Below are 121,896 nucleotides of genomic sequence, written 5' to 3' on the forward strand. Positions count from 1 at the left end.
GCAGAAGCCAAACAGGACTGGATGAACAAAATCACAGCAGAGGATCCAAAATACTGGCAGAGACACACAGAGATCAATGTTGGTAATGAGTTGAGGGACAAACACAACCTTGAAGTTCTTAAGAAGCGTTTCAACCAAACTGGAGGTTTGTTTATGTTGAACTTTCTACTACTTAAATGTATTTGATGTACTCTTTTTATACTGTAGTAAACACACATTACTGCACTGATACTTGTCTCTGTCCATCCCATAATAACCTACACTAATACTGTGTGTGTGTGTGTGTGTGTGTGTGTGTCACTCTGCTTTACAACACTGTGTGTGTCTCAGGTGTTCACATTCTCCAGTTGATGTATGGATGTGAATGGAATGATGAGACTGATGAAGTTAAAGGTTGGCGTCAGGAAGGTTATGATGGAGAAGATTTCATATCGTTGGACATGAAGACATGGACATTTACTGCAGCAAAACAACAAGCTTTCCCCACCAAACTCAAGTGGGACCAGAACAAACATATACTAGATGACAAGAAGTTTTACTTCACTGAGGAATGTCCTTCTTACTTGAAGAAGCATGTGAACAATGGGAAGGAGGTCCTAATGAGAACAGGTAGAAACACAACATGTACTTTCACCTTTTAACTTGTTAGCACTCCCCCTATAGGAACATTACTGACATTACACCCTGTCTCTTTATACTCTTCTCTTTCTCTCACCTTCTCTCCATCTTGACCTCCATCCTCACCTTCTCTCCATCTTTACCTCCATCCACACCTTCTCTCCATCTTTACCTCCATCCACACCTTCACTCCATCTTTGTCTCCATCCACACCTTCACTCCATCTTTGCCTCCATCCACACCTTCTCTCCATTTTAACCTCCGTCCACACATTCTCTCCATATTTACCTCCGTTATTACCTTATCTCCATCTTTACTTTAATCTACAATTTCTGTCCATCTTTACCTCCATTCACACCTTCTCTCCATCTTTACTTCCATCCCCACCTTCTCTCCATCTTTACCTCCATCCCCACCTTCTCTCCATCTTTACCTCCATCCCCACCTTCTCTCCATCTTTACCTCCATCCACACCTTCTCTCCATCTTTACCTCTGTTCTCATCTTCTCTCCATCTTTACCTCCGTTCTCATCTTCTCTCCATCTTTACCTCCATCCACACATTCTCTCCATCTTTGACTCCATCCACACCTTCTTTCCATCCACACCTTCTCTCCATCTTTACCTCCATCCCCACCTTCTCTCCATCCACACCTTCTCCCCACGTTGTCCTGTGTTCACACGTGACATCACTTCCTGTGCAGAGCTTCCAGAGGTGTTCCTGCTCCAGAAGACGCCGTCCTCTCCGGTCAGCTGCATGGCGACAGGTTTCTACCCCGACGGTGCCGACCTGTTTTGGAGGAAAGACGGCGAGCAGATCTTCGAGGACGTGGAGCACGGAGAGATACTCCCCAACCACGACGGAACCTTCCAGATGTCGGTGGCGCTGAAAGTGGAGGTGACGGCCGACGTGGAGGGCAAGTACGAATGTGTGTTTCAGCTGTCAGGCGTCAAGGAGGACTTGGTCACCAAGCTGGAGAGAAGAAGCATCCTGAGCAACGCAAGCCATGAAGGTGAGAAAGACACATTTAGTTGGAGATGTTTCCCATCACAAGTCCACCTGTCACCATGACAACGCTTGACGTCTGCATGCAAAGTAGTCATGAAGGTTTCCTCTTCATGCTTTGTCACTCCACTTGTGCTTTTTTGCTCTCCACAGACAACTTGAGCGTCGCCCTCGCTGCCACGGCGGCGGTCCTCGCTGTGGCGGCCATCATCATCATCATCATGGTCATGGTCATGGTCAGGCGTCACAGAAACAGACAAGGTGAGGGACGCCAATGTCCTCTGTCTTCTTCTTCTCGGTGCACTCGGTCCAGGCCGTGAGTTGATGCTTTCATCCGGGCTGCAAAGGTGCGGCCATCTTTTAGTTGCCTTCCAGCCAAACACTCAAAGATCCACAGAGACAGAGCGCACACTCTCACGTAGAAACACGGCGTGACGTGAGGGGAAAAGTCCACTTCACCTTGTTTCTCTTTCATTTCAGCCCAGTACGATCCAGCTGGTAAGTAAAACATCTTTTCTTTGAGCCGCAAGAAACAAAGCCGTGGTGAAGCGTCACTCACATGGAGGTCTGATGTGGACCTTTGTTACAAGTTTAGCCGGAAAAGCCCAACTGGAGCTGACTCCTTCACAATAAAAGTCCCTCCTGTGAGCACACGCAATACAAAGTCTGGCATATCTCACTTTTGACAGGAGTCCTCATGATGAGGATCAGCCAAATGAGACATCAAGTGTGCTGACTCGTCATGTTTCCAAGTCACACCTCAAAGATCTGATGTGAGTGACGAGGCACCTTCTGGATGTTCTTCCTTCACCGTTTGCGTTTGTCCCGCAGCTCGCCACGGCGGCGTGGAGCTCGACGAGAACGTGCAGGCGGCTGAAGGCTGAGTAAGCTCACATGGACTGTCTGCACCTCCAAATGTTCTTGTGTGAAGATGATGTTCAACTTGGATTCACCTGCTTCTGTCGGGAATGTGCTGAGTGGTCTTCTTCCTCCAGGATGCTTTGTGCACTGGAACACAGGGAGATGTCTCCATCGCTGAGGGACGTCATCACACTCGGAGATGAGATGGAGATGTGCTTTGTTCTTCGTCCGACTGCTCCTCACGCTATTCCATGTATTCTTCTTTGGCCGTTAAAAGACTTTCAAGATCAAACGTTGGTGGCTGTAAAATCGCACGTTTCATGGCCTTGACGTCATGACGAGGATTTCTTCTTTTCTTTCAATGGCCGCTGCTTATGATCAATATCACATTGTGTCACATCTCTGTCAATAAATCCGTTTTTTCTCCACTCGCCTCGCACTGCTTTCTTGGGGACCAGGAAGAGTCTCAGTCATAAAAATGGTAGAAGTAGGTCATTTTTATTTATGTTTTTATTTTTTCACTCAACACTTAAATCCCTAGATCAATTTCAGGTTTATCCGTCCTTATCAGTCTTTTTTTTTCATAATTTACGCCATTTTTGTCAAAACCTTGTTTTGTTATGGCAAAAGCACAAAATAATAATTTTTACTCAACTTAATTGCAATCTTAAATATGTCAATAATTCATAACATCATCGATTTTAATTCATAATTTTTTTTGAGCAATGACAATTAAAACTTGTCCCACTGAAATTATTAGGATCCAAACGGGCCCCACTCATAAAAATAAGTCAAACATTTATTTTTACTTTCAACACTTAAGTCCCTCGATAAACTTCAGATCCATCCCTTGTTTCTGTGACGACCTGTCACGTCAGGTGTCACGCGGTCTGTTTGCGTTTGTGTTTATCTCCTAGTCAGCGCTCTTATTTTGGTCCCACTTCCTGTTTGTCTCCCTGAGCCCTTTTCCCTCCTCACCTGTCGCTGATTGGCAGCCTGGCCACACCTGGTCATGGGGTGAGGGTGATGGGTCAAATGCAGAGGAAAATCTCACCACACCTAGTGTGTGTGTGACAATCATTGGTACTTTTACTTTAATCAACTGGCTTCTATTTATGCCTGCCTCGCCCTCCAGTCAGGGCTCAAGGATTGTTTTGTGAAACGTTACTTTGGTTTTTCTGTATGCTGCTTATGCTTCTGTGCACTTCCCTGCTGCACCTCCTTGTGCTCCCTGTGGGAATTAAAAGACTCTCACCCGCACGTCGTCCTCCTGTCTCCTGCATCTTGGGGTCACAACTAGAGCAGCCATGCAAGTACGTGACAGCTTCTTCATTTCTGTTTTTTTTTTTTTTGCCCTATTAGTCAAAAACCCTTTTTTTTGTAAGGCAAACACAAAATATCCTATAAAAATATTTTGAAGTCAAATTTTGTATGTGACGTAATTGGAGCCATGACTAGTTTAAATAATTTGTAACAACATTGAGTTTCATTCATTATTATTTTTGAGCAATGACAGCTTTAAAGAGAAAACAACCTGCATGGCAGCTTTATTAGACTCAACAATGCAACTTTTCTTTGTTTCATTTCACATGTTTTCACCTCTTTTATTCCACTATTTAGTTTTTTTATACACTATCTGTAGAATGTGTCGTGTATGAGCTTATATGGGACATAATGTATAATATTTCTAATTGCCTTTTTCTTTTTCATGCCTTTTTAACCTGAGTCTTTCAAGCAAAATCGTTCCAAAAATCAGCAAACCCGCCTTTCTTCTTCCCCCGTCAAAAGTAGGTGAATCCACAAATATAAATAACTACAGACCGATTTCCAAATTGGGTTAATGTTGAATGTCCAATCCAAGATGGCCGACAGGACTGTCTTTTGTTTGTCTGCTTGTCAAAGTGGTCTGAATTTCTCTGTGTTTTATTCTCTTTTTTTTTAGCCGATTTAAGTAAATTGCACTAGTTTTAAGCGTAACAATTGATGAATGAAGGCTTACTTCCAAAAAGTGGTATTTCTGAATGCTTTTGTCGGATTTGGAAATCTGGAGGCCTCTGACCTGCAGAAGCCGGGGGATGTTTTGCTAGCTGAAATTTTGGCCTTCCATCTGCCACAGTCTGGATCTATACTAGTCTCAGCTTGGCCTTCCACTACCTACAGTCTGAGTCGACTGGCTTCATCTTGGCCTTCCGTCTTCCACGGCCTGGATCCATCTTAGCCTCAGACTGACTAAAGCTGGGCCTCTGCTAGCCTTAGCTTGGTCTTCCAACTCTTGTAGCTTGGACATCTGAACTTTGATTATTGGACCTGGGTAGGTAGTAAAACAATTTAACAATGACTTTGACAAAAGCTCTCTATTTAATATTAATGCTTTTTCCTGGACTTGTTTTCTGCAATTGTAGTGGGGTACCTGACCAGGTGCTCCACCAACCTTTAACTCTACCAAACGCAATAACAATCACCTGGTCCTTTGAAACTACAGCATTTACACAAAGGTTATTGATATCCACATGTGGGTCAGTGCTAAATAATTCTAACCAGCTTCAGTTATGGTGTATTTCTGTGCTAAACAGATGGTTTTCTCCTTCTGATATTACTCATTTTGATATTGTGAAGCCAAATAATGTTGTCATGAGGTCACCTTGCCATATGAAACGGAAAATCTTTATATTGCTCTTACTTCTGCTATCAGGCAATGTGCAACCAAATCCAGGCCCAGCTTTATACAACATCAGTACTCCTGATGAACTTAGAGCTAGGTCAGGTCTTGGTTTAATTCATTCAAATATTACAAGCCTACTGCCAAAATTCGACTTAGTCAAAATTTGGATTCAAACAACCACCCAGTGGGCACCCGTCCTTAGTTCAACGTCGAGGTGACGTTGAAATTACGTCGCGACGTCACTCAACCATATCCCGACCAAATCACAACCAACTGACCCCACCACACCATATGTTGCAAATCTGGTTTGTTTTCATCATTGGGGGACATCGTCTATTTAACGTCCTTTCAACGTGTACAATTCAACTTGCCAACCATTCCGCGCGCATCGGCCATTTGCGACAGTTTTCAACGAAAGCGCCGCTTGATGGCAGCGTGAACTAAAAGCCAAGCTTGTGCGCATGCGTGCTGAAGTACTTCCTTTCCAATCCAGCAAGCAAGACGAAGAGCGAAGATTTGAAGCGGAAATCGAACTATTTCACTGCAAAGAAAACCATCGACGTCCATAAAGATTCAGGTTTGTACCTTGAGATAATACTGCTTATTTATATCGATATCATTTTGGCCCTTTTCACAAGAGGGTTGCAGGAAAACGAGAAATGTATCTCATGCCTATTCTCAACGTTTATTTTGACTGTATAAACTGGACCTGAGCAAACTTTTTTTTTTCTCCCCAAGCAGACAACTAACAATTTGTTCCCCCACCTGCCCAAAAGCAAACAATTGTTTTTCCAGGTTTAGTTTAGTTTAGTTTAGGGGCGGTTTAGCTTGGTTGGTAGAGTGGCCGTGCCAGCAACTTGAGGGTTGCAGGTTCGATTCCCGCTTCCGCCATCCTAGTCACTGCCGTTGTGTCCTTGGGCAAGACACTTTACCCACCTGCTCCCAGTGCCACCCACACTGGTTTGAATGTAAATACATAAATACATACATACATAAATACATACATACATAAATACATAAATACATAACTCGCTTTGATCTCAACCACAATACCCTTGAATCCGTGTGGGCAGAAATCAAATTCCCTAACGCTAAGCCGGTACTAATAGGGACTGTATACAGACCCCCTAATCAGAGTGATTTCTATGGTGCCCTGGAGGAGTGCTTAGCTGGTGTAGAAAACATGGAGATTATTATAACTGGAGATCTGAACACAGATATTCAACGCAGAGATGCGCCTGTCTTCAAATCTTACAGCAAATTCTGTAATCTGCATGCTCTTTCCCAGCTAATAACATGTTTGTTTCCACCCAGTCAACCATAGATCTCATCCTCACATCGGACCGGCTAAATATTAAAAATAGTGGGGTCATGATCTGTGGTCTTAGCGACCACTATATAACCTTCTGCACGCGCAAAATAAGTAAACCTAAAGCCAATGGCCACATAACAGTGCAATCCAGATCCCTTAAAAAATACAACAGTGATAATTTCAACCTCAAATTAGATGAGTGGGACTGGTCCCCTGTGCTCACGAGCAACCTGGTTGAGGATGCTTGGGATCGCTTCAAAACAGCGTTCCTAGCTGTACTAAATGATATGGCTCCCATGAGAACAGTCAGGATCAAAGCCCGTTCCGAACCGTGGATCAATCCAGACCTATTAGCTGCCATAAAAGACAGGGACAGAAAATATTTCGAATACCAAAAGTGCAAAACCGAAGTAAATAAACAACCCAATAATAATAACCTCAAATCACTCCTTTCAACGCTCAAAAAGCAATGCAATAAATTAAGAAATAAAACAAACAACCTGACTAAATCCTTAAAAAAAAATTATATCAATGACAAAATAGAGGAAAACACAAATAAGCCACGTGAGCTCTGGAAAATTCTCCACAACCAGCTTCCTGGATGCAGCCAGAAACTTAAAAGCAGACTCACCAACATCAACATCAAGGAGGGTGACGCCCTCATTACAGACAAAATAGAGGTAGCAAGCAGACTTAACATCTTTTTCACCAACATAGCCACAACTCTCGTTAACAAGCCATCCCAACATTCTGGTCGCTTTGGTGTAGAACACATTAAAGCCTTCTACAGAAAGCTAGGAGTAGTCAACAACAATTTCAAATTAGAAATGGTCTCAGCTAACGAGGTGCTTAATAAATTGAGCGCGCTCCACCCAAACAAGGCCACCGGCCTTGACAATATCCCCTCCAGATTCCTCATGGACTCTGCCACCACCATTGCCCCAATAATCACTCATATAATAAACCTCTCAATCAAACAAGGCCAAGTACCCAAGGATTTCAAGATAGCAAGAGTAACCCCCTTTTATAAAAAAGGAAGCAAATTAGAACCTGGTAACTACCGACCTGTTTCTATTCTCAGTTCCATTTCGAAAGTAATGGAGAAAATAGTTTATGAACAGGTTGATAGATACCTTGCTACTAATAAACTAATGTACAAATTCCAATCCGGCTTCAGAACTAAGCACTCCACTGACACATGCCTTCTCTATCTGAGCGACCACATCAAACATGAGGTGGACGCGGGCAAATACTGCGGCATGGTCATGCTGGACATTCAGAAGGCCTTTGACACCGTTAACCACGCTATACTGTTGGATAAGCTCCGAGCAATCGGATTCGACGAAACCTCATCAAGCTGGATGCAATCTTACTCGGAGGGGAGGAAACAGGTGGTAGAGGTGAACGGCACCATGTCCCCTCCCCTCTCAGTAAGCTGTGGAGTCCCTCAGGGGAGTATACTAGGACCTTTACTGTTCCTAATATACGTGAATGACATGCCATCAGCATGCCACTGTGAATTGTTCCTGTATGCGGATGACTCGGCCCTGCTGGTATCCGGCAAGGACAAGTCACAGGTGGAACAAATCCTCAGTGCTGAACTCCTCAATATTTGCACCTGGCTCGCTGACAACAAGCTATCCATACACTTAGGTCAAACGGAATCCATCCTATTTGGGTCCCATATCAAACTTAAGAAGGTCAGTGACTTCACTATAAAAGTGGGTGACATTGTTATCACCAGGAAGGATGAGATCACCTACCTAGGTTCCATTCTAGAGGCTAATCTTTCCTGTGATAAAATGGCAACCAAGGTGATCAAAAAGGTCAACCAAAGAACGAGATTCCTCTACAGAATCTCCTCTCTGGTCAACAAAAGCACCTTGAGGATTCTAGCGGGAACTCTCATTCAACCCTTCTTCGATTACGCTTGCACCTCCTGGTACCCCAGCACCTCCAAAACCCTCAAATCTAGACTCCAAACATCCCAGAATAAACTAATCCGGTTACTTTTAGACCTCCACCCCAGATCACACCTCAATCCAACCCACTTCTCCAAAGTGGGCTGGCTCAGGGTGGAGGACAGAGTCAAACAACTTGCACTGAGCCTGGTCTATAAAATCTGCTACACCTCCTTGATACCGAAGTACATGTCAAATTACTTCCTTAACGTAAATGACCGCCATAACCACAACACCAGGGGGAGCTCCACAAACCACGTTAAACCCAGATTCCGATCTAACAAAGGTCTTAACTCATTCTCTTTCTATGCCACATCAATGTGGAATGCACTCCCAACAGGTATAAAAGTAAGTGCATCTCTATCCTCCTTCAAAACCGCTCTAAAACAACACCTCCAGGCAACTTCAACACTTTACTAATACCCTCCTCCATTCACATCCCATCTCCCCGGATTATAAACAACTCAAATGTACTTCTAATGTATATACTTGTTCTTATGCTATGTGAACTCACTATGTTCTCTGCTGACTGTACATATCCTACTAAATAAGACCTACACTGTTTCAATGTCCACATTTCTCTGTTGATGCAATTGTTGATGACTGAAGTTCTGATATCAACCAAAGCTCCTCATCCCACCCCCCGGATTGTAAATAATGTAAATAATTCAATGTATATACTATGATGATTAACTTGTGTGATGACTGTATTATGTTGATAGTATATATTTGTACCAGGAATTGATTAACGTGGACCCCGACTTAAACAAGTTGAAAAACTTATTTGGGTGTTACCATTTAGTGGTCAATTGTATGGAATATGTACTGTACTGTGCAATCTACTAATAAAAGTATCAATCAATCAATCAATCAATTGGTTCACAGACTATCTTTCCAGCAGAACACAACGTGTACAGGTGGCTGGGACAACCTCTTCATTATTGGACATTACCAAAGGAGTTCCACAAGGCTCAGTGCTGGGGCCCATTTTATTTTCTATCTACTTGAATAATCTTTGCAATAATCTGTCAAATGCAATGTACCATTTTTATGCAGACGACACCATTATTTATTGCTGTTCAACCTCCAGCACTCAGGCTTTTGAGTTTTTACAAGCTGCTTTTGATGTCATCCAGGCTCGCTTATTTGATTTTAAATTGGTTTTAAATACAGATAAAAGCAAAGTAATGGTTTCTCTCATTCAAGGGTGCTACTGGAAAATATTCCAAATATTGTAACATCAAATGGAAACCCTATAGAGCAGGTCTTAAATTACAAGTACTTGGGTTTTACTCTTGATCAGGAGCTTTCATTTAAAGCCCGTATTAACAACTTGGTCTCTAAGCTCAGGGTAAAGCTCGGTTTCCTTTTTAGAAATAAAAACGGCTTCTCTCTTAAAGTCAGAAAGAAATTGGTGACAGCGACTATCTTGCCCGTAAATGATTATGGAGACCTGCTTTATTTTAGTGCTTCATCTAAATGCCTCCAGTCCTTGGACACTGTTTTTCACTCAGCACTAAGATTTGTTCCTGGCTGTCGTAGTCTCACCCACCACTGTCAACTGTATATGAAGTCAGACTTATCTTCATTGAGTGCACACAGATACACACATTGGCTGGTCATCATTTATAAAGCTCTTTTAGGTTTAATACCTCCATACTTGTCTACTTTGTGACAAAGAAAAAACAGCTCTTATGCGTTCTAACAATTTGTATGTTTTAACTGTTCCCCATGTACGGACTGAATTTGGCAAAAGAGCTTTTGGCATTGCTGCCCCTATGGCATGGAATGCATTGCAGACGAAACTGAAACTCACTGAACTAATTCCATTCGGAGCCTTCCGTTCTGTCCTGAGGGACAGAGAGCAAGAGACTTTTGCTCAGTGCCTGTGTTGCCCACATATGTGGTCCTCTCCAAGGTTTCTCATAGTCATCATGGTCGACGTCCCACTGGGGCGAGTTTTTCCTTGCCCTTATGTGGGCCCTACCGAGGATGTCCTTGTGGTTTGTGCGGCCCTTTGAGGCACTTGTGATTTAGGGCTATATAAATAAACATTGATTGATTGATGATTGATTGATTGAAAGGCCTACTGAAAGCCACTACTAGCGACCACGCAGTCTGATAGTTTATATATCAATGATGAAATATTAACATTGCAACACATGCCAGTTTACTAAATTGCAATTTTAAATTTCGCGCCAAAGTATCCTGCTGAAAGGTCGCGGTATGATGATGCGTGTGCGTGACGTCACGCATTGTAGAGGACATTTTGTTCCAGCACCGTTCCCAGCTATAAGTCGTCTGTTTTAATCGCATAATTCCACAGTATTCTGGACACCTGTGCTGCTGAATCTTTTGCTATTTGTTCAATGAATAATGGAGACATCAAAGAAGAAAGCTGTAGGTGGGAAGCGGTGTATTGCGGCCGCCTTTAGCAACACAAACACAGCCGGTGTTTCATTGTTTACATTCCTGAAGGATGACGTTGAAGCTTTACTATGGAACAGAGCGGTCAAGCAAACACGGCTGGATTGGACCACACACACAAAGTACAGTGTATTATGCAGCGGTCACTTTGAAAGATCGTGTTTCGGAGAGGGTCCCTTGCGAAGGGCAGAGATGGGCATCGCCACCATCCGTCGACTGGTGCGGGGCCGACCTTCAGGTTGTACAGTTACGACCATGTAATCACACTTTAACACTAGTAACTCAATAAGCAGATAAGGGAATTTCCTGAATTATCCTAGTAAATTTGTCTAATAATATCTGAATCGCTCCCACTATAGTCTTTTTTTTTTTTCTTTCTAGTCCTTCACTCTCACTTTCCTCATCCACAAATCTTTCATCCTCGCTCAAATTAATGGGGAAATCGTCGCTTTCTCGGTCCGAATCGCTCTCGCTGCTGGTGGCCATGATTGTAAACAATGTTCAGATGTGAGGAGCTCCACAACCCGTGACGTCACGCGCACATCGTCTGCTACTTCCGGTACAGGCAAGGCTTTTTTATCAGCACCAAAAGTTGCAAACTTTATCGTCGATGTTCTCTACTAAATTCTTTCAGCAAAAATATGGCAATATCTGGAAATGATTAAGTATGACACATAGAATGGACCTGCTATCCCCGTTTAAATAAGAAAATCTCATTTCAGTAGGCCTTTAATGTTAGTGCGGCCCGCAAGTTTTATATGAACGGCGCTTGACAGCGTTGTGTTATCCGGGTCCAAAATGGCTCTTTCAACGTTCTGGGTTGCCTACCCTGCGTTAGTGGAAAAGCGGCAAATGAGTGAAAGCGACAGAGACGTTGCCATGGAGACGGGGGTTCACTTACGTGCCTGGCTGCAGTCACACCGCGACACCTGTCCGTCAGTAATAACAGTCCCCGATAACCTGGACCAATTCAAACCGTTATTTGCTTTTTTTTTTCTTGTTTAGTTTGCATTGCCTCACACGATGAACACTACATATAAACACTCCGGGAGCCGTCACTTTTTTGCGCTCGCTATCCCGGTACTTTCCCGGCTATTATCCGCCGACCGCCGTGTTGCTGTAGGGAGGAAAAGCGGAGCGACGCACATTGCGGAAACAACATTATTCTCCGTGCGTGGGCTAAATACAAATATATTCCACAACCCCAAACATGTCTTTTTCAAAGCCTGCAGTGAAGAGAAGGGTTAGTGATGAGCAAAGACAATTCCAGGAAAAGTGGGAGATGCGATATTTCTTTGTTGAGCACAGGGGCACCCCGACGTGTCTTATTTGCACCCAGAAAGTTGCACAAGGGATACAATTTGAAACGTCATTATACAACTAGACATGCTGAGGAGTATGCAAAAAAAAAAAAAAATACATCTTTTCTTGCAGCCCAGCCTCACTCAGACTCTGCATCCAGTGGCCCCCTGGTAAATTGAGTTTGAGACCCCTGGTCTAGAGTGTAGGCAGTGCTGTTAAGTTTCTCTGTGTGTGAATAAGTGGAGGAGGCGGAAACTTTGAGGCATGACGCAGCTGACTTCTTGATAAACTAGTTTGAGAAGAATGTTTTTGTTTTGCTCATAAGTGGATTGTACTTTTCAGTGGTGTAAATATTGACTATTGTGTGTGAAGTCCTACTAAAGGTGAACATTCAGTTTAAGAATTAGGCCAACAAGTTAAGATAAATGTAGTGATGGTGGGGAAAATGTGGATCAAGGATACTTTATTGAGTTGAGTTCACTTTTATTTTTTTACTTCCCCTCCTGAGAGATTGGCACCTTCTTGTGGTTATTTTGAGCTTAGTCTTCAGGTGGCACACCCAAGTTGCACAGGTGTGAAGGTAGAGGCCTGACAAAGTGCAATCCTCGTCTCCAGGATGGAGTTGGACTCATAGGGCCTGATTTATTAAAGGTTTGCGTGTACTAAAATACGTGCAAACCCGATAGCACACGCAGAGCTGATCTACTAAACCTGTGCAAAGTGGATTGTGTCTCTTAAGTGAGCAGAATAAGGCGTGCAATACATTTTGGGTCTCTGTCTTCATTAACATGCAAAATATATGCTGATCATTAAAACTCCCACAATACTGGGAGGAAATGCGAATATAATTATTTATCACGCCCAATATGATTTATCAACACTCACCGCTGTCGTGCCAGCACTATTTAGTTTTTATTTAGTAACTGGGCACACTGACAGTTCCACACACGGCTGCAGGATCAGTGCTTGTGCTCCACAGACACACATTTTAAAGATATCGTCTTTTCAGCAACATCATTTTATAGCTGCTAAAAGACTTAAGGGGCTAATTACAACCAATTTGATTGATGCGTTTTTGTGGCCTTTATTATTTTTTTCAATGATGTTCTTTTTTTCAATATACAAAACCCGAAATCAATGAAGTTGGCACGTTGTGTAAATGGTAAATAAAAACAGAAAACAGTGATTTGCAAATCTTTTTCAACCCATATTCAATTGAATAGACTGCAAAGACATGATACTAAACATTCAAACTGGAAAACTTTATTTTTTGCAAGTATTTGCTTATTTGGAATTGCCTGCAACATGTTTGGAAAAATATGGCACAGGTGGCAAAAAAGACTGAGAAAGTTGAGGAATGCTCATCAAACACTTATTTGAAACATCCCACAAGTGAACAGGCTAATTGGGAACAGGTGGGTTCCATGATTGGGTATAAAATCAGCTTCCATGAAATGTTTGTTCATTCACAAACAAGGATGGGGCGAGGGTCACCACTTCATGAACAAATGTTTAAAAACAACATCTCTCAACGAGCTATTGCAAGGAATTTAGGGATTTCACCATCTGCGTTCCATAATATAATCAAAAGGTTCAGAGAATCTGGGTAAATCCCTGCACGTAAGCAGCAAGGCTGAAAACCAACATTGAATCCCCTTGACCTTCGATCCCTCAGGCGGTACTGCATCAAAAAGTGGCATCAGTGTATAAAGGTTATCACCACATGGGCTCAGGAACACTTCAGAAAACCACTGTCAGTAACTACAGTTGGTTGCTACATCTGTAAATACAAGTTAAAACTGTACTATTCAAAGCGAAAGCCAGTTATCAACAACACCCAGAAATTCAGCCAGCGTCGCTAAACCCGAGCTCATCCAAGATGGACTGATGCAAAGTGTAAAAGAGTTGTGTGGTTTGACGAGTCCACATTTCAAATTGTTTTTTGGAAACTGTGGCCGTTGTGTCCTCCGGATCAAAGAGGAAAAGAACAATGCGGATAGTTCTAGGCGCAAAGTTGAAAAGCCAGCATCTGTGATGCCCAAGGCATGGGTAACTTACACATCTGTGAAGGCACCATTAATGCTGAAAGGTACATACAGGTTTTGGAGCAACATATGTTGTCATCCAAGCAACGTTATCATGGACGCCCCTGCTTATTTCAGCAAGACAATGCCAAGCCACGTGTTACAACAGTGTGGCTTCGTAGTAAAAGAGTGAGGGTACTGGACTGTTCTGCCTGTAGTCCAGACCTGTCTCCCATTGAAAATGTGTGGCACATTATGAAGCCTAAAATACCACAAACGAGATCCCGGACTGTTAAAAAAACTTAAGCTGTAAATCAAGCAAGAATGGGAAATAATTCCACCTGAAAAGTTTAAAAAATCAGTCTCCTCAGTTCCCAAACGTTTACTGAGTGTTGTTAAAAGGAAAGGCCATGTAACACAGTGGTAAAAAATGCCCTTGTGCCAACTTTTTTTGCACTGTGTTGCTGGCATTAATTTCTAAGGTGATGAATATTTGCCCAAAAAAAAAAAAGTTTCTCACTTCGAACATTAAATATCTTGTATTTGCAGTCTATTCAATTGAACATGAGTTGAAAAGGATTTGCAAATCATTGTATTCTGTTTTTATTTTACGAATTACACTACGTGCCAACTTCACTGGTTTGGGGTTTTGGATATTAATTATGAAATGTTGTTCCTAGATTACATCCATGCTAGTAAAAAAAAAAACTGCAATGATGTATTTTACAGACAAAAAGTTACACACTTTATCCCATGCTTGTGCAACAGCAAACATCTGGGCCCCTGTAGAGGGGGTCCAGACTGAGGCCAAGGGGAAAAAAACTCATAGCCATAGCACACATAAACATGTGTGTAAGAAAGAATCGTCAAAGAACACAAAGAACATTAAAGTCTTTAAAAGATGAGAGCTGATGCAACCAGACGCAAAAGTAAAACAACAACAAAAAACAAACATATACACTCTGTGGTGTTCCACGCCAACGTCTGCTGTGGTGGGGGGAGTATGGCCGGAGACAGGAGCAGACCCAACAAAGCAACCAAGAGAGCCAAGTCCGCATGGATGAGCGAGGATAGATAGAAGGATAGTACTTTATTGATTCCTTCAGTAGAGTTCCTTCAGGAAAATAAAAAATTCCAGCAGCAGTGTACAGAACTGAGATCAAATTTAAAAAGTAAATCATAAATAAGAAGGGCATGTGTTATTGTTTTGCATCCCCTGTCATCCTCGTACAGGGGTGTCCAAACTGCGACCCGGGGGTAATTTTTTAACGGCCCTAAGCACATTCTAAAAATACGATTAAAAAAATAAAAAAACTAAAAAGTGCTATAAAAGAGCAAACAGGTGAAATGTGACAAGAAAATGTTGCAATGTTTACTCTAATAACACAAAGCTGCCATCTAGGCTGTTGTTTACTAAAAACATAATAATAAATCAAAATCAGCGTCATTATGGATTATTGACCTATTCAAGGCTCCAACGACGTCACATTAAATATTCCACTTTGAGATGTTATTTGGGGGAAAATGTTGCATATTTTGTGTTTGCCATATTAAAAAAAAATGGTTTTTCTTCTATAAAGCAGGGCCTATAAAAGAAAAAACATAAACACCAATAATACATATATATATATATATATATATATATATATATATATATATATATGTATATATATATATATAAACAAACAAAACCAGGAAGTGCAAAACGTGACTAAATGTCCAAAAACTAAACATTGCATGACCAAAACATAACTTACAGGCGTGACAGATACTTCGGCATGGAATTTAAAATTGCAATTTAGTAAACTAAAAAGGCCGTATTGGCATGTGTTGCAATGTTAATATTTCATCATTGATATATAAACTATCAGACCGCGTGGTCGCTAGTAGTAGGTTTCAGTAGGCCTTTAACACACACAAAAGCACCAATAATCAGTACCTTTGAGTACTGGTATTGATTGCCTGGTACCGGGAGTAAGATAGATGGACATTTTGGTGACGATATACGGTTTGGGTTCAGATGTTAACAGCACCCATCCGTAGTTGTAAATACAATTCTGCAAACTAACTGCAGAGGTCTTGAAAAAGAGGTCAACTTTGAAAAAAACGCTGACTCGCCGACCCAATTAAGGCCCGCGCGGGCGCTCCCACGTGGTCCTTGTAACGAGGGCCTGCTGGAACACGCAGCTCCAGCCGGGGATCATTCCACTAATGCGCCTCCTCGTGTTGACGGCTTCAGCGCCACAAATCACCCGCCCGTTATCAGCGTGGTGCCAACGGTTAATCTCCCCGTCTGCGGCGGCCAACTACCGCGGGGTGACTCGACTTTTATTGTCGGGGAAGCGAAGAGCGTCGCGTTCTCCGGCTTCATTGCTGAGTCTGAACGGTGCAGGTTCGGCGGTGCTGACGGCGCTTTTTTTTTTTTAAAGCTTCCCTGAAGTCATCCACCCGGCTGGCAACAACTCGCCGGCGATAACATTGCTGGCCGACAGCGAGGTGGGGGGAGGGTTGGCACCTCCATTAAAAAACAAAAACAAAAAACACACGCACGCACACAATAGAAAGCCACGGCAGAGCGTTAAAATGATATCAAAACATATCGCGATGGACATATAATATCAATAAAGCATGCATTCGATAAAACATTCTATAAAGTATTTGGCCAGCCATCAAAATGATGAGAATCAGGTGTCCTAATCACTTGGCCCGGTGTATCAAATCAAGCACTTAGGCATGGAGACTGTTTCTACAAACATTTGTGAAAGAATGGGCCGCTTTCAGTGATTTCCAGCGTGAAACTGTCATAGGACGCCACCTGTGCAACAAATCCAGTCGTGAAATTTCCTCGCTCCTAAATATTCCAAAGTCGACTTTATTACAAGAAAAGTGAAGGGTTTGGGAACAACAGCAACTCAGCCACGTAAACTGACAAGAGACGTCAGCGGACGCTGAAGCGCATAGTGCAAAGACTTTATGCACAGTCAGTTGCTACAGAGCTCCAAACCTTTCAATTAGCCCAAGTACAGTACGCAGAGAGCTTCATGGAATGGGTTTCCATGGCCAGGCAGCTGCATCTAAGCCATAAATCACCAAGGCCAATGCAAAGCATTGGATGCAGTGGTGTATAGCATGTCGCCACTGGACTCTAGAGCAGTGGAGACTCCTTCTCTGGACTGATCCATCCATCTATCCATTTTCTGCCACCAATTCCCTTTTTGGGGTCGCTGGCGCCTATCTCAGCTACAATCGGGTGGAAGGCGGTGTACACCCTGGACAAGTCGCCACCTCATCGCAGTCTCCGGACTGATGAATCATGCTTTCCCATCTGGCAGTCTCACGGACCAGTCTGGGTTTGGAGGTTGCCAGGAGAACGCTACATTTCAGACTGCATTGGGCCGTATGTGAAATTTGGTGGAGGAGGAACTAAGGTGTGGGGTTGTTTTTCAGGAGTTGGCCCCTTTGTTACAGTGAAATGAACGTTGACTGCTCCAGGATAGCAAAACATTTTGGACAATTCCATGGGATGGCACTTCAAGTTCATATGTGAGTAAAGGCAGGTGGCCAAATACTTTTGGCAATATAGTATATATATATATATATATATATATATATATATATATATATATATATATATATATATATATATATATATATATATATATACACACACAGTCAAGAAAATAAGTGTTTGAACACCCTGCTATTTTGCAAGTTCTCCCACTTAGAAGTCACGGAGGGGTCTTAAATTTTCACAGTAGGTACATATCCACTGTATGAGAGAGAACCTAAAACGAAAAATCCAGAAATCACAATCTATGAATTTTTAACAATTTATATGTTTGATACAGCTGAAAATAAGTATTTGAACACCGGTCTATCAGCTAGAATTCTGACCCTCAAAGACCTGTTAGTCCGCCTTTAAAAGTCCTCCTCCACTCCACTGTATGATCCTGAATCAGGTGCACCTGTGTGAGGTCGTTAGCTGCATAAAGACACCTGTCCACCCCATACAATCAGTAAGACCCAAACATTCAGCATGGCTAAGAGCAAAGAGCTGTCCAAAGACACCAGAGACAAAATGGTACAACTCCACAAGGATGGAAAGGGCTCTGGAGAAATTGCCAAACAGTTTGGTGAAAAAAGGTCCACTGTTGGAGCAATCATTAGAAAATGGAAGAAACTAAACATGACGGTCAATCTCGATCGGAGTGGAACCCCTTGCAAGATATCACCTCGTGGGGTCTCAATGATGCTAAGAAAGGTGAGGAATCAGCCCAGGACTACACGGCAGGACTTGGTCAATGACCTGAAAAGAGCTGGGTCCACTGTTTCCATGGTGACTGTTGGTAATACACTAAGACGTCATGGTTTAAAATCATGCATGGCACGGAAGGTTCCCCTGCTTAAACCAGCACATGTTAAGGCCCGTCTTAAGTTTGCCAAAGACCATTTTGGATGATCCAGAGGAGTCATGGGAGAAAGTTTTGTGGACAGATGAGACCAAAATTGACCTTTTTGCTCATAATTCCACTATGCGTGTTTGGAGGAAGAAGAATGATGCGTACCATCCCAAGAACACCATCTCTACTGTGAAGCATGGGGGTGGTAGCATCATGCTTTGGGGGTGTTTTTCTGCTCATGGGACAGGATGACTGTACTGTATTAAGGAGCGGATGACTGCAGCCATGTATTGTGAGATTTTGGCCCAAAACCTCCTTCACTCAGTCAGATCATTGAAGATGAGTCGTGGCTGGATCTTCCAACATAACAAGGACCCAAAGTACACAGCCAGGAAAACCAAAAAAGTGGCTTCGTAAGAACCATATCAAGGTTCTGGAGTGGGCTAGCCAGTCTCCATACCTAAATCTAATTGAAAATCTTTGGAGGGAGCTGAAAGTCTGTGTTACTCAGCGACAGCCCAGAAACCTGACTAATCTAGAGAAGATCTGTGTGGAGGAGTGGGCCGAAATCCCTCCTGCAGTCTGTACAGACCTGGTGAAGAACTGCAGGAAACGTTTGTCCTCTGTAATTGCAAACAAAGGCTACTCTACCAAATATTAAAGTTGGTGTTCAAATACTTATTTTCAGCTTTATCACACAAATAAATTGTTAAAAAATCATTGATTGTGATTTCTGGATTTTTCTTTTTAGGTTCTCTCTCATACAGTGGACATGCACCTATTATGAACATTTCAGACCCCTCCATGATTTCTAAGTGGGAGAACTTGCAAAATAGCAGGGTGTTCAAATACTTATTTTCTTCACTGTATATATATATATATATATATATATATATATATATATATATATATATATATATATATATGCATGGGAGTTTGGCCAACCAGTCTACATGTGCTTTGTGGACTTGGAGAAGGCATTCGACCGTGTCCCTCGGGAAGTCCTGTGGGGAGTGCTCAGAGAGTACGGGGTATCGGACTGTCTTATTGTGGTGGTCCGCTCCCTGTATGATCAGTGCCAGAGTTTGGTCTGCATTCCCGGCAGTAAGTCGAACACATTCCCAGTGTGAGTTGGACTCCGCCAAGGCTGTCCTTTGTCACCGATTCTGTTCTTAACTTTTAAGGACAGAATTTCTAGGCGCAGTCAAGGCGTTGTGGGGTTCCGGTTTGGTGACCGCAGGATTAGGTCTCTGCTTTTTGGAGATGATGTGGTCCTGATGGCTTCATCTGACCGGGATCTTCAGCTATCACTGGATCGGTTTGCAGCCGAGTGTCAAGCGACCGGAATGAGAATCAGCACCTCCAAGTCCGAGTCCGTGGTTCTCGCCCGGAAAAGGGTGGAATGCCATCTCCGGGTTGGGGAGGAGACCCTGCCCCAAGTGGAGGAGTTCAAGTACCTAGGAGTCTTGTTCACGAGTGGGGGAAGAGTGGATCGTGGGATCGACAGGCGGATCGGTGCGGCGTCTTCAGTAATGCGGACGTTGTACCGATCCGTTGTGGTGAAGAAGGACCTGAGCCGGAAGGCAAAGCTGCAGTGCAGTGAATTATATTTATATAGCGCTTTTTCTCTAGTGACTCAAAGCGCTTTACATAGTGAAAGCCAATATCTAAGTTCCATTTAAAGCAGTGTGGGTGGCACTGAGAGCAGGTGGGGAAAGTGTCTTGCCCAAGGACACAACAGCAATGACTAGGATGGCGGAAGTGGGGATCAAACCTGGAACTCGCAAGTTGCTGGCACAGCCACTCGACCAACCGAGCTATACCGCCTGTTTGCTAGATAATTCTATGAAATAAATGAACACCTGTTTTTTCCAACATCAATACTGTACACTACTTTTTCCTTGGCTAATTCTACATGTGAGCACTGAGTCAGCACCAAAGTCCTTGAAAAGATTTACTTGATGGCAAAAGCCTGTCACAAATGCTGATTTGGCGCCGAAAATACTCTATAGAACAATATTTTTACACGCCACTGCTTTTTTTTTTTTTTTTAGAATGTAAAATATTTGACAATTATTGATCTTTATGAGCATATTTATAAGCACAGTATTGTTTGTTTTCATAGTCTGGGAGCTTGAAGAACACTATGGTTCTTTTTTGAATGTATAGTTGCCTCTTGGCAGCTGATACTGCAATTTAAATCCTGTGCAAAAAGATGTTGAAGCGCACTGACCTTACATACTTGACACTTTGAAACAGTTTTACAAAAAAGAGTAGCACATAGGTTCGCTATTTAATTCTAATATTGTATTTAAATAAGTATCAAGAATCGTAGAAATGTTGGTATCCCTAGTTCCATTATTATTAGCATTTTAACAATACTTGTGTTAGGACTGGGCGATATATACTAAATATATCGATATACTCAATATATCGTGGGTTTGTCTCTGTGCGATATAGAAAATGACTATATGGTGATATTGCCTTCACCTCACAGGGGGTGATCAAGGGTCATGGGTCAAATGCAGACAATAATTTCGCCACATTTAGTATGTGTGTGACAATCATTGGTACTTTAACTTTTAATATTGGAGTATACCTTCTCACACAGTTGCTTTTAGCTGCGGGCATTACACTGCATGCTCTTCTTCACTCGTTCTTGTCTCCTTCTCACAGAGGGATGGAAAACAAGAGCACCTTCTTACATATGTCACGTGTGCAACAACACACGCAGCAGAGAGGTGGCCACATGCTAACATTAGCTGTGATGCTGATAATCAGGTGCGGGTGGTAATACGAGAGAGAGAATGTGCCAATCCGGCAACAAATGGAGGAAGAACCAACTCCCAAGAAAAACAGCCCGGGGTGCACCGCCTGGCGGTGGTCCGGCTTCAAGCGAGAACACGTCGAACAACCATGCGGCAAAAGCGTTGACACAAAAAGCAGCTCTCAATTTACCGGTCGATCTACGTTCCCATCCTCACCAATGGTCATGATCTTTGGGTCATGACCAAAAGGATAAGATCACGGGTACAAGCGGCCGAAATGAGTTTCTTCCGCCGTGTGGCGGGTCTCTCCCTTAGAGATAGGGTGAGAAGCTCTGCCATCCGGGAGGAACTCAAAGTAAAGCCGCTGCTCCTCCACATCGAGAGGAGTCAGATGAGGTGGTTTGGGCATCTGGTCAGGATGCCACCTGAACGCCTCCCTAGGGAGGTGTTTAGGGCACGTCCAACCGGTAGGAGGCCACGGGGAAGACCCAGAACACGTTGGGAAGACTATGTCTTCCGTCTGGCCTGGGAACGCCTCGGGATCCTCGTCTAGCTCTCGGGAAGAGCTAGACGAAGTGGCTGGGGAGAGGGAAGTCTGGGTTTCCCTGCTTAGGCTGTTGCCCCCGCGACCCGACCTCGGATAAGTGGAAAAAGATGGATATATATATATATATATATATATATATATATATATATATATATATATATATATATATATATATATATATAATTGACGGATGTATCTTAAGTTGATCTGAAGACAATTGTGTTTAAAGTAAACAGTAAAAAAATATATTTTTGAAATTTTATTTCTAATGAGTAGGACACTTTTGGATCCCCAATGATTTTAGTAGGATTTTTTTTGGTGTCATTGCTAAAAAAATAATAATAAATTCAAATCAATGTTTAATTTACTCCATCACCCGAAACATAAAGCTTAGCAAACCAGCCACAATTAAGTGTATTCCCGGGGGCAGAGCACCTGACATTGAAGCTAATCTTAGGGAGCTAACCCTAACCCTAACCCTAGTAAACACGTACGAATGGCTAACCGCACCACTAGTTATGCGAACATAGTTGTACACGTTGGCTCCAATGACGTTAGGATGAGACAATCAGAGATTACAAAGAGAAACATAACCAGGACTTGTAATCTCGCTAGAAAGATGTCCAGACATCGAGTAATTGTCTCTGGCCCCCTGCCTGGGAGAGGCAATGATGAGAGATATAGCAGATTAGTCTCTCTTAACAAGTGGCTGGATAGCTTCTGTAGACAACAGAGATTTACGTTTATTGATAATTGGCCCTCTTTCTGGGGCAAACCTGGCTTGCTGAGGAGAGACGGCCTTCACCCTAACCAGAAAGGCGCTATCCTCTAATCTTGGAACATAGATTTCGCATTGAGCCACATTTGACTAACTGCACTAGTGCAAGCCCGGTCACAGGCAATTACAGAGCCTGCTAGCCTGGGTATGGAGTCAGTTAAGTTAGAACTAGCCAGCGCCAGGCTGGATAAACCCTGTACACATAGCAATTTTCTTAGAACAATACACAACTCACATAATGGTTTTTCTGCTATGACTATGACTACGTCAGAGTTAGACATGCGTTCTACTGAGGTGGCAAATTATGATGCGTTCAGTTTATCGCAGCACCAAGTAGACAATCTGAAAATTCCCCTCATATCAATTCGTAGATATGGTCGTAATTATTTTAAGTGCACTGCGCATAATAAACGCAACATTATTAATATTGCTACTACGGATAATTTTATCAACAACTCTTTAAAACCGCCCACTACCTATAATATTGGGTTTTATAAACATAAGATCATTGTCTCCAAAAACGTTATTAGTTAATGAGGGTCATCCCCCCCCTTGTGGAGGGGGTCCGGTCCGATGACCATGGATGAAATACTGGCTGTCCAGAGTCGAGACCCAGGATGGACCGCTCGTCGGGACCCAGGATGGACCGCTCACCTGTGTATCGGTTGGGGACATCTCTACTCTGCTGATCCGCCTCGCTTGGGATGGTTTCCTGTGGACGGGACTCTCGCTGCTGTCTTGGATCCGCTTTGAACTGAACTCCCGCGGCTGTGTTGGAGCCACTATGGATTGAACTTTCACATTATCATGTTGGACCTGGTCGACATCCATTGCTTTTGGTCCCCTAGAGGGGAGGGGGGAGGGGTTGCCCACATTTGAGGTCCTCTCCAAGGTTTCTCATAGTCATCATTGTCACTGGCGTCCCACTGGGTGTGAGTTTTCCTTGCTCTTATGTGGGTTCTTCCGAAGATGTCGTAGTCGTAGTGGTTTGTACAGTCCTTTGAGACATTTGTGATTTAGGGCTATATAAATAAACATTGATTGATTGATTGATGCGTTGACATTTTTAAGCCTCCAATTATTATATACTCTCAAATATTCCACTTTAAAATTCTATTGGGGGAAACTATTGCATATTTTGTGTTTTTTTCCATAACAAAACAGGGTTTTCTTTGACAAAAAGGGCATACAACTTAAATCTTTGAAAACGTTATATTGACAGATAGACCTAATGTTGATCTACAGATTTAAACCTGGAATAATAATAATACAAAATAATGACACATTTTAAACATTTTTTTGAACAAAATCCTTTGGGGTCCCTGGGATGAAGCCTGAGTGGAGGCCTAAATGTATATTTTTATACATATATTGAATATGTTATATAGCAAAGTAAAAGTTGTGTTTCTTATCTAAGTAAATGTAACTTGTTACTACTCACCTACGTGGATAAGTGTGTTCACCTTTGACAGGTACGACAAAATAAAAATAAAAATAATCACCATCGAGTTCAATGTTTGGCTTTACCGTGTCTACTTTTACTTTCACTTTCTTTGATATTCTGCCAGCAGAAGCGTCTGCCTCACACTTTTCCCCCACGTTCAGCACTTTGGCCACAGCGAGTCCATCTCATGAAGGCTTTCTGCTGACTTTTTTACTCAGGATGAAACTTCCTGATGCAACCCTGGCCGGGAATCGAACCCATGCGAGGCAGATGCGTGTCCCGTTACCCCAGCAGGGACGCCTCACGCTTGGGAGACATAACGGAGGTGAAAGTTAAGACGTGAAATAAAAAGAAGTGAGGATGTCCTGCGGTGTAGCGACTTTATGTCTATCAATCATTATTTGTATTGATGCTTTCTTGAGAGGACTACAATACGATCACTGATCGGATGTTCCAGCCCTGTCATTACTTTTAACTCTCAATCTCACCTTCATTCCTCTTTCTTTCTTTTCTTTCCAAGTTTGGCGGCCAACTTGACACACCTTTATGTTGTCAAGTCACGTGATTTCCCAGAAAAGCCACACAAGCATTTACCTGACGTGGCCACAAGGGGCGCTCTCTAGTGAGTCCAGTAGAAGACTTCTTGTCAGTTGACTGCTGCCACTTTTCTGTGCAGAATAGCGTTTCGTTTTCTCTCCTCACTGTGACGTCACAGAATGCTGACTCCTCATTGGCTCAGGTGGAGTATTATAAAAAGAGCCTCGACAGTTCCTGGTTCATTTTTCCTGTTTGCGAGTCAAGCGAGTGTTCGTCACTTTTGTCTTTCTCTGCGGGATTAAAAGTGGCAAACATCTTTTTGTTTCGCGCTGACATCATGAACTTGTTTTTATTCTTTCTTCTGGTCGTGCAAATGCACAGCGTGACGCCTGGTAAGTCCTTTTTATAAGTTTATTAATATTTTATTCATAAATCCTCTTTGTGCCTTCACTTAGTTGACTTCTGATAGTTTATGTTACTTATTAATTAAATTATTGTTGTATTATTTAAGACCTTTTATTACTTAATCCTGGTTCTTTTTAAACATATTTTATTGTTTTCCCTTTTTACTAGTAAAAATTCAAAATGTTCCAATAAGGTTACAGAAGCAGATAAATCCGTTTAGGCTCTTTATTTATTTTGACTTTAGGTTTTCTTGTTCAAAGACTTATTTTTTCCAAGGCTTGTAAGAACGAACACAAATCTTCAAACACGGAAGTGTCAGAAACTAATCAAGTGTAGTAACATCACCCCGCCACAAGATGTCAGTAAGAGTCGACATCAAATGGGCAGAACAGGTTGTGTTCAACTCTGTTGTACTTTTTATTCAGCCTCCATTGTAGAAAATATATGTTTATTTTCAAAATGTTCAAACCGTCAACAGATGTTAGTAATATTATTAATGTGTTGTATTTGTCATAGAACATGTGAGTCTTGACTGTGATATCTAGCAGTGTTTGATGTTCACTTTAAGACCCGACTGAAGACGGAAGGAGCTAAAATATTCACAGTGCAAGATTGTTGAACATGAAACAAAATAATAAAAAGTCATCCTGTTGTTGTTTTCTTCTTTCAGTGATTCACACGCTGCAGTATTTCCGCACTGCGTCCTCTCAAGTTCCAAACTTCCCAGAGTTTGTGAGTGTTGGTTATGTTGATGGAGTTCAGATTTCTCACTATGACAGCAACAGCAGGAAAGCAGAAGCCAAACAGGACTGGATGAACAAAATCACAGCAGAGGATCCAAAATACTGGCAGAGACAAACAGAGATCAGTGTTGGTAATGAGTTGACTGACAAACACAACCTTGAAGTTCTTAAGAAGCGTTTCAACCAAACTGGAGGTTTGTTTATGTTGAACTTTCTACTACTTAAATGTATTTGATGTACTCTTTTTATACTGTAGTAAACACACATTACTGCACTGATACTTGTCTCTGTCCATCCCATAATAACCTACACTAATACTGTGTGTGTGTGTGTGTGTGTGTGTGTGTGTGTGTGTGTGTGTGTGTGTGTGTGTGTGTGTGTGTGTGTGTGTGTGTGTGTGTGTGTGTGTGTGTGTGTGTGTGTGTGTGTGTGTGTGTGTGTGTGTGTCTCAGGTGTTCACATTCTCCAGTGGATGTCTGGATGTGAATGGAATGATGAGACTGATGAAGTTAAAGGTTGGAATCAGAGAGGTTATGATGGAGAAGATTTCATATCGTTGGACATGAAGACATGGACATTTACTGCAGCAAAACAACAAGCTTTCCCCACCAAACTCAAATGGGACCAGAACAAACATCTACTAGAATACATTAAGTTTTACTTCACTGAGGAATGTCCTTCTTACTTGAAGAAGCATGTGAACAATGGGAAGGAGGTCCTAATGAGAACAGGTAGAAACACAACATGTACTTTCACCTTTTAACTTGTTAGCACTCCCCCTATAGGAACATTACTGACATTACACCCTGTCTCTTTATACTCTTCTCTCTTTCTCTCACCTTCTCTCCATCTTTACCTTCGTTCTCACCTTCTCTCCATCTTTACCTCATTCTCACCTTCTCTCCATATTTACCTCCATCCTCACTTTCTCTCCATCTTTACCTCCATCTACACCTTCCCTCCATCTTTACCTCTGTCCACTCTTTCTCTCCATCTACACTTTCTCTCCATCTTTATCTCATTCTCTCCTTCTCTCCATCTTTACCTCATTCTCTCCATCTTTACCTCATCCACACCTTCTCTCCATATTTACCTCCGTTCTCTCCTTTTCCCTCCATCTTTACCTCCATCCTCACGTTCTCTCCATCTTTACCACTGTCCACTCTTACTTTCCATCTTTACGTCCATCTACACCTTCTCTCCATCTTTATCTCATTCTCTCCATCTTTACCTCATTCTCTCCTTCTCTCCATCTTTATCTCCATCCACACCTCATCTCCATATTTACCTCCGTTCTCTCCTTTTCCCTCCATCTCTACCTCCATTCTCTCCATCTTTACCTCTGTTCTCCCCTTCTCTCCATCTTTACTTTCATCCACACCTTCTCTCCATCTTTACCCTCATCTAAACCTCTCTATTTGTACCTCCATTCTGTCTATCTTTACTTTCATCCTCATCTTCTCTCCATCCTTACCTCCATTGACACCTTCTTTCCATCTTTACCTCCATCCACACCCTCACTCCATCTTTACCTCTTCTCCATCTTTACCTCCATCCACACGTTCTCTCCATATTTACCTCCATTCTCACTTTTTCTCCATCTTTACCTCCGTTATTACATTCTCTCCATCTTTACTTTAATCCACACCTTCTCTCCATCTTTGCCTCCATCCACACCTTTTCTCCATATTCTCTCCATCTACACCTTCTCCTCATCTTTACCTCCATCCCCACCTTCTCTTCATCCACACCTTCTCTCCATCTTTCCTCTGTCCACACCTTCTTTCCATCCACACCTTCTCTCCATTTTTACCTCCGTCCACACCTTCTTTCCATATTTACCTCCATCCACACATTCTCTCCATCTTAACCTGCTTTCTCACCTTCTCTCCATCTTTACATCATTCTCTCCTTCTCTCCAAGTTTACCTTATTCTCTCCTTCCCTCCATCCTCTCCTTCTATCCAACTTTACCTCCATTCTCACCTTCTCTTCATCTTTACCTGCGTTCTCCCTTTCTCTCCATCTTTACCTCCATCCACACGTTCTCTCCATCTTTACCTCCATCCACACGTTCTCTCCATCTTTACCTCTGTTCTCGCCTTCTCTCCACCTTTACCTCTGTTCTCGCCTTCTCTCCATCTTTACCTCTGTTCTCATTTTCTGTCCATCTTTACCTCCATCCACTCTCTCACTCCATTTTAACCTCCGTCCACAAGTTCTCTCCATATATACCTCCGTTATTACCTTCTCTCCATCTTTACCTCATTCTCTCCATCTTTACTTCCATTCTCACCTTCTCTCCATCTTTACCTCCATCCACTCTCTCCCTCCATCTTTACCTCTGTTCACACCTTCTCTCCATCTTTACCTCCGTTCACACCTTTTGTCCATCTTTACCTCCGTTCTCACCTTCTCTCCAGCTTTACCTCAATCTAGACTTTCTTTCCATCTTTACCTCCATTATTACCTTTTCTTCCATATTTACTTTAATCTACACTTTCTGTCCATTTTTGCCTCCATCCACACCTTCTCTCCATCTTTACTTCCATCCACACTTTCTCTCCATCTTTACTTCCATCCACACTTTCTCTCCATTTTTACCTCCATCCACACCTTCTCTCCATCTTTACCTCCGTCCACACCTTCTTTCCATCCACACCTTCTCTCCATTTTTACCTCCATCCACACCTTCTCTCCATCTTTACCTCCGTCCACACCTTCTTTCCATCCACACCTTCTCTCGATCTTTACCTCCATCCCCACCTTCTCTCCATTTTTACCTCCATCCACACCTTCTTTCCATCCACACCTTCTCTCCATCTTTACCTCCATCCCCACCTTCTCTCCATCCACACCTTCTCCCCACGTTGTCCTGTGTTCACACGTGACATCACTTCCTGTGCAGAGCTTCCAGAGGTGTTCCTGCTCCAGAAGACGCCGTCCTCTCCGGTCAGCTGCATGGCGACAGGTTTCTACCCCGACGGTGCCGACCTGTTTTGGAGGAAAGACGGCGAGCAGATCTTCGAGGACGTGGAGCACGGAGAGATACTCCCCAACCACGACGGAACCTTCCAGATGTCGGTGGCGCTGAAAGTGGAGGTGACGGCCGACGTGGAGGGCAAGTACGAATGTGTGTTTCAGCTGTCAGGCGTCAAGGAGGACTTGGTCACCAAGCTGGAGAGAAGAAGCATCCTGAGCAACGCAAGCCATGAAGGTGAGAAAGACACATTTAGTTGGAGATGTTTCCCATCACAAGTCCACCTGTCACCATTATTGATCCATGTCACCATGACAACGCTTGACGTCTGCATGCAAAGTAGTCATGAAGGTTTCCTCTTCATGCTTTGTCACTCCACTTGTGCTTTTTTGCTCTCCACAGACAACTTGAGCGTCGCCCTCGCTGCCACGGCGGCGGTCCTCGCTGTGGCGGCCATCATCATCATCATCATCATCATGGTCATGGTCAGGCGTCACAGAAACAGACAAGGTGAGGGACGCCAATGTCCTCTGTCTTCTTCTTCTCGGTGCACTCGGTCCAGGCCGTGAGTTGATGCTTTCATCCGGGCTGCAAAGGTGCGGCCATCTTTTAGTTGCCTTCCAGCCAAACACTCAAAGATCCACAGAGACAGAGCGCACACTCTCACGTAGAAACACGGCGTGACGTGAGGGGAAAAGTCCACTTCACCTTGTTTCTCTTTCATTTCAGCCCAGTACGATCCAGCTGGTAAGTAAAACATCTTTTCTTTGAGCCGCAAGAAACAAAGCCGTGGTGAAGCGTCACTCACATGGAGGTCTGATGTGGACCTTTGTTACAAGTTTAGCCGGAAAAGCCCAACTGGAGCTGACTCCTTCACAATAAAAGTCCCTCCTGTGAGCACACGCAATACAAAGTCTGGCATATCTCACTTTTGACAGGAGTCCTCATGATGAGGATCAGCCAAATGAGACATCAAGTGTGCTGACTCGTCATGTTTCCAAGTCACACCTCAAAGATCTGATGTGAGTGACGAGGCACCTTCTGGATGTTCTTCCTTCACCGTTTGCGTTTGTCCCGCAGCTCGCCACGGCGGCGTGGAGCTCGACGAGAACGTGCAGGCGGCTGAAGGCTGAGTAAGCTCACATGGACTGTCTGCACCTCCAAATGTTCTTGTGTGAAGATGATGTTCAACTTGGATTCACCTGCTTCTGTCGGGAATGTGCTGAGTGGTCTTCTTCCTCCAGGATGCTTTGTGCACTGGAACACAGGGAGATGTCTCCATCGCTGAGGGACGTCATCACACTCGGAGATGAGATGGAGATGTGCTTTGTTCTTCGTCCGACTGCTCCTCACGCTATTCCATGTATTCTTCTTTGGCCGTTAAAAGACTTTCAAGATCAAACGTTGGTGGCTGTAAAATCGCACGTTTCATGGCCTTGACGTCATGACGAGGATTTCTTCTTTTCTTTCAATGGCCGCTGCTTATGATCAATATCACATTGTGTCACATCTCTGTCAATAAATCCGTTTTTTCTCCACTCGCCTCGCACTGCTTTCTTGGGGACCAGGAAGAGTCTCAGTCATAAAAATGGTAGAAGTAGTTCATTTTTATTTATGTTTTTACTTTTTCATTCAACACTTAAATCCCTTGATCAATTTCAGGTTTATCCGTCCTTATCAGTCTTTTTTTTTCATAATTTACGCCATTTTTGTCAAAACCTTGTTTTGTTATGGCAAAACCACAAAATAATATTTTTTACTCAACTTAATTGCAATCTTAAATATGTCAATAATTCATAACATCATCGATTTTAATTCATAATTTTTTTTTGAGCAATGACAATTAAAACTTGTCCCACTGAAATTATTAGGATCCAAACGGGCCCCACTCATAAAAATAAGTCAAACATTTATTTTTACTTTCAACACTTAAGTCCCTCGATAAACTTCAGATCCATCCCTTGTTTCTGTGACGACCTGTCACGTCAGGTGTCACGCGGTCTGTTTGCGTTTGTGTTTATCTCCTAGTCAGCGCTCTTATTTTGGTCCCACTTCCTGTTTGTCTCCCTGAGCCCTTTTCCCTCCTCACCTGTCGCTGATTGGCAGCCTGGCCACACCTGGTCAGGGGTGAGGGTGATGGGTCAAATGCAGAGGAAAATCTCACCACACCTAGTGTGTGTGTGACAATCATTGGTACTTTTACTTTAATCAACTGGCTTCTATTTATGCCTGCCTCGCCCTCCAGTCAGGGCTCAAGGATTGTTTTGTGAAACGTTACTTTGGTTTTTCTGTATGCTGCTTATGCTTCTGTGCACTTCCCTGCTGCACCTCCTTGTGCTCCCTGTGGGAATTAAAAGACTCTCACCCGCACGTCGTCCTCCTGTCTCCTGCATCTTGGGGTCACAACTAGAGCAGCCATGCAAGTACGTGACAGCTTCTTCATTTCTGTTTTTTTTTTTTTTGCCCTATTAGTCAAACCCCCTTTTTTTTTGTACGATAAACACAAAATATCCTATAAAAATACTCTTTAGTCAAATTTTGTATGTGACGTAATTGGAGCCATGACTAGTTTAAATAATTTGTAACAACATTGAGTTTGATTCATTATTATTTTTGAGCAATGACAGCTTTAAAGAGAAAACAACCTGCATGGCAGCTTTATTAGACTCAACAATGCAACTTTTCTTTGTTGCATTTAACATGTTTTCACCTCTTTTATTCCACTATTTAGGTTTTTTTTATACACTATCTGTAGAATGTGTCGTGTATGAGCTTATATGGGACATAATGTATAATATTTCTAATTGCCTTTTTCTTTTTCATGCCTTTTTAACCTGAGTCTTTCAAGCAAAATCGTTCCAAAAATCAGCAAACCCGCCTTTCTTCTTCCCCCGTCAAAAGTAGGTGAATCCACAAATATAAATAACTACAGACCGATTTCCAAATTGGGTTAATGTTGAATGTCCAATCCAAGATGGCCGACAGGACTGTCTTTTGTTTGTCTGCTTGTCAAAGTGGTCTGAATTTCTATGTGTTTTAGTCTCTTTTTTTAGCCGATTTAAGTAAATTGCACTAGTTTTAAGCGTAACAATTGATGAATGAAGGCTTACTTCCAAAAAGTGGTATTTCTGACTGCTTTTGTTGGATTTGGAAATCTGGAGGCCTCTGACCTGCAGAAGCCGGGGGATGTTTTGCTAGCTGAAATTTTGGCCTTCCATCTGCCACAGTCTGGATCTATACTAGTCTCAGCTTGGCCTTCCACTACCTACAGTCTGAGTCGACTGGCTTCATCTTGGCCTTCCGTCTTCCACGGCCTGGATCCATCTTAGCCTCAGACTGACTAAAGCTGGGCCTCTGCTAGCCTTAGCTTGGTCTTCCAACTCTTGTAGCTTGGACATCTGAACTTTGATTATTGGACCTGGGTAGGTAGTAAAACAATTTAACAATGACTTTGACAAAAGCTCTCTATTTAATATTAATGCTTTTTCCTGGACTTGTTTTCTGCAATTGTAGTGGGGTACCTGACCAGGTGCTCCACCAACCTTTAACTCTACCAAACGCAATAACAATCACCTGGTCCTTTGAAACTACAGCATTTACACAAAGGTTATTGATATCCACATGTGGGTCAGTGCTAAATAATTCTAACCAGCTTCAGTTATGGTGTATTTCTGTGCTAAACAGATGGTTTTCTCCTGATATTACTCATTTTGATATTGTGAAGCCAAATAATGTTGTCATGAGGTCACCTTGCCATATGAAACGGAAAATCTTTATATTGTTCTTACTTCTGCTATCAGGCAATGTGCAACCAAATCCAGGCCCAGCTTTATACAACATCAGTACTCCTGATGAACTTAGAGCTAGCCCATAGCAAAGCAAAATTGAAGATGAGATCTCATATGTCTTATATATATCTCCTAGACATAAAAGAGCACTAATCGAGACCAAAGTAGATTTCTCATTCTTCTCAAATGTAGCTCCTGAGAAATAAGGCTCGCAGTGAGCACTGTGAGAGATCTCAAAGTTGTCTAACAGTTATCTCTTTTTCCGATTTCAACAAAGACCAAAATGAGAGATGAATGAGCTGGACTCCAATATGTCTCAATAATGACTCAGTGAGAGATACACATGGTTTTGTTTCTCACTACTCACTGTTTGAGTTCTAAGATGTCTCTTTGCTATTTCGGCAAAAAGACAATCAATGAGTATTGGTTTCAATATGTCTCAATGATGTCTGAGTGAGAGATATACTTGGTTTTGTCTCTCACCGCTCACTATTTGAGTTGTAATATACCCGTTTTCTGGCTTAGAAAAAATTATTTCAAAAATGCATTTTAATTGACACAGTTTGATTATACCTCAATCATACTCCAGTTTATCTCACGCCAACATTTGGAGAAAATAATTAATTCAGGCAATATGGATATACGGTCTGTAATCTAAATGGTTTATTTAAATAATTTTCTACTTAATTTGTTGATTTCTTATCCACACGCAATGTACAGTAACTCAGTGACTACAATTGTGAGATTTAAAACTGAACCCAAACAATACTGATATGATCACAAGACACTTTTTAAGAGCTTTTAACATTTGTGAACTTTCTAGAGCAGTGGTTCTCAAACTCTTTTAACAAGGTACCATTTCAGAAGATATTTGGCTCTCCAACCACCATTATAAGGACTAATATTAAAATACAGTAGCATAGTAGGCCTATGTATTCATTAAAAAAAGAAAGTGGTTTTATTAAACAAGTAAATTTAATAAATTGGCCACTGAAATATTACACACAATGCAAAAACATAATCAACAATGATACTCCATATACAGTACATATTTACAGACTTTTACAGAATCCACGGCAACATCATATCAGTGTGTATTTTCAGAGCATTTATAACAATGATCAAAAAATTGATTTGTGGCTTCTTAGGCCAGTTCAGTTCTTAATTATCTAAAACTTTTCAAGTGTATTGGGGAAATGAACTGCAAACACAATGCCAAGCATAGATGTGAAGTCAAGGAAAACAACTTTACCCAATATGTCATCCAAGGATACTACTGTACTGGCAGAAGTTTCCAATAGGGGAATAACATGACTGCATGTCTCATATGTTACACTATCTTGCAGCAAAGAAAAACCTGCATGTTTAAATTCACGAACGAGGGCCCATTTGGCACATGAATGTGCTGTGGTAAACAAGAAATCAATCTGTACATACTTTAAAAAAAAGGATGAGAATCTTTCTTCTGACACACTAGTCCCACAAAACAGGCATTTTATTTGTTTACTTTCTATTGGCCCAAAACAATTACTGGAGGATTTATGTAATATAATAAGCGATGATGCAGAGTGGGATAAAAAAAGTTTTTGAACTTCTGCACACTGTTTAAAGCAACTTGAACATTTTGAGCATATCGCTTAGGGCCTTATCAGTGACTTTATGACAGTTTACATAACCCATGATGATCAGAAGGCACTCTGCCATGGCTTCTGATGCATTGTCATGTATTGGTTTGTCTGTTGTGTCCTTGAAATTTGACTCTTCTGCACACTCCTCACTCAAACTATCTTCAAATCCTTCATAAAACGTATGTCCGTCATTGTACATCCAATCCCCTATATCAGGGAGAGCTTCCTCAAATGATTGAGATGAATCATACTCAGCATCGACATGTAGTTTAGTTGTTAGGCCATCAGGAGGATCTGTGAGGGCTGTTCTGGAAAATGTTTTTCCAGTCTTTGATAGTCAGAAGTAGAAATATTTTCATGTGCTGAAATTAAAATAGAATACAAATCATTAAAGGTTTTTTATACCATTTTGTCAAAAGGCAAAACGTATAACATCTCAGCATATCGCTCACATTCTTACACTCAAAAGTTTGTCATATTTTAGCAGGATTTGCTTCGTGACAAAATTCACAACAAAACAATAGTCAGACACAGAAGACGGTGGGTGTACCTGGCAGGTAGGGAGAGGCTTGATGTTCCAGAGTGGTACATCCTGCACGGTCACCTGAAGGTTGGATGTGTTCCATTTGAAGAGCAGTGTTTTGGGATCCTTCAGGAGGCACCGCCTCCTTCAGTGTTATTCTGCTGCTATCCCCTGACACAAAGAAGAGGAACCAAAAAACTCAAAAGACTAAGATTTAGTAAACACACAGCATCAAACCAAACCTATGAGAAAGGATCTTGACGAGGGATGCAACATTATTGTAAATATTACGTTATATTGGTTTCAAAATTCTCACAATAATGCCGTGATGTGTGACGCTATCAAACGAGAACTCCAGTGGGTGTGTTTTTTTCTGACAATATTAAGTGGGCTCATCTGAGAAGTAAACTCGATCTCCCATGATAACCCGCGTAGTGTGGGACAACAAAGTTCAAACAGGGGACATTATATAGGGGTGAAAAAGTGGAAGTGTGCAGGAGTGACGGGAATGTTTGTGCTTCGGTGATCCGAGGAATTGTTGCTGTGAAATATTTCTGTGCCTATAACTGTCGTGCTTGTTTAACCTTAAATAAAGTCTGCATAATACAAGGTAAAGCTTGCCACGTTCATCCAGACCATTTCCAAGTCAGAGCTGTTGCACCTCACCAAAGGAAATGTGGACATGCACAAAATAAGAAATTTGCCGACACTTCACACCACAATGTCTACAATAAGTTAAGGAATATGAGTAATATATTAGAATGAGTTGTATTTTAGAACCATTATTTGGAAAATATCATTGATGTGAAACCAAGACGTCAGCAAGGGACAATATCCATTTGTGAGGTATTTATATGATTAAAAGTCAAATTATTAGTTAATTCTTAAGAATCAGTATTTTACAAACTAATACTAACATTTCCATTGCAAATGACAGTTTCTTAGGAAGTTAAAAGTAAAAAAAACACTAAACTAAACAGCAGTGATGTAACAATACCAAAATGTCATATCACCGTTACTGTGACCAAAATGATCACTGTTTGCATTATAATCGCATTATTGTTGAATGTGCTAAAAATGTAATCAAACCCACAATAATACCAAGTTATATTAAAAAAAAAAACATACCAGACAAACACAGTATAGTTTCTTGGCTAAAGAAACATTATTGTTCTACATTAGTTACACTGCAAGTTTACTGTTAATGTCAGTTTAAAGACACATATTTGAAAGTTTAGTTTTTTGTTTGTTTTTGTGTGTTACTTGAAATTCTGGAATTCTGCACCATTCCTTTGCACCTGAAATACCTGTTTATAATAATAAATATGACTACAACATATGAACATTATGTTTCTGTTCAATTATAGTAAGTGTGTTTATCCTAAACATTCCTGCCACTTCATTTAACACCACCCATCTATCCATTTTCTACCGCTTATTCCCTTTGGAGTCACGGGGGGCGCTGGTGCCTATCTCAGCTACAATCGGGCGGAAGGCGGTGTACACCCAGGACAAGTCCCCACCTCATCGCAGGGCCAACACAGATAGACAGACAACATTCACACTCACATTCACACACCAGGGACCATTTAGTGTTGCCAATTAACCTATCCCCAGGTGCATGTCTTTGGACTTTGACATTTTTGTAACAATATCTTATTGTGGCTTTAACACTATGAGGATATCATACCGTGAAATTTTGATATTGTTATATCCCTAATCAGCCTTAACTTGAAGGTGAAAGGTTAAAAAAACATTAATTACACATGCTGAGATTACTTATATTTCAAGTTTCATTCTTCATACGTACTACTGTAATCAGGGTAAAAGAAAGCAATATTTCCATGCTTGTTCCTGACAAACTGTGGACAGCTTTTTATCCTTCTATCTGGTCTGTAAATCTCAATCAGAACTAATCCATTTAAACAAAGAAAACGCATATACATGTAACTTACTTAGCCATTGCTCATCAGTCTTCACATAGGTGGTTGCAGGACGGGATGACTGCAGCAAGAAAAATAAAATATCATATATCTGCTGCCAGTTTAATGCACCACAACTATGCCAGTCTACTTACCAGCTTTACAGTCCTTCTTGATCATTTATTTGAGTCGACTTCTTTACCAGTTCTTCTCCATCGTTTTCCAGGTTTTCATTTTGTCATTTCGACACTCCAATACTATGTAAATACAGACAAAGGTTGCTGGAATATACAGTGGAACTTCTTGTAAATGTAAAACTCTATATCATGTCGAAGCAGTGTATGTTCAGTAATTTATATTGTTCAACTTCAAATGTTCTTTGAACATTTACTTCTATCATTGCTATTTCACTATGGGATGTATGAAGTGTAGTTTATCACTTGAGATGCCTCGCTGGAGGTAACTTTCATAGCTTCTAGCAAGGTTGAAGGCGGCATTTATAGCTATATTTCCGTAAATCAGTGACGTTACAGTAGTTTAATAAATACTAACTCGTGTATGTTAAAGTAATTTAAATACCAAAACAAAAACAATAAATGGTATTACTTACTTGCAGTTGTTATTCCTTCAGTGCCGAATTGTTTCTTCAAGTCACATCCGCCCACTAAATGCGCATGCGTGTTTTTCAGGTAGAGCAAATATGATTGGACAGATTCATGGGGCGCGGTGCCAAATCTCGCGAGAGTGTCGTTGAGATCCACGTCTCAGAATTTTGATAAAGTTGATTTTCTCCTTATATGACCATCTGAAAATAGCCATTTTTGGCTATGAGTAACTTTCAAAGGAAGGAAATTTAGAAAATTTACGCTTTCTATCAGACGGCGGCGGACATGACGCGTGGTTTGCCGTCAGTTAACGTCAGAAGAAGAAGAAGAGGCGGGGAAACAGTAGGTGGCGTAACATTTGAACGTTGTCTGTGCGCCTACCTTAAACTAAAACGAGGAAGAAGAAGAAAGCAAAGAAGAAAGAAAAGAAGAAGCGGGAAAGTTTTTGGAAACGACAGTCGCAACGCTTGCGACATGAGACTTGGAGAGGTAAGTGCTAATATTTTTTAGTTGGTCAACCATGTAATGTTGTGAAATCAAAATATTTAACTGTTGTGAAATGAAAATATTTAACTGTTGTGACAACGGAGCGGTCCTTTAGGAGGCTGCGGTAACCATAATGGCGTCTGCCCAACAAGTAATGTTAGCATACATAATGACCTTCACAATTGGATTCTACAGTGCATATTAATTTGGGGAGCTTAACTTAAAAATGTTTTTTATAATACTGTTGTAGATAAAGTGACACTCGACAAAGGAGGTCCGGGTTGAATTTTATCGGTAAGGCTGGCTATTTGCAATAAATAAGAGATTACATCCAAAAGTATTAAATGATTCACTACTTTGCCCCGCCATTTTGAAAGCAGCAGTATATTTGCTTACTCGCTGGCAGAGGCACAGTATGTTTTGTATCATGCTATCGATTGTATAAACTGCATATATTTAGGAAAATAAAGTAGGTATGTGTGTAAAATGTTAAACATTCATTAAATGAATTCGGTATTATCAGTCAGGTCTTGTTAAGACTAGCAACATGATATAAGAATAGTTTTCCTGTGATACATGTTTAAAAAATTATGATTGTGTTAACCTGGTCAAAATGCACTAATTATGGTCAACCTCTTCAATACAAAGTCATTGGGGCTCGAGATTATATTCATGACCTTTTTGTTGAAAATACTATAACTTTCCTAAAATGTACCCCATTATAAAAAGGTGCCATCAAGCCCACCGCACCTCAAAATAGATATGAATTAAACTGTCTGGGTTAAGATTTTTTTTTTACTATAGCCAGAACGATCATAAAATATCATTTTGTTTACTTGTTTTTAACAGAAGTTAAATATGATTCACCCTAAAAGTTAACATCCATATGGAGTGACCCCATATATGTAAATAATTTCCTTTTATTTTATAGTCCCATCCATATATTTTCTACTGCTTTTCCCTTTCGTATCGTGGGGGTGCTATGTCCTATCCCAGTTCCGCTCGGGCGAAAGGCGGGGTACACCATGGACAAGTCAACTTAGATCGACAGACAACATTCACACACGCGTCAATTTAGTGTTGCCAATCAACCCATCCTCAGTTTGTGTTCCAAAATTAATTTTTTCATTTACAGCATGGACCAAAAGGAAACGACTACAAGAAAGTGGTTAAGAGTTCCCACAAAGAAGATGGACCTGCATAATTCTCCTCCCCCAATTAAGCAATCTGGTAAGTTTCTATGTATGTGTGGCAAAGCGGACTACGGTTAAGCCAAATTGCAGTACATGTAGATAACAAACTGGAAAAATGACTTTATTAATTTGTGTAGTATTTAAAGGACAGCTGAAAATACCACCTTGACAAAGTCGCCCCAAGGCAGTTAGGTAACAGTACCCTAATTGTAATGAGGCCACACACCTCTAAGACAGCGATGGGCAAGCTCTTCCTACTGCATCTCCTTTAAAATGCAAATAGGGATGGGGAGAGGGAATAATCATAACATTGATGTCCAAATGAGATGACAAATACCAGTCCAATTTTTTATACTCAAACAATTTGAAACACTTTCTCTTTTGCACTCTCTCTTTCAGATTGTTTGGCATTCGTCAGATGGGAGGACGGTTATACCGGCAAAATCTTTACAGGATCAGACATTTTGCCAAGAGATGAAGCTCCTGTGCAGATCTTAGATCTTAAAACAGGAGATTCTGTTTTAGCAAAGTGGTCAGATAGTAAATTTTATAGGGCAACTGTTGAACATATTTTAGGAAAAGATCAGACTCAGTCACCAAAAGGCTGCCAAACTCCACAGGAGTTATTTTTAAATATGTTGGAAGCCAGTGAGCCATCACACTCAACATCAGGGTCTGAAACCATTACAGTAGATCAGAAACCACTGTCTGAACATGATAATATTACAGCGCTGAATCTATCAAGTGACGGGGGACTTCTAACAGGCGGCAACACTGCCTATGGGTAAGCTTGACATTTATTACCTCATGCCTATGGGTCTACAAGTTCAAAACGTTTAATCTTTAGCAAATTTAGTGAATTTCAAAACCAAAAAAAACAGCATTAATTTAAACATTTTATTTGCCATCAAATCATTGTTTCAGTAAATAGTATGTTAATGACTAATATTTGATGTATTAAGTTGCCCAAAACCCAACATCTGTATCCACTCTGATTTCAGGATTAAAAGTTCTGAACTTGTGGACCCTGAAAACAATTTGTTGCCATCATTTTATTACTTTTTAGTTATGGTCAAAACATTCATAGAGTGTAAATATCCACTCTACAATCTCATGTGTCAAAACTAGGGAGTAACAAAATGAACATTTCATGTCATGGTTACAATTGTTATCACAGTATTGATGAATGTGCTCAAGAAGTACTTGAACACACACTGAAATCTTATAAACAAGTTTTATTGAGAAAAATTTACACTATGTACTTTCTTAACAGTTTTTAAACATTCAGTTTCACGTCAAAATATAAATTCCGTTTGTTTTGTTTTTTCAATTAAATATAAATAAGAATATGAGAAATATAAATAAAAGTAGTTTAAGGATGGGAGTTCAAGGATGAGTGTCAAAAAATCCGGAGCTAACTTCTTATCAGCAATCAAGTATTAACTAAACACTTGTAGGTTCTCAGAGCAACACTCATCGGAAATGTGTCCAGTAAAAACCTGTCCGATCGGAGCGTTCAACAATAACAAAAATTCCATGGATGAATTAAGTAAACAATATCCAAAAAATAGGATCCAAACAAAATTTGTGGAACGCTCTCCTTGGCCGCTGGTACTTGCTGCTGCTCTTGCCTAAACACCGCACTGAATTTCAGGACAGGGACACCAAAACAAGCTTGGCTTGCTAGTTAGCATAATTATCATCATCGAGCTAGCTTACTTGTTGTTGATACTGTTACATGATTGGCTGTTGGCGTGTCCCTTCCATTGCTCAGTAAATACTGTTAACTGATTGTCTGTTGTAGCATGTCACTTCCATTGCTCAGTGACACTTCCTGTTTTCTGTTTACTGGGTTCCCAAAGCGCGAGTGACCTCATGCAGCGAATCATGCTGGCTCGAATATTTTATCGAAAGCATTTAATATTGATATGATTATGTGTATTGCGATGTATAATTATTGTTTTATTGGCCCAGTGCTATGTAGTATTGATTCTTAAAAAATATTTTCGGGGCTTTTGTCGGAGCCCTACATGCGGATGGAAATGTTCCTCTTTTTTGTGAATTTTCCTCCTCTTTTGTCAAAGGGTGCTCACATGCCTGTGCTTCCTTTGTGGAGAAAGGAGGTAGGGCAGAAATCTCAATAAGCAATAGTTTAAAAAAAAACATATTTAAAACCAAATATAAGTACTGGTTTGACAGTTTATACTTAATTGTACATTTCATAAATAATCCTGAGATATATAAAGTAATAACTTTTTCGTGATAGTCAATGTTATGTATCACTTACTATTAAAAAAATCTGTTATTTGTTATTCTTGACTAAGTGAGTTGTCTATTTCCTTGCAGTCAAGATGATTTCATCTTCAGTACTGGTCCAGTTCCTTTGTCTTTGATGTGAAATGTTTTTGTTAAGGAGTACTGTACAGAATGATTATAGATATAGTCAATTTTGGTCATGGTACATTTATTTTCATTATTGGTACTGTCCATCATAGAATGAGGAGAACAAATCATTTATACATTGGTGATTTTGTAGTTCGATGTCTGTTACTTATATTATTATTTTTAGTAATATCATTATAGGCACACTTCAATTGTAAGTGATAGAATCCAAAACAAAAATCCGTAAAATCACATTGTATGAATTTTTTAAAAGTAATTAATTTGCATCTTATTGCATGAAATTTATATTTGATACTTCAGAGAAGTAGAGGTTACTAGGTGATCAATTCCGTGGAGAAAAAAAAATGCAAGTTACTTGAAAATAATAAAATGTGTAATTTTTTATTTTGTTTTAGATTTTACAGAACCGCCAGTCTATTAAATACTTGTTCTCCTCACTGCACATAGACTAAGGTCCACTTTGGCCGCTGCAGGTTAAAATATACTGTAGGTCATTTCAGTAATTTTTTTGTAGTTCAGTATTTCTCATCTCTTTTGATGTTGTATATACATATATGGACAAATTGGGTTTATACAATTGTAATCTATTGTTCAATGAAATATCACGATAGGTTTACCAGAGAGGGAACCATTGGTCCATCACCCTACAGCGGCAATACAGCCATCCCATCACTGTATGACCTCCACATCAATTGTCAATTTCCTTACGGAGGCCATATATCTAGCCTATCACCATATGACAGGGGTGTCCAAAGTGCGGCCCGGGGGCCATTTGGGGCCCCCAGGTCATTCTTTAACGGCACATTTTAAAAATACAACTGAAAAAAATAAAAAGTGATAAAAAGCGCAAACAGGTGAAATGTAACAAGAAAATGTTGCAATGCTTTAATAACACAAAGATGCCATGCAGGCTGTTTCTTTCTTTAAAAAATAATGAATCAAAATCAATGTCATTTTGAATTATTGACCTATTCAAAACTTCAATTACGTCACGTTAAATATTCCACTTTAAGATATTTTTTGGGGAAAATGTTGCATATTTTGTGTTTTGCCATATAAAAAAACTGAGCTGTTTTTTTTTTTTTTTAAAGAAGGGCCTAAAACAAACAAACCAAAAAAATTAAACAACAATAAAAGTTCTAAAATTGACGGATATATCTGAGGTTGATCTCGAGATTATTGTGCTAAAAGTAAACAGTAAAAAAAATGTATTATTTATTTTTTAACACTTTAACGAGTAGGAGACTTTGGGATCCCCAATTATTTTAGTGTGATTTGTTTTTAAGTGTCATTCCTCAAAAAAAAATAATGATTAAATATCCAAAATTAAGGCTCCAATTATTATATAATCTCAAAAATTCCACCCCAAAAAGTTATTGGATGAAAATATTGCATATTTTGTGTTTTTTCCATTTTTTTTTTCCCTAATGTTGATCTAGAGATTTAAAACATGAATAATGATAATAATACTGAATAATGACACATTTTTAATATTTTTTTTGACCAAAACCCTTTGGGGTCCCGGGATCATAACTAAGTGGAGGCCTAACTGTATATTTTTTTATACATTTATTGTATTGGTTTTTAAAATATGAAAATGGCCCCCGCTTGCTTTGATTTTTCAGTGTGCGGCCCTCAGTGGAAAAAGTTTGGACACCCCTGCCATATGGTCTCAACATAAAAGGTCCATTTCCCTACGAAGACCATGCATCCTGCCCATCAACCAATGGCCTCACCACCGAAGGTTGATCACTCTATGGAGGCTGTACACCCCGCCTATCCCCACACGACTTCAACACCGCTGGCCCATCACCAAATGTCCACAACACCTCTGGTCCTTCACCCGGCGTACACAATAGCTAGCCACCTGAGAATAAAAAGGCAGCTTTCCTGGCACCAGACAGGAGAGATGCACTCAACCCATCTGTTGAGGACACTATCTGTTATCAACCACAGGCAGAAAAATCATGGACGCCATGTGATGGATGTAGGGAGGAGTTGGAAAAAATCCGGCGAGAAAAGCAACGAATCAAAGAAGTCCTCTTGAAAATAGGTAAGTACCCAATGCTAATTCATTCATGATGTAATTGTTTTGTTTACTTAAACTTGTGATTGGGCCTTGAACACATTATTTTCTCATTCTGGTATTGTTTGTGCTATTTTTTCCCTTTCAGATCCGGGCCAATTCAGAGTACTTCAAACTCCCTGCGACCTCGTTGGAGACAAATACAGCGACGGCCCTCATTAATCGGACCAGCAAGAGCTCTTTCCTGAGAGCGGCGTATTCATATCATCGTTCCGCCTTGCTGCCATGAGACATGCTTCAAAGCCCAAATATATGCGTTTATTCCACGCACTTTTTGACCTCTTTTTTACAGTAGAGGAGTGTCCCTTTTGGTCGCCCTGAAAACAAACCTGCAGGAACACGAAAGCGCATCCTTGACCGGAAAAAAGTTGAAGGAATCCTAAGTAAGTTTTACCAAACTGAGGGTGTTTTCAGGCCAAAATTGGGTAACAATAATTAAATAGAAGTTCAATATGAGAAATGTTAATCCCTTATCGATTACAGCACACTGGAAGTATAACTCAATGTTACATAATTACAATTTGTGATTGACTAAAAACTAGCGTTATGATGAGCAATATAGTGTTATGTCCATCAACTTGAAGTGTGGTTGTGTGTATTAATGATTTTGCGTAAATTAAGGCTTTAAACGGCAATAAAAAGCATTAAATGCTTTGCCCAGAGGCATTTAAAAAATGTAATACGATTGTAGGACATGGCGGACAGTCAATATGTCAAACGGTAAATGAAAATTAACTTAAGAGGGTTACGGTCATCGAAATTGTTAGTCTTCCTGTGTGTTTCTTTTTTTAACTGCGGCTGTCAAACTGCATACAAGAGGTATTGTAAGGTGGGAACATGACAAAAGCACTGCTTCAATAAAGCAAAATGAAACTGCTCTGGGGGCCTAAACTTTTCCATTCTTTGGTCACTGTAGGCGTGTAGTCCTTAACTGTGACACCATGTCAGGATAATGGAAAAGCTGAGCTTTTTTAATACACTGAGTCGTTTATTTCAATCATCTGCATTTCAACACATATGAGCTAACTTGCCTAACATTAGCAACTGTTGTGACGCAAGTGATCTACACTAGCGAGGCAATTTTCACAGCAGACCACAACTCTTTTATTTTCTGACATTCCCACAATAAATGAATACAAGTTCCTTCAGCTGCCGGACACTTGATACATACTTGCTATTCACTGTAAACATTTTAAACAGAGAATGTGTAAAATACAATAAATTCAAAATGTTTAATTGCCATAGCTTTTTTTCAAATGCATCTTATTGGCATTTTTACCAATATTGTTCTGTATTTTTCTAAAATGTTTAAATAGATCATCCATTTCCAAACACATGCATAATTTGCAATCCTGGTATGATGTTCATTTATTATTCCATAAAACCTTTTAACTATTTAAAACAAATTGTATCCTGATTAAAAATGGTATCCTCCAGTTTGTGGCTATTATAAATCATATTTTCAGAGAATATATATATATACTTACAGCATGTTTCAAACAGACACAACTAAATAAATGGCTAATGGGTATATTATATTGATCATCTGATGCAGAATGGGATGTTTGTTTAGAGGGTTTAAGTGCAGTTCTCCTTTAATATTTTTGATAGCCTTTTAATTAGCGATTGTCTACGGCCATGCATACGGTCAAAACACCAGATGCTACTCCACAAAAATAAATAAATAAAAATACATTCTCCAATTAAACAGCTTTGTAAGCCAATTCTAATACATTAGATAGTAACAGTTAATGTAAACTTTTCAACTAATTAACTAATGCTTGCAACTGTGTGTATACAGATAAATAATTGTAAGCTTTTGACTATATAAAAAAACAACTATATGCTGTTGCACATGGGCATTACATTTTTTCAAGTACCAAAAAATGGCATTAAAAAGCATTACATTTGAATTTGCATTATTATTGTTATTGCATTGCATTGCATAGATTTGATACCTGTAGAAACTGATGTGGGACAAAATTACGAATGGCTGATTATTATGTTCTTGCCTTGCAGCGTATGTCCTGAGATGCGGTACCCTTCCTGATTGGGACCATATTGAGGAGGCCAAGCTCAAGAAAGCTTTGGTAAACAAATGTCGGGCCAGAGACGGTTTTAAGTAGGCCCTTGTACCTGTCAAGTTCATTCTATGGTAGGATGTTTCCTTGGTAAACATGTTAAATATTTTGGTCTAGGTTTGCGTAGTATATATTGTAAAAAAATGCCTTATGATGTAGCTTTTAGTACCACGTTATTCTGTGATAATGCATATTGAGGTGTGCTGTGCCAAGCAAATTTGGCACTGATGCCAGCGCCCCCCGCGACCCCAAAAGGGAATAAGCGTTAGAAAATGGATGGATGGATGGATGCAACCTCACTAACAAGCTAGCGGCTAATATCCTTTCACAGTGCAAAGTTTTTTCCAAATAAAAAAATAATGCAACCGGAAATTACGCAGTATGTTGCTGCTTACATAATCAGGTATATTAGTAGCTTTTGTAACCAATTTCAAAATATTTCAATGATCATGTGTGTACCAAATGTTATATTGTTATCGCAGGAGGCTGTTCTATTGTTTACAACAGTGTTTCTTAATCATAGGGCTGGGGCCCATTGTTTGGCTGCGAGTACCCCTTGGAAGCCGCCAATAAATATCTGTTTCTTAGCTGTTGTCCGTCCATATGGGCAGCAATGGTACTCGGTTGTCTTACACTTTAGTGTAAGATGACTAATTCAGTGTTTATATTTCAGTTGGTCCCAGACTCCTCTTGTGGAAAAGTTGGTCGTGCCCCAAGGTAAAAATGTTAAGTATCCCTGGTTTTCAATGTGTGATTATTTTTTGTATGTAGACTAGTTCCACACAGCACAGTTACAATTTTATAAATGTATTTCAGTTTTTACTTGGAATATTTCAAAAATGGAAATTTTGTCATTTACTCACCCTCTTACTGAGATGAAGTCAAGTGTTTTTTTAACTAAGGTACATGGTTTGCTCAACAAGGAGTTAAAAAGCTACACCTGACTTTTTCACAGTAGCAAAGTGAATACTCAAGGTCAAATTCGTTTATTTTTGTATTTGTTTTATTTTTTGTATATTGTTTTCTATGTTTTAAGTATTGTGAATGTCAATATGTACATTATGTATGTACTAATTAACTACATTTACATTTTTGTATTTAATCTATTTTTATATTATATTTTGTATTTTTGTGTAGCCAAATAAAGTGATACACCTTTCAATATTTGAGTATTTGTTTAGTGTTATTTCTAATTAAGTCAGATGAATATTTTAATTGCACTCTCAATTTGTTCTCATGATTCTCAAATTTGAGATATGATAATAAATTTAAGAGAAATAATCAAGACATGAAAAAGACATACATAAGATCTCTTTTATTGCTCATACATCTCGTTTCTTTCTCTTTTTATTATCCTTCAAAATAAATGAGACATAATTGAGATCAATGGCATACATATATGAGCTCTCGTCAGTGTATCCCACTTCTCAAATATTGCTCAAAGGGTTGTCTCAACTCAACCTCCTTTGTCTCAGTGATGTCTTGTCTCTTTTTAGCTTATTTATTGCTCCTAAGGGTCCCTTAGGAGCAATAAAAGAGAAACAATTGATCACAGAATTAGACAGATATGAGAAGCTCAAAATGTTCTCAAGATACGAGATTAAGCAACAGATGAGCAAGCAAATTTTTGCTATGGGGAGTTATTTGACAGAGTTGATCACTCATGAGTTAGTTTAACTCTGCTGAGATGCAATTAAGCCCCGCCCTGCATTTCACTTCAGTTGGAGGGAAAAGAGACAATAGGAACCATTTCGCTTCTCTCGTGCAGTTCCACAAGGTAAGTGCAATTTAATCAAATGTACTGAAACAGCTGCAAATTAATGCTGTGAAATGTAGCATGTACAATAAAACATGTATGGAGAATATGTGTTTTAGCAACTAAGCTTTTTTTGTCACCAGTTCTGAACAACAAAATCGGTCATGCTATTAGCTTGCATTTCTAAGCTAGCAGACAGTAGTAGCAAGTCACTTCAACTTTAAAAATGACAGTAAGTCACTTCCTCAAAGCCATGATAAACAAAGTTTTTACTGTACAAAATATTATTTAAGGCTGGAACTAACAGTTGTGGGGGCTTTTGTTATTTTGTCCCTCACACTCTAAACTTCAAAAAACTGCAAAAACCTGTGGAGACATGTTTCTCTTGTCCAATTTTGTCTGCGGAGGGATAAGCTCAGTAGTTACTGGTTCATTTATTGCTACTCTTCAAGTTTTGGTGTTATTTATTATCAGGGTATTCACTGGGTCATTGACACATTGTATTAAATATTAAATGAGATTTAATTTAATTTAGTATTTAATTCATACCAGGGCCTTTACAAGCATCTGAAACTGTCTTGACCTAGGAATATATAAATGTAAGAACTGATTGTTAGTTTATTTCTTGATTTGGTACAAATTAATATAGCTGCAGCCTCTCCTCTGTTCTCAGGGGCACAGAAACACACGCACGTCAGTGAGCAGCAGAGCAGAGGTTACGGTGGATCCCGTGAAATGACAGTAACTGTAACATCAGTTTGATGACATCTAACTGTAAGTACTGTATGTGAAGAAAAACCTCGAGTATAAACATCTGTAAAACCTGCGCAAACATGTGAAATACTTTTTAATCCGTTTGCTCCTCCATCTCTCATTTATCCTCTGACACAGCATGCTGGCTCATCTTTAAGCTGTAGCAAACAATCTAGCAGTCGTTGTCCTTATACTTTCTGCTAACCATAACTCGCCACTGAAATGATTGTGTTAAAAGTTTCTGCTGGCAGAGCCAACCAGCCCTCACTGCCACATAAACAGCTGAGAAAGGAGGAAAGAGATAGGACAGGAAGAATAACTAATGTTTTTTTTTTCTTTTTTGCTGTGTTTTTAATCCTATTTTGAAATTATTCAATATTGTGACAACAGGAATATGATTAAAATGACTTGTTTCCAGTGAGATATTGTTCAGATGATATTGTGACTTTTCTGTTGTAGAAATTACTGTTACTGCTCTAACATTTAGTTTTAATTACAATATTCAATTGTGATCCCTTTCAAAATACTCTCCCTCTCTCTGTCTCATGTATACATAAATATAGACACATATATATACATATATATATATATATATATATTATAAAGCAATCATTTAGGAATGAAAAAGAAAATTATTGATAGAGGCCCCTGCAAAATATTAACAAATCTTATCCTTTACTGTGACACATTGACCTCTAAACTGTTCTTTCTTTAAATATTGACTTTCTTTAATATATGTTTTGCATGTCTCAGTGAAGATGCTGGTCCAGGTGAAGTACAACCAACAGCAGAAGTATGTGAAGCTGGATGACATTGAGGGACAGTTTGACTTTATCCAATTCCATGGAAAAGGTGTTTCAATTTACTTAATCTTGCCTTAAAAACAGTTTAAAAATAGACCCACTTTCTTTAAAAACCTCATGTTGTATACTCTGGTGTCTTTACATGCCTGAAGCAGATTCCTTTATAAATGGGGATAATTTACTCAACATGTGTGCCACCTAGAATGTAAAGCATTTTATACACAAGAACAGTTAACTGAGAAAAGCCAATACTTAACTTTTAAATTTGGACTTAAGAAGTGTCAGGGTTACTTGAGGGAAAAAATCAGCAGTGGATGACTCCATCTAACTAGAACAGTCATTTGCTGTGAGACAAATGAAACTGCACATAAAGCACATAAATCACAATTTTCTCATACTGTTTTCCAGTCATTGAGAGATTTTGCCTGCCACCCGATGCAAGCATTATGTACAAGGATGCAACAGGGACAGAAGTTGATGCGGAAATATTCAGCGACCTGGTTGGACAAGGCAATGTGGTGCTGACAATATTCTCAAGCCAGGGTGAGATATAAAATCATGTATTATCAGGCACTCTGTACACTACTGAATAAAATGATCAAATGTTTTTTTCTTTTATTCCTTTAGAATTTTCAGACCTGTCCTTGTCCTCTGCATCTGAGATCTCTGACTCTAGCTTCAACTCAAGCGGAACTCTTGCCATGGATGAGATCCCTCGCAAGAGACAGCGAAAAGAGAATAAGCATGATGCAACATCAGCTAAACAGGTTTGAACAAAGCTTGATTCACTTGAGTTTTTTTACACATTAAAACAGTTTTTGCGTGTCAAGGATAGCTGTTTATCACCATATTTTGCATTTTCATGTTTTTGTTTTTTATCAGTTGATTGAAGCTGTAACAAGCTACGACGGAATGACAGACAGAAATACCCATTTTTTTATACATATAGATTTATTTATTAAAGGTAGATTGAGCAAATTGGTTATTTCTGGCAATTTATTTAAGTGTGTATCAAACTGGTAGCCCTTCGCAATAATCAGTACCCAAGAAGTAGCTCTTGGTTTCAAAAAGGTTGGTGACCCCTGATATAAATGAATGTAACGATGGTAATAAAATGTTATATAGCAAAGTAAAAGTTGTGTTTCTTATCTAAGTAAATGTAACTCGTTACTACTCACCTACGTGGATAAGTGTGTTCACCTTTGACAGGTACGACAAAATAAAAATAAAAATAAAAATGATCACCATCGAGTTTAGGTGACTTGAAACAAGCATGCATTCAATGTTTGGCTTTACCGTGTCTACTTTTACTTTCACTTTCTTTGATATTCTGCCAGCAGAAGCGTCTGCCTCACACTTTTCCCCCACGTTCAGCACTTTGGCCACAGCGAGTCCATCTCATGAAGGCTTTCTGCTGACTTTTTTACTCAGGATGAAACTTCCTGATGCAACCCTGGCCGGGAATCGAACCCATGCGAGGCAGATGCGTGTCCCGTTACCAGAGGTGGGACCAAGTCATTTTTTTGCAAGTCACAAGTAAGTCTCAAGTCTTTGCCCTCAAGTCTCGAGTCAAGTCCCGAGTCAAGACAGGCAAGTCCGAGTCAAGTCCAAAGTCAATACTGGAAAGTCTCAAGTCAAGTCCCAAGTCCTGCATTTTGGGTTTTGAGTCATTTCAAGTCTTTTTAACCACAGACTAATATATGTACACAGATTGTGTATGCTTTTAAAACGCTGTATGTATTTATTATTAAAAAAAACAGTGCTGACATTGCACTTCATAATAGCACTATTAACCAGTTATTCTAAACATTTAACTCATTCCTTTACAGTACAAACACATCTGAAAAAACAAGTGCAACTGTACTTATTTGCACAAAAGTGTTAACATTGTATTTCCATGGAATATTGCATTGTAACTAGTTCATCAGCAGTTTATGTCATGTTGTCACCTTATCTCATTGATCTCATCTCATACTGTATGTGTTTATGTCTGTGTACACATGAAAAACCACAAATACATGAACATAACAATGAACAGTGCTGTACTTGTTAGATGTCAGGGCCCTATGCAATATGTACACATATTCTTAATATAGTATACATTTTAACTGACCTTTATTTGACTATGTTTGTCTTTTTGTAGGTGGCTAAAATACGCGGTGCTGCTGACCGCCGTCTAATATTACGTTACTGTGTGTGATACATTCATTAACGTAACATTATGTGTAGGTACCTCATGCAACCCTGCTTAAAAAAAATCACTTGACAATAAGTATGAATAAGGTAACATCTGCAGTGGACGCAACAGATTGCCGTGTTTGCAATGACGTTATAACCATAGACATCTTATAAGTAGACGCAGAATTGGCTGCTGTGACGCAAGCAATTTGGCCGCCATCTTGAAGTGGTGATGAGGAGCTGGCAAACAGCCTAAACTAACATTTGACAGGTAGAAAAAAAAGATGCTGGGCTGGTATTCAGCGTTTTCCTGCTCTATTGAGCGGACTGTTGAAAATAGGAATTGGAGGATTACTTTTCACAAGTAAGAATTTACATTAACATACTATTGGTTGTATTTTGTGAAAATAATATTACCTCAGAGTTAAGCAGGAGCAAAGAACTACAATATTTGTATGTGAAAATCACAAAGAAATCTTCTGGGGGAGGATGACCCCACTACAGGTATGTGGTTTACAAACTTTCAGGCCCAACTAAAACAAAATTCACCAGCCGCCACTGATTATGATGCATTCTCATTTTATTGTAACCACAGATAAGTCTTCAAGTAACAATATTCAAATACTAACTTTGTTGAGTAAGACAGAATTGTTTTATTCTGAATCCAGTGAAACAGATTGGTGGTTTTAGCTGAAATAAAGACTTTCAGGTGTTTATATATGTTTAAGTATTTGGCAGACACTTGTACCCCCTGTGAACATTTTTTTTAATTCAAGTACCTCCTAATCAGAGCAGAGCATTTTTGGTTGAAAAAAGAGATAAAGAAGTAAAATACAGCACTATGTCATCAGTTTCTGATTTATTAAATTCTATAACAGTACAAAATATTGCTCATTTGTAGTGGTCTTTCTAGAACTATTTCGAAGAAAAAAAAAAGATGTAAAAATAACTAAAAGCTTGTTGAAAAATAAACAAGTGATTCAATTTTAAATAAAGATTTCTACACATAAAAGTAATCAACTTAAAGTGCCCTCTTTGGGGATTGTAATAGAGATCCATCTGGATTCATCAACTTCATTCTAAACATTTCTTCACCAAAAAAAAACTTTAACATCAATATTTATAGAACATGTCCACAAAAAATCCAGCTGTCAACACTGAATATTGCATTGTTGCATTTCTTTTCACAGTTTATGAATTTACATTCATATTTTGTTGAAGTATTATTCAGTAAATATATTTATAAAGGATTTTGAATTGTTGCTATTTTTAGAATATTTAAAAAAATATCATGTACCCCTTGGCATACCCTCAAGTACCCCCATTTGAGAACCACTGGTCTATAGGTCCGTAAGATATATAGATATCTAATGTATTCATACATTGTTTATGTAAGATATACGCATGTATATACAACCTAATCATATTGTTTCTTTAACTTAAAAATAGCTGACTGTTTTTTTCCCCTTCTCTGGGATTATATTCCCAGTTTTGATCTCCGACGTCTGGTCACTTATAGCATATAAGAATATTCTATTACTGTTAAGCAAATTATGAACATGCCAAGACATGTGTCTTTTATCATAGTTACACGTATGACAAAAAAAGCGCGTGAGTATCAGTGGTATTCAGTGAGTTAATATGAATTAAATGTGCTGACAATTCATTGCTCCTGCCAAAGGAATTGCCCTGAGTGGAGCGGATCACCACTCCAAGATGGCGGCCGCGCGTCACGTCAGCGGCAATAGGCAGTAGCGCTCGATGCTGTGTCTACTTATAAGATGTCTATGGTTCTAACGTTAGCAGTGAGTTTACAGCCTCACTCATTTAACTACACAACGAATAAAAGTTACGTTACTCAGCCAATAAACGTTAGCTTACATTCAAAACGTACCCTTCTTTGTGCAACTTCAAATGTCGAACGAAGTTGGAAGTTGTTGCGTCTCCGTCTGTAATCTTCCAACCGCATGTTTTGCATACGGCGATTCCTGTTTTGTTGACCAAGTCGTACTTTTAATACCCGAACGAAACACTTTATGGCATAATTTTATTCACTTATTCTTCTGTTGTTTGAAAGCTCTTCTTTGTTGGTTTTCCTGCAATTTGATTGGATGAATGCTGTGTGACGAAAACAACGCGGGTGTAATTTGATTGGCTGTAATTTGATTGGGTGTTGTACTGACAGGTAGCGCACAGGCTGTCATCGCACACATGTTGACAAACACGCGTACACAATGGAAGATACGGAGCGCTCCTGAATAACTTTTTAATTGTTGGGTTTTGGGGAAAGTAGCAATGATCGTGGTGACTGCTTGTATTATCTGGAGCAGTTTACCAAAGGACAGCCCAGAGAGTTGGTGCGCAGTTGCCTCTATATGCCTACAGAGAGAGGCTATGCTACAGCAAAACGCCTACTAAGGGAACACTTTGGAAATCCTTCAAAAATAACAGCAGCCTACATGGACAAAATTATGGTATGGCCAAACATCAAGTCTGAGGATGTAAAAAATCTCCAAGCTTTCGCACTGTACTTGTGAGAATGCTCCAATGCCATGGATGAGCTGCAGTACTTGGACAAACTCAACATGCCAGCTAGCATGAAGATGCTCATACAAAAGCTGCCACACAAATTAAGGGACCAGTGGAGAGGAAAAGCAGCCGACATTGTTGACCAACAAAGGCGACGTGCTTGTTTCACAGACATTGTGAAATTTATTGAACAGCAAGTCAGAATTGCTTCGGATCCTGTCTTTGGCGACATTCAAAACATCCTTCGAAATAAAGCAGTAACCAAACCCAAGCCTATACATCAACGCAAATCACAGTTCAGAAGGAACAGTTTCGCAACTCATGTGGCAGTTGCCACTAGACCTAAACCGACTCCACACCTCAATAGGTTTGTGAACACCTCCAAGACAAACTCTATTTCCTGTCTTTACTGTACAAGTGAACATGCATTGGAGGACTGTCCAATACTGGAAAATAAGGCACACAGGGAAAAGCTTGACTTTCTAAAAGAAAAAGGCCTGTGTTTTGGTTGCCTGTGCACAGGGCACCTGAGCAAGAGTTGCGACAGGCGCATCACGTGCTCTTACTGCAACAAGACGCATCCCAAAGTGCTACATATTGACAGGAGACATCTGGAAAGTGGAGAAAATAGCCAACTTCCAAAGGTAAAAGCAGATATTTGCACTACATCCTCAACTTGTGGCCATACAGGGGCTGGCAAATATGGAATTTTACCCATCCTGCCCGTTCAAGTGAAATACTCAAAGGGCAGCAAGATAGTCCAGACATATGCTTTCCTAGATCCAGGAAGCACAGGGACCTTCTGTTCTGAACAATTGAGTTTGAGTTTTAGTTTATTTCGAACATGCAAGCATACAACATGATACATCCCAATTTCCAGTTTCTCTTTTCAACATGTTCAAAAAGGAGGAGGAAGAAGCAGAGCTTATTTAATCCTACCCCTTTTCTTTACATAACAGTTGCTAAAACTTTTGTTCACTTCCTGTTCTCAATGTATTCACAATGTATACTCCATAAGTAATAAGTAATCACAATACAAATAAATAAATAATTGCTTAAATTTTAATCCATACGATGAGATAAATCAGATTATATTGAGAATGAATGAGTGAGTAAAATCGGAATGTTTATCATGGTTCTTCATTTTTGTACTTTGTTAACACTTCCAGTTTGAAGAGTTTCTTGAAGTGGATCATATTAGTACATTGTTTGATTGCTTTGCTTAATCCATTCCATAATTTAATTCCACATACTGATATACTGAAGGTTTTAAGTGTTGTACGTGCATACAAATGTTTTAAATTACATGTTTTAAATTGGTGAACAGGCTGAACACAGAAGGCCGAAAAACAAAAATCCACTTGCGCACCTTGGGGCACAGTAAGGTGGTCCCGAGCAGTGGTCTGGAAATCTCTCAGCTTACTTGTAGTAAGTTTTTTTCAGCTTCCTGATGTCTTCACTCAAAGGCAGATGCCCGTGTACACTAACAATCTGATTGGTGAGGCAGAACTTGATAAGTGGCCTTACCTCCAAGGCATTAAAATTTCTCGGATAACTGCCAACGTGGACCTGTTAATTGGTACCAACGCCTCAAAGTGAATGGAACCACGGGAGGTGATTAACAGCCACGGAGATGGACCTTATGCTGTCAGAACCCTATTGGGGTGGGTGATTAATGGGCCATTACAAGGCAATGACACGCCCCACAGTTACTGTTAACAGTTTGGAGGAACCGCTTATGAACCAGTACATGCATGATTTCAATGAGCAGGGATCCAGAGATCAAAAGGATATGTCAAAAAAGGAAAAGAAGCCCAAGATAGAGAAGCCCAGCAGGAAGACACCAAAAAGAAAACGGAGCGCAGATGACAGTGACGGTGAAAGAAAAGTCAGTCGAATGCGAACAATACGCCAGGCAGTCTCCAAGGCCGTGTCGAAACAGCGGGAAATCCTTCTGGGTGACGGAGGCCGTGAGGATGAAGAGCAGGATGACCCAGAGGAAGCTTACCTGGATCCTGATGAGTCTGGCAGTGATGAAGACTTCATGGTGGAAGATGACGAGGACAGCGACTATGGCAAGTCCAAAAAGAGAAGAGTTCCCCGAAAGAGGAGGAAGAAAACGACCCCGAGAGTCCTTTGGGAGAAGAAGAGGAGGAAACTGAGAAGAAAAAAAAGCTCTCCTACCCCCAAGGTGACGAAGAAAGCTGATGGCCAGGAGTAGGAAAAGAAGACAGCTACAGTCTACATGTACTGTTGGTAATAGATCACCTGTATTGGATGTGCATAAGGAAATGGAGGCAGAGGCAATATATCGCTGACCTTTTTTGGAACAGGTGGTTTCACGAATATTTACCGTTGCTACAAGAGTGACAAAAGTGGACAAATGAAAAAAGTTTGTCTGCAAACAAAAAGGATTATCATCTGTTACAAAGATATGCCTTCTAGGTGAAGGTATTGAGTAAATTAACTGCATTATTGCAAAAGGGAACATGAAAACCAAAGAAAGAGGTGTTTGTTTTTGGTATTATGGCTCTATTTTTGTTTTATCGATTCCAAATTAAATCGCTCTGTTCGTCACGCCAGCAGCAATTAGGGGCAGGTGTGTTAGAGCCAAATACACTTTCTGTCTGTCAAATTGATGACGTCACTCAAGGGGTTGGCTCCAAGGCCAAGTGCCTGGATATTTAGGGAGGAGTCAGGATCTTGCCCAGGTGTTGCTGAGTAGAGGCACAACAGTTTTTGACTGTGCCAGGCTAGTGTTTGTTTGCTCCCGTGTATTTTCCGTTTTTGAACAAAGTGTGTTATATAATTGTGACTTTATGTTAGTAAATATTTTGGTTAAACATGGACACAATTCTGGGCCTCAATTATTAGCCGGTTGCACACGTCTGAACTAGCTTCATTTATATTCGGCAACCAGTAGCAGTAAAAGTATAGGACTTTACCGCTACAGGGGTTTTGGATATTAATTATGAAATGTTGTTCCTAGATTACATCCATGCTAATAAAAAAAAAACTGCAATGATGTATATTACAGACAAAAAGTTACACACTTTATCCCATGCCTGTGCAACAGCAAACATCTGGGCCCCTGTAGAGGGGGTCCAGACTGAGGCCAAGGGAAACAAACCTCATAGCCATAACACACATAAACGTGTGTAAGAGGGAAACGTCAAAGAACACAAAGGACATTAAAGACTTTAAAAGATGAGAGCTGATGCAACCAGACGCAAAAGTAAAACAACAACAAAAAACAAACATATACACTCTGTGGTGTTCCACGCCAACGTCTGCTGTGGTGGGGGGAGTATGGCCGGAGACAGGAGCAGACCCAACAAAGCAACCAAGAGAGCCAAGTCCGCATGGATGAACGAGGATAGATAGAAGGATAGTACTTTATTGATTCTCCAAGATGGCGGCGCCCGGACGGGCTGCGCACTCGAGGAGCTCCTGCTAAAGATGGAACATTTGGCAGAAATACCGGACAATTCCACAAACTTTATGGCTGGCTCACATCGTGGTCACTCCGTGATCACGTACGACCGCCAGACACTTCTGGATGTGGACACATCGGGCCGTTTTGGACCGATAGACACTTGCGTGCTAGACTTGCTAACTAGCACGGGAATACATCGGCGGCTACATCCAGCGGCCTGTGAAGCAGGGGAGTCTAGTAGCAGCGGGGGCCGTCTACAGAGCAGACGCCAGCGGTGTGATCGGAAACGCGGATGCCGAGCGGGGCTAAAAACAAAGCAGAAGGCTAATCCCCACAGAACACCACTTTCCTCCATCCCGAAGACGGATTTAGATGGAAAATGCGAGACTACTGGTCTGGGTAAGGAGTCAGTTAAATTAGAACAAGTTTTTTCTGCTTTGAGTGTTTCAGAGTTGGACATGTGTTTTACTGAGGTGGCTAACTATGATGCGTGCAGTTTATCAAAGCAACAAACAAACAATCGGAAAATCCCCGTTACTGAGGTGGCTAACCATGATGCGTGCAGTTTATCAAAGCAACAATCAAACAATCGGAAAATTCCTGTCGTATCAATTCCTAGATATGGTCGTAACTATACTAAATGCACTGGGCATAATAAACACAACATTATTAATATTGCTACTACGGATAATTTGATCAAAAACTCCCTAAAACACCCCACTACCTATAATATAGGTTTTTTAAACATAAGATCATTGTCTCCTAAAACGTTGTTAGTTAATGATATTATCAGAGACAACAATCTTAACGTCATCGGTCTCAGCGAAACCTGGCTTAAACCAAACGACTTTTTTGCGCTAAATGAGGCATGTCCTCCTAACTTTACACATGCGCATATTGCCCGTCCGCTTAAAAGGGGTGGGGGGGTCGCACTAATATACAAAGAAAACTTTAACCTTAGTCCTAACATAAATAATAAATATAAATCGTTTGAGGTGCTTACTATGAGGTCTGTCACACCGCTGCCTCTACACCTGGCTGTTATCTACCGCCCCCCAGGGCCCTATTCGGACTTTATCAATGAATTCTCAGAGTTCGTTGCTGATCTAGTGACACACGCCGATAATATAATCATAATGGGGGACTTTAATATCCATATGAATACCCCATCGGACCCACCGTGCGTAGCGCTCCAGAGTATAATTGATAGCTGTGGTCTCACACAAATAATAAATGAACCCACGCATCGCAACGGTAATACGATAGACCTAGTGCTTGTCAGGGGCATCAACGTTTCCAAAGTTACGATACTCCCGTATACTAAAGTATTGTCTGATCATTACCTTATAAAATTCGAGGTTCAGACGCATGTTCGTCAAACTAATAATAATAATAACTGCTATAGCAGCCGCAACATTAATACAGCCACAACGACAACTCTTGCTGACCTACTGCCCTCGGTAATGGCACCATTCCCAAAATATGTGGGCTCTATTGATAACCTCACTAACAACTTTAACGACGCCCTGCGCGAAACCATTGATAACATAGCACCGCTAAAGTTAAAAAAGGCTCCAAAAAAGCGCACCCCGTGGTTTACAGAAGAAACTAGAGCTCAGAAATTATTATGTAGAAAGCTGGAACGCAAATGGCGCACGACTAAACTTGAGGTGCACCATCAAGCATGGAGTGATTGTTTAATAACTTATAAACGCATGCTTACCTTAGCTAAAGCTAAATATTACTCAAATCTCATCCACCGTAATAAAAACGATCCTAAATTTTTGTTTAGTACGGTAGCATCGCTAACCCAACAAGGGACTCCTTCCAGTAGCTCAACCCACTCAGCTGATGACTTTATGCAATTCTTTAGTAAGAAAATTGAAGTCATTAGAAAGGAGATTAAAGACAATGCGTCCCAGCTACAACGGGGTTCTATTAACACTGACACGATTGTATATACGGCGGATACTGCCCTCCAAAATACTTTCTCTCGTTTTGAGGAAATAACATTAGAGGAATTGTTACAACGTGTAAATGGAATAAAACAGACAACATGTTTACTTGACCCTCTTCCTGGGAAACTGATCAAGGAGCTCTTTGTATTATTAGGTCCATCAGTGCTAAATATTATAAACTTATCACTCTCCTCGGGCACTGTTCCCCTAGCATTCAAAAAAGCGGTTATTCATCCTCTTCTTAAAAGACCTAACCTCGATCCTGACCTCATGGTAAACTACCGACCGGTGTCTCACCTTCCCTTTATTTCAAAAATCCTTGAAAAAATTGTTGCGGAGCAGTTAAATGAACACTTAGCGTCTAACAATCTATGTGAAACCTTTCAATCCGGTTTCAGGGCAAATCACTCCACGGAGACAGCCCTCGCAAAAATGACTAATGATCTATTGCTAACGATGGATTCTGATGCGTCATCTATGTTGCTGCTCCTCGATCTTAGCGCTGCTTTCGATACCGTCGATCATAATATTTTATTAGAACGTATCAAAACACGAATTGGTATGTCAGACTTAGCCCTGTCTTGGTTTAACTCTTATCTTACTGATAGGATGCAGTGTGTCTCCCATAACAATGTGACCTCGGACTACGTTAAGGTAACGTGTGGAGTTCCCCAGGGTTCGGTCCTTGGCCCTGCACTCTTCAGCATCTACATGCTGCCGCTAGGTGACATCATACGCAAATACGGTATTAGCTTTCACTGTTATGCTGATGACACCCAACTCTACATGCCCCTAAAGCTGACCAACACGCCGGATTGTAGTCAGCTGGAGGCGTGTCTTAATGAAATTAAACAATGGATGTCCGCTAACGTTTTGCAACTCAACGCCAAAAAAAACGGAAATGCTGATTATCGGTCCTGCTAGACACCGAACTCTATTTAATAATACAACTCTAACATTTGACAACCAAACAATTAAACAAGGCGACACGGTAAAGAATCTGGGTGTTATCTTCGACCCAACTCTCTCCTTTGAGGCACACATTAAAAGCGTTACTAAAACGGCCTTCTTTCATCTCCGTAATATCGCTAAAATTCGCTCCATTCTGTCCACTAAAGACGCTGAGATCATTATCCATGCGTTTGTTACGTCTCGCCTCGACTACTGTAACGTATTATTTTCGGGTCTCCCCATGTCTAGCATTAAAAGATTACAGTTGGTACAAAATGCGGCTGCTAGACTTTTGACAAGAACAAGAAAGTTTGATCACATTACGCCTGTACTGGCTCACCTGCACTGGCTTCCTGTGCACTTAAGATGTGACTTTAAGGTTTTACTACTTACGTATAAAATACTACACGGTCTAGCTCCATCTTATCTTGCCGATTGTATTGTACCATATGTCCCGGCAAGAAATCTGCGTTCAAAGGACTCCGGCTTATTAGTGATTCCCAAAGCCCAAAAAAAGTCTGCGGGCTATAGAGCATTTTCCGTTCGGGCTCCAGTACTCTGGAATGCCCTCCCGGTAACAGTTCGCGATGCCACCTCAGTAGAAGCATTTAAGTCTCACCTTAAAACTCATTTGTATACTCTAGCCTTTAAATAGACTCCCTTTTTAGACCAGTTGATCTGCCGTTTCTTTTCTTTTTCTTCTATGTCCCACTCTCCCGTGTGGAGGGGGTCCGGTCCGATCCGGTGGCCATGTACTGCTCGCCTGTGTATCGGCTGGGGACATCTCTGCGCTGCTGGTCCGCCTACGCTTGGGATGGTTTCCTGCTGGCTCCGCTGTGAACGGGACTCTCGCTGCTGTGTCTTGGATCCTCTTTGGACTGGACTCTCGCGACTGTGTTGTATCCATTGTGGATTGAACTTTCACAGTATCATGTTAGACCCGCTCGACATCCATTGCTTTCCTCCTCTCCAAGGTTCTCATAGTCATCATTGTCACCGACGTCCCACTGGGTCATTATTGTCACCAATGTCCCACTGGGTGTGAGTTTTCCTACCGAGGATGTCGTGGTGGTTTGTGCAGCCCTTTGAGACACTAGTGATTTAGGGCTATATAAGTAAACATTGATTGATTGATTGATTCCTTCAGTAGAGTTCCCTCGGGAAAATTAAAAATGCCAGCAGCAGCGTACAGAACTGAGGTCAAATTTAAAAAGTAAATCATAAATAAGAAGGGCATGTGTTATTGTTTTGCATCCCCTGTCATCCTCGTACAGGGGTGTCCAAAGTGCGGCCCAGGGGCCATTTGCGGCCCGCGGGTAATTTTGTAATGGACAAAGCAAATTCTAAAAATACGATTAAAAAAAAAAAAGTGCTATTAAAGAGGAAACAGGTGAAATGTGACAAGAAAATGTTGCAATGTTTACTCTAATAACACAAAGCTGCCATCTAGGCTGTTGTTTACTAAAAAAATAATAATAAATCAAAATCAATGTCAATATGGATTATTGACCTATTCAAGGCTCCAACGACGCCACATTAAATATTCCACTTTGAGATGTTTTTCGGGAAAATGTTGCATATTTTGTGTTTGCCATATAAAAAAGAAAAAACATAAACACCAATAAAATATATATATATATATATATATATATATATATATATATATATATATATATATCAATCAATCAATCAATGTTTACTTATATAGCCCTAAATCACTAGTGTCTCAAAGGGCTGCACAAACCACCACGACATCCTCGGTAGGCCCACATAAGGGCAAGGAAAACTCACACCCAGTGGGACGTCGGTGACAATGATGACTATGAGAACCTTGGAGAGGAGGAAAGCAATGGATGTCGAGCGGGTCTAACATGATACTGTGAAAGTTCAATCCATAATGGATCCAACACAGTCGCGAGAGTCCAGTCCAAAGCGGATCCAACACAGCAGCGAGAGTCCCGTTCACAGCGGAGCCAGCAGGAAACCATCCCAAGCGGAGGCGGATCAGCAGCGCAGAGATGTCCCCAGCCGATACACAGGCAAGCAGTACATGGCCACCGGATCGGACCGGACCCCCTCCACAAGGGAGAGTGGGACATAGAAGAAAAAGAAAAGAAACGGCGGATCAACTGGTCTAAAAAGGGAGTCTATTTAAAGGCTAGAGTATACAAATTAGTTTTAAGGTGAGACTTAAATGCTTCTACTGAGGTAGCATCTCAAACTGTTACCGGGAGGGCATTCCAGAGTACTGGAGCCCGAACGGAAAACGCTCTATAGCCCGCAGACTTTTTTTGAGCTTTGGGAATCACTAATAAGCCGGAGTCCTTTAAACGCAGATTTCTTGCCGGGACATATGGTACAATACAATCGGCAAGATAGGATGGAGCTAGACATATAATTGATGGATGGATCTGAAGTTCATCTGAAGACGATTGTGTTTAAAGTAAACAGTAAAAAAATATATATTTTGTTATTTCTAATGAGTAGGACACTTTTGGGTCTCCAATAATTTCAGTAGGATTTTTCTTTTGTGTCATTGCTAAAAAAAAAAAAAAAAAAATTAGAATCAATGTTTTTATGTGTTGAAGGCTCCAATTATTATATAATCTCAAATATTCCACTTTAAAATTCTATTGGGGCGGGGCTTCCGGGGCGTGGCTAAGATGCACATGCAGTAGTTTGCCTCTGCAGTTATTCCGGTGAAAACTATAAAATGTAATCTTAATTCTGCTTTTTTTTTCTTTCTTTTTTTTTTAAACTGACAACGTTTGGTCAATTATATGCATGCCTATCCCTCTGGGTAAATTCGACTCTATTAAGATATAGATAACGATTATGCCCAAGACACGAAGAGGGAAGCAATCAGAGTCACCTGTGGCCGTAAACGAGCCTGAGGCTAGCGCTGAGATGGCGTCATCAACTCTGGAGAAGATGCTGGATAAGATACTCGAGTCTATACACAAACGTTTTGACATGCTTGAGGAAAAGCTTGAGGCTCTTTCAAGCAAGCAGTCGGCACTGACCAACCGAGTGCAGGACATGGAGCAGCAAGGTTCTGAACACGAGCGCCGCATTGAAGCGCTCGAACAAAAATGGACTCAAACGCAGAAGAGGAACGAGAAATTGGTAGCTAAAATAGACGAATTGGAAGGGCGCTCAAGACGGTTTAACATAAAAATAGTCGGGATACCAGAGCAAGAAGAAAAGGGTAGACTTACGGATTTCGTTGCGGACCTGATACCAAAGTCGTTTGGAGCAACGACCAGGTAAAGGTGTTTACCTCTCCTGCAGACACTAAGACCTTTATTATAAAACATTTTAGTGACTAATTATCAATAATGGCTCTACCACACAAGGCTTATGATAAGTATAAAAGCAGAAATACACTTTTTCACTGAGCTTTATTTCACCGGAGGTCGCAGGGGAAAAAAAACAAACACTTCCCTGCCGAGCTATTAATTGCTTGGGGCAATGAACGCAGCTACGAACATGTGCCCTGCGCCTGAAGATGGGGTTGGGGGACTCATGGACTGGGGAACCGTCCAAAACGACGTCTTATGGACATCACCACAATGGAGATTTCACTCCAAAACATTGAACTACACACGATGGGAACCGAGGGAGGGGGGAACAATGGGGTGTGAGTGTTGTGTATGTGTGAATGTGGAGGAAAGAGATGTACAATCATATTTCAACTTACTAATTACTAAGTTTTTTTTTTTTATGTAAGGACAAAAAAAAAAAAAAAAAAAACCTAAAACACCATAATGTCAACATCCATCCATCCATCATCTTCCGCTTATCCGAGGTCGGGTCGCGGGGGCAACAGCCTAAGCAGGGAAACCCAGACTTCCCTCTCCCCAGCCACTTCGTCTAGCTCTTCCCGGGGGATCCCGAGGCGTTCCCAGGCCAGCCGGGAGACATAGTCTTCCCAACGTGTCCTGGGTCTTCCCCGTGGCCTCCTACCGGTTGGACGTGCCCTAAACACCTCCCTAGGGAGGCGTTCGGGTGGCATCCTGACCAGATGCCCGAACCACCTCATCTGGCTCCTCTCGATGTGAAGGAGCAGCGGCTTTACTTTGAGTTCCTCCCGGATGACAGAGCTTCTCACCCTATCTCTAAGGGAGAGACCCGCCACACGGCGGAGGAAACTCATTTCGGCCGCTTGTACCCGTGATCTTATCCTTTCGGTCATGACCCAAAGCTCATGACCATAGGTGAGGATGGGAACGTAGATCGACCGGTAAATTGAGAGCTTTGCCTTCCGGCTCAGCTCCTTCTTCACCACAACGGATCGGTACAACGTCCGCATTACTGAAGACGCCGCACCGATCCGCCTGTCGATCTCACGATCCACTCTTCCCCCACTCGTGAACAAGACTCCTAGGTACTTGAACTCCTCCACTTGGGGCAGGGTCTCCTCCCCAACCCGGAGATGGCACTCCACCCTTTTCCGGGCGAGAACCATGGACTCGGACTTGGAGGTGCTGATTCTCATTCCGGTCGCTTCACACTCTGCTGCGAACCGATCCAGCGAGAGCATGTAAGAAAAAAATCACACTAGTTTCATGGAATGTTAGGGGCTCAGCCAAAAATATTAAAGCAGGGAAGGTTTTTTCACATTTAAATTCATTAAAAGCAGATGTTGTATTCTTACAAGAAACACATCTCTGTAAAGACAACCAACACAAACTTAAAACAAGCTGGATATCTCAGGTTTATCACGCACCCTTTACTTCACAAGCTAGAGGTGTAGCTATTTTAGTTCATAAAAATGTGCCTTTCAGACTTACATCAAAAATAATTGATTTATTTTATTGAATGGTCATATTACATCCTACCCAGTAACTTTTTGGAATATCTATGGACCAAACACTGATGACTCAAACTTTTATCATCGAGTCTTTGGTCTACTTCCTGATGATAGCTCCTCTCATATCTACATTGGTGGTGATTTTAACTGCCTTTTGGACCCCACTTCAGATAGATTGTCAACTAAATCTCATGTCATTGCTAACTCAACTAAAACTATTAATAATCTTATGAGATCAAGAAAGAGTCTTGTTCACGAGTGGGGGAAGAGTGGATCGTGAAATCGACAGGCGGATCGGTGCGGCGTCTTCAGTAATGCGGACGTTGTACCGATCTGTTGTGGTGAAGAAGGAGCTGAGCCGGAAGGCAAAGCTTTCAATTTACCGGTCGATCTACGTTCCCATCCTCACCTATGGTCATGAGCTTTGGGTCATGACCGAAAGGATAAGATCACGGGTACAAGCGGCCGGAATTAGTTTCCTCCGCCGTGTGGCGGGTCTCTCCCTGAGAGATAGGGTGAGAAGCTCTGTCATCCGGGAGGAACTCAAAGTAAAGCCGCTGCTCCTCCACATGGAGAGGAGCCAGATGAGGTGGTTCGGGCATCTGGTCAGGATGCCACCCGAACGCCTCCCGAGGGAGGTGTTTAGGGCACGTCCAACCGGTAGGAGGCCACGGGGAAGACCCAGGACACGTTGGGAAGACTATGTCTCCCGGCTGGCCTGGGAACGCCTCGGGATCCCCCAGGAAGAGCTAGACGAAGTGGCTGGGGAGAGGGAAGTCTGGGCTTCCCTGCTTAGGCTGTTGCCCCCGCGACCCGACCTCGGATAAGCGGAAGAAGATGGATGGATGGATGGGAGATCAAGAAATATCATAGACATATGGAGAGTAAAACACCCTAATAAAAGGGAGTATTCATTTTACTCCGCTGTACACAATTCCTACACGAGAATTGATTACTTTTTAGTGGAAGCCTCTGCCCTCTCCAATGTCAGTAATCCTGAGTACCATAGTCGAATAATCTCAGATCACAGTCCTGTGAGTTTGCAGATTCAAATTGATCTCCTTAAAATCAAACAAAAATGGAGATTTAATCCACAACTATTATTATATGAAGATTTTAAAGAGTATATAAACAAGATTATCCAAGATTTTATTGAGGTGAATGATAACGGAGAGGTCTCAGACTCCACTTTGTGGGAAGCTCTTAAAGCTACTGTGAGAGGATATATCATTTCATTTGAAATCTCAAAACAAAGAGAAACAAGAAAAAGGCAGAGAGAATTAGAAAAAGAAATTAAAGAAATGGAAAAAAAAAGTCATATAAATTCTCTTTTGCAGTCTGATTACAATAAGATGCTGAAACTGAAAAATGAATACAACTCTCTTCTTCATGGGGAAGTATCTAAACTCCTGCTGAAAAATAAACAAAAACATTTTGAAATATACGATAAACCACAAAAACTTCTATCCAGACAGCTCAAAGGAGATCAAGCCAAAGCTGCTATTCACAAAATATGCTCAAAAACAGGTGAAACATGTACAGATCTAAAGGATATCAATAATGTCTTCAAAGACATTTATTCAGAATTATATAAATCTAATTCAGCTATATCTGTTAATGATTTAAATGATTTGTTTACCTCATTAAACTTACCTCAACTGAGTCCAAATCATCAGAAATCTTTAGACAACACTATTTCAACTGAAGAACTGCAAAAAGCACTGAAATCTTTCTCCTTGAATAAAAGCCCTGGTCCAGATGGATTTGGTGCGGAGTTTTATCAAGCTTTCAGTGAAATACTATCCCCTATAATACTTAGAATGTTAAATGATTCTTTTGTGAACAACAAACTTCCAAGTTCTTTGTATGAAGCCCATATATGTATAATACCAAAAAAAGGGAAAAAATCCACTTGATCCAGCCAATTATAGACCTAGCTCCCTGCTCAATTTAGACCATAAGATTCTAACTAAGGTACTCGCAACAAGGTTAAGCAACCACATAACAGAAATTATTCATCCAGATCAGGTCGGTTTCATCCCGGACAGACCTTCTTTTGGCAATGTACGGAGATTACTGAACGTATTGTACTCAGACTGCACAGGAAACAAAAAGGCTGGCGTCCTGACTCTGGATGCTCATAAAGCTTTTGATTCAATTGAGTGGGCTTATCTTTTTCATGTTCTCAAATTATTTGGATTGGGAGAACATTTTATAAAATGGGTTAAAATAATTTATTCTGCACCAAAATCATATGTCATAACTAATAATGTGGTATCGGATAGTTTTGAATTACATGGCGGTGTGAGACAGGGTGACTGCCTTTCGCCCTTACTCTTCAATTTGGCCCTCGAACCACTGGCTATTGGTTTAAGAATGAAGTCTAATATTAAAGGATTTTCAGTGGGCTCATCAGAGAGTCTCATCTCACTTTATGCAGATGATGTACTTGTTACACTTACTGAGCCAGAAGTTGCACTACCACTTCTTTTAGAATATGTAGACTCTTTTGGTAGAATATCTGGTTATAAAATAAACTGGTCCAAAAGTGAGCTTATGTTCCTAGGAGATCATGTTGAGATCAGTCAAAATCCAGTTAAAGTCGCAGAAAATTACATATCCTATCTTGGCTTAAAAATATCTAAAAATTATGAATCATTACTAAAGTTGAACTTTATTGAAGCCTTTGAGAAACTGAAAGTGTGTATTGAGTATTGGAAGACCCTACCTCTCTCTATGTTAGGGAAGGTGAATGCTATCAGAATGATCACTCTGCCAAAATGTATTCATCTTTTTCAAAATTTACCAATTGTAATTCCTGTAGATTTTGTCCAAAATCTTGAATCTTTAGTTCTAGATTTTGTGTGGGGATGTAAAAAACGCAGAATATCCAAAAAGCACTTATTTAGGTCTACAGAGGAAGGGGGACTGGGTCTTCCAATGTTCAAAAATTATTATTGGGCATCAAATCTGAGCGCATTGACCTATTGGAAGATGGGGTCCCCAAATAATGAATCTCTTAATTCTGCTCCCTTATGGCTGAAATTGGAACTGCAGTCATTAGTGAAACCTTATACATCATTGCTATCGTTACTTTTTACTAAACCAGTTTCTTCAATTAAATCAATAAGTCATAGTGTTGTAGTACAAAATGTAATTTTCCTTTTTTTCCTGTTTTCTCCTCTTTTAAACCGTTCAATTAAGTGTTTTTTTCATCATTTATTCTCTACAAAAAACCTTCTGTAAAAGGAAAAAAAATGTACGACGAAATGACAGACAGAAATACCCATTTTTTTATACATATAGATTTATTTATTAAAGGTAGATTGAGCAAATTGGCTATTTCTGGCAATTTATTTAAGTGTGTATCAAACTGGGAGCCCTTCGCATTAATCAGTACCCAAGAAGTAGCTCTTGGTTTCAAAAGGTTGGTGACCTCTGATATAAATGAATGTAACGATGGTAATAAAATGTTATATAGCAAAGTAAAAGTTGTGTTTCTTATCTAAGTAAATGTAACTCGTTACTACTCACCTACGTGGATAAGTGTGTTCACCTTTGACAGGTACGACAAAATAAAAATAAAAATAAAAATGATCACCATCGAGTTTAGGTGACTTGAAACAAGCATGCATTCAATGTTTGGCTTTACCGTGTCTACTTTTACTTTCACTTTCTTTGATATTCTGCCAGCAGAAGCGTCTGCCTCACACTTTTCCCCCACGTTCAGCACTTTGGCCACAGCGAGTCCATCTCATGAAGGCTTTCTGCTGACTTTTTTACTCAGGATGAAACTTCCTGATGCAACCCTGGCCGGGAATCGAACCCATGCGAGGCAGATGCGTGTCCCGTTACCCCAGCAGGGACGCCTCACGCTTGGGAGACATAACGGAGGTGAAAGTTAAGACGTGAAATAAAAAGAAGTGAGGATGTCCTGCGGTGTAGCGACTTTATGTCTATCAATCATTATTTGTATTGATGCTTTCTTGAGAGGACTACAATACGATCACTGATCGGATGTTCCAGCCCTGTCATTACTTTTAACTCTCAATCTCACCTTCATTCCTCTTTCTTTCTTTTCTTTCCAAGTTTGGCGGCCAACTTGACACACCTTTTTGTTGTCAAGTCACGTGATTTCCCAGAAAAGCCACACAAGCATTTACCTGACGTGGCCACAAGGGGCGCTCTCTAGTGAGTCCAGTAGAAGACTTCTTGTCAGTTGACTGCTGCCACTTTTCTGTGCAGAATAGCGTTTCGTTTTCTCTCCTCACTGTGACGTCACAGAATGCTGACTCCTCATTGGCTCAGGTGGAGTATTATAAAAAGAGCCTCGACAGTTCCTGGTTCATTTTTCCTGTTTGCGAGTCAAGCGAGTGTTCGTCACTTTTGTCTTTCTCTGCGGGATTAAAAGTGGCAAACATCTTTTTGTTTCGCGCTGACATCATGAACTTGTTTTTATTCTTTCTTCTGGTCGTGCAAATGCACAGCGTGACGCCTGGTAAGTCCTTTTTATAAGTTTATTAATATTTTACTCATAAATCTTGTCCGTGCCTTCACTTATTTGACTTCTGAGAGTTTCTGTTACTTATTAATTAGATAATTGTTGTATTATTTAAGACCTTTATTACTCAATCCTGGTTCTTTTTAAACATATTTTATTGTTTTCCCTTTTTCTTAGTAAAAATTTTAAATGTTCCAAGAAGGTTACAGAAGCAGATAAATTCGTTTAGGCTCTTTATTTATTTTGACTTTAGCGTTTCTTGTTCAAAGACTTATTTTTTCCAAGGCTTGTAAGAACGAACACAAATCTTCAAACACGGAAGTGTCAGAAACTAATCAAGTGTAGTAACATCACCCCGCCACAAGATGTCAGTAAGAGTCGACATCAAATGGGCAGAACAGGTTGTGTTCAACTCTGTTGTACTTTTTATTCAGCCTCCATTGTAGAAAATATATGTTTATTTTCAAAATGTTCAAACTGTCAACAGATGTTAGTAATATTATTAATGTGTTGTATTTGTCATAGAACATGTGAGTCTTGACTGTGATATCTAGCAGTGTTTGATGTTCACTTTAAGACCCGACTGAAGACGGAAGGAGCTAAAATATTCACAGTGCAAGATTGTTGAACATGAAACAAAATAATAAAAAGTCATCCTGTTGTTGTTTTCTTCTTTCAGTGATTCACACGCTGCAGTATTTCCAAACTGCGTCCTCTCAAGTTCCAAACTTCCCAGAGTATGTGATTGTTGGTTATGTTGATGGAGTTCAGATTTCTCACTATGACAGCAACAGCAGGAAAGCAGAAGCCAAACAGGACTGGATGAACAAAATCACAGCAGAGGATCCAAAATACTGGCAGAGACAAACAGAGATCAGTGTTGGTAATGAGTTGAGGGCTAAACACAACCTTGAAGTTCGTAAGAAGCGTTTCAACCAAACTGGAGGTTTGTTTATGTTGAACTTTCTACTACTTAAATGTATTTGATGTACTCTTTTTATACTGTAGTAAACACACATTACTGCACTGATACTTGTCTCTGTCCATCCCATAATAACCTACACTAATACTGTGTGTGTGTGTGTGTGTGTGTGTGTGTGTGTGTGTGTGTGTGTGTGTGTGTGTGTGTGTGTGTGTGTGTGTGTGTGTGTGTGTGTGTGTGTGTGTGTGTGTGTGTGTGTGTGTGTGTGTGTGTGTGTGTGTGTGTGTGTGTGTCTCAGGTGTTCACATTCTCCAGTGGATGTCTGGATGTGAATGGAATGATGAGACTGATGAAGTTAAAGGTTGGGAACAGGAAGGTTATGATGGAGAAGATTACATATCGTTGGACATGAAGACATGGACATTTACTGCAGCAAAACAACAAGCTTTCCCCGACAAACTCAAGTGGGACCAGAACAAACATCTACTAGAATACAGGAAGTTTTACTTCACTGAGGAATGTCCTTCTTACTTGAAGAAGCATGTGAACAATGGGAAGGAGGTCCTAATGAGAACAGGTAGAAACACAACATGTACTTTCACCTTTTAACTTGTTAGCACTCCCCCTATAGGAACATTACTGACATTACACCCTGTCTCTTTATACTCTTCACTCTTTCGCTCACCTTCTCTCCATCTTTACCTCCGTTCTCACCTTCTCTCCATTTTACCTCCGTTGTCACCTTCTCTCCATCTCTACCTCCATTTTCCCTTCTTCCCCAACTTTACCTCCATCCTCTCCTTTTACTTCCATCTTTACCTCCATCTACACTTTCTCTCCATCTTTACCTCATTCTCTCCTTCTATCCATCTTTACCTCCATCCTCACATTCTCTCCATCTTAACCTGTGTTCTCATCTTCTCTCCATCTTTATCTCCTTCTCTCCATCTTTACCTCGCTCTCACCTTCTCTCCATATTTACCTCAGTTCTCTCCTTTTCCCTCCATCTTTACCTCCATCCTCACGTTCTCTCCATCTTTACCGCTGTCCGCTCTTACTCTCCATCTTTACCTCCATCTACACTTTCTCTCCATCTTTATCTCATTCTCTCCTTCTCTCCATCTTTACCTCATTCTCTCCATCTTTACCTCATTCTTACCTTCTCTCCATATTTACCTCCATTGTCTCCTTTTCCCTCGATTTTTACCTCCATCTACACTTTCTCTCCATCTTTATCTCATTCTCTCATTCTCTCCATCTTTACCTCATTTTCTCCATCTTTACCTCCATCCACACCTTCTCTCCATATTTACCTCCATTCTCTCCTTTTCCCTCCATTTTTACCTCCATCCTCACTTCCTCTCCAGCTTTACCTCATCCTCTCCATCTTTACCTCATTTTCTCCATCTTTACCTCATCCACACCTTCTCTCCATATTTACCTCCGTTCTCTCCTTTTCCCTCCATTTTTACCTCCATCCTCACGTTCTCCTCATCTTTACCTCATTCTCAACTTCTCTCCATCTTTACCTCCATCCACACCTCATCTCCATATTTACCTCCGTTCTCTCCTTCTCTCCATCTTTACTTTCATCCACACCTTCTCTCCATCTTTACCTTCATCCAAACCTCTCTATTTGTACCTCCATTTTCTCTATCTTTAATTCCATCCTCATATTCTCTCCATCTTTACCTCCCTCCACACCTTCTCTCCATCTTTACCTCCGTTCTCATCTTCTCTCCATCCTTACCTCCGTTCTCATCTTCTCTCCATCTTTAACTTCATCCAAACCTTCTCTCTGTACCTCCATTTTCTCCATCTTTACCTCCATCGACACCTTCTTTCCATCGACACCTTCACTCCATCTTTACCTCTGTTCTCATCTTTTCTCCATCTTTACCTCCATCCACATCTTTTCTCCATATTCTCTCCATCCACACCTTCTCATCTTTACCTCCATCCCCACCTTCTCTCCATCCACACCTTCTCCCCACGTTGTCCTGTGTTCACACGTGACATCACTTCCTGTGCAGAGCTTCCAGAGGTGTTCCTGCTCCAGAAGACGCCGTCCTCTCCGGTCAGCTGCATGGCGACAGGTTTCTACCCCGACGGTGCCGACCTGTTTTGGAGGAAAGACGGCGAGCAGATCTTCGAGGACGTGGAGCACGGAGAGATACTCCCCAACCACGACGGAACCTTCCAGATGTCGGTGGCGCTGAAAGTGGAGGTGACGGCCGACGTGGAGGGCAAGTACGAATGTGTGTTTCAGCTGTCAGGCGTCAAGGAGGACTTGGTCACCAAGCTGGAGAGAAGAAGCATCCTGAGCAACGCAAGCCATGAAGGTGAGAAAGACACATTTAGTTGGAGATGTTTCCCATCACAAGTCCACCTGTCACCATTATTGATCCATGTCACCATGACAACGCTTGACGTCTGCATGCAAAGTAGTCATGAAGGTTTCCTCTTCATGCTTTGTCACTCCACTTGTGCTTTTTTGCTCTCCACAGACAACTTGAGCGTCGCCCTCGCTGCCACGGCGGCGGTCCTCGCTGTGGCGGCCATCATCATCATCATCATCATCATGGTCATGGTCAGGCGTCACAGAAACAGACAAGGTGAGGGACGCCAATGTCCTCTGTCTTCTTCTTCTCGGTGCACTCGGTCCAGGCCGTGAGTTGATGCTTTCATCCGGGCTGCAAAGGTGCGGCCATCTTTTAGTTGCCTTCCAGCCAAACACTCAAAGATCCACAGAGACAGAGCGCACACTCTCACGTAGAAACACGGCGTGACGTGAGGGGAAAAGTCCACTTCACCTTGTTTCTCTTTCATTTCAGCCCAGTACGATCCAGCTGGTAAGTAAAACATCTTTTCTTTGAGCCGCAAGAAACAAAGCCGTGGTGAAGCGTCACTCACATGGAGGTCTGATGTGGACCTTTGTTACAAGTTTAGCCGGAAAAGCCCAACTGGAGCTGACTCCTTCACAATAAAAGTCCCTCCTGTGAGCACACGCAATACAAAGTCTGGCATATCTCACTTTTGACAGGAGTCCTCATGATGAGGATCAGCCAAATGAGACATCAAGTGTGCTGACTCGTCATGTTTCCAAGTCACACCTCAAAGATCTGATGTGAGTGACGAGGCACCTACTGGATGTTCTTCCTTCACCGTTTGCGTTTGTCCCGCAGCTCGCCACGGCGGCGTGGAGCTCGACGAGAACGTGCAGGCGGCTGAAGGCTGAGTAAGCTCACATGGACTGTCTGCACCTCCAAATGTTCTTGTGTGAAGATGATGTTCAACTTGGATTCACCTGCTTCTGTCGGGAATGTGCTGAGTGGTCTTCTTCCTCCAGGATGCTTTGTGCACTGGAACACAGGGAGATGTCTCCATCGCTGAGGGACGTCATCACACTCGGAGATGAGATGGAGATGTGCTTTGTTCTTCGTCCGACTGCTCCTCACGCTATTCCATGTATTCTTCTTTGGCCGTTAAAAGACTTTCAAGATCAAACGTTGGTGGCTGTAAAATCGCACGTTTCATGGCCTTGACGTCATGACGAGGATTTCTTCTTTTCTTTCAATGGCCGCTGCTTATGATCAATATCACATTGTGTCACATCTCTGTCAATAAATCCGTTTTTTCTCCACTCGCCTCGCACTGCTTTCTTGGGGACCAGGAAGAGTCTCAGTCATAAAAATGGTAGAAGTAGGTCATTTTTATTTATGTTTGTATTTTTTCACTCAACACTTAAATCCCTTGATCAATTTCAGGTTTATCCGTCCTTATCAGTCTTTTTTTTTTCATAATTTACGCCATTTTTGTCAAAACCTTGTTTTGTTATGGCAAAAGCACAAAATAATAATTTTCACTCAACTTAATTGCAATTTTAAATATGTCAATAATTCATAACATCATCGATTTTAATCCATTATTTTTTTTTGAGCAATGACAATTAAAACTTGTCCCACTGAAATTATTAGGATCCAAACGGGCCCCACTCATAAAAATAAGTCAAACATTTATTTTTACTTTCAACACTTAAGTCCCTCGATAAACTTCAGATCCATCCCTCGTTTCTGTGACGACCTGTCACGTCAGGTGTCACGCGGTCTGTTTGCGTTTGTGTTTATCTCCTAGTCAGCGCTCTTATTTTGGTCCCACTTCCTGTTTGTCTCCCTGAGCCCTTTTCCCTCCTCACCTGTCGCTGATTGGCAGCCTGGCCACACCTGGTCATGGGGTGAGGGTGATGGGTCAAACGCAGAGGAAAATCTCACCACACCTAGTGTGTGTGTGACAATCATTGGTACTTTTACTTTAATCAACTGGCTTCTATTTATGCCTGCCTCGCCCTCCAGTCAGGGCTCAAGGATTGTTTTGTGAAACGTTACTTTGGTTTTTCTGTATGCTGCTTATGCTTCTGTGCACTTCCCTGCTGCACCTCCTTGTGCTCCCTGTGGAAATTAAAAGACTCTCACCCGCACGTCCTCCTGTCTCCTGCATCTTGGGGTCACAACTAGAGCAGCCATGCAAGTACGTGACAGCTTCTTCATTTCTGTTTTTTTTTTTTTTGCCCTATTAGTCAAAACCCCTTTTTTTTTTGTAGGATAAACACAAAATATCCTATAAAAATACTCTTTAGTCAAATTTTGTAAGTGACGTAATTGGAGCCATGACTAGTTTAAATAATTTGTAACAACATTGAGTTTGATTCATTATTATTTTTGAGCAATGACAGCTTTAAAGAGAAAACAACCTGCATGGCAGCTTTATTAGACTCAACAATGCAACTTTTCTTTGTTCCATTTCACATGTTTTCACCTCTTTTATTCCATTATTTAGTTTTTTTATACACTATCTGTAGAATGTGTCGTGTATGAGCTTATATGGGACATAATGTATAATATTTCTAATTGCCTTTTTCTTTTTCATGCCTTTTTAATCTGAGTCTTTCAAGCAAAATCGTTCCAAAAATCAGCAAACCCGCCTTTCTTCTTCCCCCGTCAAAAGTAGGTGAATCCACAAATATAAATAACTACAGACCGATTTCCAAATTGGGTTAATGTTGAATGTCCAATCCAAGATGGCCGACAGGACTGTCTTTTGTTTGTCTGCTTGTCAAAGTGGTCTGAATTTCTATGTGTTTTAGTCTCTTTTTTTAGCCGATTTAAGTAAATTGCACTAGTTTTAAGCGTAACAATTGATGAATGAAGGCTTACGTCCAAAAAGTGGTATTTCTGACTGCTTTTGTTGGATTTGGAAATCTGGAGGCCTCTGACCTGCAGAAGCCGGGGGATGTTTTGCTAGCTGAAATTTTGGCCTTCCATCTGCCACAGTCTGGATCTATACTAGTCTCAGCTTGGCCTTCCACTACCTACAGTCTGAGTCGACTGGCTTCATCTTGGCCTTCCGTCTTCCACGGCCTGGATCCATCTTAGCCTCAGACTGACTAAAGCTGGGCCTCTGCTAGCCTTAGCTTGGTCTTCCAACTCTTGTAGCTTGGACATCTGAACTTTGATTATTGGACCTGGGTAGGTAGTAAAACAATTTAACAATGACTTTGACAAAAGCTCTCTATTTAATATTAATGCTTTTTCCTGGACTTGTTTTCTGCAATTGTAGTGGAGTACCTGACCAGGTGCTCCACCAACCTTTAACTCTACCAAACGCAATAACAATCACCTGGTCCTTTGAAACTACAGCATTTACACAAAGGTTATTGATATCCACATGTGGGTCAGTGCTAAATAATTCTAACCAGCTTCAGTTATGGTGTATTTCTGTGCTAAACAGATGGTTTTCTCCTTCTGATATTACTCATTTTGATATTGTGAAGCCAAATAATGTTGTCATGAGGTCACCTTGCCATATGAAACGGAAAATCTTTATATTGCTCTTACTTCTGCTATCAGGCAATGTGCAACCAAATCCAGGCCCAGCTTTATACAACATCAGTACTCCTGATGAACTTAGAGCTAGCCCATAGCAAAGCAAAATTGAAGATGAGATCTCATATGTCTTATATATATCTCCTAGACATAAAAGAGCACTAATCGAGACCAAAGTAGATTTCTCATTCTTCTCAAATGTAGCTCCTGAGAAATAAGGCTCGCAGTGAGCACTGTGAGAGATCTCAAAGTTGTCTAACAGTTATCTCTTTTTCCGATTTCAACAAAGACCAAAATGAGAGATGAATGAGCTGGTCTCCAATATGTCTCAATAATGACTCAGTGAGAGACGCACATGGTTTTGTTTCTCACTACTCACTGTTTGAGTTCTCAGATGTCTCTTTGCTATTTCGGCAAAAAGACAATCAATGAGTATTGGTTTCAATATGTCTCAATGATGTCTGAGTGAGAGATATACTTGGTTTTGTCTCTCACTGCTCACTATTTGAGTTGTAATATACCCGTTTTCTGGCTTAGAAAAAATAATTTCAAAAATGCATTTTAATTGACACAGTTTAATTATACCTCAATCATACTCCAGTTTATCTCACGCTAACATTTGGAGAAAAAAATTAATTCAGGCAATATGGATATATGGTCTGTAATCTAAATGGTTTATTTAAATAATTTTCTACTTAATTTGTTGATTTCTTATCCACACGCAATGTACAGTAACTCAGTGACTACAATTGTGAGATTTAAAACTGAACCCAAACAATACTGATATGATCACAAGACACTTTTTAAGAGCTTTTAACATTTGTGAACTTTCTAGAGCAGTGGTTCTCAAACTCTTTTAACAAGGTACCACTTCAGAAGATATTTGGCTCTCCAACCACCATTATAAGGACTAATATTAAAATACAGTAGCATAGTAGGCCTATGTATTCATTAAAAAAAGACAGTGGTTTTATTAAACAAGTAAATTTAATAAATTGGCCACTGAAATATTACACACAATGCAAAAACATAATCAACAATGATACTCCATATACAGTACATATTTACAGACTTTTACAGCATCCACGGCAACATCACATCAGTGTGTATTTTCAGAGCATTTATAACAATGATCAAAAAATTGATTTGTGGCTTCTTAGGCCAGTTCAGTTCTTAATTATCTAAAACTTTTCAAGTGTATTGGGGAAATGAACTGCAAACACAATGCCAAGCATAGATGTGAAGTCAAGGAAAACAACTTTACCCAATATGTCATCCAAGGATACTACTGTATTGGCAGAAGTTTCCAATAGGGGAATAACACAACTGCATGTCTCATATGTTACACTATCTTGCAGCAAAGAAAAACCTGCATGTTTAAATTCACGAACGAGGGCCCATTTGGCACATGAATGTGCTACGGTAAACAAGAAATCAATCTGTACATACTTTAAAAAAAAGGATGAGAATCTTTCTTCTGACACACTAGTCCCACAAAACAGGCATTTTATTTGTTTACTTTCTATTGGCCCAAAACAATTACTGGAGGATTTATGTAATATAATAAGCGATGATGCAGAGTGGGATAAAAAAAGTTTTTGAACTTATGCACACTGTTTAAGCAGTCTGTGTTCAGACTATCGGGATAAAGCAACTTGAACATTTTGAGCATATCGCTTAGGGCCTTATCAGTGACTTTATGACAGTTTACATAACCCATGATGATCAGAAGGCACTCTGCCATGGCTTCTGATGCATTGTCATGTATTGGTTTGTCTGTTGTGTCCTTGAAATTTGACTCTTCTGCACACTCCTCACTCAAACTATCTTCAAATCCTTCATAAAACGTATGTCCGTCATTGTACATCCAATCCCCTATATCAGGGAGAGCTTCCTCAAATGATTGAGATGAATCATACTCAGCATCGACATGTAGTTTAGTTGTTAGGCCATCAGGAGGATCTGTGAGGGCTGTTCTGGAAAATGTTTTTCCATTGTCTTTGATAGTCAGAAGTAGAAATATTTTCATGTGCTGAAATTAAAATAGAATACAAATCATTAAAGGTTTTTTATAACATTTTGTCAAAAGGCAAAACGTATAACATCTCAGCATATCGCTCACATTCTTACACTCAAAAGTTTGTCATATTTTAGCAGGATTTGCTTCGTGACAAAATTCACAACAAAACAATAGTCAGACACAGAAGACGGTGGGTGTACCTGGCAGGTAGGGAGAGGCTTGATGTTCCAGAGTGGTACATCCTGCACGGTCACCTGAATGTTGGATGTGTTCCATTTGAAGAGCAGTGTTTTGGGATCCTTCAGGAGGCACCGCCTCCTTCAGTGTTATTCTGCTGCTATCCCCTGACACAAAGAAGAGGAACCAAAAAACTCAAAAGACTAAGATTTAGTAAACACACAGCATCAAACCAAACCTATGAGAAAGGATCTTGACGAGGGATGCAACATTATTGTAAATATTAAGTTATATTGGTTTCAAAATTCTCACAATAATGCCGTGATGTGTGACGCTATCAAACGAGAACTCCAGTGGGTGTGTTTTTTTCTGACAATATTAAGTGGGCTCATCTGAGAAGTAAACTCGATCTCCCATGATAACCCGCGTAGTGTGGGACAACAAAGTTCAAACAGGGGACATTATATAGGGGTGAAAAAGTGGAAGTGTGCAGGAGTGACGGGAATGTTTGTGCTTCGGTGATCCGAGGAATTGTTGCTGTGAAATATTTCTGTGCCTATAACTGTCGTGCTTGTTTAACCTTAAATAAAGTCTGCATAATACAAGGTAAAGCTTGCCACGTTCATCCAGACCATTTCCAAGTCGACCCAGAGCTGTTGCAACTCACCAAAGGAAACGTGGACATGCACAAAATAAGAAATTTGCCGACACTTCACACCACAATGTCTACAATAAGTTAAGGACTATGAGTAATATATTAGAATGAGTTGTATTTTAGAACCATTATTTGGAAAATATCATTGATGTGAAACCAAGACGTAAGCAAGGGACAATATCCATTTGTGAGGTATTTACATGATTAAAAGTCAAATTATTAGTTAATTCTTAAGAATCAGTATTCTACAAACTAATACTAACATTTCCATTGCAAATGACAGTTTCTTAGGAAGTTAAAAGTAAAAAAAACACTAAACTAAACAGCAGTGATGTAACAATACCAAAATGTCATATCACCGTTACTGTGACCAAAATGATCACTGTTTGCATTATAATCGCATTATTGTTGAATGTGCTAAAAATGTAATCAAACCCACAATAATACCAAGTTATATTAAAAAAAAACATACCGGACAAACACAGTATAGTTTCTTGGCTAAAGAAACATTATTGTTCTACATTAGTTACACTGCAAGTTTACTGTTAATGTCAGTTTAAAGACACATATTTGAAAGTTTTGTTTTGTTTGTTTTTGTGTGTTACTTGAAATTCTGGAATTCTGCACCATTCCTTTGCACCTGAAATACCTGTTTATAATAATAAATATGACTACAACATATGAACATTATGTTTGTGTTCAATTATAGTAAGTGTGTTTATCCTAAACATTCCTGCCACTTCATTTAACACCACCCATCTATCCATTTTCTACCGCTTATTCCCTTTGGAGTCGCGGGGGGCGCTGGTGCCTATCTCAGCTACAATCGGGCGGAAGGCGGTGTACACCCAGGACAAGTCCCCACCTCATCGCAGGGCCAACACAGATAGACAGACAACATTCACACTCACATTCACACACCAGGGACCATTTAGTGTTGCCAATTAACCTATCCCCAGGTGCATGTCTTTGGACTTTGACATTTTTGTAACAATATCTTATTGTGGCTTTAACACTGTGACGATATCATACAGTGAAATGTTGATATTGTTACATCCCTAATCATGACCTGATGTTACCTACCAGCCTTAACTTGAAGGTGAAAGATTCAAAAAACATTAATTACACATGCTGAGATTACTTATATTTCAAGTTTCATTCTTCATACGTTCTACTGTAATCAGGGTAAAAGAAAGCAATATTTCCATGCTTGTTCCTGACAAACTGTGGACAGCTTTTTATCCTTCTATCTGGTCTGTAAATCTCAATCAGAACTAATCCATTTAAACAAAGAAAACGCGTATACATGTAACTTACTTAGCCATTGCTCATCAGTCTCCACATAGGTGGTTGCAGGACGGGATGACTGCAGCAAGAAAAATAAAATATCATATATCTGCTGCCAGTTTAATTCACCACAACTATGCCAGTCTACTTACCAGCTTTACAGTCCTTCTTGATCATTTATTTGAGTCGACTTCTTTACCAGTTCTTCTCCATCGTTTTCCAGGTTTTCATTTTGTCATTTCGACACTCCAATACTATGTAAATACAGACAAAGGTTGCTGGAATATACAGTGGAACTTCTTGTAAATGTAAAACTCTATATTATGTTGAAGCAGTGTATGTTCAGTAATTTATATTGTTCAACTTCAAATGTTCTCTGAACATTTACTTCTATCATTGCTATTTCACTATGGGATGTATGAAAAAAAAAAAATATATATATATGCTGAAATTATAACTAATATTATCACTTGAGATGCCTCGCTGGAGGTAACTTTCATAGCTTCTAGCAAGGTTGAATGCGGCATTTATAGCTATATTTCCGTAAATCAGTGACGTTACAGTAGTTTAAAAAATACTAACTCGTGTATGTTAAAGTAATTTAAATACCAAAACAAAAACAATAAATGGTATTACTTACTTGCAGTTGTTATTCCTTCAGTGCCGAATTGTTTCTTCAAGTCACATCCGCCCACTAAATGCGCATGCGTGTTTTTCAGGTAGAGCAAATATGATTGGACAGATTCATGGGGCGCGGTGCCAAATCTCGCGAGAGTGTCGTTGAGATCCACATCTCAGAATTTTGATAAAGTTGATTTTCTCCTTATATGACCATCTGAAAATAGCCATTTTTGGCTATGAGTAACTTTCAAAGGAAGGAAATTTAGAAAATTTACGCTTTCTATCAGACGGCGGCGGACATGACGCGTGGTTTGCCGTCAGTTAACGTCAGAAGAAGAAGAAGAAGAGGCGGGGAAACAGTAGGTGGCGTAACATTTGAACGTTGTCTGTGCGCCTACCTTAAACTAAAACCAGGAAGAAGAAGAAAGCGAAGAAGAAAGAGAAGAAGAAGCGGGAAAGTTTTTGGAAACGACAGTCGCAACGCTTGCGACATGAGACTTGGATAGGTAAGTATGCTAATATTTTTTAGTTGGTCAACCATGTAATGTTGTGAAATGAAAATATTTAACTGTTGTGAAATGAAAATATTTAACTGTTGTGACAACGGAGCGGTCCTTTAGGAGGCTGCGGTAACCATAATGGCGTCTGCCCAACAAGTAATGTTAGCATACATAATGACCTTCACAATTGGATTCTACAGTGCATATTAATTTGGGGAGCTTAACTTAAAAATGTTTTTTATAATACTGTTGTAGATAAAGTGACACTCGACAAAGGAGGTCCGGGTTGAATTTTATCGGTAAGGCTGGCTATTTGCAATAAATAAGAGATTACATCCAAAAGTATTAAATGATTCACTAATTTGCCCCGCCATTTTGAAAGCAGCAGTATATTTGCTTACTCGCTGGCAGAGGCACAGTATGTTTTGTATCATGCTATCGATTGTATAAACTGCATATATTTAGGAAAATAAAGTAGGTATGTGTGTAAAATGTTAAACATACATTAAATGAATCCGGTATTATTGGGCTTCACGGTGGAAGAGGGGTTAGTGCGTCTGCCTCACAATACGAAGTTCCTGCAGTCCTGGGTTCAAATCCAGGCTCGGGATCTTTCTGTGTGGAGTTTGCATGTTCTCCCTGTGAATGCGTGGGTTCCCTCCGGGTACTCCGGCTTCCTCCCACCTCCAAAGACATGCACCTGGGGATAGGTTGATTGGCAACACTAAATTGGCCCTAGTGTGTGAATGTGAGTGTGAATGTTGTCTGTCTATCTGCGATGAGGTGGCGACTTGTCCAGGGTGTACACCGCCTTCCGTCCGATTGTAGCTGAGATAGGCGCCAGCGCCCCCCGCGACCCCGAAATGGAATAAGCGGTAGAAAATGGATGGATGGATGGTATTATCAGACAGGTCTTGTTAAGACTAGCAACATGATATAAGAATAGTTTTCCTGTGATACATGTTTAAAAAATTATGATTGTGTTAACCTGGTCAAAATGCACTAATTATGGTCAACCTCTTCAATACAAAGTCATTGGGGCTCGAGATTATATTCATGACCTTTTTGTTAAAAATACTATAACTTTCCTAAAATGTACTCCATTATAAAAAGGTGCCATCAAGCCCACCGCACCTCAAAATAGATATGAATTAAAATAAGAATTAAACTGTCTGGGTTAAGATTTTTTTTTTACTATAGCCAGAACGATCATAAAATATCATTTTGTTTACTTGTTTTTAACAGAAGTTAAATATGATTCACCCTAAAAGTTAACATCCATATGGAGTGACCCCATATATGTAAATAATTTCCATTTATATTATAGTTCCATCCATATATTTTCTACTGCTTTTCCCTTTCGTATCGTAGGGGTGCTATGTCCTATCCCAGTTCCGCTCGGGCGAAAGGCGGGGTACACCATGAACAAGTCAACTTAGATCGACAGACAACATTCACACACGCGTCAATTTAGTGTTGCCAATCAACCTATCCTTAGTTTGTGATCCAAAATGTATTTTTTCATTTACAGCATGGACCAAAAGGAAACGACTACAAGAAAGAGGTTAAGAGTTCCCACAAAGAAAATGAAGGACCTGCATAATTCTCCTCCCCCAATTAAGCAATCTGGTAAGTTTCTATGTATGTGTAGCAAAGCGGACTACGGTTAAGCCAAATTGCAGTACATGTAGCTAACAAACTGGAAAAAGGACTTTATTAGTTTGTGTAGTATTTAAAGATCAGCTGAGAATACCACCTTGGGAAAGTTGCCCCAAGGAAGTTAGGTAACAGTACCCTAATTGTAATGAGGCCACACACCTCTAAGACAGCGATGGGCAAGCTCTTCCTACTGCATCTGCTTTAAAATGCAAATAGGGATGGGGAGAGGGAATAATCATAACATTGATGTCCAAATGAGATGACAAATACCAGTCCAATTTTTTATACTCAAATTAACTATTTTAAACACTTTCTCTTTTGCACTCTCTCTTTCAGATTGTTTGGCATTCGTCAGATGGGAGGACGGTTATACCGGCAAAATCTTTACAGGAGCAGACATTTTGCCAAGAGATGAAGCTCCTGTGCAGATCTTAGATCTTAAAACAGGAGATTCTGTTTTAGCAAAGTGGTCAGATAGTAAATTTTATAGGGCAACTGTTGAACATATTTTAGGAAAAGATCAGACTCAGTCACCAAAAGGCTGCCAAACTCCACAGGAGTTATTTTTAAATATGTTGGAAGCCAGTGAGCCATCACACTCAACATCAGGGTCTGAAACCATTACAGTAGATCAGAAACCACTGTCTGAACATGATAATATTACAGCGCTGAATCTATCAAGTGACGGACTTGTAACAGGCGGCAACACTGCCTATGGGTAAGCTTGACATTTATTACCTCATGCCTATGGGTCTACAAGTTCAAAACGTTTAATCTTTAGCAAATTTAGTGAATTTCAAAACCAAAAAAAACAGCATTAATTTAAACATTATTTTATTTGCCATCAAATCATTGTTTCAGTAAATAGTATGTTAATGACAAATACAAATATTTGATGTATTAAGTTGCCCAAAACCCAACATCTGTATCCACTCTGATTTCAGGATTAAAAGTTCTGAACTTGTGGACCCTGAAAACAATTTGTTGCCATCATTTTATTACTTTTTAGTTATGGTCAAAACGTTCCTAGAGTGTAAATATCCACTCTACCTCATGTGTCAAAACTAGGGAGTAACAAAATGAACATTTCATGTCATGGTTACAATTGTTATCACAGTATTGATGAATGTGCTCAAGAAGTACTTGAACACACACTAAAATCTTATAAACAAGTTTTATTGAGAAAAATTTACACAATATGTACTTTCTTAACAGTTTTTAAACATTCCGTTTCACGTCAAAATATAAATTCCGTTTGTTTTTTTTTTCAATTAAATATAAATAAGAATATGAGAAATATAAATAAAAGTAGTTTAAGGATGGGAGTTCAAGGATGAGTGTCAAAAAATCCGGAGCTAACTTCTTATCAGCAATCAAGTATTAACTAAACACTTGTAGGTTCTCAGAGCAACACTCATCGGAAATGTGTCCAGTAAAAACCTGTCCGATCGGAGCGTTCAACAATAACAAAAATTCCATGGATGAATTAAGTAAACAATATCCAAAAAATAGGATCCAAACAAAATTTGTGGAACGCTCTCCTTGGCCGCTGGTACTTGCTGCTGCTCTTGCCTAAACACCGCACTGAATTTCAGGACAGGGACACCAAAACAAGCTTGGCTTGCTAGTTAGCATAATTATCATCATCGAGCTAGCTTACTTGTTGTTGATACTGTTACATGATTGGCTGTTGGCGTGTCCCTTCCATTGCTCAGTAAATACTGTTAACTGATTGTCTGTTGTAGCATGTCACTTCCATTGCTCAGTGACACTTCCTGTTTTCTGTTTACTGGGTTCCCAAAGCGCGAGTGACCTCATGCAGCGAATCATGCTGGCTCGAATATTTTATCGAAAGCATTTAATATTGATATGATTATGTGTATTGCGATGTATAATTATTGTTTTATTGGCCCAGTGCTATGTAGTATTGATTCTTAAAAAATATTTTCGGGGCTTTTGTCGGAGCCCTACATGCGGATGGAAATGTTCCTCTTTTTTGTGAATTTTCCTCCTCTTTTGTCAAAGGGTGCTCACATGCCTGTGCTTCCTTTGTGGAGAAAGGAGGTAGGGCAGAAATCTCAATAAGCAATAGTTTAAAAAAAAAAACATATTTAAACCAAATATAAGTACTGGTTTGACAGTTTATACTTAATTGTACATTTCATAAATAATCCTGAGATATATAAAGTAATAACTTTTTCGTGATAGTCAATGTTATGTATCACTTACTATTAAAAAAATCTGTTATTTGTTATTGTTGACTAAGTGAGTTGTCTATTTCCTTGCAGTCAAGATGATTTCATCTTCAGTACTGGTCCAGTTCCTTTGTCTTTGATGTGAAATGTTTTTGTTAAGGAGTACTGTACAGAATGATTATAGATATAGTCAATTTTGGTCATGGTACATTTATTTTCATTATTGGTACTGTCCATCATAGAATGAGGAGAACAAATCATTTATACATTGGTGATTTTGTAGTTCGATGTCTGTTACTTATATTATTATTTTAGTAATATCATTATAGGCACACTTCAATTGTAAGTGATAGAATCCAAAACAAAAATCCGTAAAATCACATTGTATGAATTTTTTAAAAGTAATTAATTTGCATCTTATTGCATGAAATTTATATTTGATACTTCAGAGAAGTAGAGGTTACTAGGTGATCAATTCCGTGGAGAAAAAAAAATGCAAGTTACTTGAAAATAATAAAATGTGTAATTTTTTGTTTTGTTTTAGATTTTACAGAACCGCCAGTCTATTAAATACTTGTTCTCCTCACTGCACATAGACTAAGGTCCACTTTGGCCGCTGCAGGTTAAAATATACTGTAGGTCATTTCAGTCATTTTTTTGTAGTTCAGTATTTCTCATCTCTTTTGATGTTGTATATACATATATGGACAAATTGGGTTTATACAATTGTAATCTATTGTTCAATGAAATATCACGATAGGTTTACCAGAGAGGGAACCATTGGTCCATCACCCTACAGCGGCAATACAGCCATCCCATCACTGTATGACCTCCACATCAATTGTCAATTTCCTTACGGAGGCCATATATCTAGCCTATCACCATATGGCAGGGGTGTCCAAAGTGCGGCCCGGGGGCCATTTGGGGCCCCCAGGTCATTCTTTAACGGCACATTTTAAAAATACAACTGAAAAAAATAAAAAGTGATAAAAAGCGCAAACAGGTGAAATGTAACAAGAAAATGTTGCAATGCTTTAATAACACAAAGATGCCATGCAGGCTGTTTCTTTCTTTAAAAAATAATGAATCAAAATCAATGTCATTTTGAATTATTGACCTATTCAAAACTTCAATTACGTCACGTTAAATATTCCACTTTAAGATATTTTTTGGGGAAAATGTTGCATATTTTGTGTTTTGCCATATAAAAAAACTGAGCTGTTTTTTTTTTTTTTTAAAGAAGGGCCTAAAACAAACAAACCAAAAAAATTAAACAACAATAAAAGTTCTAAAATTGACGGATATATCTGAGGTTGATCTCGAGATTATTGTGCTAAAAGTAAACAGTAAAAAAAATGTATTATTTATTTTTTAACACTTTAACGAGTAGGACACTTTGGGATCCCCAATTATTTTAGTGTGATTTGTTTTTAAGTGTCATTCCTCAAAAAAAATAATGATTAAATATCCAAAATTAAGGCTCCAATTATTATATAATCTCAAAAATTCCACCCCAAAAAGTTATTGGATGAAAATATTGCATATTTCGTGTTTTTTCCATTTTTTTTTTCCTAATGTTGATCTAGAGATTTAAAACATGAATAATGATAATAATACTGAATAATGACACATTTTTAATATTTTTTTTGACCAAAACCCTTTGGGGTCCCGGGATCATAACTAAGTGGAGGCCTAACTGTATATTTTTTTTATACATTTATTGTATTGGTTTTTAAAATATGAAAATGGCCCCCGCTTGCTTTGATTTTTCAGTGTGCGGCCCTCAGTGGAAAAAGTTTGGACACCCCTGCCATATGGTCTCAACATAAAAGGTCCATTTCCCTACGAAGACCATGCATCCTGCCCATCAACCAATGGCCTCACCACCGAAGGTTGATCACTCTGGAGGCTGTTCACCCCGCCTATCCCCACACGACTTCAACACCGCTGGCCCATCACCAAATGTCCACAACACCTCTGGTCCTTCACCCGGCGTACACAATAGCTTGCCACCTAGCCGGGTGAATCCACCTGAGAATAAAAACGCAGCTTTCCTGGCACCAGACAGGAGAGATGCACTCAACCCATCTGTTGAGGACACTATCTGCTATCAACCACAGGCAGAAAAATCATGGACGCCATGTGATGGATGTAGGGAGGAGTTGGAAAAAATCCGGCGAGAAAAGCAACGAATCAAAGAAGTCCTCTTGAAAATAGGTAAGTACCCAATGCTAATTCATTCATGATGTAATTGTTTTGTTTACTTAAACTTGTGATTGGGCCTTGAACACATTATTTTCTCATTCTGGTATTGTTTGTGCTATTTTTTCCCTTTCAGATCCGTGCCAAGTCAGAGTACTTCAAACTCCCTGCGACCTCGTTGGAGACAAATACACCGACGGCCCTCATTAATCGGACCAGCAAGAGCTCTTTCCTGAGAGCGGCGTATTCATATCATCGTTCCGCCTTGCTGCCATGAGACATGCTTCAAAGCCCAAATGTATGCGTTTATTCCACGCACTTTTTGACCTCTTTTTTACAGTAGAGGAGTGTCCCTTTTGGTCGCCCTGAAAACAAACCTGCAGGAACACGAAAGCGCATCCTTGACCGGAAAAAAGTTGAAGGAATCCTAAGTAAGTTTTCCCAAACTGAGGGTGTTTTCAGGCCAAAATTGGGTAACAATAATTAAATAGAAGTTCAATATGAGAAATGTTAATCCCTTATCGATTACAGCACACTGGAAGTATAACTCAATGTTACATAATTACAATTTGTGATTGACTAAAAACTAGCGTTATGATGAGCAATATAGTGTTATGTCCATCAACTTGAAGTGTGGTTGTGTGTATTAATGATTTTGCGTAAATTAAGGCTTTAAACGGCAATAAAAAGCATTAAATGCTTTGCCCAGAGGCATTTAAAAAATTGAATACGATTGTAGGACATGGCGGACAGTCAATATGTCAAACGGTAAGTGAAAATTAACTTAAGAAGGTTACGGTCATCGAAATTGTTAGTCTTCCTGTGTGTTTCTTTTTTTAACTGCGGCTGTCAAACTGCATACAAGAGGTATTGTAAGGTGGGAACACGACAAAAGCACTGCTTCAATAAAGCAAAATGAAACTGCTCTGGGGGCCTAAACTTTTCCATTCTTTGGTCACTGTAGGCGTGTAGTCCTTAACTGTGACACCATGTCAGGATAATGGAAAAGCTGAGCTTTTTTAATACACTGAGTCGTTTATTTCAATCATCTGCACTTCAACACATATGAGCTAACTTGCCTAACATTAGCAACTGTTGTGACGCAAGTGATCTACACTAGCGAGGCAATTTTCACAGCAGACCACAACTCTTTTATTTTCTGACATTCCCACAATAAATGAATACAAGTTCCTTCAGCTGCCGGACACTTGATACATACTTGCTATTTACTGTAAACATTTTAAACAGAGAAGGTGTAAAATACAATAAATTCAAAATGTTTAATTGCCATAGCTTTTTTTCAAATGCATCTTATTGGCATTTTTACCAATATTGTTCTGTATTTTTCTAAAATGTTTAAATAGATCATCCATTTCCAAACACATGCATAATTTGCAATCCTGGTATGATGTTCATTTATTATTCCATAAAACCTTTTAACTATTTAAAACAAATTGTATCCTGATTAAAAATGGTATCCTCCAGTTTGTGGCTATTATAAATCATATTTTCAGAGAATATATATATATACTTACAGCATGTTTCAAACAGACACAACTAAATAAATGGCTAATGGGTATATTATATTGATCATCTGATGCAGAATGGGATGTTTGTTTAGAGGGTTTAAGTGCAGTTCTCCTTTAATATTTTTGATAGCCTTTTAATTATCGATTGTCTACGGCCATGCATACGGTCAAAACACCAGATGCTACTCCACAAAAATAAATAAATAAAAATACATTCTCCAATTAAACAGCTTTGTAAGCCAATTCTAATACACTAGATAGTAACAGTTAATGTAAACTTTTCAACTAATTAACTAATGCTTGCAACTGTGTGTATACAGATAGATAATTGTAAGCTTTTGACTATATAAAAAAACAACAACTATATGCAGTCGCACATGGGCATTACATTTTTTCAAGTACCAAAAAATGGCATTAAAAAGCATTACATTTGAATTTGCATTATTATTGTTATTGCATTGCATAGATTTGATACCTGTAGAAACTGATGTGGGACAAAATTACGAATGGCTGATTATTATGTTCTTGCCTTGCAGGGTATGTCCTGAGATGCGGCACCTTTCCTGATTGGGACAATATTGAGGAGGCCAAGCTCAAGAAAGCTTTGGTAAACAAATGTCGGGCCAGAGACGGTTTTAAGTAGGCCCTTGTACCTGTCGAGTTCATTCTATGGTAGGATGTTTCCTTGGTAAACATGTTAAATATTTTGGTCTAGGTTTGCGTAGTATATATTGTAAAAAATTGCCTTATGATGTAGCTTTTAGTACCACGTTATTCTGTGATAATGCATATTGAGGTGTGCTGTGCCAAGCAAATTTGGCACTGATGCCAGCGCCCCCCGCGACCCCAAAAGGGAATAAGCGGTAGAAAATGGATGGATGGATGGATGCAACCTCACTAACAAGCTAGCGGCTAATATCCTTTCACAGAGCAAAGTTTTTTCCAAATAAAAAAATAATGCAACCGGAAATTACGCAGTATGTTGCTGCTTACATAATCAGGTATATTAGTAGCTTTTGTAACCAATTTCAAAATATTTCAATGATCATGTGTGTACCAAATGTTATATTGTTATCGCAGGAGGCTGTTCTATTGTTTACAACAGTGTTTCTTAATCATAGGGCTGGGGCCCACTGTTTGGCTGAGAGTACCCCTTGGAAGCCGCCAATAAATATCTGTTTCTTAGCTGTGGTCCGTCCATATGGGCAGCAATGGTACTCGGTTGTCTTACACTTTAGTGTAAGATGACTAATTCAGTGTTTATATTTCAGTTGGTCCCAGACTCCTTGTGGAAAAGTTGGTCGTGCCCCAAGGTAAAAATGTTAAGTATCCCTGGTTTTCAATGTGTGATTATTTTTTGTATGTAGACTAGTTCCACACAGCACAGTTACAATTTTATAAATGTATTTCAGTTTTTACTTGGAATATTTCAAAAATGGAAATTTTGTCATTTACTCACCCTCTTACTGAGATGAAGTCAAGTGTTTTTTTAACTAAGGTACATGGTTTGCTCAACAAGGAGTTAAAAAGCTACACCAGACTTTTTCACAATAGCAAAGTGAGTACTCAAGGTCAAATTCATTTATTTTTGTATTTGTTTTATTTTTTGTATATTGTTTTCTGTTTTAAGTATTGTGAATGTCAATATGTACATTATGTATGTACTAATTAACTACATTTACATTTTTGTATTTAATCTTTTTATATTATATTTTGTATTTTTGTGTAGCCAAATAAAGTGATACACCTTTCAATATTTGAGTATTTGTTTAGTGTTATTTCTAATTAAGTCAGATGAATATTTTAATTGCACTCTCAATTTGTTCTCATGATTCTCAAATTTGAGATATGATAATAAATTTAAGAGAAATAATCAAGACATGAAAAAGACATACATAAGATCTCTTTTAGTGCTCATACATCTCGTTTCTTTCTCTTTTTATTATCCTTCAAAATAAATGAGACATAATTGAGATCAATGGCATACATATATGAGCTCTCGTCAGTGTATCCCACTTCTCAAATATTGCTCAAAGGGTTGTCTCAACTCAACCTCCTTTGTCTCAGTGATGTCTTGTCTCTTTTTAGCTTATTTATTGCTCCTAAGGGTCCCTTAGGAGCAATAAAAGAGAAACAATTGATCACAGAATTAGACAGATATGAGAAGCTCAAAATGTTCTCAAGATACGAGATTAAGCAACAGATGAGCAAGCAAATTTTTGCTATGGGGAGTTATTTGACAGAGTTGATCACTCATGAGTTAGTTTAACTCTGCTGAGATGCAATTAAGCCCCGCCCTGCATTTCACTTCAGTTGGAGGGAAAAGAGACAATAGGAACCATTTCGCTTCTCTCGTGCAGTTCCACAAGGTAAGTGCAATTTAATCAAATGTACTGAAACAGCTGCAAATTAATGCTGTGAAATGTAGCATGTACAATAAAACATGTATGGAGAATATGTGTTTTAGCAACTAAGCTTTTTTTGTCACCAGTTCTGAACAACAAAATCGGTCATGCTATTAGCTTGCATTTCTAAGCTAGCAGACAGTAGTAGCAAGTCACTTCAACTTTAAAAATGACAGTAAGTCACTTCCTCAAAGCCATGATAAACAAAGTTTTTACTGTACAAAATCTTATTTAAGGCTGGAACTAACAGTTGTGGGGGCTTTTGTTATTTTGTCCCTCACACTCTAAACTTCAAAAAACTGCAAAAACCTGTGGAGACATGTTTCTCTTGTCCAATTTTGTCTGCGGAGGGATAAGCTCAGTAGTTACTGGTTCATTTATTGCTACTCTTCAAGTTTTGGTGTTATTTATTATCAGGGTATTCACTGGGTCATGGACACATTGTATTAAATATTAAATGAGATTTAATTGAATTTAGTATTTAATTCATACCAGGGCCTTTACAAGCATCTGAATCTGTCTTGACCTAGGAATATATAAATGTAAGAACTGATTGTTGGGGTTTTTTTTCTTGATTTGGTACAAATTAATATAGCTGCAGCCTCTCCTCTGTTCTCAGGGGCACAGAAACACACGCACGTCAGTGAGCAGCAGAGCAGAGGTTACGGTGGATCCCGTGAAATGACAGTAACTGTAACATCAGTTTGACGACATCTAACTGTAAGTACTGTATGTGAAGAAAAACCTCCTCGAGTATAAACAACTGTAAAACCTGCGCAAACATGTGAAATACTTTTTAATCCGTTTGCTCCTCCATCTCTCATTTATCCTCTGACACAGCATGCTGGCTCATCTTTAAGCTGTAGCAAACAATCTAGCAGTCGTTGTCCTTATACTTTCTGCTAACCATAACTCGCCACTGAAATGATTGTGTTAAAAGTTTCTGCTGGCAGAGCCAACCAGCCCTCACTGCCACATAAACAGCTGAGAAAGGAGGAAAGTGATAGGACAGGAAGAATAACTAATGTTTTTTTTTCTTTTTTGCTGTGTTTTTAATCTTATTTTGAAATTATTCAATGTTGTGACAACAGGAATATGATTAAAATGACTTGTTTCCAGTGAGATATTGTGACTTTTCTGTTGTAGAAATTACTGTTACTGCTCTAACATTTAGTTTTAATTACAATATTCAATTGTGATCCCTTTCAAAATTCTCTCTCTGTCTCATGTATACATAAATATAGACATATATATATATATATATATTATAAAGCAATCATTTAGGAATGAAAAGAAAATTATTGATAGAGGCCCCTGCAAAATATTAACAAATCTTATCCTTTACTGTGACACATTGACCTCTAAACTGTTCTTTCTTTAAATATTGACTTTCTTTAATATATGTTTTGCATGTCTCAGTGAAGATGCTGGTCCAGGTGAAGTACAACCAACAGCAGAAGTATGTGAAGCTGGATGACGTTGAGGGACCGTTTGACTTTCTCCAATTCCATGAAAAAGGTGTTTCAATTTACTTAATCTTACCTTAAAAACAGTTTAAAAATAGACCCACTTTCTTTAAAAACCTCATGTTGTATACTCTGGTGTCTTTACATGCCTGAAGCAGATTCCTTTATAAATGGGGATAATTTACTCAACATGTGTGCCACCTAGAATGTAAAGCATTTTATACACAAGAACAGTTAACTGAGAAAAGCCAATACTTAACTTTTAAATTTGGACTTAAGAAGTATCAGGGTTACTTGAGGGAAAAAATCACCAGTGGATGACTCCATCTAACTAGAACAGTCATTTGCTGTGAGACAAATGAAACTGCACATAAAGCACATAAATCACAATTTTCTCATATTGTTTTCCAGTCATTGAGAGATTTTGCCTGCCACCCGATGCAAGCATTATGTACAAGGATGCAACAGGGACAGAAGTTGATGCGGAAATATTCAGCGACCTGGTTGGACAAGGCAATGTGGTGCTGACAATATTCTCAAGCCAGGGTGAGATATAAAATCATGTATTATCAGGCACTCTGTACACTACTGAATAAAATGATCAAATGTTTTTTTCTTTTATTCCTTTAGAATTTTCAGACCTGTCCTTGTCCTCTGCATCTGAGATCTCTGACTCTAGCTTCAACTCAAGCGGAACTCTTACCATGGATGAGATCCCTCGCAAGAGACAGCGAAAAGAGAATAAGCATGATGCAACATCAGCTAAACAGGTTTGAACAAAGCTTGATTCTCTTGAGTTTTTTTACACATTAAAACAGTTTTTGCGTGTCAAGAATAGCTGTTTATCACCATATTTTGCATTTTCATGTTTTTGTTTTTCATCAGTTGATTGAAGCTGTGTTAAAAGCCAAGTCTGGCAGTGAAGCAGTACTTCAGGAGTACCAAACAACAGAAACCCTAACAGATATCACAAGACGACAAATGGTCAACATACTGGTGGCTCACATGATTGATAGTCATGGGTATGTATGTTTTTACATTCAATTTTTTTGTGCTTGATAACAACATGGCCATTACATGGATCTATATTAAAAAATTTGATATCTCCTATCAGAAACCTTCCCACTAAAGCAGTCAGAGAGGAATATGCTCTTGGCATAGTGACACTGTTCCCGTCTCTCAAGGATCCATACACCAAGAAAGGCTATGTAATTCTTATTTTTATTATTTATATGACTATTTTCATGTCATTCTTGCATCAACATTTATTTCAATAATTGCAATTTTTGGCCCTGATGCTATGTGCATAGCACTGATATGAATTCTCTGAGATTTCTCATGAACTAAGTATGACAATGAATTTAATCTTTTTTCATTTCAGGAACACTTCTATGATGCTGCTTGTAGTGACGACTATGACTGGTTAAATATGGATTAGCAATCACTTCAGGGTGTCGGGTCAGGACAGCAATTATTCATTCAGGTGAGTGCAGGAGAAATAATAGATTGTCCAAGTCCAGATTTGCAGGTTCAATTGTATATTGAATTGTTCGTTTGCATTTGTGTATGTGTGTGGTTTCCTAAACAAACAAATACAATTATTGTAAATTAACTAAAGTGACCACAATACAATTGAATATAGGCACAAGCATGCAACATGGCTGTTAAATATACATTACTTAGCTGTGTATACACAGTTTACATAAATCCACAGAATTTGAACATCCCAGCCCTAAGTAATGTAATAATTACTAGAATTTAAATAGCATCACAACAATAATTCTAAATTGTCAATTGGGGCTAACAAACATGTCCAATGCTACAAACAGGCCCCAATAAGGGTATGATATTTAGCTAGCAGTTAGCTTGCGAACCTGATGCCAAACAGCCATTAGACAACAATAAAACTGACCAAATGAGTTGCAATATAGTTTTAAGCACAAAACAGGTTATATTAAAGTGTATATAAAGTAACTCACTTTGTATTGACGCACACTGTCAATTAAACAAATGACATCGAAGTTCACCGTAACTTTCAGAGCTTGCTGATATAGTGATGTGTTCAATGCCCCCTCCAGTGTCGTAAAAGTGAACTACACTCAAGCAACTCAATGACACAAAAAGAAAACAAGCGTTTCAGAGACAGTCTTTTGTACACTGCTAGTAGCACAGGATACATTTCTTGGCGTCTGAAAACAGTCCAAAGGAAAATTCGGCGTGGATCTGAGGCGCCACCAAGTAGCTCTTTGAACCTTTCTTCAGGAGGCCCAAAGTTCCAAAGGATTGTCAATGTCGACAATCAGCTTGATGGGGATGCTTGTCAAGAGGCAGTATCTTTGCTCAACCATACCACAGACAATTCCGTGATTCTCCAGAAGATGAGAGAGACATTTCAGCACCGTCAGAAGCTTGTTAATGACCCAGGTACAAGTGCTGATATCCTCTCCATCTTCCCAAGATTCCTCGATACAAAAGGATTGGTAAGTTTGGAATGAGATGTTTGGAGCAGCCTGACATTTGAAAGTATTTCCTTCGGTGGTAGTTAAATATCTTCTTTCTTAAAGGTGGAGCAAGACTTCATTCTCCTATTTGATGATGAGACATCCTCCAGGCTGCTTCAGAAGTGGGATGTGTTCTTCAAACCAAACATCATAAAAGAGGCTAAGCGACTTACTTCAGCACCAGAGTTGCGGCGCTTGTTACAGTCAGCAGAATGTTCCATTGGAAGTGATGAGGCAACATGTGAGTTTTATTTGTTTTTCTTCTTTTAAAGTATCTCCTGTATCTCTGAAAATGTATCTGATATTTGGAATAAATATGAACATTAGATGGAGGAAATGTGAACATTCTTGAGTTAATTCTTGTGAATCTTTGTCCTCAGCTTACGACCATGAATGGCCTCCCTGTTGTTGCTCATACATCTCCTTCCACCACCACCAGGAGGACCGAAGTCTCCAAAAATCAGTGCATGTGATGCCATTGAGAGACTTGTTGTCTTTCATAAGGTAATATTATGAAAGTGATAACTACTTGTCATGTGTCATGTTCTTAGCCACATGTGAAAATGAAGGCAGTTAAAAAGTGAATGAAACTTAAATTAAGTCTTAACACTCATTCCGATCTTTGCACTGAGATTGAGAGGATGTTTGAATAATGACTTTAATAATGTTTTTTTGTGGCAGCACAATATTCTGGTGTCTAATACTTAGTTTCCTTCTCTCAACCTAAGTCATGCTGCAGTATGGAGGAGCATCTCCGCAACCAGCAGGGTCGGCAGCCATACCTCCTCGCTGTTGGCCGTCAGAAGAGCAAGATCGACAGCTTCTACATCGCCATGGATAAGCATCTCATCCCATGCCAGGCAAACCGCTCCCTTGGGGCATTTGTTAAACTTTTCAAAGCACATTTTGATGAATATAAAGTTGGGCTTGTTGTTTCTTTCAACTTTGATTTGTTGTACTTCTGTAGCCTGTTTCATGATGTATGGCTTTTGATTATTTCTTTTTCAATCTACAATTCCAATAAATAACACGTATTTCCAGATTACTGATAACTTTTTCGAAATAAAATGTAATTCCCGAATAAGATAATTGTATCGAATCCAATGGATTGTCTGGTCCTAGAATCTCTTTGTAATGTTTGTTTGATTCCCCCAAAATACGACACAGTCTAATTTGAAAAACATATGTGCCTCGTCGGCTGTAGTAAAAAAAAAAAAAACCCATGCCTCCTCGGTCTAACCTCTCCCAGCCCTTTATCTGCCGTGTCAAAGATGGATCAGAGACCACCTTGGCCCCTAACCCCCACTTCTTCTCCACTACCAAGAGAACAGTAATTAATCCGAGCTGAGTTTTTGAAAATATTCCAACATGACTTTTTACTTTCATTTTGTATCAAAGCTGAGTTGTGCTCTCTGGTTTATTTTGCAAATGAACCGACAGAACATGATCATGTACAAGACTCGCCTACCCACAATGCACTGCAGCCCAACGCTCCTGGTCGGATGTTTGTATCGGGGTTCATGGAGAGATGCGGTAAAGAGTGGTAGCCAAGACACACGGTCACACTCGGCAATTATTTTGACCTGGGGAGCAGATTTAGAGGAAAAAATGTTTCTGGGGGGCCGGGATATCTGATTTTCAGGTACAAAAAACTTCACAATGACACAAAATAAACACAACAGTTAAACCTCACACTAAAAACAAGACAATTACTTGTACGTTGAAAAGACAGACTAGAACAAGACAAGACATGCAATGTCATCTACAAAATGTTATGTAAATGTTAGTCATTACACATGTGGCTATGGTTTTGATGTATTTGTTACAGACATGTTTACGTCAAGTAACATCACATGGTTCCATTTGCACCTTTCAACAAATCTGAAAAGGAATATTAAGAAGTAATACTTATATTTAATCCTACCTCTTCTCCGAGCACACGGTGACTGTACATACGGGTCGAAAAATGTCTGTGGAGTTTTAAGGCAAATACCAGATGAGTCGCCCGCTGGCCTCTTCTAAAATTAGCTCAAATAGCAGCACTTACCAGTGAGCTGCCTCTATTTTTTAAATTGTATTTATTTACTGGCAAGCTCGTCTCGCTTTGCTCGACATTTTTAATTCTAAGAGAGACAAAATTCAAACAGAATTTGAAAATCCAAGAAAATATTTTAAAGACTTGGTCTTCACTTGTTTTAATAAATTCATTTATTTTTTTACTTTGCTTCTTATAACTTTCAGAAAGACAGTTTTAGAGAAAAAATACAACCTTAAAAATGATTTTAGGATTTTCAAAAACATATACCTTTTTACCTTTTAAATTCCTTCCTCTTCCTGACAATTTAAATCAATGTTCAAGTAAATTAATTTTTTTTATTGTAAAGAATAATAAATACATTTTAATCTAATTCTTTATTTTAGCTTCTGTTTTTTCGACAAAAATTATTTGTGAAATATTTGTGAAATATTTCTTCAATTATGATTAAAATTCAAAAAAATTATTGTGGCAAATCCAGAAAAACCTTTATAATCAAATTTAAATCTTATTTCAAAGTCTTTTGAATTTCTTTTAAAATTCTTCTTCAGGAAAATCTAGAAGAAATGATGATTTGTCTTTGTTAGAAATATAGCTTGGTCCAACTCGCTATATATTCTAACAAAGTGCAGATTGGATTTTAACCTATTTAAAACATGTCATCAAAATTCTAAAATTAATCTTAATCAGGAAAAAATACTAATGATGTTCCATAAATTCTTTTTTTTAATTTTTTCAAAAAGATTCGAATCAGCTAGTTTTTCCCTTCTTTTTTTCGGTTGAATTTTGAATTTTAAAGAGTCGAAATTGAAGATAAACTATGTTTCAAAATTTAATTTTCCTTTTTTTTTTCCTGTTTTCTCCTCTTTTAAACCGTTCAATTAAGTGTTTTTTTCATCATTTATTCTCTACAAAAAACCTTCCGTAAAAGGAAAAAAAATGTATGACAGAATGACAGGCAGAAATACCCATTTTTTTATACATATAGATTTATTTATTAAAGGTAGATTGAGCAAATTGGTTATTTCTGGCAATTTATTTAAGTGTGTATCAAACTGGTAGCCCTTCGCATTAATCAGTACCCAAGAAGTAGCTCTTGGTTTCAAAAAGGTTGCTGACCCCTGATATAAATGAATGTAACCATGGTAATAAAATGTTATATAGCAAAGTAAAAGTTGTGTTTCTTATCTAAGTAAATGTAACTCGTTACTACTCACCTACGTGGATAAGTGTGTTCACCTTTGACAGGTACGACAAAATAAAAATACAAATAAAAATGATCACCATCGAGTTTAGGTGACTTGAAACAAGCATGCATTCAATGTTTGGCTTTACCGTGTCTACTTTTACTTTCACTTTCTTTGATATTCTGCCAGCAGAAGCGTCTGCCTCACACTTTTCCCCCACGTTCAGCACTTTGGCCACAGCGAGTCCATCTCATGAAGGCTTTCTGCTGACTTTTTTTACTCAGGATGAAACGTCCTGATGCAACCCTGGCCGGGAATCGAACCCATGCGAGGCAGATGCGTGTCCCGTTACCAGAGGTGGGACCAAGTCATTTTTTTGCAAGTCACAAGTAAGTCTCAAGTCTTTGCCCTCAAGTCTCGAGTCAAGTCCCGAGTCAAGACAGGCAAGTCCGAGTCAAGTCCAAAATCAATACTGGAAAGTCTCAAGTCAAGTCCCAAGTCCTGCATTTTGGGTTTCGAGTCATTTCAAGTCTTTTTAACCACAGACTAATATATGTACACAGATTGTGTATGCTTTTAAAACGCTGTATGTATTTATTATTAAAAAAAACAGTGCTGACATTGCATTTCATAATAGCACTATTAACCAGTTATTCTAAACATTTAACTCATTCCTTTACAGTACAAACACATCTGAAAAAACAAGTGCAACTGTACTTATTTGCACAAAAGTGTTAACATTGTATTTCCATTGAATATTGCATTGTAACTAGTTCATCAGCAGTTTATGTCATGTTGTCACCTTATCTCATTGATCTCATCTCATACTGTATGTGTTTATGTCTGTGTACACATGAAAAACCACAAATACATGAACATAACAATGAACAGTGCTGTACTTGTTAGATGTCAGGGCCCTATGCAATATGTACACATATTCTTAATATAGTATACATTTTAACTGACCTTTATTTGACTATGTTTGTCTTTTTGTAGGTGGCTAAAATACGCGGTGCTGCTGACCGCCGTCTAATATTACGTTACTGTGTGTGATACATTCATTAACGTAACGTTATGTGTAGGTACCTCATGCAACCCTGCTTAAAAAAAATCACTTGACAATAAGTATGAATAAGGTAACATCTGCAGTGGACGCAACAGATTGCCGTGTTTGCAATGACGTTATAACCATAGACATCTTATAAGTAGACGCAGAATTGGCTGCTGTGACGCAAGCAATTTGGCCGCCATCTTGAAGTGGTGATGAGGAGCCGGCAAACAGCCTAAACTAACATTTGACAGGTAGAAAAAAAAGATGCTGGGCTGGTATTCAGCGTTTTCTTGCTCTATTGAGCGGACTGTTGAAAATAGGAATTGGAGGATTACTTTTCACAAGTAAGAATTTACATTAACATACTATTGGTTGTATTTTGTGAAAATAATATTACCTCAGAGTTAAGCAGGAGCAAAGAACTACAATATTTGTATGTGAAAATCACAAAGAAATCTTCTGGGGGAGGATGACCCCACTACAGGTATGTGGTTTACAAACTTTCAGGCCCAACTAAAACAAAATTCACCAGCCGCCACTGATTATGATGCATTCTCATTTTATTGTAACCACAGATTAGTCTTCAAGTAACAATATTCAAATACTAACTTTGTTGAGTAAGACAGAATTGTTTTATTCTGAATCCAGTGAAACAGATTGGTGGTTTTAGCTGAAATAAAGACTTTCAGGTGTTTATATATGTTTAAGTATTTGGCAGACACTTGTACCCCCTGTGAACATTTTTTTTAATTCAAGTACCCCTTAATCAGAGCAAAGCATTTTTGGTTGAAAAAAGAGATAAAGAAGTAAAATACAGCACTATGTCATCAGTTTCTGATTTATTAAATTGTATAACAGTGCAAAATATTGCTCATTTGTAGTGGTCTTTCTAGAACTATTTCGAAAAAAAAAGATGTAAAATTAACTAAAAACTTGTTGAAAAATAAACAAGTGATTCAATTTTAAATAAAGATTTCTACACATAAAAGTAATCAACTTAAAGTGCCCTCTTTGGGGATTGTAATAGAGATCCATCTGGATTCATCAACTTCATTCTAAACATTTCTTCACAAAAAAAAAACTTTAACATCAATATTTATGGAACATGTCCACAAAAAATCCAGCTGTCAACACTGAATATTGCATTGTTGCATTTCTTTTCACAGTTTATGAATTTCCATTCATATTTTGTTGAAGTATTATTCAGTAAATATATTTATAAAGGATTTTGAATTGTTGCTATTTTTAGAATATTTAAAAAAATATCATGTACCCCTTGGCATACCTTCAAGTACCCCCATTTGAGAACCACTGGTCTATAGGTCCGTAAGATATATAGATATCTAATGTATTCATACATTGTTTATGTAAGATATACGCATGTATTTATAACCTAATCATATTGTTTCTTTAACTTAAAAATAGCTGACTGTTTTTTTCCCCTTCTCTGGGATTATATTCCCAGTTTTGATCTCTGACGTCTGGTCACTTATAGCATATAAGAATATTCTATTACTGTTAAGCAAATTATGAACATGCCAAGACATGTGTCTTTTATCATAGTTACACGTATGACAAAAAAAGCGTGTGAGTATCAGTGGTATTCAGTGAGTTAAAATGAATTAAATGTGCTGACAATTCATTGCTCCTGCCAAAGGAATTGCCCTGAGTGGAGCGGATCACCACTCCAAGATGGCGGCCGCGCGTCACGTCAGCGGCAATAGGCAGTAGCGCTCGATGCTGTGTCTACTTATAAGATGTCTATGGTTCTAACGTTAGCAGTGAGTTTACAGCCTCACTCATTTAACTACACAACGAATAAAAGTTACGTTACTCAGCCAATAAACGTTAGCTTACATTCAAAACGTACCCTTCTTTGTGCAACTTCAAATGTCGAACGAAGTTGGAAGTTGTTGCGTCTCCGTCTGTAATCTTCCAACCGCATGTTTTGCATACGGCGATTCTTGTTTTGTTGACCAAGTCGTACTTTTAATACCCGAACGAAACACTTTATGGCATAATTTTATTCACTTATTCTTCTGTTGTTTGAAAGCTCTTCTTTGTTGGTTTTCCTGCAATTTGATTGGATGAATGCTTTGTGACGAAAACAACGCGGGTGTAATTTGATTGGCTGTTGTACTGACAGGTAGCGCACAGGCTGTCATCGCACACATGTTGACAAACACGCGTACACAATGGAAGATACGGAGCGCTCCTGAATAACTTTTTAATTGTTGGGTTTTGGGGAAAGTAGCCAGTCATGTCAAGTCAAAAGGCTCAAGTCCAAGTCAAGTCACAAGTCATTGATGTTAAAGTCTAAGTCGAGTTGCAAGTCTTTTTACATTTTGTCAAATCGAGTCTAAAGTCATCAAATTCATGACTCGAGTCCAAGTCATGTGACTCGAGTCCACACCTCTGCTTAATACTGTACTGGGGCACACCTGGGGCACAAATAATCCATGTGAGCGTGCAAAGCGCGCAAGCAAAAACATTTTTAGCACTTATTTATCATAAAAAAGACATAAATAGTGCTTTAAACTATGAAATCATATCAGATGATGTTGTATGGATCTTTGATGAACCACCTGAAATTAACTCATGCATTTGACCTACTTGTGCACTTTTTTACTCCAGACTTCTAAACTGCTACTGGTAAAAGCAAAAAGGAAGAGCAATGAATCTTTTTGAAATATTTATTGCAGTAATCATCTGCAAATTTAACATCGACAAAAGTAAAACAAAAAATAAAGTACCCCTACATCTCTGGGTTCTTTTATATTATTTAATTTCCATTTATGGCAATGTGGCTAATCCTATTTCAGATACACACAACTATAAAATATACACAAAACAATAAAGCCACAGTAGTAGAATAAATGAACAACTGTTGTGTGTCTGTTCAGGGAATCATTTTCTGAGAAGTAAACTGTAACGTCTCCTTTTCATTTTTGCAAAGTGGTCAATCACTCTGGACAGACATGGAAATATTACAGTAACTGTTATACAGTTGACCAGTGGTTCCCAACTGCTGGGTCGCGACATAAAAGTGGATTGTGTGTCATTTTCAGTCAGATGTGTGCATGAAAAAAAAAAGTTTAGGGAGAAAAAAATCAAATTGTGGCAACAAAACCAGGTTATTTTAGCCTTTTTTCTAGTGACTATTAGTGAGTATTTTAGCAAAAGGCAAACCGACTAACAAGTTGGAGGAGGACTCAGGACAGACATGGAAATATATTTAAAAACAATCTAAATGGGGCAACAAAACCCGATATTTTTAGCCATATTTCTGAAAACAAATACAGAAATGTTACTATTTTTTCTGGAAACAAAACCAGATGCTTTAGCTGTAGCCATTTTTCTGGTGACAAAACAAGATTATTTTAGTCAAAGTCACACCGATTAACAAGACAAGTCTACTGTGCTATTTTTCTGTGAAATAAACTTGAATGATTTAAAAATTTGGCTGATAACTTGATATGGAAAAATGTTTTTCTTCCTGAAGATAAACCATTTGAGAAGCACTCAACTCACACATGCTGACTCCAAATCATCATTGATGCAGAAGCAGCAGACAATAACCAACATGATGTTTCATGTTGATTGGAAATTGCCCCGACAGCTCGTACAGCAAATGAATATGTTTGTCTTGATACAAGGAATAACGTTAGCTAACTTAGCATCAACTCAAGACAATGATGTTGCCTAGCTAGCTAGGACTTCACTTACATCTCTCATTCCTTGCTGCTTCTTCCCTGCTGCGGGCCAATAACTTTCTTAAATCCATCTAGGAGTTACAGTTTAAGTCAAATAAAAATAAAAATAATGTAATTAACAAATTGTTGTTGGCTAACGTTACCTACCTCACACAGTGATTCTCATCCTCTCTCTCTCTCAACTGAAGTCTCGATCCACACGTGAATAAATTACCATATTAATTAGCCATGTGCTCATTGGAGTGAATACAGTAGCAATCAATTACCATACTAAGTAGTACGTGCGCTGTTGTCTATGTTATGTAGACTTAAAACTGTGAAGCGTTTTTTTTTTATTGGTGAAATTTCTACTGGTGCACGTGCCCCAGTGAAATTTGTCTGGCGACACCCCTGGGTTCTAACGTTAGCAGTGAGTTTACAGCCTCACTCATTTAACTACACAGCAAATAAAAGTCACATTACTAAGCCAATAAACTTTAGCTTACAATCCAAACTTACCCTTCTTTGTGCATCTTCAAATGTCGAACGAAATTGGAAGTTGTTGCGTCTACATATTCGAACTGCATGTTTTGCATACGGCAATTCGTTTTTTGTTGACCAAGTCGTAGTTTTTATACCCGAACGAAACCAACGTTGGCATATTTTTTTTCAACGGCGCGTTGTTTGAGAATTATTCTTCCTTGGTTTTCCTGCAATTTGATTGGATGAGTGCTGTGGGACCAAAACAACAGTACTAATTTGATTGGCTGTTGTACTGAGAGCATACAAGCTGATGGGAACAACACGCAGACAGACACAAGTACAAAAGGAAAGATACGGAGCGCTCCTGAAAAACTTTTTAATCTTTGGGTTTCGGGGAAAGTAGCAAGTCATGTCAAGTCAAAAGGCTCAAGTCCAAGTTAAGTCACAAGTCATTGATGTTAAAGTCTAAGTCGAGTTGCAAGTCTCTTTACATTTTGTCAAGTCGAGTCTAAAGTCATCAAATTCATGACTCGAGTCCAAGTTGTCACACCTGGGTGAAGTATTGTCTGGGTTTTGTTTGGTTTCATGTTGTCTTGTCATTTCCTGTTTTATTTTGAAAGGTTAACTCTCCCTCTAGTTTCAGGTCACTTGCCCTTCCTCCTGTTTCACTGGTCTGATGTCTCTCCTGATTGCCTGATTGTGCCCACCTGTGTCACCCTCGCTCATGTGTATAAATGTCTGGTCTTCCTCTTGTCTTGTGCCAGAGTATATCGTCTCGCTACGTGCTTCCAGCCTTGTCCACGGCCTTGAACCAAGTTTTGCTAAGTATTGCCTTGCCTTATTTATTGATTTCTTTGTTTCCTCTGAGAAAGACTTATTTTGTTTGTTAAAGTTTTTGGTCAAGAATTTTGTGTCTAATTTCAGTGCTTTGCCTTCTTTTTTCCCCCTCCTCTTGGAGCGCTTTAGTTTGTAGTTTTCTCAGCTTTTTATAGCGCACTTTCTGTTAAGTTATTTTCTCCTCTGCATGAGTGATTTACCTTTTTTTTTAGCTAATCATAGATTGTTGTTCTTTTGTTAGATTTGTGTGTAATTTTGCTATTGCCTTTTTCATCCCTATGGAGTGATTTTCTGTTTATTGCGTTTTGCCTATGTCTTTATCATAGATTCCATAGCCGCTTTGCTTTAATCACTCTGTTCAAAGAGATTTCAAAGAAAACTTCAATAAAGCCTGTGTCAATTGTCCCCCTTCTGCACCTGAGTCCTCATTCTCGCCAAGGTTTAACACAAGTCATGTGACTCGAGTCCACACCTCTGGCACAATGTCACTACAATAATCCATGGTATGTTTCATTCACCCTGCAAGTTCATTAATAAACATGCATTAACTGGACTTCTGACTGGACCTCACTTCATTGCAATGTTTGCTGCTGCCTAGGATCACTCCCTCAAACCTGTTGAGTAGTGACAGTAAAATTGAACATTTGAAGGTGAAGATTGCCACTACAGTAGGGTTCTAATTCTTTTTTTAAAGGCACAAAAAACAGGTCGGTTATTAAGAAAACTTACATTTATGAATATAAAACTTAGCTAATAGTATAAGGAGGTTGCAAAGGTAAAATTCCTTTTCATTTTTTTTTTTCATACAGTGTAAATCCAAATAGCACATCTTGTTTGGGACCAACTCTGAAACCCAGTTGTCCGTACGGTGACGACAACGGGACAAACAGGAGGTCAAAGTTGAATGTATGCTTTGTAAGGGCAGAGGTGGGTAGAGGAGCCAAAAATTGTACTGAAGTAAAAGTACCATTTATTTTGAATAATATGACTCAAGTAAAAGTCAAAACTAGTCTTTCAAAAAAATTACTTGAGTATGTTTAAGTATTATGTGAAAAAAAAACTACTATTGTGTTACTTTTTACTGTCAGTTAAGTTTCCATGCAATTACTGAGTCTCATTTCCCATGTTTTTCTATTTTCACAGCCACATGTGAAGTTATTTTCCACGTTCTAGCTCTATTGCAGGTGTGTCCAAAGTGCGGCCCGGGGGCCATTTTTTAAAAATACGATTGAAAAAAATTTAAGCGCAAAAATTAGGAGCAAACGGGTGAAATGTAGCAAGAATATGTTGCAATGTTTACTCTAATAACACAAAGCTGCCACGCAGGCTGTTTCTTTCTTTAAAAAAAAAAATAATGAATCAAAATCAATGTCATTATGAAATATTGATCTATTCAAGGCTCCAATTAAATTTTCCACTTTTAGATATTTTTTAGGGAAGATGTTGCATATTTTGTGTTTGCCATATAAAAAACTGAGCTGTTTTTTTTTTTTTTTTAAAGAAGGGTCTAAAATGAACAAACAAAAAACATCAACAATAAAACTTATAATTGACGGACGGATCTGAAGTTGATCTTGAGATTATTGTGTTAAAAGTAAACAGTAAAAAAATTTATAATTTATTTTTTAACACTTTAATGAGTAGGACCCTTTTAAATCCCCAATAATTTCAGTGTGATTTGTTTTTAAGTGTCATTGCTCAAAAAATATAAATGAATTAAAATCAATGGCTTTATGAGTTATTGACCTATTTAATTCTCCAATTATTATATAATCTCAAATATTCCACTTGAAAAAATATTGGGTGATAATATTGCATATTTTGTGTTTTTTTTTCCCATTAAAAACAGGGTTTTCTTTGACAAAAAGAGCATACAACTTAAAGCTTTAAAATCATTATATTGACAGATGGACCTAATGTTGATCTGGAGATTTAAAACTTGAATAATAATAAAACAAAAATAATACTGAATAATGACACATTTTTAATATTTTTTTGACCAAAACCCTTTGGGGTCCCCGGGATCCAACCAGAGTGGAGGCCTAAATGTATATTGGTTATACATGTATTGGTTTTTAAAATAAAATAATGTCAAAATGGCCCCGCTTGCTATGATTTTTCAGTCTGCGGCCCTCAGTGGAAAAAGTTTGGACACCCCTGCTCTAATGTGACGGTTGGCCATACGCAGTGTGCCTCTTGTACGCTAGGGGGCGACTGTGGTCATTTGATGGAGTTTAGCTATGTTGGAATGTAAACACAGTAGATGAAGAGAAGGGTGCATGCTAATAAAGTAGCCAGCGTTAGTAACTGTCCAGCTCCACCAAAATGAAAGGAATATAATTGAAAATTAACAGAATATACTCTACAAATTATTTTTTGAAACAAAAATGTAACATGTAGGTTGACGGCTGTTATACATGTGGAGCTGTAGAGCAGTGGTTCTCAACCTTTTTTCCTGTGAACATTTTTTTAATTCAAGTACCCCTTAATCAGAACAGAGGGATTTTGGTTGAAAAAAAGAGATAAAGAAGTAAAATACTGTCAAAGTTAGTTGGTGACGAACCCCAAGATACAGAGAAGGAGACAGGCTTTTTGCAGGTAAACATGTTTTGATTAAAATAATAGAATAAGAACAAACAAAAGGGTACTAATAAAGGACGAGCACAAGGCGGATAACAAACAAAAGGAGCTTTAGCATGGAAGCTAGCAACAAACAAAAAGGGGCCTAGCGTGGAAGCTAGCGGGTAGCGAACAGGAAAACAGAAGTCGTCACTTGTAGAATGAAAACAAAACGAAAGCAGGGAACAAAAGACAGTAAGCTACAAACAGATACCGAAAGATAGCTTACCGCTACGCTGCAATGACACGACATGACAGGAGCGACAATACGGAAGTGACATCGACAAGACAATAATCCAGCCCTGACTGGAGGACAAAAGCAGGTAGAAAAAGGATCGGGCTGATTGACACCAGGTGTGGCCAGGTGCCAAGAAAATATTTTAAAGACTTGGTCTTCACTTGTCTAAATAAATTATTTTATTTTTTTACTTTGCTTCTTATAACTTTCAGAAAGACAATTTTAGAGAAAAATTACAACCTTAAAAATGATTTTAAGATTTTCAAAAACATAAACATTTTTGCCTTTTAAATTCCTTCCTCTTCCTGACAATTTAAATCAATGTTCAAGTAAATGTATTTTTTTATTGTAAATAACAATAAATACAATTTAATTCTTCATTTTAGCTTCTGTTTTTTCGACAAAAATTGTTTGTGAAATATTTCTTCAATTATGATTAAAATTCCAAAAAATTATTGTGGCAAATCTAGAAAAACCTTTAGAATCAAATTTAAATCTTATTTCAAAGTCTTTTGAATTTTCTTTTAAAATTCTTCTTCTGGAAAATCTAGAAGAAATTATGATTTGTCTTTTTAGAAATATAGCTTGGTCCAACTCGTTATATATTCCAACAAAGTGCAGATTGGATTTTAACCTATTTAAAACATGTCATCAAAATTCTAAAATTAATCTTAATCAGGAAAAAATACTAATGATGTTCCATAAATTCTTTTTTTTAATTTTTTCAAAAAGATTCAAATTAGCTAGTTTTTCTCTTCTTTTTTTCGGTTGAATTTTGAATTTTAAAGAGTCGAAATTGAAGATAAACTATGTTTCAAAATTTAATTTTCCTTTTTTTCCTGTTTTCTCCTCTTTTAAACCGTTCAATTAAGTGTTTTTTTCATCATTTATTCTCTACAAAAAACCTTCCGTAAAAGGAAAAAAAAATGTATGACAGAATGACAGACAGAAATACCCATTTTTTTATACATATAGATTTATTTATTAAAGGTAGATTGAGCAAATTGGTTATTTCTGGCAATTTATTTAAGTGTGTATCAAACTGGGAGCCCTTCGCATTAATCAGTACCCAAGAAGTAGCTCTTGGTTTCAAAAATGTTGCTGACCCCTGATATAAATGAATGTAACCATGGTAATAAAATGTTATATAGCAAAGTAAAAGTTGTGTTTCTTATCTAAGTAAATGTAACTCGTTACTACTCACCTACGTGGATAAGTGTGTTCACCTTTGACAGGTACGACAAAATAGAAATAAAAATAAAAATGATCACCATCGAGTTTAGGTGACTTGAAACAAGCATGCATTCAATGTTTGGCTTTACCGTGTCTACTTTTACTTTCACTTTCTTTGATATTCTGCCAGCAGAAGCGTCTGCCTCAATCATTATTTGTATTGATGCTTTCTTGAGAGGACTACAATACGATCACTGATCGGATGTTCCAGCCCTGTCATTACTTTTAACTCTCAATCTCACCTTCATTCCTCTTTCTTTCTTTTCTTTCCAAGTTTGGCGGCCAACTTGACACACCTTTTTGTTGTCAAGTCACGTGATTTCCCAGAAAAGCCACACAAGCATTTACCTGACGTGGCCACAAGGGGCGCTCTCTAGTGAGTCCAGTAGAAGACTTCTTGTCAGTTGACTGCTGCCACTTTTCTGTGCAGAATAGCGTTTCGTTTTCTCTCCTCACTGTGACGTCACAGAATGCTGACTCCTCATTGGCTCAGGTGGAGTATTATAAAAAGAGCCTCGACAGTTCCTGGTTCATTTTTCCTGTTTGCGAGTCAAGCGAGTGTTCGTCACTTTTGTCTTTCTCTGCGGGATTAAAAGTGGCAAACATCTTTTTGTTTCGCGCTGACATCATGAACTTGTTTTTATTCTTTCTTCTGGTCGTGCAAATGCACAGCGTGACGCCTGGTAAGTCCTTTTTATAAGTTTATTAATATTTTATTCATAAATCCTATTTGTGCCTTCACTTATTTGACTTCTGAGAGTTTCTGTTACTTATTAATTAAATTAGTGTTGTATTATTTAAGCCCTTTATTACTTAATCCTGGTTCTTTTTTTAACATATTTTATTGTTTTCCCCTTTTCCTACTAAAAATTTAAAATGTTCCAAGAAGGTTACAGAAGCACAGAAATCCGTTTTGGCTCTTTATTTATTTTGACTTTAGGTTCTCTTGTTCAAAGACTTATTTTTTTCCAAGGCTTGTAAGAACGAACACAAATCTTCAAACACGGAAGTGTCAGAAACTAATCAAGTGTAGTAACATCACCCCGCCACAAGATGTCAGTAAGAGTCGACATCAAATGGGCAGAACAGGTTGTGTTCAACTCTGTTGTACTTTTTATTCAGCCTCCATTGTAGAAAATATATGTTTATTTTCAAAATGTTCAAACTGTCAACAGATGTTAGTAATATTATTAATGTGTTGTATTTGTCATAGAACATGTGAGTCTTGACTGTGATATCTAGCAGTGTTTGATGTTCACTTTAAGACCCGACTGAAGACGGAAGGAGCTAAAATATTCACAGTGCAAGATTGTTGAACATGAAACAAAATAATAAAAAGTCATCCTGTTGTTGTTTTCTTCTTTCAGTGATTCACACGCTGCAGTATTTCCACACTGCGTCCTCTCAAGTTCCAAACTTCCCAGAGTTTGTGGCTGTTGGTTATGTTGATGGAGTTCAGATTTCTCACTATGACAGCAAAAACAGGAAAGCAGAAGCCAAACAGGACTGGATGAACAAAATCACAGCAGAGAATCCAAAATACTGGCAGAGACAAACAGAGATCAGTGTTGTTAGTGAGTTGAGGGACAAACACAACCTTGAAGTTCTTAAGAAGCGTTTCAACCAAACTGGAGGTTTGTTTATGTTGAACTTTCTACTACTTAAATGTATTTGATGTACTCTTTTTATACTGTAGTAAACACACATTACTGCACTGATACTTGTCTCTGTCCATCCCATAATAACCTACACTAATACTGTGTGTGTGTGTGTGTGTGTGTGTGTGTGTGTGTGTGTGTGTGTGTGTGTGTGTGTGTGTGTGTGTGTCACTCTGCTTTACAACACTGTGTGTGTCTCAGGTGTTCACATTCTCCAGTGGATGTCTGGATGTGAATGGAATGATGAGACTGATGAAGTTAAAGGTTGGCGTCAGGAAGGTTATGATGGAGAAGATTTCATATCGTTGGACATGAAGACATGGACATTTACTGCAGCAAAACAACAAGCTTTCCCCAGCAAACTCAAGAGGGACCAGGACAAACATCTACTAGAATACAATAAGTTTTACTACACTGAGTATTGTCCTTCTTACTTGAAGAAGTATGTGAACAATGGGAAGGAGGTCCTAATGAGAACAGGTAGAAACACAACATGTACTTTCACCTTTTAACTTGTTAGCACTCCCCCTATAGGAACATTACTGACATTACACCCTGTCTCTTTATACTCTTCTCTCTTTCTCTCACCTTCTCTCCATCTTTACCTTCATTCTAACCTTCTCTCCATCTTTACCTTTGTTCTCACCTTCTCTCCATCTCTACCTCCATCTACACCTTCTCTCCATCTTTATCTCATTCTCTTCTTCTTTCCATCTTTACCTCCATCACCTTTTCTCCATCTTTACCTCCACTCTAACCTTCTCTCCATCCTTACCTCTATTCTCTCCATCTTTATATCCTTCTCTTGATCTTTACCTCCATTCTCTCCTTCTCTCCATCTTTACCTTATTCTCTCCATCCCTCCATTTTTCCCTCCATCCTCACCTTCTATCCAACTTTACCTCCATTCTCACCTTCTCTTCATCTTTACCTCCGTTCTCCCTTTCTCTCCATCTTTACCTCCATTCTCCTTTTCTCTCCACCTTTACCTCCATTCTTCCCTTCTCTCCATCTTTACCTCCATCCACACGTTCTCTCCATCTTTACCTCCATCCACACGTTCTCTCCATCTTTACCTCCATCCACACCTTTTCTCCATCTTTACCTCCATCCACACGTTCTCTCCATCTTTACCTCCACTCTAACCTTTTCTCCATCTTTACCTCCATCCACATGTTCTCTTCATCTTTACCTCCACTCTAACCTTTTCTCCATCTTTACCTCTTTTCTCCCCTTCTCTCCATCTATACCTCCATTCTCCCCTTCTCTCTATTTGTACCGCCATTCTCTCCATATTTACCTCCATCCACACGTTCTCTCCATCTTTACCTCCATCCTCTCCTTCTATCCAACTTTACCTCCATTCTCACCTTCTCTTCATCTTTACCTGCGTTCTCCCTTTCTCTCCATCTTTACCTCCATCCACACGTTCTCTCCATCTTTACCTCCATCCACACGTTCTCTCCATCTTTACCTCTGTTATCGCCTTCTCTCCATCTTTACCTCTGTTCTCGCCTTCTCTCCATCTTTACCTCCGTTCTCGCCTTCTCTCCATCTTTACCTCTGTTCTCATTTTCTGTCCATCTTTACCTCCATCCACTCTCTCACTCCATTTTAACCTCCGTCCACAAGTTCTCTCCATATATACCTCCGTTATTACCTTCTCTCCATCTTTACTTCCATTCTCCCCTTCTCTCCATCTTTACCTCCATTCTCCCCTTCTCTCCATCTTTACCTCCGTCCACTCTCTCCCTCCATCTTTACCTCTGTTCACACCTTCTCTCCATCTTTACCTCTGTTCACACCTTCTCTCCATCTTTACCTCCGTTCACACCTTTTGTCCATCTTTACCTCCGTCCACACCTTCTCTCTATTTGTACCCCCATTCTCTCCAGCTTTACCTCCGTTCTCACCTTCTCTCCAGCTTTACCTCAATCTAGACTTTCTTTCCATCTTTACCTCCATCCACTCTCTCACTCCATCTTTACCTCCGTTATTACCTTTTCTTCCATCTTTACTTTAATCTACAATTTCTGTCCATCTTTGCCTCCATCCACACCTTCTCTCCATCTTTACTTCCATCCACACTTTCTCTCCATCTTTACCTCCATCCACACCTTCTTTCCATCCACAGCTTCTCTCCATCTTTACCTCCATCCACACCTTCTTTCTATCCACACCTTCTCTCCATCTTTACCTCCATCCCCACCTTCTCTCCATCCACACCTTCTCTCCATATTTACCTCCGTTCTCTCCTTTTCCCTCCATCTTTACCTCCATCCTCACGTTCTCTCCATCTTTACCTCATTCTCAACTTCTCTCCATCTTTACCTCCATCCACACCTCATCTCCATATTTACCTCCGTTCTCTCCTTCTCTCCATCTTTACCTTCATCCAAACCTCTCTATTTGTACCTCCATTCTTTCTATCTTTAATTCCATCCTCATATTCTCTCTATCTTTACCTCCCTCCACACCTTCTCTCCATCTTTACCTCTGTTCTCATCTTCTCTCCATCTTTAACTTCATCCTAACCTTCTCTCTGTACCTCCATTTTCTCCATCTTTACCTCCATCAACACCTTCACTCCATCTTTACCTCCGTTATTACATTCTCTCCATCTTTACTTTAATCCACACCTTCTCTCCATCTTTACTTCCATTCTTTTCTTTTCTCTCCATCTTCACCTCCATCCCCACCTTCTCTCCATCTTTACCTCCACCCACACCTTCTCTCTATCCACACCTTTTCTCAATATTCTCTCCATCCACACCTTCTCCCCACGTTGTCCTGTGTTCACACGTGACATCACTTCCTGTGCAGAGCTTCCAGAGGTGTTCCTGCTCCAGAAGACGCCGTCCTCTCCGGTCAGCTGCATGGCGACAGGTTTCTACCCCGACGGTGCCGACCTGTTTTGGAGGAAAGACGGCGAGCAGATCTTCGAGGACGTGGAGCACGGAGAGATACTCCCCAACCACGACGGAACCTTCCAGATGTCGGTGGCGCTGAAAGTGGAGGTGACGGCCGACGTGGAGGGCAAGTACGAATGTGTGTTTCAGCTGTCAGGCGTCAAGGAGGACTTGGTCACCAAGCTGGAGAGAAGAAGCATCCTGAGCAACGCAAGCCATGAAGGTGAGAAAGACACATTTAGTTGGAGATGTTTCCCATCACAAGTCCACCTGTCACCATTATTGATCCATGTCACCATGACAACGCTTGACGTCTGCATGCAAAGTAGTCATGAAGGTTTCCTCTTCATGCTTTGTCACTCCACTTGTGCTTTTTTGCTCTCCACAGACAACTTGAGCGTCGCCCTCGCTGCCACGGCGGCGGTCCTCGCTGTGGCGGCCATCATCATCATCATCATCATCATGGTCATGGTCAGGCGTCACAGAAACAGACAAGGTGAGGGACGCCAATGTCCTCTGTCTTCTTCTTCTCGGTGCACTCGGTCCAGGCCGTGAGTTGATGCTTTCATCCGGGCTGCAAAGGTGCGGCCATCTTTTAGTTGCCTTCCAGCCAAACACTCAAAGATCCACAGAGACAGAGCGCACACTCTCACGTAGAAACACGGCGTGACGTGAGGGGAAAAGTCCACTTCACCTTGTTTCTCTTTCATTTCAGCCCAGTACGATCCAGCTGGTAAGTAAAACATCTTTTCTTTGAGCCGCAAGAAACAAAGCCGTGGTGAAGCGTCACTCACATGGAGGTCTGATGTGGACCTTTGTTACAAGTTTAGCCGGAAAAGCCCAACTGGAGCTGACTCCTTCACAATAAAAGTCCCTCCTGTGAGCACACGCAATACAAAGTCTGGCATATCTCACTTTTGACAGGAGTCCTCATGATGAGGATCAGCCAAATGAGACATCAAGTGTGCTGACTCGTCATGTTTCCAAGTCACACCTCAAAGATCTGATGTGAGTGACGAGGCACCTTCTGGATGTTCTTCCTTCACCGTTTGCGTTTGTCCCGCAGCTCGCCACGACGGCGTGGAGCTCGACGAGAACGTGCAGGCGGCTGAAGGCTGAGTAAGCTCACATGGACTGTCTGCACCTCCAAATGTTCTTGTGTGAAGATGATGTTCAACTTGGATTCACCTGCTTCTGTCGGGAATGTGCTGAGTGGTCTTCTTCCTCCAGGATGCTTTGTGCACTGGAACACAGGGAGATGTCTCCATCGCTGAGGGACGTCATCACACTCGGAGATGAGATGGAGATGTGCTTTGTTCTTCGTCCGACTGCTCCTCACGCTATTCCATGTATTCTTCTTTGGCCGTTAAAAGACTTTCAAGATCAAACGTTGGTGGCTGTAAAATCGCACGTTTCATGGCCTTGACGTCATGACGAGGATTTCTTCTTTTCTTTCAATGGCCGCTGCTTATGATCAATATCACATTGTGTCACATCTCTGTCAATAAATCCGTTTTTTCTCCACTCGCCTCGCACTGCTTTCTTGGGGACCAGGAAGAGTCTCAGTCATAAAAATGGTAGAAGTAGGTCATTTTTGTTTGTTTTTACTTTTTCATTCAACACTTAAATCCCTTGATCAATTTCAGGTTTATCCGTCCTTATCAGTCTTTTTTTTTTCATAATTTACGCCATTTTTGTCAAAACCTTGTTTTGTTATGGCAAAAGCACAAAATAATTTTCACTCAACTTAATTGCAATCTTAAATATGTCAATAATTCATAACATCATCGATTTTAATTCATTATTTTTTTTGAGCAATGACAATTAAAACTTGTAAAACTGAAATTATTAGGATCCAAACGGGCCCCACTCATAAAAATAAGTCAAACATTTATTTTTACTTTCAACACTTAAGTCCCTCGATAAACTTCAGATCCATCCCTCGTTTCTGTGACGACCTGTCACGTCAGGTGTCACGCGGTCTGTTTGCGTTTGTGTTTATCTCCTAGTCAGCGCTCTTATTTTGGTCCCACTTCCTGTTTGTCTCCCTGAGCCCTTTTCCCTCCTCACCTGTCGCTGATTGGCAGCCTGGCTACACCTGGTCATGGGGTGAGGGTGATGGGTCAAATGCAGAGGAAAATCTCACCACACCTAGTGTGTGTGTGACAATCATTGGTACTTTTACTTTAAACAACTGGCTTCAATTTATGCCTGCCTCGCCCTCCAGTCAGGGCTCAAGGATTGTTTTGTGAAACGTTACTTTGGTTTTTCTGTATGCTGCTTATGCTTCTGTGCACTTCCCTGCTGCACCTCCTTGTGCTCCCTGTGGGAATTAAAAGACTCACCCGCACGTCGTCCTCCTGTCTCCTGCATCTTGGGGTCACAACTAGAGCAGCCATGCAAGTACGTGACAGCTTCTTCATTTCTGTTTTTTTTTTTTTGCTCTGTTAGTCAAAAACCCTTTTTTTGTAGGATAAACACAAAATATCCTATAAAAATACTCTTAAGTCAAATTTTGTATGTGACGTAATTGGAGCCATGACTAGTTTAAATACTTTGTAACAACATTGAGTTTGATTCATTATTATTTTTGAGCAATGACAGCTTTAAAGAGAAAACAACCTGCATGGCAGCTTTATTAGACTCAACAATGCAACTTTTCTTTGTTCCATTTCACATGTTTTCACCTCTTTTATTCCACTATTTAGGTTTTTTTATACACTATCTGTAGAATGTGTCGTGTATGAGCTTATATGGGACATAATGTATAATATTTCTAATTACCTTTTTCTTTTTCCTGCCTTTTTAACCTGAGTCTTTCAAGCAAAATCGTTCCAAAAATCAGCAAACCCGCCTTTCTTCTTCCTCCGTCAAAAGTAGGTGAATCCACAAATATAAATAACTACAGACCGATTTCCAAATTGGGTTAATGTTGAATGTCCAATCCAAGATGGCCGACAGGACTGTCTTTTGTTTGTCTGCTTGTCAAAGTGGTCTGAATTTCTATGTGTTTTAGTCTCTTTTTTTTAGCCGATTTAAGTAAATTGCACTAGTTTTAAGCGTAACAATTGATGAATGAAGGCTTACTTCCAAAAAGTGGTATTTCTGACTGCTTTTGTTGGATTTGGAAATCTGGAGGCCTCTGACCTGCAGAAGCCGGGAGATGTTTTGCTAGCTGAAATTTTGGCCTTCCATCTGCCACAGTCTGGATCTATACTAGTCTCAGCTTGGCCTTCCACTACCTACAGTCTGAGTCGACTGGCTTCATCTTGGCCTTCCGTCTTCCACGGCCTGGATCCATCTTAGCCTCAGACTGACTAAAGCTGGGCCTCTGCTAGCCTTAGCTTGGTCTTCCAACTCTTGTAGCTTGGACATCTGAACTTTGATTATTGGACCTGGGTAGGTAGTAAAACAATTTAACAATGACTTTGACAAAAGCTCTCTGTTTAATATTAATGCTTTTTCCTGGACTTGTTTTCTGCAATTGTAGTGGGGTACCTGACCAGGTGCTCCACCAACCTTTAACTCTACCAAACGCAATAACAATCACCTGGTCCTTTGAAACTACAGCATTTACACAAAGGTTATTGATATCCACATGTGGGTCAGTGCTAAATAATTCTAACCAGCTTCAGTTATGGTGTATTTCTGTGCTAAACAGATGGTTTTCTCCTTCTGATATTACTCATTTTGATATTGTGAAGCCAAATAATGTTGTCATGAGGTCACCTTGCCATATGAAACGGAAAATCTTTATATTGCTCTTACTTCTGCTATCAGGCAATGTGCAACCAAATCCAGGCCCAGCTTTATACAACATCAGTACTCCTGATGAACTTAGAGCTAGCCCATAGCAAAGCAAAATTGAAGATGAGATCTCATATATGTCTTATATATATCTCCTAGACATAAAAGAGCACTAATCGAGACCAAAGTAGATTTCTCATTCTTCTCAAATGTAGCTCCTGAGAAATAAGGCTCGCAGTGAGCACTGTGAGAGATCTCAAAGTTGTCTAACAGTTATCTCTTTTTCCGATTTCAACAAAGACCAAAATGAGAGATGAATGAGCTGGTCTCCAATATGTCTCAATAATGACTCAGTGAGAGATACACATGGTTTTGTTTCTCACTACTCACTGTTTGAGTTCTCAGATGTCTCTTTGCTATTTCGGCAAAAAGACAATCAATGAGTATTGGTTTCAATATGTCTCAATGATGTCTGAGTGAGAGATATACTTGGTTTTGTCTCTCACTGCTCACTATTTGAGTTGTAATATACCCGTTTTCTGGCTTAGAAAAAATAATTTCAAAAATGCATTTTAATTGACACAGTTTAATTATACCTCAATCATACTCCAGTTTATCTCACGCTAACATTTGGAGAAAATAATTAATTCAGGCAATATGGATATATGGTCTGTAATCTAAATGGTTTATTTAAATAATTTTCTACTTAATTTGTTGATTTCTTATCCACACGCAATGTGCAGTAACTCAGTGACTACAATTGTGAGATTTAAAACTGAACCCAAACAATACTGATATGATCACAAGACACTTTTTAAGAGCTTTTAACATTTGTGAACTTTCTAGAGCAGTGGTTCTCAAACTCTTTTAACAAGGTACCACTTCAGAAGATATTTGGCTCTCCAACCACCATTATAAGGACTAATATTAAAATACAGTAGCATAGTAGGCCTATGTATTCATTAAAAAAAGACAGTGGTTTTATTAAACAAGTAAATTTAATAAATTGGCCACTGAAATATTACACACAATGCAACAACATAATCAACAATGATACTCCATATACAATACATATTTACAGACTTTTACAGCATCCACGGCAACATCACATCAGTGTGTATTTTCAGAGCATTCATAACAATGATCAAAAAATTGATTTGTGGCTTCTTAGGCCAGTTCAGTTCTTAATTATCTAAAACTTTTCAAGTGTATTGGGGAAATGAACTGCAAACACAATGCCAAGCATAGATGTGAAGTCAAGGAAAACAACTTTACCCAATATGTCATCCAAGGATACTACTGTACTGGCAGAAGTTTCCAATAGGGGAATAACATAACTGCATGTCTCATATGTTACACTATCTTGCAGCAAAGAAAAACCTGCATGTTTAAATTCACGAACGAGGGCCCATTTGGCACATGAATGTGCTACGGTAAAGAAGAAATCAATCTGTACATACTTTAAAAAAAAGGATGAGAATCTTTCTTCTGACACACTAGTCCCACAAAACAGGCATTTTATTTGTTTACTTTCTATTGGCCCAAAACAATTACTGGAGGATTTATGTAATATAATAAGCGATGATGCAGAGTGGGATAAAAAAAAGTTTTGAACTTCTGCACATTGTTTAAGCAGTCTGTGTTCAGACTATCGGGATAAAGCAACTTGAACATTTTGAGCATATCGCTTAGGGCCTTATCAGTGACTTTATGACAGTTTACATAACCCATGATGATCAGAAGGCACTCTGCCATGGCTTCTGATGCATTGTCATGTATTGGTTTGTCTGTTGTGTCCTTGAAATTTGACTCTTCTGCACACTCCTCACTCAAACTATCTTCAAATCCTTCATAAAACGTATGTCCGTCATTGTACATCCAATCCCCTATATCAGGGAGAGCTTCCTCAAATGATTGAGATGAATCATACTCAGCATCGACATGTAGTTTAGTTGTTAGGCCATCAGGAGGATCTGTGAGGGCTGTTCTGGAAAATGTTTTTCCATTGTCTTTGATAGTCAGAAGTAGAAATATTTTCATGTGCTGAAATTAAAATAGAATACAAATCATTAAAGGTTTTTTATACCATTTTGTCAAAAGGCAAAACGTATAACATCTCAGCATATCGCTCACATTCTTACACTCAAAAGTTTGTCATATTTTAGCAGGATTTGCTTCGTGACAAAATTCACAACAAAACAATAGTCAGACACAGAAGACGGTGGGTGTACCTGGCAGGTAGGGAGAGGCTTGATGTTCCAGAGTGGTACATCCTGCACGGTCACCTGAAGGTTGGATGTGTTCCATTTGAAGAGCAGTGTTTTGGGATCCTTCAGGAGGCACCGCCTCCTTCAGTGTTATTCTGCTGCTATCCCCTGACACAAAGAAGAGGAACCAAAAAACTCAAAAGACTAAGATTTAGTAAACACACAGCATCAAACCAAACCTATGAGAAAGGATCTTGACGAGGGATGCAACATTATTGTAAATATTACGTTATATTGGTTTCAAAATTCTCACAATAATGCCGTGATGTGTGACGCTATCAAACGAGAACTCCAGTGGGTGTGTTTTTTTCTGACAATATTAAGTAGGCTCATCTGAGAAGTAAACTCGATCTCCCATGATAACCCGCGTAGTGTGGGACAACAAAGTTCAAACAGGGGACATTATATAGGGGCGAAAAAGTGGAAGTGTGCAGGAGTGACGGGAATGTTTGTGCTTCGGTGATCCGAGGAATTGTTGCTGTGAAATATTTCTGTGCCTATAACTGTCGTGCTTGTTTAAGCTTAAATAAAGTCTGCATAATACAAGGTAAAGCTTGCCACGTTCATCCAGACCATTTCCAAGTCGGCCCAGAGCTGTTGCACCTCACCAAAGGAAACGTGGACATGCACAAAATAAGAAATTTGCCGACACTTCATACCACAATGTCTACAATAAGTTAAGGACTATGAGTAATATATTAGAATGAGTTGTATTTTAGAACCATTATTTGGAAAATATCATTGATGTGAAACCAAGACGTAAGCAAGGGACAATATCCATTTGTGAGGTATTTATATGATTAAAAGTCAAATTATTAGTTAATTCTTAAGAATCAGTATTTTACAAACTAATACTAACAATTCCATTGCAAATGACAGTTTCTTAGGAAGTTAAAAGTAAAAAAAACACTAAACTAAACAGCAGTGATGTAACAATACCAAAATGTCATATCACCGTTACTGTGACCAAAATGATCACTGTTTGCATTATAATCGCATTATTGTTGAATGTGCTAAAAATGTAATCAAACCCACAATAATACCAAGTTATATTAAAAAAAAAACATACCAGACAAACACAGTATAGTTTCTTGGCTAAAGAAACATTATTGTTCTACATTAGTTACACTGCAAGTTTACTGTTAATGTCAGTTTAAAGACACATATTTGAAAGTTTTGTTTTTTGTTTGTTTTTGTGTGTTACTTGAAATTCTGGAATTCTGCACCATTCCTTTGCACCTGAAATACCTGTTTATAATAATAAATATGACTACAACATATGAACATTATGTTTGTGTTCAATTATAGTAAGTGTGTTTATCCTAAACATTCCTGCCACTTCATTTAACACCACCCATCTATCCATTTTCTACCGCTTATTCCCTTTGGAGTCGCGGGGGGCGCTGGTGCCTATCTCAGCTACAATCGGGCGGAAGGCGGTGTACACCCAGGACAAGTCCCCACCTCATCGCAGGGCCAACACAGATAGACAGACAACATTCACACTCACATTCACACACCAGGGACCATTTAGTGTTGCCAATTAACCTATCCCCAGGTGCATGTCTTTGGACTGACATTTTTGTAACAATATCTTATTGTGGCTTTAACACTGTGACGATATCATACCGTGAAAATTTGATATTGTTACATCCCTAATCAGCCTTAACTTGAAGGTGAAAGGTTCAAAAAACATTAATTACACATGCTGAGATTACTTATATTTCACGTTTCATTCTTCATACGTGCTACTGTAATCAGGGTAAAAGAAAGCAATATTTCCATGCTTGTTCCTGACAAACTGTGGACAGCTTTTTATCCTTCTATCTGGTCTGTAAATCTCAATCAGAACTAATTCACTTAAACAAAGAACACGCACATACATGTAACTTACTTAGCCATTGCTCATCAGTCTCCACATAGGTGGTTGCAGGACGACATGACTGCAGGAAGAAAAATAAAATATCATATATCTGCTGCCAGTTTAATGCACCACAACTATGCCAGTCTGCTTACCAGCTTTACAGTCCTTCTTGATCATTTATTTGAGTCGACTTCTTTACCAGTTCTTCTCCATCGTTTTCCAGGTTTTCATTTTGTCATTTCGACACTCCAATACTATGTAAATACAGACAAAGGTTGCTGGAATATACAGTGGAACTTCTTGTAAATGTAAAACTCTATATCATGTCGAAGCAGTGTATGTTCAGTAATTTATATTGTTCAACTTCAAATGTTCTCTGAACATTTACTTCTATCATTGCTATTTCACTATGGGATGTATGAAGTGTAGTTTATCACTTGAGATGCCTCGCTGGAGGTAACTTTCATAGCTTCTAGCAAGGTGGTTGTGACGTTGAATGCGGCATTTAGAGCTATATTTCCGTAAATCAGTGACGTTACAGTAGTTTAATAAATACTAACTCGTGTATGTTAAAGTAATTTAAATACCAAAACAAAAACAATAAATGGTATTACTTACTTGCAGTTGTTATTCCTTCAGTGCCGAATTGTTTCTTCAAGTCACATCCGCCCACTAAATGCGCATGCGTGTTTTTCAGGTAGAGCAAATATGATTGGACAGATTCATGGGGCGCGGTGCCAAATCTCGCGAGAGTGTCGTTGAGATCCACATCTCAGAATTTTGATAAAGTTGATTTTCTCCTTATATGACCATCTGAAAATAGCCATTTTTGGCTATGAGTAACTTTCAAAGGAAGGAAATTTAGAAAATTTACGCTTTCTATCAGACG

General features: G+C 39.4%; 2 protein-coding genes and 5 long non-coding RNA genes across 9 annotated transcripts; 4 read left to right on the plus strand and 3 right to left on the minus strand.

Moving 5' to 3' along the window:
- The first annotated feature begins 24,735 nt into the window (after positions 1–24,735).
- On the plus strand, positions 24,736–114,653 carry LOC133552125 (class I histocompatibility antigen, F10 alpha chain-like). Of its 2 annotated transcripts, XM_061899487.1 has the most exons (6): positions 24,743–25,038; positions 25,722–25,988; positions 110,422–110,700; positions 113,044–113,352; positions 113,518–114,248; positions 114,360–114,653. In XM_061899487.1, the coding sequence occupies exons 1-5, from the start codon at positions 24,984–24,986 to the stop codon at positions 113,682–113,684; spliced, it is 1,077 nt and encodes a 358-aa protein (XP_061755471.1). In that variant the 5' UTR covers positions 24,743–24,983; the 3' UTR covers positions 113,685–114,248; positions 114,360–114,653. The 2 variants fall into 2 exon arrangements, with proteins under 2 accessions (XP_061755472.1, XP_061755471.1); XM_061899488.1 differs by lacking the exons at positions 110,422–110,700; positions 113,044–113,352; positions 113,518–114,248; positions 114,360–114,653 and adding exons at positions 26,247–26,525; positions 28,702–29,010; positions 29,176–30,311 and having other exon boundaries at positions 24,736–25,038.
- LOC133550623 (uncharacterized) lies at positions 34,517–37,304 on the minus strand. The gene is made up of 5 exons (XR_009806350.1): positions 37,245–37,304; positions 36,790–36,891; positions 36,668–36,716; positions 34,740–34,883; positions 34,517–34,551 (listed from the first exon to the last, which is right to left on the minus strand). It is a non-coding gene; the product is annotated as an uncharacterized LOC133550623 (long non-coding RNA).
- LOC133552123 (class I histocompatibility antigen, F10 alpha chain-like) lies at positions 68,856–73,731 on the plus strand. Of its 2 annotated transcripts, XR_009806622.1 has the most exons (6): positions 68,856–69,163; positions 69,846–70,112; positions 70,387–70,665; positions 72,122–72,430; positions 72,596–73,326; positions 73,438–73,731. XR_009806622.1 is itself a non-coding variant. In XM_061899485.1 (5 exons), exons 1-5 carry the CDS (start codon positions 69,109–69,111, stop codon positions 72,760–72,762), a joined length of 1,077 nt encoding a protein of 358 aa, XP_061755469.1. In that variant the 5' UTR covers positions 68,856–69,108; the 3' UTR covers positions 72,763–73,731. The 2 variants fall into 2 exon arrangements, 1 of the variants encoding a protein (XP_061755469.1); XM_061899485.1 differs by having other exon boundaries at positions 72,596–73,731.
- Positions 79,447–80,809, minus strand: LOC133550624 (uncharacterized). Its single transcript, XR_009806351.1, has 3 exons — positions 80,750–80,809; positions 80,262–80,363; positions 79,447–80,188 (listed from the first exon to the last, which is right to left on the minus strand). It is a non-coding gene; the product is annotated as an uncharacterized LOC133550624 (long non-coding RNA).
- LOC133552142 (uncharacterized) lies at positions 93,349–104,677 on the plus strand. Its single transcript, XR_009806633.1, has 3 exons — positions 93,349–93,456; positions 98,694–98,766; positions 104,279–104,677. It is a non-coding gene; the product is annotated as an uncharacterized LOC133552142 (long non-coding RNA).
- LOC133550625 (uncharacterized) lies at positions 93,569–95,691 on the plus strand. Its single transcript, XR_009806352.1, has 5 exons — positions 93,569–93,708; positions 93,801–93,894; positions 94,068–94,169; positions 94,765–95,428; positions 95,568–95,691. It is a non-coding gene; the product is annotated as an uncharacterized LOC133550625 (long non-coding RNA).
- A 3,307-nt stretch (positions 114,654–117,960) lies between the features above and the next one.
- LOC133550626 (uncharacterized) lies at positions 117,961–121,685 on the minus strand. Its single transcript, XR_009806353.1, has 5 exons — positions 121,626–121,685; positions 121,160–121,261; positions 121,038–121,086; positions 119,108–119,251; positions 117,961–118,919 (listed from the first exon to the last, which is right to left on the minus strand). It is a non-coding gene; the product is annotated as an uncharacterized LOC133550626 (long non-coding RNA).
- Between the last annotated feature and the right edge of the window lie 211 nt (positions 121,686–121,896).

This window comes from Nerophis ophidion, linkage group LG04 (genome assembly GCF_033978795.1).
Source record: "Nerophis ophidion isolate RoL-2023_Sa linkage group LG04, RoL_Noph_v1.0, whole genome shotgun sequence".
NCBI classification, from domain to species: Eukaryota; Metazoa; Chordata; class Actinopteri; order Syngnathiformes; family Syngnathidae; genus Nerophis; species Nerophis ophidion.

What these genes read in the sequence shown, in the direction of transcription:
- LOC133552123 (XM_061899485.1), top strand. Translation starts at nt 69,109, where the DNA reads ATGAACTTGTTTTTATTCTTTCTTCTGGTCGTGCAAATGCACAGCGTG. An exon ending in GGAGGTCCTAATGAGAACAG is followed by an intron (nt 70,666 to 72,121) that starts GTAGAAACACAA and finishes CTTCCTGTGCAG; the next exon opens with AGCTTCCAGAGGTGTTCCTG. An exon ending in GAGCAACGCAAGCCATGAAG is followed by an intron (nt 72,431 to 72,595) that starts GTGAGAAAGACA and finishes TGCTCTCCACAG; the next exon opens with ACAACTTGAGCGTCGCCCTC.
- LOC133552125 (XM_061899488.1), top strand. Translation starts at nt 24,984, where the DNA reads ATGAACTTGTTTTTATTCTTTCTTCTGGTCGTGCAAATGCACAGCGTG. An exon ending in GCGTTTCAACCAAACTGGAG is followed by an intron (nt 25,989 to 26,246) that starts GTTTGTTTATGT and finishes TGTGTGTCTCAG; the next exon opens with GTGTTCACATTCTCCAGTGG. An exon ending in GAGCAACGCAAGCCATGAAG is followed by an intron (nt 29,011 to 29,175) that starts GTGAGAAAGACA and finishes TGCTCTCCACAG; the next exon opens with ACAACTTGAGCGTCGCCCTC.